The sequence below is a fragment of the Gigantopelta aegis genome, chromosome 15 (genome assembly GCF_016097555.1).
Source record: "Gigantopelta aegis isolate Gae_Host chromosome 15, Gae_host_genome, whole genome shotgun sequence".
Lineage (NCBI taxonomy): Eukaryota > Metazoa > Mollusca > Gastropoda > Neomphalida > Peltospiridae > Gigantopelta > Gigantopelta aegis.
The window spans coordinates 25,036,785-25,180,963 of record NC_054713.1 but is presented as its reverse complement, the minus strand read 5'-3'; the positions used below and the strand labels follow the sequence as shown (position 1 = coordinate 25,180,963).

The following is a 144,179-nucleotide window of genomic DNA, read 5'->3' as shown; positions in this document are numbered from 1 at the left end:
ACAACAAAGCTCTCAAGTTTGAAACTGACATAGGTGCTGATGTATCAGTAGCACATGAAACTTCTTACAGGATCGTGAAAGGTCAAAGGTTAACCACACCTAACGGTATATTCTGTATGAACCTGGTAGATCAGCTTTCACTGTTCTAGGAAAATGCACTGTTATCTTGAAGATGTCAGAGATTATGTCAAAGCAGGAAGTGTATGTTGTCAGAGGATTACTGTGACGGAACATGCTCTTAATTTTGTTTTCGCCTGTGGCGATATTAATTGTGTTAGAGGGCCGTGTGCAGTTTCATTACACTTAGGCCAGGTGGGCAACTTGTTACGTAATACTTCTGCGCGACGGTCCTCGAGCTATACTTTCTAATACACACCCAGCCAGGTGCGGAGGCCATGTGGCGAGTAGTTACGTAATACCTCCGCGAGTGCGGTTTTTACAACCGTGATTTGGCGATGATGGCGACAGCCAGTCTGACGATCAGAGAAAAATATACCGTTTCTGGGAGAGGTGGAATATCAGATGATAGGTGAGGTACCGCGTTGTACCCCCAGGCAATATTCGCTGTCTCTGAGAGTTTTGAATAAATAGCTAGGGTTTAGAGATATCTAGGAGAACCATAGGAAGGTATCCCGGGGGAACGTTGTCCGTTTGGACTTTGGTAAATATATTATTTCTGCTCTGTTGTATAACCGTGATTGATGTGACTTTACATATTTTAATACTGTATTATTCCAATATTCTTTAGACAGTATCTTCGGTCATCTGACGAAGTAAATCGTAGTCTTACTGTTCTATATTTATACGAGTATTTGGTAATATAAAGCTTAGCCAGTCATCCTAGAAGACCTAGGTAAACTGTAGGTTATTGTCTTTATTGTGATAGGTACCAGTATTAATTCTGTGTTCAAGGTTACTGAATGAGTAGTTAAGGGTAAATTAAAAATTAATCAGTTAGGAATAGTGTTGTAATTCCTTTATTAATTAAGTTCACCTAGAAGCGTTTCTCAATTATCACACGTGTGGGTGTTATGTCACGGTGAAGTGATTAGCATAGTGTGTAAACTAGACACCTAGAGATTAACTAATTAAGTGATCAGTTCTGGGTTGTTATTATTGTTGTTATTAATTAACTACTGCGGCAGTACATTTGTCAGCGTAGGTTAATACAGATTCCAAAGTGTATTGTGTTTTTGTTGTGTTTTCTAGTGAACTAAACGTGCTATAATAATATATACTTTATATAAGATCGTATCTCTGATCATACCTAGACGAGCCAAAGCGGTTTTGAACTGCCCGTTACAGAGAGATCTAATAGATATACAGTTAGGAGAGATATTTGGACAATCGTGTTTTATTCAGTTACGGGTATTATAGAATCCCCGTGACAGGAGTAGAAAATTGGGGCGCTCGTCCCGGATCTGAAACGGGACAGGCATATTTAAAAAAAGTATTGTTGGTAAATGGGGGCTTTATAAATTATTTTTACAAATTACCAGAAGTAGCAACGTTGTTCACTAGAAAATTAATTAATAATAAGTGCGTCATATCTAAACATGGATAAGAATTTGCTGGATAGGCCTACGCTCAGTGTAGTGGAGATTAAGCGAGCACGTAAGGCCGAGTTAGTTGAAATCGCGCGTGAGCGAGAAATTGATTTAACATCAGCTAAAACCTTAGGAGATATAAGGACAATTAATATCCAGGAAGTTTTTGGTGATAGTCCTGTTATGGAAGACAGTGAGATTGTTCCAGAGATAGAGATAAATGAGTTCAGTGTGGAACAACAATTAGCTTTTAAAAAGCTTGAGTACGAAAGAGAAGAACGTGCATTAGAGAGAGAGAGAGAGAGAGAGAGAGAGAGAGAGAGAGAGAGAGAGAGAGAGAGAGAGAGAGAGAGAGAGAGAGAGAGAAGGAAGGGATAGAGAAGAGAGAGATAGAGATAGAGAATTCCAGTTAGCAAAATTAAAAGTGGAACATTAGTTAAAGTTGAATACTAAAGAAGTTAGACGGGAAGCCGGAAATGGTTTTAACATGTCGGAGGCTTATAGATCAGTGCCTGTATTTGATGACCAGGAGTTAGATATGTTCTTCCAACTTTTTGAACGGGCCGCTAAGCAGCTAAATTGGCCGCAGTCTAAGTGGACATTGTTAGCCGTGTCTAAGTTTAAGGGGAAGGCTAGTGTAGCTTATAATTCAATGAGTGATGAGCGAGCAAGTCAGTACGACCTAGTTATGGCGGCAGTGTTGAGAGCGTATGAATTACGACCTGAGGATTATCGTTTACGGTATAGCGAGTTGAGAAAAACGCAGGGTCAGTCTTATAGTGAGTTTGTGGCTAAGAAGGCAGGGATGTTTGATAAATGGGTGGTGTCTCATCAGCTAGAGTCATATACCGAGTTACGGGAGTTGTTGATCTTACAGGACATTAAAAATGGATTACCAGTTAGCTTACATATTCATTTAGAGGATCGTGATGTCAAAAAGATAGAGGCAGGCATAGTGGCAGATGACTACGTGTTAATACACAAAGCTCAGGCAGTACAGGGTAGCTCTATACAACAGGGTGATAAGAAGAAAAATCAGCCAGGTGTTTCCCGGGAAAGTAACTATCGGGGAGGAGTCATCTACTTGGTCAGCTAGTCAGACAAGGAATGCACCTGGTGGGCAAAGTAAGGATAGGTCTGCATTATCAGCCAATGCACGAACTTTTCGTCCACATTGCAGTTACTGTAAAAAGGATAACCATCTTGTCGGGGACTGTTTTAAAAGGAAACGCGATAATGCGCAAGTGGTCGGTTTAGTGAGGTCAGCTCCGTTAGCGAGAGAGTTAATGGTTAGTCCCTTGGCAGAGAAAGTAAACCCGTATGTGTCCACTGGTATGGTTTGTGATGTGAAACAAGAATTGAGTCCTAAGGCAATATCAATCTACAGAGATACCGGGTGTAGTAAGAGTCTGATCACGCAAGAGTGCTTAGCTGGTATTGAAAATTCAGATACAGGACGTAGTTTGGCTTTAACCTCAGTTACTGGAGAGAATATGGTTGTCAGGTTACATAACGTTTTCTTGTGTTCGAAGTTTGTGACGGGACCAGTCGTTATGGGTGTTGTAAAGGACTTGCCTGTTGAAAACATAGGAGTTTTGTTGGGTAATGATTTGACTAATCGGTGTTGTCAGCCGAAATGTGACCAGTTGTTAATTAAAGACAGCACTTTACCAATAGAAGAAAGTGAGGTTGATGAGATTAGATATCCTGCGTGTGTAAAGACTAGGGCTATGGCCAGAAGGGTAAAACGAGACCGAGAGGATATTTGTGATTTGTCTGATACGTGTTTTAGCAATGAAATGGGAGTGGATGAAGTTATCAGTAAAATGGTAGATAAGTCAACTGACGAACTAAATGTGGTGGAACCTGTTGATCTCCCGCAGAGGGGAATTGAACCAGTTGTGTTTGATAGAGGGGATTTACCTTGTAATAGACAAGAGTTAATTCTAGAGCAGGGGGCTGATCCAAAATTGTTGGCAGCTCGCACTACATTGTTAACAGAGGGTGAGAAGGAGGATCAGATGTCAGATTATGATATGGACAAGAAAGTATTAATGAATAAGAGAGTTAGAGATAGGAGGTTGCCGGCGACCGAACTAGCTAGGAAGCAACCGAGCCATGCTCAGAGCAAAATAAAATCAGTGTTTGATAGGAAGGCTAGGAGTCGGAATTTTAAACCAGGGGATAAGGTGCTGCTGTACCATCCCATTAAACGGGGTTCATTACAGAACAGGTATTTCGGGCCCTATGTTGTGCACAAACGGGTTAATGAGACAAGGTATGTGATAAACACTCCTGATAGGGTTGGGAAAAGTAGGTATTGTCACATCAATTTGCTAAAAGGTTGTTTTGACAGACTGCCGATAGTTCCAGTGATACCGGTCCAAATTGAGAGTCACTCAATTTCCTGTGATGACGTCAAGACTGCAGAGAGAAAATTAACCAACAGCCAGATTCTAGCAGACTTGAACCCCCAGCGAGCAAAGTTGACTACGTTGAAACAAGACAATGTTTCCATTTGTCAGAACCTTCCAACGATTACCAACACCTTAAGCCAGGATGTGCGCTTGGAACCCAACGCTACACCGATTCGACAGCATGCCTATCGGAGAAAACCTGGAAAACGTGCGACACTGAAAAAGAAAGAAACGAAGTTCCAATGGTCAGGTGAATGCGAGAAGTCATTCAACCGTCTCAAGCAGAGGCGCTACTCGTCTCCCGTGATGGCAGCACCAGACTACCGAATGCCTTTCAAGCTAGCTGTGGATGCCAGTGACGTGGGAGCTGGAGCTGTGCTGTTCCAGGAAGACGAAAATGGACTGGACCATCCTGTAAGCTTCTTCTCCAAAATGTTTGACAAACACCAGGTGAACTATTCCACTATAGAGAAGGAAGCTTTGGCCATGGTACAAGCTCTGAAGCATTTTCAGATCTACGTGAAATCGGCAGTGCATCAAGTGGTGGTCTTTACTGATCATAATCCGCTTACCTTCATTCACAGAATGAAAGCCACCAACCAGAGAGTTTTGAGGTGCAGTCTTCTTCTGCAAGAATACCCAATTACCATTGAACATATCAAGGGCACATCCAATGTAATCGCTGATGCCCTGTCCCGAAGTTGAACGTTATGATAATGTGTTGACATTCTTGATTTCTGTTTTGTTTATATATATTTTATTTGTATACCAGGGACTCGGCGACTGAGTGTGATTACTGGTAGTCACCTTATTATTACATGTGTTATAAATGCCCGGATGCGTCGGTTAACGCACTTTTGTTTTAATGTAGTATATTTCCCTATTCCTAGAGTAGAGGAAATATCCTTTTTGAGGTAGGAGTGTGTGACGGTACATGCTCTTAATTTTGTTTTCGCCTGTGGCGATATTAATTGTGTTAGAGGGCCGTGTGCAGTTTCATTGCACTTAGCCCAGGTGGGCAACTTGTTACGTAATACTTCTGCGCGACGGTCCTCGAGCTATACTTTCTAATACACACCCAGCCAGGTGCGGAGGCCATGTGGCGAGTAGTTACGTAATACCTCCGCGAGTGCGGTTTTTACAACCGTGATCTGGCGACGATGGCGACAGCCAGTCTGACGATCAGAGGAGTTTTGAATAAATAGCTAGGGTTTAGAGATATCTAGGAGAACCATAGGAAGGTATCCCAGGGGAACGTTGTCCGTTTGGACTTTGGTAAATATATTATTTCTGCTCTGTTGTATAACCTTGATGTGATTGATGTGACTTTACATATTTTAATACTGTATTATTCCAATATTCTTTAGACAGTGTCTTCGGTCATCTGACGAAGTAAATCGTAGTCTTACTGTTCTATATTTATACGAGTATTTGGTAATATAAAGCTTAGCCAGTCATCCTAGAAGACCTAGGTAAACTGTAGGTTATTGTCTTTATTGTGATAGGTACCAGTATTAATTCTGTGTTACAAGGTTACTGAATGAGTAGTTAAGGGTTAATTAAAAATTAACCAGTTAGGAATAGTGTTGTAATTCCTTTATTAATTAAGTTATCCTGACAGCGTTTCTCAATTACCACACGTTATTGAACGAGTAGTAAGGGTTAATTAAAAATTAACCAGTTAGGAATAGTGTTGTAATTCCTTTATTAATTAAGTTCCCCTAGAAGCGTTTCTCAATTATCACACGTGTGGGTGTTGTGTCACGGTGAAGTGATTAGCATATTGTGTAAACTAGACACTTAGAGATTAACTAATTAAGTGATCAGTTCAGGGTTGTTATTATTGTTGTTATTAATTAACTACTGCGGCAGTACATTTGTCAGCGTAGGTTAATACGGATTCCAAAGTGTATTGTGTTTTTGTTGTGTTTTCTAGTGAACTAAACGTGCTATAATAATATATACTTTATATAAGATCGTATCTCTGATCATACCTAGACGAGCCAAAGCGGTTTTGAACTGCCCGTTACAGAGAGATCTAATAGATATACAGTTAGGAGAGATATTTGGACAATCGTGTTTTATTCAGTTACGGGTATTACAGAATCCCCGTGACAATTACAGATCCCACTGCTAGGCAAACCTGCAATTGAAGCACTAGATCTTTTCGTCGCGTAAACACTCTTGACAAAATGTCTCCAGAAGTAGGACTAATAAAGCTTAAAGGTGAATACGAAATTAAGCTGATTGATAATGCTAAACCTTTTTGTCTGAATACACCTTGCAGAATACCGATTCCACTATTGCTAAAGGTGAAATAAGAACTAGAACAAACGCAATAAAAGAAACGGTGTAATTTCGCGAGTCGACCTGTCAACAGATTGGTGTGCAGGTATGGTAGTTGTACCAAAGACAAATGCTAAGGTAAGAATTTGGGTTGACTTAACAAAGATTAAATCAAAGTATGAGACGTGAAAATTAACATAGAGATTATATCTTCTAGTTGGGCCTCATGCCTATTTTGAGCTACGTGTATGGGTGTTTTTGATAATGTGTCGCCTGAATACAGATTTTTACAATTCCAGTTGTTGATCATACTGTAAAGCAACTGAATGGAGTTCGATACTTCAGTAAACTCGACGCTAATTCTGGATTTCATCAAATTCCATGACAAAGAATTCTGTATTAGTTACTACATTTATTACACCTTATAGATGTTTCTGTTTCAACAGACTACCATTCGGTATCTCTTCTGCTCCAGAACATTTTCAAATGCGCATGAACCAGATCTAAGTAGGTTTATATGGAACAGTATGTCACATGGATGATATTCTTGTGTAGGGTTCCACACACAAGGAACATGATAACAGACTAGATAGAAGCAGTCTTACACAAACTTGAAAATAGCTGAATAACATTAAATGAGAAATGTGTGTTCTCAAAAATGTGTATCAATTTTCTTGGGATACGTAATTGATAAAAATAGTCTGCAGGCAGATCCAGAAAACGTATGTGCTATATCAGAGATAGGAGCACCAACCAATGTTTCTGAGATTCGACGATTCTTGGGAATGGTGAATCAACTTGCTAAAGTTTTGCCAAATCTTTCCGATGAAATGAAACCACTTCGTGATCTTCTTGTTAAAGACAGACTGTGGACTTGGAACATTTATCAAGACACTGCGTTTCAGCGTATCAAGCAAAAACTATATACTGCTCCAGTGCTAGCATATTATAATCCACCAGCAGATACAATAGTCTCATCCGATTTATCATCCTATGGATTAGGCTCAGTCTTATTACAGCAACAGGGTGATTGTAAACTAAAACGAGTTGCTTATGCACCCAGAGCCTTAACTCCTACTGCATAAAGATATGTTCAGATAGAGAAAGAAGCTCTTGCAATAACAGAGCATGTGGAGGATTCGGAAACTTTTTGATTGGAATCACTTTCAAAATATAGACTAATCATAAACCACTGATGGCACTCTTAAGATACAAAAACTTGGAAGAATTGCCCTTGAGAATTCAAAGATTGAGAATGCGACTCATGACTTACCAATACACAACTTGACATGTACCTGGTAAAAAATCTGCATTCAGCCGACACATTATCAAGAGCACCGATGAAAGTAAACCAAAATAGGCACGATGCCCAACTAGAAGAAGATGTAATCTCTAAGTTAATTCAGTTATTTCCTCATTACCTGCTACGGAACAGAACTTGTTGGGAATTAAACATCATCAACAGGAAGATAGTTAGTAATCTGCTGATAACTTACCTTTTGGGTGGATGGCCACAAATTTACAAATGCCAGAATGTGTTAAGCCCTACTGGCAACACGGGGGTAATCTAACTGTTATAGATGGACTGTTAATGAATGGTTCAAGAATTTTCATTCCACCTAGTCTTAGGTCAGGTATTCTAGATGCACTCCACCAAAGTAACCAAGGCATAACCACACGAAGAGCACGAGCTCGATGTTGTGGTCAGGACTCGGTGTGCAGCTGGAAGAGATGATTCACAGTTGTAAACAATGTGCCCATGAGAGAACAAATCTTTTGGAACCACTCATTCCTTCAGATTTGTCTGACCATGGCAAAACGTTGGGATGGACTTGTTCGAATTTAACAGTTCACCATATTTTACTTGTGGTTGACTACTGTTCTCGGTACATTGACATTGCGAAGCTGAGTTCAACTACAGCAGCGAATGTTATCAATCATATTAAATCAATATTTTTTCTCGTCATGATATTCCAGAGTCAGTGATGCCAGATAATGGAACACAGTTTTCTGCACAAACATTCAACGACTTTGTAGACAGTTACGGATTTACACATACAACAAGCAGCCTACATTACCCACAAAGCAATGGTGAGGCAGAACGAGCGGTGCAAACTATTAAAATTATTCTCAAAGAAGAGCAAAGATCCATATTTAGGACTCTTAATCTATCGTACAACTCCACTAGCAGGATGATATAGCCCTTTAGAGTCACTGATGGGAGAAGACTGAGAAATACTTTGCCGATTCATCCGGATCAGTTGTTACCAAAACAAGTAGACATTAATTCATGCCGTGATGACGAGACCCGTAGAAAACTGGAACATTTGATCAACATCACAAAGTTCGCAAAACTACAAAGTTTAAAATCAGGTGATCACGTGTTTGTTTGAAATCCTGACGGTGTTAAACCAGGCATTGTTGAACAGCAGGACTCCACTCCGCGTTCTTATCAGGTTGTGATGAAAGATTCTGTAGTACGTAGAAACAGACGACATTTAATTCTTACAGATGCAAGATGATAATGCATGTACTGAAACAAGTGACAATTCTCCAGTTGAAGATGTTGCTGAACAACCGCAAAACAGCTTTGTGTTAACACGATCGGGCAGACATTCAGTTAAACCAAAGAGACTGGATTTATAATATTAAAGTAATATTTGGACAAATATATGATGCCAGTGCGTTAAACATTGAAGTTTACAGTTCAGACTTTAATTTTTGATGTTTCAGATATTAATATTTAAATATCCTTGATTCTTTAAAAAAAAAACCTGACAATTCTCCTTTAATTATCCATTAAGAATATTCATTCTTCATTACCTTAATATGTTACTGTTTTAAGCACAGAGTTGATTGTTATTATGAAACAGCGGCCTATTATATTCATGTTCTTGTACATCTATTTAAATTCTTTATAACGTTTAAAAAGCATAATTAGTGACATTCTTTCATACGTTCTCGAAGACTTAAAGGTAGGGTCAACTCAAACAAAAGCCTTATGTGTTGGAAAGATGCATACCCAGACCACCAACACATACTGACACTTTAACAAATGAAAAATGCGTAATTTTAGAGTTAATAAAAAACCATGATTATTCCTGCTAACTGGGGGCAGCCATTTTGTTTCGTTTTTGTGACGTCCGGTGGTATAGCTTAGGGCGAAGTGACGTCAGTTCCGTCCATCTTCTCTATGCACAGTGTAAACAAACGCTCTAATTTATGACAAGGCGCTTCGCTTTCATCAACCTGACTTGTAAAACAACATAAATGACTTGATAGTATAATAAACTATTTAATTAAATATATTTCAGGTTACATCAATAGAACGAAATGGAGTTATATTATTTTTCTTTTTTTTTAAATCCAAAGAAAACAATGCATACTATTAGGCCTATTCCCTAGTATTGGTAGGGCACGTTCAAGCAAAAACCATCACTCACGATACCCCAAGTGATACTTTTCTTTTCTTTGGGACGACGTAATTGGTCAGTTTTGTGATTTTAGATGGGGAAAGTCTACTTAATCAAGGGTTTTACAGAATTACTTACAGTAATAAAACAGGGCGGTTGGTAATGTCCATTACGATTTGAGGTGTATCCGTGCTGTTATCACACAATACCCTGTGATCTTCATAAAAGAGGCACATCTGTTTAGTGTGTCTAGCCACAGTGTCTGCGGACCGTCTGAATATACACCTGCCAACCAGGAACCACAGAAAGGCCACGGAAAGAAAAGACCAGTTAACCAAGAAAACACTCCGATTATTGTTTCAGTACGTGGGTTAATTTATGTACGAAACATAATACAGTTATTTCAACACTTTGACAATGGTGGTTTATTTTGTATTGAAAAATAGTATATAATTGGTGCTGGCTTACTAGGATGGATATAATTACAGAACACTGCGATGCATCTGCAAAAAATCAGGTATCTTTTGTTTCTTCATTTCGAAGACTAATTCCTGACGTGACACGTTAGGTATTACGTAACCACCAGCTCGCCAGAGGGCGTATTCACTGGGATGGTACAAAATGGCTGCGGCCGTTATATATAATAGTCGTCACATTTCACCGTTTTATTAATTAACTATACGATTATACTTGTTGATATTAAGCAATAATGTGCATTATATATCGTTGAATATGCATATCAGGCCAAATGCCTTGATTGTCCCCTCCTTTAAAGAGGGAGATGTGGTATCAGTTACATATAGTCTAACTAGTCGTCTAACGAATAGTATAGATTGCTATTAAAGTATATGACGTCATGAGGTGACACGTCATCCTAGCCAGCATGGCCGCCGCCTGTACATTAATTCTGATTTTAATAAATCATTATCGGACTCATCTCATGTCCATCCTTGACAGAACAACCTGTCCCTCCAGTTGGACAGTTCTGACTTCCCTGCTTGTTGGAGAGAAGCTAACGTAATACCTATCCATGCACGAGTAGCGACACCTTTCGAAGTTGTGAAGATTCATTCACCGATGTTTGAAAGCATCTTCACAACTCCGTCTTTAACTGTATTAATCTACTTGTTGAAGAATGACACGATCGTAATGAAATACCAATCGGGCGTCGTTCCTGGAGACTCCACGCTTAACAAATTAAAGGATCAATAGAAGTCTCACAAGCGGTCTCTGGGGGTTTCGAATTCGACCAATGATTATTTTTAATTAATACAAATGACACTGTAAAGGATATCAAGTCAAATAAACGACATTTTTGCACAAGACATTTCAATCTGCATAGAAGTAGGAAACTCTTAGACCCATTTATAGTGTAATTACTTTGAATCGTCATTTAGATGCAATCAGTAAATGACCTAAATGTATATGCGCCTGAAAAGCGATCGATTCGACCTTGTATTTAAACAATAAACGTATATCAGATGTTAATTATCAGAGCCATTTAAAGCTGATGAGTTGGTCAATCGAGTGTGGAACAGCGAAAGATATCTCACGAAAAGCTAGTTCTTTCATTCAATTGACCAAAATACGTAAGCACCATTATTTATAGGCATACTGTGAAAACTGATCCCTTACACCCCACGTACTTTGTCACTCCAATTACTGTGACCATTAAGTGATAACTCCATAATACAGACTGGGGGAATAATATCGTTTACTACTAGCTTTTCCTTTTGAAAATCATTTATGAAAAAATTGTGATGGTTGCAGTAAAAACAATACACCCTTTCTTTTCTCTCTCATCTATTTATTTTGTTTCTTAACTTGTATTTTATTTATTTCATGTTAGTTTTGGGGATTTTTGCACCTGAAAAAATTAAAAAGATATTTCTGTTTATTTGGTAAAAGACGCCAGATATGACAAGTTAAACATGGTCTTGGCATCAGTGAATGTAACAACCAGTACTTCTCCCACTTCACTCAAGATGAACTCCACTGTCTTTGTAGGCATTTTAATGCAAACCTACTTTATTTTAATGTCCCACGTGTAAAGAACACCGAATTAATAAATGTCCCTGCAGCCATGTCAGATTGGGAAACTTCATCTATGTCAATAGACTTGAAAAATCCATGGCGTCGTGGAAACACACTCGAGACCGCACACAGCGGGCAAGTGTGAGACGTAAATTATCAGTGTCGCACGATTTGTGCTCAAACAATCGATTAGTTCTCTGCGTTAGAGGTATAATTACCTACTTAAAATGGTACAAGTAAAACAAATAAAACAAAATTTATAAAAACAAGAAAGAAAACAAAAACAGAGAAAACCCCCAAAAAGGAAACAAGATGTCAGCTTTACACTTTAGATGGAAACTAGATTTGTATTAGGCCTAATTTCAAGACAAAAAGGAATAGTCACATTGTGGACATAAGAGGCCAATCGAAAAGGTCAGCACAACGGGTGCGCCTCGTTCTATCAATATATTGACAGATTACTTGAAATTCTTTACATTTACTTTCGAAGTAATAATCAATAACGTTCAAGCGCATGGTCCGTGGGTTCTTGCCGCAACTATTAACATTATTTCTGGTATAGATAGCGCTGTTGTAGCTACCGAGGAAAATTTGACAACTGAAAACAATGTTGATGCACAAAGTCAAAACTGATGCGCGCGCTGTCCAGAGACTAGCATATTTAAAATATATATATTCCCAGCCTCTTGTTTACATAGTAATATATCTACATTATTAATATTTGGATCGCTGGGAACAAGAAGATGCACAATGAAAGTTACAAAATTAGGTCTGTTCAAAAAGAATGATACATTGACAACTTGGTGACGAATTTATTAAGATTGTTCTCATTAAAATAAATACTTTTTTTCTACTTCATATCTTTGTTTATCTTCGTTTTAGAAATGGATAATATTTATATTTATATATAAGTATTTAGCTAATAATAATAACAGCCTCACGTCAAAAATGTTATCTGTTTTAATATTATCTTTACATCCAAATATCACTAGCTCAAGAGAAAGCTTTAAATTACATATATGCTTACATGATTTTGATAACCAATTTAAATAATCATTCCAAAAGTTCTGAACAATTTCACATTCTCAAAATAAATGTACTATAGATTCTTTTTCCTTCATGACAAAAAGTACACGTTTGACTGTCAATTAATTTTAATTTATATGCGAAACTATTAGTAGTTAATATTCTGTGAAGTACCAGTGTCAGTTGATCATAAATGTGTTATAAAGACACGAAACTCAGGACAGTCTCTTTAATGGTTAGTGGGTAGCGAGAAAGGATAATTGAAATTAAGGGGCGGGTCTACACGGTTTAGGGATTGGGTGCTACGATGTGTTCTTTTCTTTACTGTGCTTTTTGTACATTTTCCAAATAAGTACCAACAGCACTAGTCCTGACGCTTATGCATACCAATTTAATGTATATTCTATTGTATTCACGTTCAAATTGAAACCTAATTATTGAACTCAGAGTTGTAATAATTTTAAAACTATAGTTTGACGTGACAGTCTGTTACATGTACAATTACCAAGACAATTTCCGCTTGCTTCCGATTACTTTTTTTTCCTTCTTTTCAAAAGTCATTATACTGCAGGTCCCCGTTAGATTATAAAATGTCACTAGGGGGAGCACACATAAAGGCTCGTCAAATACGTCTCAACCTAATCAGATTGCAGAATCAGATTGATTAACGCCAGGTCTAACCTGGTAGCAGGCATATTGGGTAATAACTATTATTCACTACCCAATATACAATCATTTTTTTTCTTTTGTAATGAAGTTGGCACTGGTTTCAATCGTAATTTGGATGAACTCTTCGTCAATATTTCACTCCTCGTATGCAGGCAATTTATGTCCAAATCTAACTGGAAGTGAACCGATTTATTTTTCTTCCGTGAATTGTAAATGAAACTCGATGGCCAATTATAAATTTAATATTGGGTTTTCGTTCAATTATGATTATTATTATAATCAAAATGGGAGCGGGGGATGAAATTTTATTTGACATTTTCAGGACACTCGAAATACCGCATATCGAACATCATAAAATATTCTGTTTAAAAACAAACTTTCTGTCTGTGGAGGGGCCAATTAAACGGACAAAACTATATATATATAAAAAAAACCCACAACCCCCCCCCCCCCACACACACACACACACACAAACAACAACAACAACGGAGTTGTTCATTTATCCTTGTAGTCCAGTAAATTTAAACCAAAATGTAGGTGAAATTGCATTAAGAAGGTTAATATATAGTTATATACAATATTGTTAAGATCATCCCACTGAACATTATTTCCAAAATGGCCGTCAATACCAACTTTGAGGACCTATATTTCCTAAACGGTTGATTTTAGTCCACATTGATGTATTAATAGTAGATAGAAATATGATACCAAAGAATCAAAATATTTTGTTAAAAATATAGTGTCACGCACCTTTGACGTCATGACGCAAATATGACGTCACATTGCGCCGTCAAGACTCAAAATGGGTCATATTTAAGGTAAACACGTATAGTTTCCAGCAGATCCGATAATATACTCATAAATGTACCCACCGACTTCTTAATAATGCTTAAACCGTAATGATGTAATATCAGAAATAATAGACAGGATGATGTCACGGAGTAAAGCGAATATATTTAAATGTCGCAATGTGACATCCAGTGTAATATCAGATAATTTATGCTGAATTTATTCTCTATAAACATACATGTGTATTTTGACAACTAACACATTTGGCTTTGCAATGATCACATGCAGATGCGTTGAAATGTGAAAAATCACAATCATTTTACATGGGGACATTATAAACTTCAGATCGATTCTTGTGAGGAGATCATTTAGATTTAGTTCAGCTGTTCCCTGTCTGAACAGTCACGCCAAGATTTCTGGCTTCGGGTCATCTTTTCCCATCCAAATTTGAACCTGATAGTACCACATATGGTAAGTGTCATACCTGGCTGCATTCGACATTAGTGGATTGTTTGTACTTCCAAGTAGTGCACCTTTCCTAGTTACAAATAATCTTGAAGTGTAACACAACCACAAATAAATAAGAACGAGAAGATGGGAAATACGTTTTCCCCAAACCAGTTACCTGGCTTTCAAAGTTAACTAACATATCAAAATCTTGTTTGTCCTCGCCAACAATATTTCCTTTTCTTTATTTGGTTGTATGGCAAATTGGTACAGCAGTAAGGAATGAATTTTTACCTGGCATCCCTCTTTGAACGTCTGTAGTTGATGGCCCTTTATATCTACCAAAATCTTGGTGAACCACATTTTGCTGGAGGTATATTGGATAGAAGAAATGTGGTGGAATCGTTTCCGAACTTTAGTTGAATTTCTAACAAGATACTGACTTTTATTTCATTTTAAGTTATTTACCTGTGATATTTATATTTTTGCATACTTTGTTTTAGCTTAACTTCGACTTTTTATATTGGTATGGTCATTGTTCGTGTACCTTCCTTTGTTTGATACTCAGTAGCGGAGGTGCAGTTAAGTTACCAGTCGTTCATTCATCAAAACTTTGGCCTCCTCAATACAGAGACTCAAAATGACAATAGACTGCAAACTAAGATACTTGACAAAAGGGATGTCTTCTGCATTCTAATAGTAAGATTTTCCTTTGTGTTAAGCAATATTCATTCTTCTTAAGTTTTTGGGGCAGTGGTATGTACTATCCTGTCTGTGGGATTGGTGTATATAAAAGATCCCTTGCTGCTAATCGAAAAAGAGTAGCCCATGTGTCCGACGCCATATAACCGTAAATAAAATGTGTTGAGTGCTTCGTTAAATAAAACATTTCCTTCCTTCCTTCTTCTCAAGTGTTTGGCGTTTGCTTCTGAAATACCCCCAGGCATGCTAAATGTTTTCCCATTTCGCATAACACCATATAATTGTTGCACGGAAGTTGTTTAATCAAGTTTATGACATTCAAAGACTAATTAATGCTTTCTAAAACAAATTTGAAAGACATAGAGTCTGCATATTCCAGATACGACGTATCACTGGCTAAAATGATGCTATAGCTACACTATTTTGATTTTGTACAAACCTTTTCATGTTTTTGGTGAAAATATCGTACATATGTTTTATCAATAAGATGAAAACAATAGATGTGACAACTGAAGGATGTGGTTATATTGGGAGTCACGGTTGTGGGAGGATGTGCTCATCTTTCGCGAATACCTGATTTCATCACTGTTTTGACAGAGATTCAAGAGAACATGCCATCAGAGTTGCAGGCAAATATATCTACGGAGTTCTGTCTTGTGTAGATTTAAAATAGCAGTCCTCTTCCAAGACTGGACCCAATTTCACAAAACATCGTAAGCCTAGTTTTCCACGTAAACGTAAATCTACGACTAATACACAATTCTTAATACTCACTAGCAGTATAACTAATATAGTTAGAAGTGTACATATTTCATTTTCGTTAGTCCTTAAAATGCTCCATTTTCCATAATAATATAATTTTCTGCGTGAAATTGGCTCCAGGTCGGGAAGGATGTATTGTTCTAGTATATAGGGAGTAGCAGTCAACACATAAACAAAGCACCTGATAGTGCATCTTGTTAGCAATCATTACATTGTCAAAATGTACCCTTGATTATGCTTTGTACACATATACACATTTTGATTATGGTACCAGTTTTGTTGTTCAGATTAAATGGAAAGTTGCAGTCAAACGGTTTACACAGGTTAATGCAGATCAATCTAGGCACTACATTTCTGTTAGTAAACAGTAGATAATATCAACTTCAATATTTACTATGTCATTGCTACCATGCAAAGTCCAGAACAGATTTTTAAATTTGATATCCAAGAAAATGACAGCTTGTACTTGAATGTAATTTTGGACAATCTTTTGTTGAGGGTTACTTTGTTGAGTACATTTCACATCTTCCACTGGTAATTTCTAGTTGCCGTACAACCTCAAGATTATTTGTAATATGAAAAATACAATAGTTAAGATGGTACAATTGTTTTGTGAAGTAGCCAGGTGTTACATGTATCATCTATACAATCCGGCACTAAAACACCGAACATAAAACAATGAACTCCCCACAAATTTGCAAGCATGGGATTATCCCGAGTACTCCGACAGTATGAGATCTAAACGAACCACATGTTTGGCCTCCTCAATACAGAGACTCAAAATGACAATAGACTGCAAACTAAGATACTTGACAAAAGGGATGTCTTCTGCATTCTAATAGTAAGATTTTCCTTTGTGTTAAGCAATATTCATTCTTCTTAAGTTTTTGGGGCAGTGGTATGTACTATCCTGTCTGTGGGATTGGTGTATATAAAAGATCCCTTGCTGCTAATCGAAAAAGAGTAGCCCATGTGTCCGACGCCATATAACCGTAAATAAAATGTGTTCAGTGCTTCGTTAAATAAAACATTTCCTTCCTTCCTTCTTCTCAAGTGTTTGGCGTTTGCTTCTGAAATACCCCCAGGCATGCTAAATGTTTTCCCATTTCGCATAACACCATATAATTGTTGCACGGAAGTTGTTTAATCAAGTTTATGACATTCAAAGACTAATTAATGCTTTCTAAAACAAATTTGAAAGACATAGAGTCTGCATATTCCAGATACGACGTATCACTGGCTAAAATGATGCTATAGCTACACTATTTTGATTTTGTACAAACCTTTTCATGTTTATAGCGCTCTCTAACCGGTCAGTTTAAAGTTTGGTTTGTTTAACGATACCACTAGAGCACATTGATTTATTAATCGGCTATTGGATGTCAAACATATGGTCATATTGACACAGTCATAGAGAGGAAACCCGCTACTTTGTTTTCATTTGTAGCAAGGGATCGTTTATATGCATCATCCCACAGACAGTATAGCACATGCCAGTCGTGGTGCACTGGCTGGAACGAGAAATAGCCCACCGACGGGAATCGATCCCAAACCGACTGCGCATCAAGCGAGCGCTTTATCACTGGGCTACGTCCCGCCCCCTGTAACCGGTGAGAAAGCAATCTACATGTATATATCTGCCCCGGGTTGGGCCCCTGGCCTCTCAGAGGTCCAACTCCGGGACAGACATGCTCGAAACCTCTGTGGTATATGAGCATGTTAAAATATTACGGAACGGAACATGTATATAAATGCTGCGCAATCTCTGCCTACCACGCGGTAGTCAAAGATTCCCGCCCACTCTAATGCAACAACAATCCTAGGATTGACATTAAATAGCTTCACACCGATCATTTACGAGTTTCTTGATAATTGCTTGTTTTTCAAATCACATATTAGTAATCACTAATACACACACACTAGAGGAAGAAACGTAAACTACGTATTGAAAGGGGAAGCTGTTGGGTTTCTTCCTATAGTGTGTGTATTAGTTATTAATATGTGAAAATAATTATGAGAGAGCTGGAAAATGTTCGATGTAAAGGTATTTAACGTCAAACATAGGATTGTTGTTGTATTAAAGCGGGAATCTTTGACTACCGTTTGGTAGGAGATTGTGCAGAGTTGATAAAGATTGGTCTCCGACTGTCCACATCTACGTCTAGCTCTCTAACCGTCAGATTGCTCAGGCTAGTATGATATGTGATTGAACAAGGTCTATTGTAATCATGCGTATGAATGTTCTTGTGTATGTGGTAATTCCAAAATATTTTGGTTGATGCCAGATAACTAGATGATCTGGGACTAGTTGTGGAATTATGATTTGAATTGCTTTGTTGATTAAATGCAACATAAATTTTCTGATATTATGTTAGATAGCACAGGAAATTCTGGGCATTATTTTAGACATTCGCTCTCCTCCAAGACAATATGTCTGTACCTGACAATACATTATCATTCTGCCTATCATTTGTGATATTACATCATTACGGATTAAGCATTATTTCTCTCTTAAGTTGCATATCTTCGGCAATTTATGACATAAAAAATGAATGAATTGTTCTTTCCTAGGTTGTTAACCATAAGGAATTCAATACTATGATTGTTTAGTTTTTTTTAAATACAGAAAAGGTTTCAAAAGGACAAATATATGGCAAAATGGGCATCCCCCAATATCAAGAATAGCATTTTTCTTTGTCATATTAAACTTTGACAGACACTATTTTGAAATGTTAAGTAAAGAAGCAATATTGAGTTCACTCTCAAATTAATATATGAACATTTTCATGTATAAGAACCATGAAATGTAGTTTTTTTAATAAGCATTGTAGTCAAAGTTGCCGTCACAATAGCAGAGCGCTGTACATTGTAGAACTACCTTAACACACTTGCATTGCCTCCTACACCCCTTCTTGCAACCACATCGTAGAAACTCTGAACAAGACACTGCAGCTTCTGGAATTAATGCCTTGTAAACAAAGGCACCCTGTACGAATTGCCTTGCTACATCTGGAACTCTGTAATACAATGTCGCCATATCACGTATGTGAACGAGAAGCTACCTAGACTAGTGAGTCTAATTCAGGGCAAAACACCATGGAGCTAGTGTTGTTAGTATAGAAACGGAGAGTGAGAAGTTGGATTCACAAAGAGATTGCACATACACCATTATGAAGATCTGAAGCTGCATTACAGTAAACCAATACTGGAATTGTGGAAATGTCTCATCTCGTTTCAAGCACCAGGCATCAAAATGAATTGGTTCAGTTTCTTCACTGCTGTATGCACCATAGGCTTTTTGAAGGAGAATTAACTAAGCACCGCATGTCACCTGGTGTGCGTATCTCGTCCGTGTGACGTGTGAGCATTTGAGAAAGGAATCAGCCGTTCCAGGTGTAGCAATATCTGTTTGGGTCAGAACATTTGTCCAACCACTACCTTCCAGAAAATATCCAAGAGTTCTCAAGGCGGCTATTTCAATGTATAAGCCACCAAGCACAATGACAAACATCTGTACTCCATATTTATCTGCCCAGTTTAGCAATCGTGAACAGTGCCTGATCCAGTGTTAGCACAGGAACCTATCCAGGGTTTTAAAAATGGACAGCATGCTGGCAACACCATCGAATGACGAATCATAGACACTGTGTTAGAATTATCAGAGAACAATGGTAGAACTGAGTTGATGGTGACGTTATAGTTGTCTGGTTGCAGTGCATTTGAATGAAATGCAGCCCATGAAATTGGACCCGACATATTTTGTTTCTCTTTGCTTATGACCAGCTGTGTTTGTTTTTGCCACTTCTTCTCATCTTCGAGGGCAGCCTTTAGCAAATGGTCATCGCCTGTGAGAGTCCCTTCTATGGAAGGGATGGGAGGGTCCTTGTTCTTCAGGGTCACAGGGGTTGTGTACGATTCTGGTAGTGGTGGGATAATATTGATTGAAGGTCCAGTCTTCAGTGTAGCTCATTCACGTTTAACTCCACCAGACTCTGATGTACGAGTTTGTAACAGGGATATGCCTGTACCATGAAACGCACCAGTAGCAGTCGCTGAGCTGGGATTGTGGTTATAAACTGCAGCTGTGGTGAACAGATTCGTACGTAAGATATATAAACAAACTACTTGCTCGGTTTCATATTGCTCACATGCTGACACTGCCATTTGTGTGAAACAAATACCAACGATTGAGTTGTGGCAATGAGTTCGGCGTTCTGATCTCGGACACATCCATATTATTCTAGCATGCGGATACTCTCGCACACCTGCAATGGCTCTTCCATACACTACTTACTAGATTTATGCACGTCCTCTTTTAACGTTGTCACTGAACACCTGTAAAACATGGTGATATTATGTGACAGGTTGATCTTTCAAAGAAGCCAATAGATGACATTTTCAAACATCCACAGGCATAATAGCAATTGTTATAACATGACAGCAAGTTGTTCACATTGCCTAACAGGTAAGTGGCATGAACTTACAACACTTCCTTTTCTATGAGAATCAGTCATTTCATCCACCACTATCACTTGACTATGATAACGTAAGGCTTACTGGAAAACAATCCAGGTGCTTCATTTGAAATGTTTTGTGCAAAACTGGTGCCTTGAGTTCCTGTGTAACCATAATTAAGTGTTCACGGTATTACAAAGTGAAAGAGTAGCCACCAAAATGTTTGATGATAGTTACAAAGAAAAACAATATTTATCCAAATAAATCAAGTGTTCACGGTATTATAAAGTGAAAGAGTAGCCACCAAAATGTTTGATGATAGTTACAAAGAAAAACAATATTTATCCAAATAAATCAAGTGTTCACGGTATTATAAAGTGAAAGAGTAGCCACCAAAATGTTTGATGATAGTTACAAAGAAAAACAATATTTATCCAAATAAATTAAGTGGATCAGCAAAGAGGCGATAAGTCTATATAAATTCCTCTCCACAGATGTAATGTGACCAGAGCCTGCTAATGCAAAGTATTCTTCAGCATGTACACACGAGAAAATACACACACGCATATTTCTTCAAACTGCTGATGCTACAAAACATTACAAAAGAATACAGATTATAACGGTACAATAAATAGAACGGCACTCGCCAGCAGAATCAGATATGCATTGCCTTTGTAACAGAAAGTCATATATAAATTTGTACCTCGATGCAATTGTTATTGCATTGCCATTGAACAAAGCCAAATGCAGTGCATAGTCAGTCTTTCTTGTTCTGACTAGTTGTGTGCTGTTTGCAATCTCAAAATGTGAAGCAACAGATAGTTTGAACAATGTACTAGCATCCATTCTAACATACATAAAAGGTATGTATCACCAAGGAAGAGCAGAAAGTAGTGTAAGCAGAGCCATAAAAGTCATGTTCACAAAACATCAGAGGAATAGAAAGTAGTTCATCAAAACAGGATGCACTAGTCCAACGTCTTGTTCGTGGTATGGGGTACCAAAGCAGACCTCGGTATTCTTCAAAAGAAGGACTGTTGCGTGGAAGGTGAAATGGACGACATTAACAACCTGCATAGAACACTGCAGATACATACACGTACAGTAACAACAATCTGCAAGTATGTAGGGTGTGATCAGGAACGGGAAGTGGGCTTGATATCCACATTAACACAAGCTTTGCTAAATAAAATGTAATATTGGTATCTTTAATCAATAATCGTAGTTATTTTATTGTATCGTTTTATGAAAGGCATTTCATTCATGTTTTCACGTCATATCTTGGATGTTTCCCATTTGTGGGCACTAGGAGAAATATTCAGCTTGGCACTATATATGAAATCATTTAAGATATGTTAAACATTATATATGCCAATTTTGGTACTTTTATCACAAAAGCCACACTGTTTTTTCACATATCTGCCCCACTAATAATATATTTATGGCGTCTAAAATCAACCGTTTAGGAGATTTTTTTTTTTTTCAAGTTCCTTTTATTGCCTTAAGTTTTACAACTCATCAGCATCATACAAACAATATAGCATATATTATACAGATATGTACACAATAATGGGTCATCTTAACAATATAAACAAACCTAAAAAAAACGTCGCCTCTTGCAATTTGTTCTAGGTTCAGTCATATTTTTACTGGACTATTGGGTGTTTATTTTATTATGGTAACCACCCCCCCCAGTCCACCCCCACGCCCCCCCCACCCCCCCAAAAAAAAAAATAATAAACAACCTTAACGTTCATTCGTAAGTCACATCAAAGTTTTGACTGAAGATAAATACCAGTTGTTTTTGTCTATCGCTTATTCATAAGAACTCTGAATAAATTACATCCGCAAGGAGCTTCTTAAATGCAATTACTATCTGTTTATCGTCTGAAGAAACTTTTCTACCCAATTAAATATAGACATCAATATTAACAGTTTAATTACGTAATATGTTAGTTTTATCCTTTGAAGCTAAAAACTAGGAACTCGGCCAGGCTTGTCAAACAATATTCTTTTTTTCCTAGCCAAAATTGTTTCTTTCTGTCCTGTTTCTTTCTTTCCGTTTACCATGGACAACAGTGGAAAACCAAGAAACACTGTACAGACAATTAAAAATCTGGAATGTCATAAAATGTTCATCCCTGGGCATACAGGCTACTCGTTTGAAATGTATGTGGTGTATAAACTACTAATGTGTATAGTATATATATATACAGACTACTGGTATGGTATGTATGTGTGGTATACAGGCTACTGGTATGGTATGTATGGTATACAGGCTACTGGTATAGTGTGTATGTTTGATATACAGGCTACTGGTACGGTATGTATGTGTGGCATACAGGCTACTGGTACGGTATATATGTGTGGTATACAGACTACTGGTATGGTATGTATGTGTGGTATACAGGCTACTGGTACGGTATGTATGTGTGGCATACAGGCTACTGGTACGGTATATATGTGTGGTATACAGACTACTGGTATGGTATGTATGTGTGGTATACAGGCTACTGGTATGGTATGTATGGTATACAGGCTACTGGTATAGTGTGTATGTTTGATATACAGGCTACTGGTACGGTATGTATGTGTGGCATACAGGCTACTGGTACGGTATATATGTGTGGTATAGAGGATACTGGTATGATATGTATGTGTGGTATACAGACTACTGGTATGGTATGTGTGTGTGATATACAGACTACTGGTATGGTATGTGTGGTATACAGACTACTGGTATGGTATGTATGTGTGGTATACAGGCTGCTGGTATGGTATGTATGTGTGATATACAGGCTACTGGTGTGGTATGTATGTGTGGTATACAGACTACTGGTGTGGTATGTATGTGTGATATACAGACTACTGGTATGGTATGTATGTGTGGTATACAGACTACTGATATGGTATGTATGTGTGGTATACAGACTACTGGTATGGTATGTATGTGTGGTATACAGGCTACTGGTATGGTATGTGTGGTATACAGACTACTGGTATGGTATGTATGTGCTATACAGGCTACTGGTATGGTATGTATGTGTGGTATACAGGCTACTGGTACGGTATGTGTGTGGTATAGAGGATACTGGTATGGTATGTATGTGTGGTATACAGACTACTGGTATGGTATGTATGTGTGGTATACAGGCTACTGGTATGGTATGTGTGGTATACATGCTACTGGTATGGTATGTGTGGTATACAGACTACTGATATGGTATGTATGTGTGATATACAGACTACTGGTATGGTATGTATGTGTTGTATACAGACTACTGGTATGGTATGTATACTGACACAATGAAAACGGAAAACAGATATTTTTCACTATTTTGTTGTGATTAATGAAAAATATATTTATAGGACTTAAAATAACAATTTATGAGAGGAAGCCATTGATTGGTACTTTTGTCTGGGTTTTAATCTTGGTTTTGTTCTTGTTACACATACAATAGCAGAAATACACAAAATGGTGTGAAATGCGTTCACTACATGCTCAATCATGCTGCATGCAATGCACGTGAAATGCCTGTATGTGGACACATAAAGTCACGTAACGGTGTCATATTCCTCGTCACATTAAGTATGCCACCACTCAGAGAAGAACAAAAGGAGAGAGCTTTGGGCATGGTTCAAGGGGGGACTTCGCAAAGCCAAGTTGCTAGGACATTCAGAGTCCATCCATAAACTATTGGATGACTTGTTAAACGTCATCAACAGACCGAGAGTGTCCGTGATCGACTTCGACCTGGTCAACGTCCCGTTACGACCCTACGCAAAGATCGGCAGATTCGACGACACCACATCCGTGACCGGTTCAGAACTGTGACGATGACAGCAAGCAACACGCAACACGATAGGACGTCATGGAAGGCCTATCCATCCGATGAATGTCATCAGTCTACTCAGAATGGCTGGACTCAGATTCGTCCCGTTTCTCTGTCTCCTTTGCCGATGGAAGAGCACGTGTGTACAGGAGACTCCGTGAACGGTACGCTGACGGATGTGTGAGGGAACGTGATCGGTTTGACGGCGGTTGTGTGATGGTATGGGGAGCAATCAACTGTGATTTCAGGAGTGATCTCATCATTGTCCACATTGCCCTTATAGCCCAGCGTTATGTTGACGTTATTCTAAGACCAGTTCTCCAGCCACTTTTGCGCCGTCACCGAAGACCAGGAGGTCCCCTTCTGTTTCAACAAGACAGTGCCCGTGCACATACTGCAACAATTACCCAGGCATTCCTGCAGCAAGCCGGTATCACCGTTATGAACTGGCCCGCCGTTTCACCGGATTTGAACCCAACTGAACACATGTGGGATGAGTTGGGACGTCGTGTACGTTACCGCCTGTCACCACCGCGTAACGTCGCTGAGCTTGCACAGGTGTTGCAGGAGGAGTGGAGGAACATTCCTGTGGCTTATTTGAGATATTTGTGCCAGTTCTTTTCCCGTCGTCTTCACGCATGCTCACGGGCCAATGGTGGACACACTCGATTACTGATGATAACTGGCCATGTTTCCATGTGAATGTATCTCATGAATACCAGTCATTAATGTCATATTACATTATTACATCAATTCATTAATAGTTTGTCGTTATTTTCAATGAAAATGCGTTTTCATTGTGTGTCAGTATATGTGTGGTATACAGGCTACTGGTATGGTATGTATGTGTGGTATACAGGCTACTGGTATGGTATGTATGTGTGATATACAGGCTACTGACATGGTATGTATGTGTGATATACAGGCTACTGGTATGGTATGTATGTGTGGTGTACAGACTACTGATATGGTATGTATGTGTGGTATACAGACTACTGGTATGGTATGGTATTTGTGGTATACAGACTACTTGTACGGTATGTATGTGTGGTATACAGGCTACTGACATGGTATGTATGTGTGATATACAGGCTACTGGTATGGTATGTATGTGTGATATACAGACTACTGGTATGGTATGTATGTGTGGTATACAGGCTACTGATAGTAAATGTGTATGTGGTATACATGCTACTGGTATGGTATGTATGTGTGGTATACAGGCTACTGATAGGAAATGTGTATGTGGTATACAGACTACAGTATGGTATGTATGTGTGGTATACAGGCTACTGGTATGGTATGTATGTGTGATATACAAGCTACTGGTGTGGTATGTGTGGTATAGAGACTACTGGTATGCTATGCATGTGTGGTATACAGACTACTGGTATGGTATGTATGTGAGGTATACAGGCTACTAGCATGGTATGTGTGGTATACAGACTACTGATATGGTATGGTATGTGTGATATACAGACTACTGGTCTAGTATGGTATGTGTGGTATACAGACTATTGGTATGGTATGTATGTGTGATATACAGGCTACTAGCATGGTATGTGTGGTATACAGACTACTGATATGCTATGTATGTGTGGTATACAGACTACTGGTATGGTATGTATGTGTGATATACAGACTACTGATATAATATGTATGTGTGGTATACAGACTACTGGTATGGTATGTATGTGTGGTATACAGGCTACTAGCATGGTATGTGTGGTATACAGACTACTGATATGGTATGGTATGTGTGATATACAGACTACTGGTCTAGTATGGTGTGTGTGGTATACAGACTATTGGTATGGTATGTATGTATGATATACAGGCTAATGGTACGGTATGTGTGGTATAGAGGATACTGGTATGGTATGTATGTGTGGTATACAGACTACTGGTATGGTATGTATGTGTGGTATACAGGCTACTGGTATGGTATGTGTGGTATACAGGCTACTGGTATGGTATGTGTGGTATACAGACTACTGATATGGTATGTATGTGTGATATACAGACTACTGGTATGGTATGTATGTGTTGTATACAGACTACTGGTATGGTATGTATACTGACACACAATGAAAACGCAAAACAGATATTTTTCACTATTTTGTTGTGATTAATGAAAAATATATTTATAGGACTTAAAATAACAATTTATGAGAGGAAGCCATTGATTGGTACTTTTGTCTGGGTTTTAATCTTGGTTTTGTTCTTGTTACACATACAATAGCAGAAATACACAAAATGGTGTGAAATGCGTTCACTACATGCTCAATCATGCTGCATGCAATGCACGTGAAATGCCTGTATGTGGACACATAAAGTCACGTAACGGTGTCATATTCCTCGTCACATTAAGAATGCCACCACTCAGAGAAGAACAAAAGGAGCGAGCGTTGGGCATGGTTCAAGGGGGGACTTCGCAAAGCCAAGTTGCTAGGACATTCAGATTCCATCCATAAACTATTGGATGACTTGTTAAACGTCATCAACAGACCGAGAGTGTCCGTGATCGACTTCGACCTGGTCAACGTCCCGTTACGACCCTACGCAAAGATCGGCAGATTCGACGACACCACATCCGTGACCGGTTCAGAACTGTGACGATGACAGCAAGCAACACGCAACACGATAGGACGTCATGGAAGGCCTATCCATCCGATGAATGTCATCAGTCTACTCAGAATGGCTGGACTCAGATTCGTCCCGTTTCTCTGTCTCCTTTGCCGATGGAAGAGCACGTGTGTACAGGAGACTCCGTGAACGGTACGCTGACGGATGTGTGAGGGAACGTGATCGGTTTGGCGGCGGTTGTGTGATGGTATGGGGAGCAATCAACTGTGATTTCAGGAGTGATCTCATCATTGTCCACAATGCCCTTACAGCCGGGGACCAGACAACTCGGACCCATGGACAACTCGGCCCAGACAACTCGGCCTCGGGGCCGAGCTGTCCGAGACAACTCGGCCCCGAGTTATTGATACGGGTTCATTGATACTTGCGGAAAGCGGCTATATGTCGAAATCAGATTTTCAAGAAGCAGAATTGAACAGTTTATCCTAGTATTTCTCAATCAATACAGTATTCATATGCCAAAGCAGTAAAATTACGACAGTATTACAGGTGCGGTGTTGCCATCGTGAACAAACGTCGCAGCGTAATGCATGTTGTCTGGGTCGAACTTCATTGGAACAAAAGGAACACGGATATGTCGGCATTTTGTTGGAAAGTGATATTAGAAAGTGATAAGTCCAATAATTCGGACGGTTATATACATTATTTGAAAATGGCATCATGCTCACCAATTGGAATTACTTCTTAAAAGCAGGAAGTCAGGAGGCTATATCCGCGAGTGTTGTTACAACGATAAATAACTTTTGCATGTTTTTTCTGGGATCATCTCCAATGTTTAGGTCACTGATTGTAGAACAAAAACAAATTATTCGAACAGCGGAAACTATCTTCAAAGATAAATGGATCAGCAATTTATCAATCCGACATGACACTTCGTTTCGGGACGTTTATGTTAAGGTGAGACTAATTCAAAACTAACAAAAAACACACTCTTTTATTTCTGTGAGAATACTTTAATTTAAAAAACAACACTTGTTCAACAATATTTTTCAACAATATACAATATTGTGCATGTGCCGAGTCGTCTCTGGACTCCGGGCCGAGTTGTCTTGAGGTGGGCCGAGTTGTCTCAGAACTATGGGCCGAGCTGTCTCGACGTGGGCCGAGTTGTCCCGAGTTGTCCACGGGTCCGAGTTGTCTGGCATTCTTACAGCCCAGCGTTATGTTGCCGTTATTCTAAGACCAGTTCTCCAGCCACTTTTGCGCCGTCACCGAAGACCAGGAGTTCCCCTTCTGTTTCAACAAGACAGTGCCCGTGCACATACTGCAACAATGGGCGTCTTAGCTGAAACAGGTGGAGATAACTCTATTCCAGATGGCGCGACGATCGACAGGGTCCCAGAAAGCTGGTTTGTCTATGACTGGCTTCAGGTTATAAGCGACCAACTGTAACAATTTACATTGCGACAAATTTGTTTATAGCACTAAACATATGTAATAATACAATTTAAATGCCATTGATGTGTTGTTGTGTGCCTGGTTGCCATAACAGAGGCGGGCATCGGTTTCCAAAGAAAAACAAAACTCGTGAAAATTGGTTATTTGCAGTTCGTCGAGACAAGTGGAAGCCAAACGACTCCAGTGTTGTTTGTCATTCACATTTTAACGACGAAAACTACGTCCAGAGAAACACTTATGGTAAGCATAAATAATAACTTATCATACCTGCATGTTGGACAACATAATGAAATAAATTACTCTTTCAAAGCGGTCTGTCGGCGCCCATAATAGAAAACAATTTAGTTCTATTTTCAACAATTTTTAGAGAGTATTTTTTTAAAAATTACAACTAAAATGTGGTTAATTATAACCAAATTTTATTAGGATAATTATGGTTGGCTAATTTACTTGATAGTTTATTTTACACAATATTATTAAAAAAACCCAAAAAAAAAAAAACTTGGGAATAATAGTAAATGACAACTTTTTTTTAAGAATTACATTAATTCAGTCAAAAATCTGTCCCGATAATGAGGAAGCGTATATTATTTAATTTGATAAAACACATTAGAAATATGTACCCTGCATATATCATTCAAATAATGACTAAAACCTGTAACTTTTTAAATGTCGGTACTGAGTACACAAACATGGCAAGTCCTCAGATCACATAATACAGATTAAAGGTGCTAATTATGGGCAATTTTATATAAACCTCAGGTATCTGTAAATTACAGGATTATTAATTTTATATAAACCTCAGGTATCTGTAAATTACAGGATTATTAATTTTATATAAACCTCAGGTATCTGTAAATTACAGGATTATTAATTTTATTCGCACATTTTATTTTTGTTTAACCCATAAATTGTTTATGCAATTTTTTAATTCTTATCATCATTTGTTCAAATCAAACATGGTGTCAAATATCACAATGATGTCATTATGCATATTACACTATTATTGATAACAAGCTTGTACATGTTAAAAATTTACTATGTATGTTATATCATTTCAGGCAATGTGTCAGCAGTCCCGATGTCAACAGAGACAGGCACTTCCAGTACCGATTTGTGCAGAAGTACCGAAACAGAACAGTGAGTCATTGGAAATAGGTGCTGAAATCACAGTCACATCAGATTCCTGTATAACAAAATCTCAAGAGGAAGAATACAAAAAAACAAGAAACATTCACACTCACACAAACACAATTCCTGTTAGGACAATGTCGGCTGTAAAATTCCAAGATGACCCCGCAGGAATGCATTACTTCACAGGGCTTAAAAATTATGAAACATTTATATTCGTTCTTAATACATTAGGACCATCAGCAAACCATCTGATGTATTACCGGTACTACACTGAAACTGTGGACAATCTCAGCATCGAAGACCAGGTTTTTTTAGTTTTGATTAAGCTTCGAAGAAAAGAAACACACTTTATGCAATCTCGACTGTTTGAAGTGTCAGAATTTACAGTGGCAAATGTATTTATTACGTGGATAAATTTCATGTTTTTGAAATGGAAATCGTTGAATTCATGGCCTGACCGTCAGTTAACCAAGTTCTTTGCTCCTGTAGACATGAAAGCACAGTTTCCAAATACATGTATCATCATTGATGGTACCGAGATACCAATAAAAAAACCTAAGGCGCCATTGGCCCAACAAGCAACATTTTCAACATACAAGAATAGAAACACTGTTAGTGCTTGTTGGTATTACCCCTGCTGGTCTTGTCTCATATGTATCACCAGCATTTGGAGGTTCTATCAGTGACAGACAAATTGTAGAAAGATCAAATCTTTTTTCTCTATGCGACCCCAAGGATTCCATTATGGCAGACAAGGGTTTTAACGTTCAGGATCTGTTTGCACCACATGATGTTCGCATCAACATGCCATCATTTTTTAGGAAAAAAAAAATAGAATGTCAGGGGGAAATGTTTTGGAAGATAGACAAATTTCAAGTAAGCGTGTGCATGTGGAGAGAGTGATCGGACTAGCTAAGACATATCGCATGCTAACACAGCCAATGAATCACACTGAAACAAAACTTGTCACTGAAATACTTTTTGTGTGCTTTATGCTGTGCAACTTCCGGGACCGGATTGTGTCTACTGATGCGTAAAATAAATGAACAAAGCAAATACACATGTAAAATATATTTATTTGGATGAATAAAAATATTAATTACAATTGCATTAATCTTCACATTATCAATAAGATGTGGAATTTAATAACGTATATACAGAACATAATTAGTGAACAATATTTCATATATATATATATCTATAGCAGACCCAATGCTTAAATTTTTTGCCCAGTATATTCTGCTTCACATGGGCAGTCATTGAAGCGAGTACATGCTTTTATAATTTAAATTGCTATATCAAACATGTTATAAACTAGCACTTCTCAAATACATTTATTTAAATATTTCAGACAAAAAATAAATACGGCATTCTGTTTGTTACAATGTAAATAATTTGAGGGATTAAAGCTATTTTATTAATATTATTAAATATTGGTATCATTCTGATGTGAAATTGTGCATATTTTCAAAATGGTAATTGTCAAAGCATATATATCTCTCATTCCTTTACTTACTTAAAAGGCAGTTTAGATTAGTAACCAAAATGTCTTTATAATAACTGCATGGAAGAAACTCTTATCGTTACCAGTGATGTTCAGTTTTTCAACTTTTCTAAATTTGATCTGACCTCTGTATCTACTTTCATACTGCAATGTGCCTATGTATTTCTATTTTTGAAGAGAATATAACAGAAAACATGCAACAAAATTACCGAATTTAACTTACTGATACTTATTTATCCTTATTTATCATGCATATTTTATCAGCAATGTCCACTTCATTCACCAAAATGTACGATTATGATGCTGGAATCCACTGTGATTAAACAGCTTGTATAAATAAATTATTTGAGTTGCAGTATTATGAGTTGTTTTGTAATGACTGACAGAAGCTTACTGAAAGTTAACAAGGACTTGATACCTGGGTTTTTGTAAAAAAAAGAGAGAAAAAAAGAGTAAAGTTTGTTTTATTTAACGACACCACTAGAGCACATTGATTTTATCATCGGCTATTGAATGCCAAACATGGTCATTCTGACACTGTTTTTCAGAGGAATCCCGCTGTCGCAACATGCTACTCTTTTACGACAGTGTTTTCTGCACTTACAATCATTTTAGAATCCAACTATTTTTTATACCTGTACAATGAACAATATATAATTAATTATCTATGCTATTACACACAAGTTCTTTAAACACACGTTAACTCATAAGTACAAGTTTGAATATTTAAAATAAAAAGCATCAAGAACTGCTTTGCGGAAATGTTGTTAAAAAAAATTTCCAACTGAACAAGCATTTTTGCAATGAACACATTATCCCTAGCAACTGAAATTACCTTGAAGTCACAGAGTGTGAAAATGCAAAAATCACGTGTTTACTTTCCACTACAGTACAACTGTCCTTGAACTTGATAGAAATAATCATGAGTGTTTTTTAAAGCAAGAGTGCCTTCTCTCTCATAAAGATAAGGCACTGTTGCTGGGCAGACTGACTTATTTCTAGCAGTAAAGGGGCATTTTATTTCAATCAGCCTTTCGTCTACAACACCATCTGGAGAACAACCAATGAAGGGTTTCAGTTTGTTGATAACAATGCCACTTTGTTTAACGTTGCACTTTTTTAACTCTTCATATTTTGCTATGGCAACCGACTCATATTTTCGCCCATGTTTTATTGGAGCAGTACTTATTTTGCTTGATTTGGTCAATGCCCGTGCCAACATTGGAAAGTTAGTTCGCTCTGTTGCTTTGCAGATCTGTCCAAATCGAGATGTCTGTAGCCGTTTACACCTCTCTTTATACCATCTCTTACATGAACACTGTTTTCTGGTAGCAACCTCAATTTCTCTAATCTGTTCATCACTGATATCTGTTATTAAAGCACTTTCTAAAAAACAATCCTCATTACTTTTACCAAAATAGCTGTGGTCATGAGCATATGTTTCCATGTCACATGGTTTGTACAACTGGCTAATGGGCATCTGTCCAAAATTCTCCTTGTTTTTTACTAACGTTTCTAACCTTGTATTTGTTTGCTGTGGGTTAATATACTGAGGTTTGACCGGATCAAATCGATAGTCAGTTTTATCTGTACCAGTTAAGTTTAAATCAAAAGATTTAATTGGCGAAGCAATAAACTTTCTGGTTCTGTGAAAACTCTGCAGTTTTTGTGTACATGTCCTCCGTTTTCATAGACTTCCTTTCATAAAACGGACTCATGGCATAAAGAAGGGTACATACATGTTTACAGTGTGCTTCAGGCCCCATCCCTGCACCGCATTCACATTGGCATTCTCTGACACAGCCAAACGTATCAATTATAAAACTAATGTCCACAGTGTATGTGAGGTTTTTCTTCATTTCAGCTTTGCACACTGACCTAACAAAAACCAAATCGCCATCCGACACATACCTCACAAATTTAAAAAAACAGCCATCGTAAAGATCTTTAGGTTTTTTGTCAAACACTTTTCCGAGTTGTTGCAAATATGTTTCAATCCTCTCAAAAGGAAATGCGGGAAGCTGGCTTTCTGAGTTTATGTCCTTGTAATTGGTCACATCTGGGATTTCCATGTTGAATTCCTTAGCAAGGTCATTTGCATTACCGAAATTGTCATTGCGTCTGTATGCTTCAAGTCTGGAAAAAATAATAAAATAAAAATAAACTGACAATCGTAGACACTCTCTATATATATATATATATATGTAGTAACAACCTACTACTCAGTTAATCATTATCAAAGGATACAATAATCATGGAATACCTTAAAGGGAGGATCAACTCAAACAAGATGTGTTGGAAAGATACATACCCGGACCACCAACACATACTGACACTTTAACAAATGAAAAACACATAATTTTAGAGTTAATAAAAAACATGATTATTCCTGCTGACTGGGGGCAGTGTAACCAAACAATCTAATTTACGACAAGACGCTTCGCTTTCATCAACTTGTAAAACAACATAAATGACTTGATAGTATTATAAACTATTTAATTAAATATATTTCAATTTGCATCAAGAGAATGAAATGGAGTTATAGTATTTTCATCTTTTAAAAAATCCAAAGAAAATTTTTATATTATTAGGTGTATTGGTAGAGTATGTTTGATATTATTACAGAACATTCTGATGCATCCGCAAAAATCAGGTACGTTTAGTTTCTTCAGTTCGAAGACTAATTCCTGACATGACACGTTAGGTATTACGTAACCACCAGCTCGCCAGAGGGCGTATTCACTGGGATGGTACAAAATGAATGCGCCCATTATATATAATAGCCATCACATTTAACCGTTTCATTAATTAACTATACGATTATACTTGTTGATATTAAGCAATAATGTGCATTATATATCGTTGACTAGGCATACAAGGCCAAATGCCATAATTGTCCCTTCCTTTAATAATTCATTACTGGATATAGATAATAGATTTTTAATTATTTTACTGAAATAATTAGAAAATGCTAACGAGCATAGAATGTCAATGAATAAAGCAAGACCATTAATGTATTTTTCATATTGCTAATTTAAAAAAAATACATTAAAACAAAAAACTGAATTTTTTTATCTCATTAGCTCAAAATATATTCATTCATGCCTAATAATGGGATATATTTTACAAACCAATTTCACTTGCAACAAAAACCGAGTAAAATAAACATTACTGCATCATTTTACATTGTCTATAGGGAAAGAAAGAAATGTTTTATTTAACAATGCACTCAACACATTTTATTTACAGTTATATGGTGTCAGACATATGGTTAAGGACCACACAGATTTTGAGAGGAAACCTAAGAAACACACACACTTTCACATGCCTCTAAAGAAATAATACACTAATTGTTTAAATTAAAAGTAACAAATAATTGGGGGTGAACTGACTAAAAGTTTAGGGCGAACAGATGTGCCCCCCCCCCCCCAACCCCCCACACACACTTTTAATTAAGATATTTTTCCTTATAATAGTGTAAATGTGTGTAAATATAAAAGTGTGCTCCCCACTTTTTGGCACCTTCCTACGCGCGTGGAAAATAAACCGTTGACAATCGAAATACCCCAAGATAATGAAAATTACAATTAGTGAATTACGATAATACGTTGTTCGTGCTAATAATGTAAAGTAAAACATTCTACTAACCTTTCCACCAAGTCCCGCTTTCTTCCTGATAATTTTGCGCCTCGTTTTCGTAATTCATCTTTTAACTGTTCAATTGTCATTCCCTCACAAATGTTCCCTTTGTCCATCGTGGTATAACAATGAATGACAAAGCAATGAAAAATACAGCTATTGTCAAAGTTTGTTGGACCCTGACGAGTGACGCGCCACCTGTTTTATTATCTCCCCTGTTCTGAGCTAAGACGCCTATTACCCAGGCATTCCTGCAGCAAGCCGGTATCACCGTTATGAACTGGCCCGCCGTTTCACCGGATTTGAACCCAACTGAACACATGTGGGATGAGTTGGGACGTCGTGTACGTTACCGCCTGTCACCACCGCGTAACGTCGCTGAGCTTGCACAGGTGTTGCAGGAGGAGTGGAGGAACATTCCTGTGGCTTATTTGAGATATTTGTGCCAGTTCTTTTCCCGTCGTCTTCACGCATGCTCACGGGCCAATGGTGGACACACTCGATTACTGATGATAACTGGCCATGTTTCCATGTGAATGTATCTCATGAATACCAGTCATTAATGTCATATTACATTATTACATCAATTCATTAATAGTTTGTCGTTATTTTCAATGAAAATGCGTTTTCATTGTGTGTCAGTATATGTGTGGTATACAGGCTACTGGTATGGTATGTATGTGTGGTATACAGGCTACTGACATGGTATGTATGTGTGATATACAGGCTACTGGTATGGTATGTATGTGTGGTATACAGACTACTGATATGGTATGTATGTGTGGTATACAGACTACTGGTATGGTATGGTATGGTATGTGTGGTATACAGACTACTGGTATGGTATGGTATGTGTGGTATACAGACTACTTGTACGGTATGTATGTGTGGTATACAGGCTACTGACATGGTATGTATGTGTGATATACAGGCTACTGGTATGGTATGTATGTGTGATATACAGACTACTGGTATGGTATGTATGTGTGGTATACAGGCTACTGACAGTAAATGTGTATGTGGTATACATGCTACTGGTATGGTATGTATGTGTGGTATACAGGCTACTGGTATGGTATGTATGTGTGATATACAAGCTACTGGTGTGGTATGTGTGGTATACAGACTACTGGTATGCTATGTATGTGTGGTATACAGACTACTGGTATGGTATGTATGTGTGGTATACAGGCTACTAGCATGGTATGTGTGGTATACAGACTACTGATATGGTATGGTATGTGTGATATACAGACTACTGGTCTAGTATGGTATGTGTGGTATACAGACTATTGGTATGGTATGTATGTGTGATATACAGGCTACTGGTATGGTATATATGTGGTATACAGACAATTGATAAGAAATGTGTGTGGTATATAGGCTACTGGTGCGGTATATAGATAACTGGTATTGTATGTATGTGTGGTATACAGACTATTGGTATGGTATGTTTGTGTGATATACAAGCTACTGGTATGGTATTGTGTCTGTGTGGTATACAGACTACTGGTAAGAAATGTATTTGGTATACAGACAACTGATAAGAAATGCATGTAGTATACAGGCTACTGGTATGGTATGTGTGTATGGAATACAGGCTACTGATATGAAATTTATGTGTGGTTTATAGACAACTGATAAGAAATGTGTGTGTTATGCATGCTACTGGTTTAGAATGTAATGCTGTATACAGGTTACCAGTTTGAAATGTATGTGTGGTATACAGACTACTGCTTTAAAATGAATAATCTGCATCTAAGGACCAAAAAGCATGCTTAGAAGTTACATGTACATCAAATATTTCCCAATATGCAGATCTGTTAGTGAAAAAGATTGATGTTGAAAATTCTGATTGATATTGGCATCAGTAGACACTTGAACAACTCTGTGGCCTCTGGGGACATGCTCCCTGGAAACCATTTGAATGACAGATGCTCTCGGGAGCATACAAGCAATTTAAAATATGTTCTTCATCAATTTAGAAGTCAGGTTGAGGATAATTGTGGTGTGTCAAAAACAGACACTACAACACTGTGTTAATTACACTGGACAATACGATCCTATAATGTTTTTTATTGCCAACAATCTCAACGGAACTGTACTGATTAAACACATGTAAGAGAGATTTTTTCTCTTCAAAGCAGAGATTAAGGGTGAGTGGAATGGAACACAAGAAACGGAGTAAAGAAATATCTGTTTTTACAAATCACAACTTCCTCATCTCATCTCAAGTTGAGCAGAAGACTTTTCTCTGCATATTGGTAACAAAAAACAAATATTGAAAAAGTTAGATATAAAAGTTTATTATATTTACTTAATATAAAAAAGTATTGTTTTGTGCTAAATGAGAATATTAATGTCTTTATGACAATACTTTTTAATAAATGAAAGACATATAATTGCATTCACGTGGCTTACCCACTATTTTAATAAATTGCATTGGTGTATTAATACTGAAATATTAACATCTTGTATACATACTGACTGACTTTTCATTGATATTCTCTTACTCACTCGCTCCCTTTCACTATCCAAAATGTGATATTACATACACAAATTTTCATATTTTGGAATGACTAATGTAATGACAATAAAGATTCCATCAAAACATCTTCTCTGCCAATTGAATAGGATGTTAAAGGCATATTGTCACAGACCACTGACCTATTACATGGCCTAACAAAGTATTACTGAAATATATATATCTTTGATTAATTGTTCTTAAATGTACTGTACTTTATTCAACCATCTACGTAACCACCATACTCTACTGATTAATGATATTTTGTAAAAATAATTGAATTATGGCAATGGTCCATAATTCAAAAACTAACATCACTGAGAGGGTTTACATGGATTTCACTCCATCATTGTGTAGTTAAACTGATGCAATATTAGCTAGATTTGGTCTGTAAAAAATTAATGTAATTTTGATTTATTATTCATTTTTAGAGAAATAAGGTCCTTAAATCTGTGACAGTATGCCTTTAAGATACTGCTTCATATGATATTCACTATATTATGTTGCAGGAAAACCATGGGTTTTTTTCAAACTAATGTAAATGAATATTTTTGCATTTTGGAAATGAGACCAAACTAGTAATACTTTTGTATTATCCAGTTAATAAACCAATACAGTAACTGTCTAATAGAAAACCATTGCCTTGAACAGATTGTTCTATATTGTCCACAATAATTGCCCGTCTGGATTCAGTGTGACCTTCTCGCTGGCGATGAGCTCCAGTGCTTTAGGAAAGGCCTTGTGTTCAACCATGCGGACACGCTTTGCCAGGCTGTCTTCAGTATCTCCTGGGAACACCGGCACCGATTCCTGGACTACAATAGCACCTGAGTCCACAGCTTCCTGAATAATCAAACAAAACATCCATTTAGAAGAAACACACCTAACAGTCAATTAGGTTTTGTAATTCAGTTATTTTAAGTATATAGTCACATCAGAATTAAAGGATCACACATCTTAAACATTGAATACTGGTTACATAATTTGTGTTTAACATATCACAAAGAATTAAAACAAAACAATAAGATGTTCCTATCCACAGACCCCAGCCTTAACCCCCAACCACCCTGGGTAATTTTGTTCTTTGTGCCATATCTAAGAAAAAGATTTAAAAAAAAAAAAAAAAACCTAATTCATTGAGCTATTGTACAAATTCTTTGGAAAACAGTTCTACATGCACATGTACATTATATAAAATGATATACGCAGATACTAGTATGGAACCAATACATGTAACCACTCCCACTTACTATATGTCACGCAGGGTTTCTGCCAGAGGGTAAAATGGGTATGGTGCCATACCCAAATATTTTGCCAGATTTGGGTTTTTTTTTAAGTTAACCTTTTGATAAAATTAATTACCCTTATCATTACTGTACGATTTTCTTAACACTAACCCTAAACTTAACCCATTTTCTTTCTGGTGTAGACTCTCATATCCCCTGTAGACTGTGGTTGCATTCAATTCCATATCACCATACCCAAAATTTTCTTTCTGGTAGAAACACTGATGTGTAGGTACCATATTATAACATTATTTATGTAACATGTAGTTATGAAAATAGTTATATAAAAGGTACATGTACATATATATTTACAAATTAAACTCTTTTTTTTAATAGGACATATGTCACGCGCAGGGCATAAAATTTGAATTTTTCAGACAACCAATATGTCGTTCGTGTGGTTTTAGTGATTACACGAACGATTTTCTTCAATAGTTAGATAGAAATGAAAAGGTTAATGGGCAACGATAATCAAACGAGAATCTAAGATGTGTGATTTTTGTAGCTTGTCTCTATTACGAAAATAAACTTTTGTGTGCTAGGACTATCTTGAAAGCTGCCAGGCGAAAATAAAAAATCAAGTTAGTTTTGATTCGTTGAAAATTAGGAATTCTGTAAAATGCTATTCATAGTAATGAGAACAGGATTGTCTCGAAATCTTGCGCACCGCGGTACATGTTAATAATACTACATGCTCTTGTGACAGGCAAAATGGATTTTAAACTAATCAGTCTAACGGTAGCTGCACAGTTAATAGCGGTCATTTTGTCCGACACTAATTAGTACAGTCGCTAGAATGTCATCGCGTTTGTTATTAATAGTTTCGAATCAGTCCAAAAAGAAGCTACAAGTGTTGAACTCTGTGGAAAATCCATAATCAGCCGACTTATTCTGATTGGCTTGGAGTAGCGGTGAGAGATTTCCATGACACCCATATATAATAGGTGTATGGACTTCCATTTGTGTAGGTTTTTGCCCAAATCTGGATAACATCATTTATTCATATTAGTATTACTACCAAACAGCTATATACATGTAGGGTTGCAAACGAATCACTACGCATTTTTACACGGATTACAACTAATTTTGATGGTAGAATGATGGAAATATATGGTAAAAAGGTATCAAGTTTGCACATTTTGCCCGAATATCTCTACCAGGGTTGAAAATTAGCAGTTGCCTGGTCGTCCGTAGCGACCTTTATTGGCTAAGGTGGACTAAGAGTTTTACAAAGGTAGTCCGTTGGGCGACCATCGATTTTAGTGTCTGGTGAGTATGGCACTAGCTAAAAAAACTGAAACACACTGATAGTGATATTGAATCGATTGTGACAAAACACAATGCATCTGTGTTGGCACAAACTACAGATATGGCAACAGAAGACCTAGAACCTGTTCTATATTTTGACAGGGCCAACATAATGAATAAAGATAAAATTCATATAAAAACATTAATGTATTAAGTTTTAAACCATACCGTCTCAAATAACATTTTATTGGGGGTAAAAGTGCAGTATAAATTAAAACAAAAATTCTTTACAAATTACCACCAAACTACAAAGGTTAACTTATTTTTGTGATACAAGTTCGAAAGAAATTGATGGGACATCCAAGGTAATCTGAATGACACAACCGTAATACATGATCAGGGTCATATCTCTGCACAAAGCAGAGTCGAATGGGCATTTGGCAAAACAGTGGATGATTCCATGGATCTCTATCTAGGAGAACAACCATTCCCGAGGAAATCATTTGCTGGGAATTTTACCTCTCTTGTATTACCACAAAGTTTATTCCATCCCTCTTGCATAGCCACAAAGAGGACTGCCACTCTAGTTTACTAAAGCACGCACAGTTCTACATTTAGTCTGTTTCAACTACCTTATTTTTTTTACCCTGTATTGAAAATAGGATTTAATATGTTTAATTTAATGGTACTTTGTAAAGAAACATGTTTATTTATACTGGATTACTTTTTCAACGTTTTTTTTATTTGAGTTGGTATGGGTTTAAAACTAAACAACATGTTTTTATATCGATTTTTACTTTATTCATTATGAAGTTAAACATCGATTCATGGGTTTTCTTTAACACAAACGGTTATTAATTATTCAACAAAAAACACTATAGTTTTAATTTTACCTGTGCAGTTAAATTACAATGTGATAAATGGAGAGCTAGTTGAACTTGATAAGGGCCTGTAAGATTTTTCTTCAACTGGCCCTGCTGGCGACCTTGGTTTTCATGTTAATTTTCAACTCTAGCTGCTCTATCATTTTTGCCTGAATTTGAGGTTCCACCCCCATCTCATACGCTTATGATGACACACGTCTATTTTTATTTTTAAAACATATTTTGTTTTCATCCTTTTCATTAAATTGCATCGGTATATAATATAATATTGTAAGATACTCATAAAAGTTCTGTGACGTGCTTCAAACACCAGAAATGTCCGTAAATTGTAAACATGTTGGTGGCATGCCAACGTAGGTAGCGTTTTATAAAGAAAGTGACGGTAGTCATGAAGAAAATAGTTGGACACGTTGAACGACGGAGGGAAAGCTGGTCAGAACAATACCATCAAGCACATATTGGTGTAGCATTTAATTTAGACTCCCTAAGAATATACGTGTGATGTCATGTCATAGGGTTTTACGTGCACATTCAGAACAAGCTGTTGTAGCACACGCCTGTCGTGGGCACAAGAGCCGGTCCTGGCCGGCTCCTCGTCCATGACAGGAAAGGTGGGGGGAAGGGAGAGGAGGGACCGCCTGCACTGGCAGGTGCAAGGGAGCACCAGCAGCCCGATCAAATCGGTAGCAGGCGGGTGGGGGTGGTGGTGGTGCTATGGAATTTGAATGGAGCAGTTAAATGCCAAAGAGAATTTTGATTGAGGGAATTTGGCACAATTTTGAACGGTCGGTCGAAAGGTAAATGGCCGAGCTAATAAGAATATACACTCCCCAGTCATTTTTATACGTATAATTTGCATTCTCCCCAGTTATTATTATACATATAGTACGCATTCCCCTTGAATTATCTGCACTCCCCTGGTTATTATTACAAATATAATATGCACTCTTCACTACTCCAACATGTATGTTTAAATACTGAGTACATTAATTGTTTCTTAAATGAACTTTGGATTGATAATAATTTAAGTGCTATTCAATGAATATAATCCACATTCATTATTAGACCCCTATCGGTCCAACCGGAGGGGGTTATAGGTTTCATCTCTGTATTTCTGTCTTTCAATCTGTCTGTCCCATATAAAGTTTTCTTGATGGGTTTTTTCTCACAATTCCTCGAGATATTGAACTGAAATTTTGTATATAATTTTATCATATACCATTACATATAAAGTTTGACTTTCATAACGATTTACACATTTTGACTGAATTGTGATCCTTGAACTTGTTTTCCGGACTCCTCCCCCACCCCACCAATGCCTCAATATATTTAGCTGAAATTTTGCGTGTACCATTACAGATCCTGTTTGACGTTCTTGACGCTTTACCTATTTTTGACAGAGACATGACCCTTGAATTTAGGAGATACGACAATTTGTTTCACAGTGCGTCAATATATTGAGCTTAAGTTTTGAATATACACTGTAGCTTTATCATATACTATTATTATTTTCATAATGATTTACACATTTTTGATAGAGTTGTTGTCCTCAACATATTCAGCTGAAATTTTGTGTGTAGCTTAAAATTTACAGATCAAGTTTGACTTTCATGACAATTTATCTATTTTTTGCAATGCTCCAATATATTGAGCTGAAATTTTGTGTATATCTTTAACATGTTTGATCAAGTTTGACTGTAATTGTGACAGTTTACCAATGTTTACAGTTTTAGCCCTTGAACTTAGGAGATACAAAATATTGTTTGGCCCTAGCTGTAGGGGACAAGTATTGCTTTAGGTAGTACTAAACCAAATAACTTCCGGCTGGGTCACAGTTCGAGGTGCACCCAACTTTTGATAGAGAAGTGAACACCACAAGTCCTGTGATTGGTTATAAATGTGAGTGTGTTGGTTGTAAAAAATAATAGTTTCATCTGGGTAAAAAAAAATTGCAATTTTATTTCATCTAGTACCAATGTGTCAAGTAGCCTTGTGCTTGAAACATGTTTGGGGTACCTGTAAAAAAAAGTACTCGAATTTTGTGCGAAACTAGGGTAGTCATAGACGCTACCCGTTATATCAGAAATGAGCAGCTTGACCCCCATTTTTTTCTGATTCACTTTAAGTGTAAGGGGTGGTAGTATTTATATCCATGGCGTTTATGTCGGTTGATACGTTGCAGGTAGGAGTTTTAGCCACATATGTTACTATTGTCGTCTATGGGATTTGATTTGGTAGTATACACCCTATAGCACATATTCAGTGCATAATAAAAAATATTATGATTTTGTCATTTTATTTAATTAAACTATACTGGTTGATTAATTAGCCATCACTCGATCATGCAAGTTCACAATGACCTTGACCGTGACAATAATCTCTGTACATGGCTCTGAATGGAGTTTGAATCAAAGTTAGCACTGAAGAAAAGTTGGTTTTGGCCTATAATTCATACTGTAAAGATTTCAATAATTTCTTTTTACATGGTATTTGACTTGCTATATACAACTGCTCTTAAATATGGTATTATATATATGTGCAATGTGCAATTTTATTTCATCTAGTACCAATGTGTCAAGTAGCCTTGTGCTTGAAACATGTTTGGGGTACCTGTAAAAAAAAGTACTCGAATTTTGTGCGAAACTAGGGTAGTCATAGACGCTACCCGTTATCTCAGAAACGAGCAGCTTGACCCCCATTTTTTTCTGATTCACTTTAAGTGTAAGGGGTGGTAGTATTTATATCCGTGGCGTTTATGTTGGTTGATACGTTGCAGGTAGGAGTTTTAGCCACATATGTTACTATTGTCGTCTATGGGATTTGATTTGGTAGTATACACCCTTTAGCAGTACTTTCAGAATGCTTGTTATACATCTAATCTACACTCCACATTCATTACTATTCATCATTAATATGCATTCCGTGTTTATTAGTGTAAACACTCTATTCATTATTATACATATAATCCTCACGCCAGGTGCATTAGCATACATGTACACTTCACATTTATTATAATACATACAATCTACACTCCACATGCTTTATTATACACATGATTTACACACTTTTCTTTTATTATTTATACAACCTACATGTACACTCTGCATTCATCAATATAAATGCATTCTGCATTCCATAATTATGATTATATATATGTTCTACACTGCACATTCATTGCTATACATATAAAACGGAATGTGTTGTCTAGATTATGTGTATAATAATGAACAATGAATGTTGAGGGTAGGTTACATTTACATGTACATGTACATGTATATAGTAAGAAAGGGAGAGTGTAATATTATATATATAGCAATGAATGGAGAGTGTATATTATACATGTACATGTATGTATGTATAATTATGAATGGGTAGTGCAAATTATATGTATAATAATGAATGGGGATTGTATATTATATGTATAATAAAGCATGGGGAGTGCAGATTTCATGTATAATAATGAATGGCGAGTGCAGATTATATGTATAGCAATGAATGGAAAGTGTAGGTTATATGTATAGTAATGCATAGGGAGTGTATATTATATGTACAGTAATGAATGGGGAATGTAGATTATATATATATCTAATAATGCATGGGGATTGTATATTATATGTATAATAATGAATGGGTAACATAGATTATATGCATAGTAATTAATGGGGAGTGTAGATTATATGCATAGTAACGAATGGGAGTGTAGATTATATGTATAATAATGAATGGGTAACGTAGATTATATGCATAGTAATTAATGGGGAGCGTAGATTATATGCATATAGTAATGAATAGGATTGTAGATTATATGTATAATAATGAATGGGTAACATAGATTATATGCATAGTAATTAATGGGGATCGTAGATTATATGCATAGTAATGAATGGGAGTGTAGATTATACATGTATGTATAATAATGCATGGGGATTGTATACTATATGTATAATAATGAATGGGTAGTGTAGATTATATGTGTAGTAATGAATGGGGAGTGTAGATTATATGTACTCTGTATAATAATGCACGGGGCCGGAGTGCAGATTATATGTATAATAATGAATGTTGAAGGTAGGTTATATGTATAATAATGTGAGTTTAGATTATGATTAGTTAGATTAATGAATGTCGAGTTTAGATTACATATGTATGTGTATAATAATGAATGGGTAGTGTAGATGATATGTACACATGTATAGTAATGAACATGGAGAAGAGATTTAATACTAAAAGATGTGTAATAATTAATGTGAGTTCCAGGTTATGTGTATAATAAATGATCTATTTATTATAAGACACTGAATTTAATAAATTGTATAACATCAACCAATCTAATTAAAATTAGCTCCACTATTACATGTGGATCTAACACCAGCCAGTTGGAGCTCATGTCCACCAATCAAAACCTTACTTGCAGAATCCTGCCAGTGATTTAAAACTAACAACACTGCGTAGTCCCCAATGTCCAGGTAACATTTTGTCTGTAAATAATAATTTAAATATTGACCAATCACACTTCGCCTTTTATAACGTTATTTGGGAGCATACAAATTCTAAAAATATCGGGCGAGTCTATTTTAGTGACCGCAGTACAGCGAACCATATCTATACGTACGGGGTGGGTTATCAGTCTTCAATTTTACATTAAAAATTATTTATTTATTTATTAAAAAAACACCCCTAAAAAAACCCTAAATCAGTCTTCAGTTTTACATTACAAATTATTTATTTTATAAAATAAAACATGTTTTAAGGCATTCGTAATTCAAACAAAACATGTCGTATACCCTCAAGATAATTCGGAATGTTTTCAAATTATTTTTAAATCACTGGCAGGATTCTGCAAGTAAGGTTTTGATTTGTGGTTTGGCGGATCCAGGAAAGTTTTGGCCCCCTTTGGTCCGCCCCTGATTCATATACCCAAAACCCTATCTAGATTCGCCACTGAGTTTTATACCAACTTTTAGAAAGTGCACTGGCCATACAAACATAAAACAAAACTTTAAAAAATATAATTATGTGAATGCTTAACAAATTATTATAGCCTACATGTATGTATAATACAGACTGGCATATTACTCAGAGGGAGTGCATATTATACATACAATATAGACTGGGGGAGTGTATATTACATGTATAATATGCACTGGGGAGTGCTTATTGTACGTATAATCTTGACTGGGGAGTGCAAATTATTTGTGACACTGGTATGACGTACATCTAGGTGGTCAGAGATTTTTCACTGAATGTACATGTAGGTTTCCAAAACATTGATGACATTAGCTAACACACAGGTTTTTTTCTTTTTCTGACGAGCGATTACAGCTTTTGCACGAACGATCTGTTGTTTATGTTGATATTGGTTTTGCATAACCGAGTCCATGGAGTGTATTTGAAAGTGGGGTGGGGATGCTGGTGGGGCCATTGCGAGTGTGATAAGCTGGGCAATGTAAATATATGTAGGTTATTTGAGGACCCAAAGAGTGTATTTGAAAGTGGGGTGGGGATGCGGGTGGGGCCATTGCGAGTGTGATAAGCTGGGCAATGTAAATATATGTAGGTTATTTGAGGACCCAAAGAGTGTATTTGAAAGTGGGGTGGGGATGCTGGTGGGGCCATTGCGAGTGTGATAAGCTGGGCAATGTAAATATATGTAGGTTATCTGAGGACCCAAAGAGTGTATTTGAAAGTGGGGTGGGGATGCTGGTGGGGCCATTGCGAGTGTGATAAGCTGGGCAATGTAAATATATGTAGGTTATTTGGACCCAAAGAGTGTATTTGAAAGTGGGGTGGGGATGCTGGTGGGGCCATTGCGAGTGTGATAAGCTGGGCAATGTAAATATATGTAGGTTATTTGAGGACCCAAAGAGTGTATTTGAAAGTGGGGTGGGGATGCTGGTGGGGCCATTGCGAGTGTGATAAGCTGGGCATGTAAATATATGTAGGTTATCTGAGGACCCAAAGAGTGTATTTGAAAGTGGGGTGGGGATGCTGGTGGGGCCATTGCGAGTGTGATAAGCTGGGCAATGTAAATATATGTAGGTTATTTGAGGACCCAAAGAGTGTATTTGAAAGTGGGGTGGGGATGCTGGTGGGGCCATTGCGAGTGTGATAAGCTGGGCAATGTAAATATATGTAGGTTATTTGAGGACCCAAAGAGTGTATTTGAAAGTGGGGTGGGGATGCTGGTGGGGCCATTGCGAGTGTGATAAGCTGGGCAATGTAAATATATGTAGGTTATTTGAGGACCCAAAGAGTGTATTTGAAAGTGGGGTGGGGATGCTGGTGGGGCCATTGCGAGTGTGATAAGCTGGGCAATGTAAATATATGTAGGTTATTTGAGGACCCAAAGAGCCCAAAGCTGCTAGGAGGTTTCAGGAATATGCTCCCACGAGATATGTTTTTTTTGGTCGTCTCTTGAGTCATAATCAAAATGAGATTTTCAAAAACAGCCAGGTGTTCTAATTAATATGGCATTTCCTGCCTTTCAGTACTGAAATGTCATCTCTTGGTGCTTAATCCAAACAAGATTTAAAAAAAAACCAAGACAGCCAGGCCGGTGTTCTACCGAAGAGCACAATCTGACAACGTAATTAAAGAAAATCAATCATCGTAATATACAGCGTTAAATTTAAATCAAAATAATCATTAAAAGTACCATCTTAACCATGGCTTTTGAATATTAAGGAATTATCACGAAATTTCAGAATGTGCTCTAGTGGTAACATTAACCAAAGCTTTTGAATATTAAGTAATTATCTAAAAAATTCGGAATGTGCTTTAGTGGTAATATTTCACAAAGGGAAATGTAGCAAATAATGTTTCAGAAATGAAATCCTATTATTACTACATGTATAGAGTCCAGCTGATAAAGTTTAATTAATGATTGGCTAATAGATGAAAACTGACGAGTTTTGTACAATGTACATAATCTGCATGGTGACAATTTAGTATGTGGTTATTATTAACCCCTTGTTTCTCAGAAACCAGTAAAAATACGAATGCATGATCCACATCACCTGGACAAAAGCACTGACCCTCCATGAAGGGAAGACTTAATTACCTGATGTTTTTTGGTTAAAAAAAAAAAAAAAAAAAAAAAACATTTTTATTGTTAGGCCTACAATAATTTAGAAAAGTGTCAGAGCCTTAGGTTTTCTTTCCAGGTATTCCAAAGTCAAATACATTTACTTACTAATTAAAGAGAAATCATTGTTTCATCAAATTACAAAGTCATGAATTTTCATATTAATTACTGAGTGACACCAGATATTGATTTATTAGCATTTAGTATGACAAATAATAATTAGATTGCACTAACATGTTTTCTTTAATTCTTTGGAAAAACAATTTATTTTTACTGGCAGGTTACTTAGGCTCTTTAATACTTGTTTCGATTTTGTCCTTATCAAACACTTTGCGTATACAGTGTATTAGTTCAAATTCTTCAAATTAATTTGCCACATGTTACTTCCTTTTGAAGGTCACTGTAGACTTCAGATGTATTCGGAACTCATCGGTATTAGTTTCGGAACTCATCGGTATTAGTTTCGGAACTCATCGGTATAAGTTTCGGAACTCATCGGTATTAGTTTGGGAACTCATCGGTATTAGTTTCGATCTAACAGTGAAATCTCAAATTTCATGTGTTACATGAGAATCAAGTTATGGAAATTTCACTTTCAGTTGTTTCTATTGTCAAATTTATGACTATTCACTACTTGTAAGAAACTCATCCATGGAAAGGAGCTAGTATAGAAATATCACAGAAATAACAAATACTAAAATGATGTTCATGATTTTGTGTTGATCACCAGTGTTAGAATTCATGATGCATCTACAAACAATTTACTCAGTGTGTTCAATGAACAAAAATACACCTGCTTGTTTTTCCCAGCCTCCATGACATGGGCAATACATTTGATCAGGTTATGTTGGCTGCAACATACACATGTACAGAAGAAAACAGGTGAATTCACACACCTACTGTAATAATGGGGGAATGTAATAGAAAACAAACATATTTTTGGAACACATTGAAAATTTGGCCTAGTCATGGTTCTCATGAAGCCCCCAAAATACACAAATACTTACCGAAACAAAATGGACGGTGCATCCAGAAATGAGGACTCTTGCTTTGAGGACTTGTGAGTGAGCATCAATCCCCTTAAACGAAGGCAACAACGACGGATGTATGTTGAGCATGCGGCCATTCCACTTTCGTACAAAGCCACCTGTAGAAATAGAAGCAATACACAATTTCTATCATTCATATTGCCATGGTTTGAGTTATTGAGGACAACTACATTTATGTTGTATTTGACCATTTACAAACATTATTGCTGGTTTTATTTAAAATATAATAGTAACGAAGACAATACTACAATCACAAATACATGTAAAATGGTGTTAACAAATTCCATACACTATAGATACATGTACACCTGCTGTTTTTTCCAGAACTTTAATTTTAAGCATTAATTATTCAAACCAGGGACAGAAACTAACATTTGCCCCTCAACCCGAAGTGAATAGTTTGTTTAACGACACCACTGGAGCACACTGATTTATTCATCATATTGGCTATTGGATGTCAAACATATGGTAATTTCTGACAGTCATAGAGAGGAAACCTGCTACATTTAGTAATTTCGACATATACAGGTAGTCTTAATTAGAGAGGACGCCTACTACACTTTTTCATTAGTAGCAAGGGATCTTTTATATGCACCATCCCATGCAGACAGCTAGGATACCACATACCACAACTTTTGATATACATGTACCAGTCGTGGTGCACTGGCTGGAATGAGAAATAGCCCAATGGGCCCACTGATGGGGACTGCATGATCCCAAACAAAACACCCATCAAACGCGCACTTTAACCACCACCACCACCCCACAAGTGAATAGAATGAATGAATGTTTTGCGACACCCCAGCACAAAAAAATACATCGGCTATTGGGTGTCAAACTATGGTAAATGCAAAAATGTAGAGCAAAGTGAATAGAAAGCAGTTTAAAATGATGCTAGTTTCTTAGGCAAGGAGAAAACACTGGGGATGATATTTCTAACATTGATTTTATTTTCATTTCATTTCATGATTTTAAGTTTAGCAAATACATATTCTGTACCTGTTGAGTATTCTCATAAAGTTGGACTAAACGACTGCACCGTCAGGTATTAAAGAGTACATGTGTGTATGACACAAAGTTTACCTGCGAGTATTCTCATAAAGTTGGACTAAACGACTGCACCATCAGGTATTAAAACGTACATGTGTGTATGACAAAAAGTTTACCTGTGAGTATTCTCATGAATCCTGCCAGACATACAATCTCAACTCCAGCTTCTGTTAGTGCTGTGTGCAGAGCGGCATCAAACTTCTCACGCTCCTTGTAGTCGCTGTGTGTGATCACCTACAACACAGTCACGCAAGTAATGGCAGAAACAGAAGAAGAGTTTTCCTCCATTATTTCTTTCACATTAAAGGGATTATCCGGAGTTGCTCTTAGACAGGTTTCACAACCACACCTTTACAGTTACGGGTAACAATACATCACCACTTACATGTAAGTGTAGTTTGTGACGTCACAGCAAATGAGACATAATTTGCTTACTGATTTTTACAATTAAAAGGCCTGCAACATTAAATTATTTTTAGTGTAATAGTTTTTTTTATGATGCATAGCACCAAACAAAATTTATAGTAAATACATTATTTTGTTCATGTAAATCCAGAGTTGTAATTCTGTTACTGGCATTCAATGTTGTATAACAAAGATTGATAAGATAATTTGTATTATTGCACACCAGTGTAAGATATTGCTCATGTCAATATAGTGTAATATTGGCACACGCAGACTGGCGCAGATTTGTTTTCAACTGGCCCTGCTGGCAACCATTGTTTTTATGTTAATTTTCAGCCCTGATTCATAGAAAAATAACCTGCAGTAGGTCTCGACATCTGCTTCTGCATTGCAGCTTCTTTGCAGTTTGTAATAAATAAAATACTAAACCAGCTTACCATTTTTATGAAACTTGTGAACAGTGTTGGTATATCTGACTCACTTTCGCTCTTCAGATACCAAAACTGTTCACTCGTTTAGTATTCTATATATATAATTTCTATCTTGTTAGTCACAAGTCATTAGGTCATCATTTCATCATGAAGATAAACAATTCTTTTATCATACTTCACAATTTTGTTTGTAAATATTTTCCATAACTTTTTAAAGTTTAATAATAATTCAGTACACTTTTTTAAGTATTCATTCACAATAATATTTCAACTGATGACTAGTTTCAATATCATAACATCTACGTACATGTATAGCCAGCACTGAGCTGTATACATATTAAATTAGAGGGGGGTGATAAATACATTGATTTTTTTTAGATAACAAAATATCAAAACGAAACCACTGTCACTGTGTTTAGATTGAAAATACCTTTCCATTGAGGTATTATTTTTGATAGCTTTAGTTGTGACCCCTCCCAACCCCCAGAATAATTAAAATGGCAAGTCACAATTAGCAATTATGTCACAAACATCACATTTTGTTTCATAAAATGTTTTGTTTTGAGCCTATACATGTATAATAAATTAAGGTACCAAAATACTAATCTTACTATCACAGGCTCCAGGCCTGCAGAAATGCACTTGACAGGTCGCCCGAAGGGGTAACACTGTTGGATAAGCCAAAAAAAAAACAGAAGAAAAAAAAGAAGAAAAGTAGCCCACAATGCAAGCTATAATATTTTGTGTTCTGCAATAATAATTTTGTTTGAACCTTTTGGTGATCAAAGAAAAATCCAAGTGGGGTCTCCAATGCCAATTAAGCCATTGGACATGTACTGGGTTCGCAGCCTGGTACCCACTCCCACCCATGTTTCCAATGCCAATTAAGCCATCGGACATACATGTAAGGCTGGTACAGGTAGGTACTGGGTTCGCAGCCCGGTACCGACTCCCACCCATGTCTTCAATGCCAATTAAGCCATCGGACATACATGTAAGGCTGGTACAGGTAGGTACTGGGTTCGCAGCCCGGTACCGACTCCCACCCATGTCTTCAATGCCAATTAAGCCATCGGACATACATGTAAGGCTGGTACAGGTAGGTACTGGGTTCGCAGCCTGGTACCCACTCCCACCCATGTCTCCAATGCCAATTAAGCCATCGGACATACATGTAAGGCTGGTACAGGTAGGTACTGGGTTCGCAGCCCGGTACCCACTCCCACCCATGTCTCCAATGCCAATTAAGCCATTGGACATAAGGCTGGTACAGGTAGGTACTGGGTTCGCAGCCCGGTACCGACTCCCACCCATGTCTCCAATGCCAATTAAGCCATCGGACATACATGTAAGGCTGGTACAGGTAGGTACTGGGTTCGCAGCCCGGTACCCACTCCCACCCATGTCTCCAATGCCAATTAAGCCATTGGACATAAGGCTGGTACAGGTAGGTACTGGGTTCGCAGCCCGGTACCGACTCCCACCCATGTCTCCAATGCCAATTAAGCCATTGGACATAAGGCTGGTACAGGTAGGTACTGGGTTCGCAGCCCGGTACCGACTCCCACCCATGTCTCCAATGCCAATTAAGCCATCGGACATACATGTAAGGCTGGTACAGGTAGGTACTGGGTTCGCAGCCTGGTACCGACTCCCACCCATGTCTTCAATGCCAATTAAGCCATCGGACATACATGTAAGGCTGGTACAGGTAGGTACTGGGTTCGCAGCCTGGTACCGACTCCCACCCATGTCTTCAATGCCAATTAAGCCATCGGACATACATGTAAGGCTGGTACAGGTAGGTACTGGGTTCGCAGCCTGGTACCCACTCCCACCCATGTCTTCAATGCCAATTAAGCCATTGGACATAAGGCTGGTACAGGTAGGTACTGGGTTCGCAGCCCGGTACCGACTCCCACCCATGTCTCCAATGCCAATTAAGCCATCGGACATACATGTAAGGCTGGTACAGGTAGGTACTGAGTTTGCAGCCCGGTACCGACTCCCACCCATGTCTTCAATGCCAATTAAGCCATCGGACATACATGTAAGGCTGGTACAGGTAGGTACTGGGTTCGCAGCCCGGTACCGACTCCCACCCATGTCTCCAATGCAAATTAAGCCATTGGACATAAGGCTGGTACAGGTAGGTACTGGGTTCGCAGCCCGGTACCGACTCCCACCCATGTCTCCAATGCCAATTAAGCCATCGGACATACATGTAAGGCTGGTACAGGTAGGTACTGGGTTCGCAGCCCGGTACCGACTCCCACCCATGTCTTCAATGCCAATTAAGCCATCGGACATACATGTAAGGCTGGTACAGGTAGGTACTGGGTTCGCAGCCCGGTACCGACTCCCACCCATGTCTTCAATGCAAATTAAGCCATTGGACATAAGGCTGGTACAGGTAGGTACTGGGTTCGCAGCCCGGTACCGACTCCCACCCATGTCTCCAATGCAAATTAAGCCATTGGACATAAGGCTGGTACAGGTAGGTACTGGGTTCGCAGCCCGGTACAGACTCCCACCTAGAGTGAGTTTTAACGACACAATGGGTACACCAACTTCTCTCTCACTAACAACTAACCCACTGTCCTGGACAGACAGCCCAGATACCTGAGGATCTTAGCACTACTATTGCCGAAATGTTTTGTCTACGATAGCCAACCCGTTCCACAACGCAGCATAGCTTATTATCGTTGTAAATTACTGTGAAAATTTACAATAGGTACGAGGCAGTTGTAAGCCACTAATGTAGCTGACAAATGGCAGTTAATTAAATCCACTAATGTAGCTGACAAATGGCAGTCAATTAAATCCACTAATGTAGCTGACAAATGGCAGTCAATTAAATCCACTAATGTAGCTGACAAATGGCAGTCAATTAAATCCACTAATGTAGCTGACAAATGGCAGTTAATTAAATCCACTAATGTAGCTGACAAATGGCAGTTAATTAAATCCACTAATGTAGCTGACAAATGGCAGTTAATTAAATGATGACTTTGTCATTTTCTAAGAAGGATACTAACTTTTTGTATAAAATGGATCTAATATATAGCAATTAACTTTTATAAAATTTGGCGTTCAATGAAAAAACATTCTAGGCCATAGACTTTCACATGAAAATATGGGATATAACTCTCATGTCTTATGCATTCGGCAATTCTCGCTTAGCAAATAAACTGACAAAGTTACTTCATGGATGTCCGATACCAATGAATACATCTAAGATGTTCCGAAAAGTCAGTAACCAATTCATTATTTAACCAATTCGTACTTCTTCGTAAAGAATATTTTAATCATTAAAGGGGCACTTACGACTACCGTAAGGTTGCTTTAATTGTGGAATGGCTGTAAAGTTTACTGTGCCAGTTGTAAAATTCATCGTAAGTCACTACAATTAACCTTTGCTACAATTCTTTTGTGGAATGGGGCCCAGGACAGTATGCTTGAACTTTAATTGGAATGAATGAATGAATGTTTAACGACACCCCAGCACGAAAAATACATCGGCTATTGGGTGTCAAACTATGGTAATGGAAACAAACAAGGTGATGATCAACATCAACAGAAAAATTCAAGATATAAATAAAAACAGTGTAAAGAACTGTGCAAAAATACAAATACAAATATCACAGATAAGATACTGACTTTTACTCTAAACTTCAATTTGTACTGTATTGGCCATTCTCAAAGAGAATGTTACACCCCTGCACCACGGTGAGGTTACAGCACGCGCAGGGGAACTTTAATTGGATAGAAGTACAAAAATAAGTTGAAATTAATGAATGAAGAATATTTTTAACATTTAAGTATTTAGATAATCATCAACTTTTCTTTTCTTCCTCTTGTGTGCAATTGTTCTATTTCTTTTATAAAACAAAACCACTAATAAAAGAATATTACCTTCAATTACATGGCTACTGTACACAAATTCAGTGTGTATTGCAGGAGTGTCATACATGTATTTTTAGTGACAGTGTCCTCACAAAATGGCTAAAGTCAACTACAAGCATTTATTTTACAATATTTTACTTTTCAGATTTGGATTCTCCAGACAATTTTACATTAAAAACAATCTTAATATATAAGTAATATCATGATTTAAATTTTTCACTCCATGTCCACTTTGGCGCAGAATTAACTGCCCAACTGTAAGATTCCCAGTCTGGAGCTACACGCAGTAAGACGTGTTTGTTTCGTGTGTGCACACTGCACGTGCTTTCGTGTGCTCGACTTGGGTTTTCTACTGGGATGTATGCGGCCATTGGAACTGATTGAACACTGGAACGCTTCTCGTTTCGACAGCCTGCACCACCAGGTTGGATTCTTTTTTAGCGAGATTCCTTGCCTCCACGTCATTTCTCCGTCTGACTGTCGACTTGGTTTTTTTACGTGACTCGTATGACAGCCATTCTGCAGAACGCCACGGTTGTTCGCGTTTAGTCTCTACATGTCCGAGCCTGTCCTAGCAGCACTGGAAGATTGACCGCCCCACTCTAAGAAGAAATAGGAAGCAGGGTCGGCCCCATCTACTCTTTTTCTAGGCTTTACTTTGTTTTATTGTGATACCATATCGTATCCTCTGGAGTCGGGCCCGTCCGCACCATATACCAACCCATGACGACTGGACTATACCCTAGTCTGATACTCTCTCTCGTTCAGACGGATCCGGCTTCTAAGCTAGGTTAACCCAGTGTTAATGACCCTTATTAAATGTAACTAGCTTTCAAATTATTGCATTAGAAAAAACTTATAGCACTAACAAAGAAAACAAAATGGCAGTTTTATTTTTAATTGAATTTGTCTACAATTGATAGTTGTCTGACTTAACTTAATTAGAATATCAAATTACTTTTTCCTCCAGTCAATAATTGAGTCCTGTCAAACATCTGTCACTAACGCTTAATATAGACAGCTTTTTTTTTTTTTTCTTTTCTTTTTTTTTCTTTTTTTTACGTCATTAAACCTTTGGGAACCATACAGTACAAATACTTGTAGTTGGCCAAAACGGTTGGCCGAAATTAGGCTTGGCATCACTACTATACGTACAATACAGGCATGTCATACATCTACATATATAGTCCAGGCAGAATAATATTTAACCTCACAATAATTGCAACAGAAGGTTTCTCTGCGTTAAATGTATCTATGATACCACTCAGACCTGTCAACCATACCGGATTCCGCGGGAGTCTCCCGGTATTTGATCAAATCTTCTTTTCCCCTGTGCGGGAGACAGTTTCTCCTGTTAATTGACATTTTTGTAAGCATAAAAAAAAAAAAATCTATCCTCTCTTGTCAAAATAACATAAGGGAAGTAACTCTACCTTTTTTTTCTCATTCGGAAAATGTTGACTACTTTCGTTTTCTGAGAATGTAACAGGCCGAATTGTCCCGACTGTTTAACCTTTGCTGAAGTGAGAATTGTGGGATAGCCTATTTATATGGTTAAAAAAGCACATGGAGTTTATAAAATGACGTGTTATTATAATGTTTGTTGTCATCGTAATGGCTACGAAGTGTGTTGTCGCTAATTCAACAGGCTGTGTATTGACATTCAGTGTTGCATAAAAAAAAAAAAAAAAACTATCCAATTTAGTTCTAATAACACCTCTGAATTGTAAAATGTCTTCCCACTGGATTACATAATGCAACTATGAAAAATCTGAGTTGACAGCGATGCATGTTAAAATCACGTCACAGCAAGACAACGAAAAGACCAATTAGCTGTATAAACATACTTGTGTCAGTTAATTTTGTATGTTTGTGCAGTAAAATGTTGGTTATAAGGGTACTCTTCAGTGTGTGAAGACTTTCCCATGCTCCTATACCACTAAGGCTTCGAGCATGTCCATCCCGGGTTCGGTCTCTGGAGGCCAGGGGCCCAATCCGGGACAGAAATTACTTAGGACAATTTTGAAATTAAACCAATGGGGAATACGGATATTATATAATTAGTTTTTATTTGCGCAATTCCAAAAATAATAATTAATATAAAATATATAATCCATTTAATTTAAAACTTTGTCGCAAATTTAGAACGAGCATTTCAAAAATACAAATAGTACAGAAACTCTTTATTTTAGCCCTATTATTATTTAGTAGGAGGTTGATTAAAGGAGGTTAAGCAGCCGCCACAGGGTCCCATTTCCCTCTATCTCAATAAAGTTAAAAACATGTATAAAATAAATTAAAACAAATTAAAAGAGCACGCTTGTAAACCTATCAATTTTAAAACATAAACACCCAATAAAAATTAAAAGCAGTTCATACAATATATTTGGTCGGCGAGGAGGGGGCTGTTACTGCCAGATAGCAACCCCATCATCAACCCGAAGTAAAAAAACAACTAAAAAATTCATTCAAACACCCACACCACAATATAAATTAATTTAAAAATTAAAATAAAATATACTATTTATATACAATAGAATTAAAATAATTTTAAAACCGGTACATTACATTAAAATTAAAAATCCAGCAAGCCAGGCGCGACATTGCAGATGGAAGGGGCGAAAGACCGGACAGTAGGGGCGCAGGTAACATCCTTCCAACCCCAGAAGGGGTGAGGAGCAAACAATAATGAGTGCTATTACCCAGCCCACCAACAGTGATTATTTATTGTGGGTCCCATAAAAGGAACGGGCCTGCCACATTTGCACCAATCTAACAATGCCTAGGCTATGGCAGGAACCGCCCCCAGGAGAACCCTATAATATTATATATTTATTTTAGATTGATATACAAAAGCGACCATATTGTATTTTTATATTCTTTAGGTGGATTTAATAACTTATAAGCATTAAACTCTAATTTAATTTTAATAAAATAATTAACCAGTTTCAGTCTAATTTTGTCATGATTAGTACATTTTATCAAAAAATTATTAACATCTTCGATTGTATGACATACTAAAGAGTTGGGTGACTTAACTTTTTTAATTTTAAATCTAACATCATTTAAAGCCGAAGAGACACTCATTCTAAGTCTTGCAATAATTCTAGTTACCTTAACATTAAAAGAAACTGGCCCAGGAGTGGTTGCTTTTGGTTTAATGTAGGCATGCCACACCCTGGCTCTGTGGTTCCATTCGGTTTGCCACAGAGCCACCAGGTGTGGCTCAGCTATGGAATTTATTTCGTTAACATTATGTTCTACTGGAACGCCGACTGCCGGTTCCAGCAAACTCTTTTTAGCGTTGGCATCGGCTGCTTCATTACCAGATATTCCAATATGAGCCGGAACCCATTCCATAACGACTTGGATACCCAGAGCAGCAATATTAAAATATATTTTATAAATTTTATTTATAATTTCCGATCTGATACAATGGGCTCCATTGATTGCTTGCAGAGCACTAAGACTGTCAGAGAAGATGACATATCTATTGGGGCTATTATTAACATGATATCTTTCAATCCATTTCAGGGAATACAGTATGGCCATTAATTCTGATGTATAAACTGAAATGTTATCCGATAGTCTAGCCCTAATGGCTATCGGTTTCCTTAAATATTTAAAATTATTAATAACAAAGGCCATTCCTGTTTTACCAGTGGTTGGGTCTTTCGACCCGTCTGTATAGACCTGAGTCACATCCGGGTAGATTTCTCCAACCACTGCTTTAAATATAATATTTTTAAAATTAGGATTATTAGTTTTAATAATTTCTTCCCTGATATGGTAATGCACTTTTGGGACATTGGTCACCCACGGCAGATCCACCGATGTCTCTATTCTGCTTAGCGGAAGGCCAACAATCCCAAAGTCATTTGCAAACTTATTTAAATATGAAACAATAGATATGTCCCTATCTCTGTTTATATTTACTTTAACAGGTTTAAGGTTGTTAACTGGAGAATCAGGCACAAGGCTATGGATTTTATTAATATATTTCAACCCCTGCCTGATCCTCCTAAGGGCCAATGGCATTACCCCCAGCTCTACCAAGACACTAGGTACTCTTCAAGAAATTATTTTTGTACAATTAAAAAATGTTCTGTTTGACATAAAGTTACTCACGGAAATGGGTATAATTCCGGTATATTTCACACGATGTCCGTAATGAGGTTTTACTTATGATTAATGAAAACACAATGTTTATTGCATCATTATAATGATTTTAAATAAGTACCACGCCACTGTTCCTCATTATAGTAAAAACTGAATATTAATTTATAAGATTTATATAAATTTGTCTTTGGTATTTAGGTACACTAACCACAAATGATAATGTAACGCAACCTGTAACTTGTGTAAGGCTGTAAGTGTAATACCGTAAATGTAAAAAAAATTTTTTTTTAAAATATGTATTAAATCATAATAATATTTAAACTAAAAAAAAATGCCAAGATCTAAGGTTAAGAAGTATATATGACATTATATAGTATTCATATAACTTATTGTAATAATGTTTTTTTTAAATCTTGCGATTTTGGGTTAAATTGTGTGAATTTAACAAATCTCCTGCTTTTTCAACACACACCTCCTGCTTTCTCTTGACTAAAGGATGACAGGTCTGATACCACTAGAACATCATATTAAAAGTCTTAATAAATCGGTGCATGCGTTATATGTTTAATTTAATCTCACAGTTTGCAACATTTGTGAAATGGCACGATCAATCTAATGGCGCTCCATAGAAACAAAGGGAGATAAACCACGCTGTCGACAACAGTAGAACTTTCTAATTACGTGATTTATTCATCGATACAACGTCGTTATAATTTGAATATGGAACACATGTTGGTAAGTATATACACATACAACAGTTACACAAAACAATTATAAAACAATTATAATATATAAGTACAGAGAAAATTATATATTCTGACATAAACAACCGAATCAACGTTTTAACGTTGACCTTGATCTTGTTTACATATCTGGCGGTGATCTGATCAGCTGCTATACACATTTCTAAACTAATCAAACGCTGGTAATTGCGTTCGTTGTTTTTGTAACACACATACATATTGATTATAACTACGAAAGGCGCTGAGATTTCATATTTTGTATTAATAACGAGAATTACGTCAAAACAAATGTATGGAAGCCCAAAGGGGACACATTATTGAATTTATCACTTAACCTTCTGACTACTGCAGGCGAGATATCTCGCCCGACGTCACGTCAATCGATATACTGTACACTGTATACAGTGCATTCCCCAATTCATATTTCCCGCCGTTTTGCACACAACACTCACTGGAAACGGAAATATAATTAAAGAAAAAAGATTTTTTTTCAAAATGGTGGTTTTTGTTTTGATTTTTTCAATTGAAAATACCTTGAAATTTTGAGTTCAAAAAGTGGTTTTCGGCAAGTATTTTCGCTTGACAACAATGGCGGCACGTCGCGGTAATTTTCAGGGATCGATAGCTAATTGTAACAGCTAATTTGATAATAAATTTGATCGTTTTACCAACAACGAAAATTACCAAATATTGCAATATGAATAGTAGTTCGGGTTTTAAAAAAAAATTCTGGTCAGAAAACCACTGTTATCGGGAATAATGGACATAAATACTGGACAGCTGGCCACAAATGCCCGTAAGTAAACGCAACTTTTTCGATTTTTTGCCTAATTTTAATCACCATTAGCCGATCTAAAATAATAAAAATTACAAAAAAAAGACACGAAAATAATACTTACCGATTCATATATGAACTTTATTTCATGTATTTATGAAACATTTAAGTGAATATATGTGAGTAAAAATTATAAACTTGTACCCACTCAACGTGGTTTTTGTTCAAAATTAATCCAGTAGTCTAAATAACCTATCTTACATGCGGTAGTGTTTTCCTAAACCACATTCTATACTCAATAAAATTCATGAAAGGGCCAGTCGACATTTTGGACATATAAATTTAGCTGTATATTAGTTTAACAATGAAGAATTTCCAAACATATACAGGCATCAGGTTCTCTTCAATAACTTGCATAAGCATTGAAAAATCATGGTTCCAGATTCCTAAAGCCAAGTTCTGAAATTTGATAGAAACCTTCCCCACACAATATCTGCTGGCCCTTAATTTGTTTTATTGAGTATATTTAACAACATTTTTTAGATATAGGACATTAATTTAACTTTCTAGGACAGCAACAAGCACGTCCGAATGATAATGGTAAAAGAAGTCCGAGTCTTAACTAATGGATGTGTCTGAAGTTTGTGTAATTTGTAAAGAGACATTAGATGGAAATACTTCAACAGCAGCAATTCCTGGGGAGAAGGGGAGTGAGAGCATAAATCAAGCAAGTGTTGCACGGAATGACAGTAATACCTCCTCTATACCTGGGCAAAAGGTACACCAAGAATGTAGGCGAAAATACTGCAATCCACAACAAATATCTAAAGATATTAGGCAGCAGCAGCAACAGCATGGTTATGATACAGATAGGAAAAGGCGTGTTCTTCGGTCGAGTGAAGATCAGTTTCACTACGATGCTGACTGTCTCTTTTGTGGCCAACCTGGGGGAAGCAATAGAAAGCATAATGTATTATCAGTGAGGACAATTGAATTCAAGAACAGTGTCCTTGAAGCATTTCGCAGAAGAGGCAATGCTTGGGCAGAGACTAGAAGCTAGAATTTTGCATGTTCACAACCTCCCTGCTGCAGATGCTATCTACCATCAGGAGTGTAGTGTGAATTTCCGTACGAATAAACAGATACCATCAGTTCATCAAACAAGTGAAGCATGCTTCAAAAAGGCAAAGGTGGGACGCCCACAAGCTGATGAAAGAACAGATGCCTTCCTTGAAGTTGCTAGTTTCCTGGAAGAAAACAATGATGAACAGATCACTATTAATGATCTAATTAACTGTATGGAACATAATCTAGCCAATTCCGAACATGAAGCATACGCCTACATGCACATGAAAAGCAAACTCCATGAACACTTTGGAAGCAGGATTATGCAAACTGAGATTAATTGAAAATCCAATGTGGTTACATTCAGGACTAAAGCTGCCACTGTGATCCAAGAGTTTTACAATCAAAGTAATTAAATCAGTCGATTTGAACACAGAGAAGCTGAAAATGGTACAAACGACTGTGAAGCTCATCAAAGATGACATCAAAGCGGTTGAAACATCAGCAGAGGTCTACCCGGCATTTGAAACGTTTCAATCTGAAGATGACTATCCAGTTCCTTCCTGAAACGCTCAGAGTTTTCCTGGAAGGACTTTTTGTTGAAAAATCTGTCAAGATGAAAGTTGCTGCCATTGAACAAGCAATAATACAAGCTTCCCGACCACGTGTTCTGTTGGCACCATTGCAGATTGGATTAGGCGTGCAGCTACACCATCATTTCGCATCTCGTTTCTTAATCGACTCTCTTCACAAGCATGGATTCTGTTGTTCTTATCAAGAGATTTGCGAGTTTGAATGAAATGCAGCCTTATCCTATGGCACGGACATCCCTGACTTCACAGGTCAATTTGTTCAGTATGTTGCTGACAATGTGGACCACAATATCCGAACACTTGATGGTCATGGTACCTTCAACGGTATGGGAATAATAGCTGCCATAACACCTGGAACCAAAGCTAGCAAACCAGTTCGCAGAGTAAAAGTCACACCCAGTGACATATCAAAGGTTGGACAAATTCAGATAAGATATCATAGAGAAGAACGTCACGGGCTCACTGCAGTTGCTTACCAAAAGCTTTACGACATAAAGGCACATGATCCAACAGCTAATCTTGATATTCTGTGGAAAGCTTCCATAATGTTTGGATCACCATGCAAGGCCAACCTCGCGCCTGTATGGAATTGGAAAGGGATTGTCCCTAAGAAAATTCAAGACAAGCCACCACTTTCGTGAGCAAGCAAAAGTGTTCGATGAAGAGTCAGCTTCCCAAGAAGCTATATGTGCTGCTGGAGAACAAATCCTGGTGAGTTTGTATGGTGGGAAAACTGAAGGCACGCTGAACTCTCTGCGATACAAACGATTTTGCGAGAAGGTTGCATGCAGTAGTACTTCCCATGTCCAACCACAGAGTTTGCCACCTACATCAGATGCTGCGAAATACCACAGCCTTCGTGTGTATTGCCAGATACAGCAGTGGAAGGGCTTTGATGATGGAATTTCACCAACAGAATGGGGATGGAGTGAGAGTAATGGTGGACTATTCCTGTACAGACAGGTTTGCCCCCAGCCCCACAAGAACTCCTTCGTGTAATCTGATGTAACTGTAAGAGTGACTGTGGTAGTCTGAGATGTACCTGCAAAAAACATGACGTGGAGTGCTCTCCAGCATGTGGCAACTGTCGTGGATCTGGTTGCAGTAACTCAAGTGGGCTTCTATTAGACGAAGAAGACGAAAACAACGCAATGTACCTGTGACTTAATTGTGAGCAGCTGAAAAGGTATCAGGATAGTGATGAGCTACTGGTGCTGTATGGAAATCTATTGGCTGATGGTTTTGATGCGCTATGAAGTAAAACCACTTCAATTAATACAAAAGTATGTATCATTATTGTGTATGAACTATATACATAAAGCTATAACAGAAAGTTTGAATTCAAATAGCTAATAGTTGAAACACCAGAAATTCAAGTAAAGTAGCAAGAGCACTGAAAATGTACAAAACATTGGGTTATAAGGCCGATTATATGTACTTTCCGCTTCCAAGATGCCTCAATACTGACTTGTTTGTACGTGTTAAAGAGGACATCTTATATACAAACAGTTGAGCTACTTTCTGTAGCAATTTATGTGAGTTGCACGTATGATTGGATTGTTTAAATCTGATTTTTTTTAAAATAAGAAATCTAGTAACCATTTCCAAAATGGCCACCATGGACGGAATTTACGTTGGCTCCATATCTTGATATTCTTAATATTCAGTCATTATCTGTTTGGGGGCCAAGCTTCATGCTTCTAATACATTTAGTAAGTATTTTAGTGCATCATTTCCGCGATACTAGTATTTCTCGAAAAAGAATTTTAAAAATAGCCACCATCTTGGATTTTATCGCTTTCTGATTGGTCGATTTTCTAAAAAAAAATTATGTAGTAATGTGCACACCTCAACAAGCATAAAACCACCCAAAAGAATGCGTGTAGCAATTGTTTTTGGTGAGTTAAGCCTTATCTTGATTACTACATGTACAGACAAATCTACTAAAATGCACAGAAAGTTGTACGAGGGTGGGGTAATGCAGGACCGATTTAACATACTTTCCCCTTGCAGGATTCATTAAGACTTTTTATATGTTAAAGAGGACATATTAATGTATATAAAACAGTTGAAATACTTTTTGTTGCAATTTGTGTGAGGTTTGACCTATATATTGCTCAAAATGCCTGGACTAATATACATGTAACTGAATAATACAGATATACATACAGAATATTAATTAACATACAGGTAACAGAAATAGTGAACATGGAAAGGCCTATACATGTACCTGTATATGAAAACTTTTTTTTTTTTTACACATATTTTAATTACATTTCATATATATATATATATATATATATATATATACACACACACACACACACATGCACACACACACTGTATATACAGACTATTTACATGTACACAATGTTCATGTTTAAAACATATACTAGCTGCATTCAAAAAACTCTCTCATCCACTCACCTACTCACCCCCACCCCCCAAATATCCATGTACATCAGTTTTCACACATGTCGGTAATTAGTTTTAATTATTTCTGGGAGCAAGAAAGAAGAGAAAGAAGAAAGGGGAAAAACAAAATATCAGAAGTGACAGAAAAGAATAATGGGTTACAAATTTTATCTTTTAATGTTTGTCTCTAAGCCAGTATGTTAAACTACAGTTAAAATAGTTCATGTAAAATTGTCAATAAATAAATTATACCATTTCTTCCAATATGTTTCAAAATATTCGTATTCAGTTTTTAAGCAGAATACACCTTTGAATTTCTAATTTGTTTTTAATTGTCTGTTGTAATGATCGTAAGTTCAATTTTTGTTTATGCATTTTTATAGAATAAATATAATATTGTATATTAATAATCATTCAATTTACTACACTGCTGTTTGGTTCATTAGGCAAACCTAAGATAACTATATGTTTATCAAAAGCAATATGTTCACCCATAGTATTTGTTATCCAATTTGCAATAGATTTCCATAGTTTTTTAACAAAATGACAATCATAGAATAAGTGTTCCATTGTCTCTGGCAGCAGATTACAGAAAGTATATTTATTGGTATCTACATGTATATAAAAAATGGTTAGTTGCGAGTATTCGATGCAATATTCTGTACTGAAACCACCGCAAAGTTGTATCTCTGGTACATTTAAAGGGTATGCTATAATATATTTTCCATTCCCTTAATGAATAGTTAAAACCTTTTTCCTGATATTTTAATTGTGATTTTGGTATTTGTGATGTTTTGCATAGCAGTTTACATTTTTCCTTGCAACCTTGTTTCTCTTTTAAAATCTGCTTTAACTTTTGTGGATAAACTGGTTTATAATTAGAGTTTGACAATTTAATTTTCCATATTTTTCAATGAAACATTTCACTGCTTTAATTAAAGACGTATAATCTAAAAAAATTGTTATTATATTAATTATACTCACCATAAATTCGTCAACAGTTAGAAAGCCATCATGTACACCAATTAAATCATTTCTAAAAATAATTCCCTTTTCGGCATACTTTTTGTAGAAAATAGTTTTTTTTTATCTTTTAATATTTTACTGTTGTGCCAAATATTGCAACTACGTCGTCTATACTTTCAATGATTTCTTCACATTGAATTTTTCTCCAGCTTTCAAGAACATCTTTCCAAAAAGGATTACTTATATGAAAACATATTTTTCATGAAAGAAGAAATGATAGAAAAAAAGAAAGAAAAAAAAAATGAATTCAAATAAATTTATGAATATAGAAGCATACAGATACATGCAGACCTTCGTTTTTGAAAAACCCAGGAGTGCTAAAAATTGCACTCCTCAAAATGCTTATGAGGGGAGTGGAAATGACACTCCTCAAAATGCAGAGGGAAATCGCACCCCTCAAAATAATCAGAATTAGCTAGAGGCAAGAGACCGAGAGGAATTGCACCCATGAACATTATTAAGTTTGAGGAGTAATGATTTCTAAATTAAATATCTTAAAGAGTTAATGTTTTGTGTTTTCAAAATAAATATCCTAATTTAACTAATATGATAGTTGTTCTCAAAGATGAAGGAATGGGCCATTGCAGTCTTACACAAGAAAAAGAAACACCATGAACACAACATTTATCGATTTCTTATGTATTATATGCATATTATGTTGCATTAAAATTCTGAATCATGATAATCTGTTGACTATTTATGAATAAAGAATTGAAACTGATTTCTTTGTGTTTATTCTGTTTTATTTAAAACAAGTACAATAATTTTAATCTTCATCGCAGAATGATATGATTTCTCCATGCATGGACACAAACTGTGAACTGAATGTGAATTGGCATTATAACAACTACATGTATGGTATTGTTATTAAGAATTCTAACTGTAAAATATCTAATAAAACACTCACAAAAAATAATGTCAGTAGGCCTATTTGTAAATGATTTAAACTAAAAAGAAATTAAAAGTGTAACAACCACATGACACAGGGTTATCACATTTATCATTATATCATAATATACATGTCATGTACCTTCAAATTCTCTATTTAACAATGATAATAATAATAAGTCATAACAGAGATACATGTAATGTCAACATCTATTGTTTTCTACCCAAATATATCTTAATTTTTATAAATATATATTTTTACAAACAGGATTAACTTTAATTATCGGTGTACTGTAATTAACACGTCATTTATTATACTACTAACTCGAATCATAGCAACCCATAAAAAACAAAAACAAAAACAAACAAAGTTACCCCAACATAACCACCCTAATGTAAAGTTAATTTTAAAATATACATGCTTTACATTCGGTAAATTCAAATTACTGACTTGAAATTAAATCGGTGTATGTTTGTTTCAGTGTCCCGTCAACCGATCACATGTACTAGAAATCTGACTCTACCAAGGGCAATGTCCTTTGCTTTAAATCACGTGGCAGTATCGTGAAACAGAAAGTAGAAATGTCTATGAGTACATCGCTATGTTATTAACGAAAACAAAACCTGCTTTACTAAATTACGTTTTTGTTTGTGTACGCGTTTACTGTGATAGCAACCTGTATAAACATTAAACATTAAACAGTAAACATTATATATATTGGACAACGCGCCTATTATTTTTCCTGTACGTGATCAAAACGACAACAGTATAAATACATTTCGCGATCATTATGTGCATTAATTGTACGAAATTAAACAAACAAAACTGACAAGATCTTAATAAGAAGTGAACTCCTAGCTGATTGGCTCAGTGTAAAGATAACCAACCAATCGTGTTTCAATATGTAAAAAGTATTCTAGGAAGTTCATTGTGAACAGAATGGAAAGATTTGTGGTGTTGTGGATTGGATACAATAAACAATTAAAATGGCGGAGTTAAAAAACAAACAACACAAGCGTGATTTGTTCAATTTAGGGGCTCGTTATTTCGCGCCCATCAGATTGAGTTGACGGGGGTTCACGGGCGTGATGGCGCTCGCGCCTGTCAAAAACAAAGGTCTGTACATGTATAATATACATGTACATGTATGTAAGGTATAATTTAACATGACAGTTAAAGTGTGTTTTACTAAACGACACCACTAGAGCACATTGGTTTATTTGTCTTTGGCTATTGGATGTCAAACATTTGGTAATTTTGACTCGTCATCTTCAGAGGAAACCTGCTACATTTTTCCAATAACAGCAAGGGATCTTTTAGATGCCAGACAGGTCAGCATATACCACAACCTTTAATTAACCAGTCATGAGACACTGGTTGGATGGTGGAAAAGACAATCAGAGAATTAGTCCATTAATGTCGTTCGATCCTAAGATGCAACAACCTGAGGTGAGCACTCTACCCAACGAGTCCGATCCCAACACTAAATGTAACATGAAATACAAAGAGGAGAAAAAGATGATGGAAAGGGGATAGGGTGCTTGCATGGTAAAGTAAGAACTGTGTTATATGCACAAAGAAAGACAAAGGAATATTCATGCATGGTATCAAAAAATGAAGTTTGCTTTTGAAGAAATTATCCATTTCCAAAGAAGCTATTTTTTTCTATACGCGTTTTCCTTTTGGTAAATTAATCAAAAGTGATATTGGTAAATTGAATTTGAACCAACAGCTGTCAATTAATGTTTTATTGAATGCTTCATAGCTGCAATTACTGGCCATCAATACATTCTGCCAAATTAATGCAATTTGAAAACACATGTACCCAACTCTGCAGACAAAATTGAATATGCCTGCACAAATGTACATGTATATATAAATAGTTCACTATTTTCTCTAATTTCACAAATTTCCTGCTTATATATATGTATAGCTTGTATATTAATTCCAATCATGCCAAAAATCACATTTGATCAAAACAAAATAACCCTCCAGTGCTAGACATAAAAAAATTAACAATGTGATATTACAGTGATCGAATCAAGATATCTGAAAGCAATTTCCACTTTTGGCATTTAAAGCCTATGGAAGTGAAACCTGAGTCACCTAGGAAGTGTGTTAGCCGTGGACAAGCCACAGCTGAAAGGACTGTTTACACAGCTGATGAGTGAGACAAAGAAATTATTAACTCTTCAAAAATGTCTGCTTCTAATTTTAAGATGCATGCACAGCCAGGGGCTTGGGCAAACTCTATCCCGGAATTAATAATTAAAATAAGACGCAAAACTCCTGAAATATCAGTGCATTATAGCTCTGCATGGACAAGTCACATTATTAATTCTTCAAAAATGTCTAGGTCTAATTCAAAGATCATGCACAACATCATGGTGCTTGGACAAACTATTTCCATGAATTAATATTTAAAATAAGTCTCAAAAGCCTGGTGCCATCTCCTGAAATTTCAAATGAAATGGTCGACAGCTAATTAAAAAATAAGAATAAACCCTCTGCAGCCAATTAAAAATAACCTAATCATTAATCTATTTAAGTAAAGTAATTTTCTAGTTTTAAATCAATTTATAACACTGACAAATCAGCCAACATATTTTTTCACTCCAGGGAATTGCCTTATAAACAGAATGGGACGTTGGGAATATAAAAAAGTCAACCATAAAACGTATAAGGAATGAATCAATATAAAATGCAGTGATAATAATGTGTTTATTTATCAGAAATAACAACTTCTGTTAAAGGACAAATATAATTTCGCAATGCTAATGACACCTGATCAATAAAATCGCCCTGTAATACATAGTATTACAAAATAATATTGAGATTTAAAATTACATTTGCTTTTATGGCTTTTTAAAACCACATTAGTTTGGTATGAAATTTGAAATGACAGTGTTTTTTGTTTTCTTAAATCAGTCTGTGACATCATAAATAACAAATTATGTTCTTAAAAGAATGAAACAGCCAGGCAATAAAATCAAAATGAAGGTCATATATTATATAACGAGTACAAGTGAGGTACATGATTTCCCCTCACAAGTAGGTCATGGTGACCTAACTACAGGTACATGTACATTTGTAGTTATATTGTACATAATACACTGCTATCCCAAGTTCTACATGCATGCAAGGTTTGATGATCCTATACTGAAAGGCATAAATAACGCAATGGGGATTTTACTGAATATTTCCTGATAGAAATAGCATATCATAATTAAGCATAATTCTAATAAATAGTGTATTGGTAACAACTGTAGATTAAAGAGGATATTGTTCAAATTGGGAGGGGGGGGGAATGGAGGGGGGGGGGATGGAAGAAAATGAGTTTGAACCAACAAAAGAGAACTGGGCTTTTATTATTACTACACATTATTGCATATGAAAATCGCTTTGCACATGCATTGCCTGCACATGTCTCTCTATAAAAGCAAACTTCATTTGTTTTCTGTCTTTCTTCAATATACCACAATTAAGTAATGCTGAGAGAAATCAAGCCATTGGATTGAACAATGCTGAATTAACCAATGCAATCATTGCACGATAGTTCCAAGTTCATCAATCAACAATAACTCGATTAAGAACACAATTTTTTGCAACGGGAAGCATCAACGATCACCCCCGACCTGGAGCGCCACTGGTCACGTCAGCCAGACAGGACCATCACATCTGCTTGGTACATCTTCGAAACCGGTTTAAAACAGCTGTATGCAGCCACTGCTAGAGCCACAGCCACATGAGACTTCCCATTAGTGCCCATATGGTTTGTAGATGTCTTGTAACATTTGACATACATGTAGTGTGTCGCCGTACCTACCAAGGTCCGGTACTAACCCACAGACATCTTCTTGCAAGACAACTTTGGCCAGTAAATGCTGCAAATCTTCAATGTAGAGGGTGTCGGAATGTTGTTTTTCTGACGAATCATGATTCAACTTTAGTTTTGCGGATGGATGTCAACACATCTACCATCGACACAAAGAACGATATAATGTACAGTTCTGCATCAAAAGTACATTAGGTCACAATGACTTAGTTAAGGTACATGTATAAATAAACCGCCATCCCTAGTTGTACATGCATGCAAGGTTTGATGATCTTATATATAAATTTATAGGAAGTTATGGCTTGGACAAGGATTTCCTTTAATGTACATAGAGAATACTAAACAAGTCCCCGTGAGAGACCGTTTATATTACAACGAGTGTGTTTTCGATTATACATTACGAGCGGAAGCGAGTGATGAACGATCGACAACACACGAGTTGTAATATAAACGGTCTCTCACGGGGATGAGTATATTCTATTTATTACAACACGCTACATTATTAATTTGAGTCGCCAAATATATTTTTTGTCTCTCACTAAACAGGACACTGAACGTAAACAAAATAGCGGAGTGATTCAGAGCGCATAACCCTTCTTTGCCTATGCAATCTTTTTATACTATTAAAGTATTTAGCCTATGCTTTCGCAATGTCATAGAGTCCCTCCATCCCCCCCCAAATTTTTTTTAAAACAAATAACACACACTAGTAGTAAACAGAATATTAGTTTAATAAACTATAATATAACAATCACTATTCAAAGTCCATCATTTGAGTTTTCTGCAAAACGTTTAAACTTTCAAAATTCAAAGCGTGTCAGTCTCAGTGTCACGTGTGAGTTTTCGACGTTTGGTCTTGCTTTCAGGAGATTCAGTTTCATCGTTATTGTGTTTACAAAAGTTAATATTTATGGTTCCACCATATATTGGAGCAGAAAAAATTGAAGACAATTTGCCAAGAAGATTTGTAGAAGATGTAGTACAAGAATCAATAATTTCCGTTGAAGTTGTGTCTGTCGAGTGCATTTCCAAAGCACGTGACTGGTGGTCGGATACCGTGTTACTGAGAATATGACTCATTTCACGGTGCTGTGTTGTGGAAATGTGGCTGTAGTTGTTTTATATGTAAAATGTTTTGGTTTTTTTAATTTGTTTTCTTTTTATTAATTGCATCTAGCCACGAACATAAAGTTTTAATGGCATGTTGTTTATGAATGAGTTAAAGTAGTTCCGTGGATCATGTGATCGGAGGTCATGACCTCTCAAAAAGCATATCTCACATTGTGGGATATGAAAAATCTCTCATGGGTATCTCCGTCACCGCGGTGTAATAAAATACGTAATCAAACGTAGGTCGCAGTGACCTACATGTACATGTAGTTATGGTGCACCAAACCGCCATCCCAAGTTGTACTTGCATGCAAGGTTTGATGATCCTATATGAATTGATAAATACACTTATGAAACGTTTATAGATGGATGTATGACCGGATAAAGAACACCATATCATAATACAACCTGTCAAAGACGGGCCTGTTAACATGGTACATTTAAATAGTTTTTGGCCATGTTCATTTAAAATCACTTTACTTAAATCTTCACATCAGGTTTGTAGGTTATTTTTGATAATCATCTCTTGCTAAGCAGCCAATACCTCTAATAAACGGCCACATCAAATAGTACATTGTTTTTGTTATCCAAAATGTGTAACACACATTTTATTTGTAGTCATCTATATTGAAATGAAAGTCCTTCAAATACAGTGAATAGTAATAATACATTTTATACTGGTTCATTAAGTACATGTACATCAATCAAATGGTATTAAAAACAGCAACAAGATACTGGCAATAGCTATCTTTGTGCATATATAAGCACTATTGCTTTTTGAAACTGATATTAATGAATTATTGTAACTTAAGAAGACACCAAAACTGCCTTGAAGTATGTTTAGCATGGTAATGTTTTTAGCCTAAGATGACAACACATCTTTATTAAAGAGAGAGAGAGAGAGAGAGAGAGAGAGAGAGAGAGAGAGAGAGAGAGAGAGAGAGAGAGAGAGAGAGAGAGAGAGAGAGAGAGAGAGAGACACACACACACACACACATATAGATATTACAGAGACAGAGAGTGATATACAAAGAGTAAGAGAGAGATACACAGTGAGAGAGAGAAAAAAAATCAACAAAACACACATTTTGGCAGATATTGCATTTAACATTTTCTGGCAAACTGATCAGTACAAATGTCTATTTTTGACTGAGCTTTGAAAACAAGCTGAGAGACTTGACACGATGAATTCACTTTGATTTCAATGACTTATTGATTTAGTTGGTGAATCCTTCTTTTCTGCTCTTAAATGAAATAGCAATGAAATTTGCTCTTTTCTAAGACAGTCCAGTAATCAAGCATTCATTAACAATTACAAAAACATCATTCACACGATTTTATTAGTTACACAGGTAAGCCAAAACCTTCTTTTTCAGAATACTGACTTTACAGAACTTAATTCTCAGCGTGGTCTGGCTGTCAATGTCAGTGTCATTGTCACTTGGAATGACTCTGTGTGAGCTAGCATGTACATGTACAGTTAGCAGGGTTTGCCAAATCCCTCACAGGGATGGCCAATATAACCCTACCACTTTTCAAATTCCTCACAGGGATGACCAATATGACCCTACCACTTTTCAAATCCCTCACAGGGATGGCCAATATGACCCTACCACTTTTCAAATCCCTCATAGGGATGGCCAATATGACCCTACCACTTTTCAAATCCCTCACAGGGATGGCCAATATGACCCTACCACTTTTCAAATCCCTCACAGGGATGGCCAATATGACCCTACCACTGTTCAAATCCCTCACAGGGATGGCCAATATGACCCTACCACTTTTCAAATCCCTCACAGGGATGGCCAATATGACCCTACCACTTTTCAAATCCCTCACAGGGATGATCCCAATATGACCTACCACTTTTCAAATCCCTCACAGGGATGGCCAATATGACCCTACCACTTTTCAAATCCCTCACAGGGATGGCCAATATGACCTACCACTTTTCAAATCCCTCACAGGGATGATCCCAATATGACCTACCACTTTTCAAATCCCTCACAGGGATGGCCAATATGACCCTACCACTTTTCAAATCCCTCACAGGGATGGCCAATATGACCTACCACTTTTCAAATCCCTCACAGGGATGGCCAATATAACCTACCACTTTTCAAATACCTGTATAAACTGAGGACGTCATTTTAGTCCATCATTATCTATGGAGTCATCAACTTATACTTTTATCCTAATGTTGAGGCTTTTTGTATAATGTTTTCCCATTATACTATATTAAAATGACTTTTTATACTCCTATCTATGATGGGTTGTATTATGGTATGGCGCTGTCCGTCAGTCCGTCCGTCTGTTAACCTTTTCTTGTCCGGACCATATCTTGCATACAGATGCATACAGGACCATCAAACCTCACATGTAGGAACAACTTGGGATGGTCGACGGTGTGTTGTGTACTATTACTAGGTCATTAAGGATGTGTAAGAAATATATTAATGTACTCATGCCCGCTGGAGAGGACTGATCCTACAACTTGTGGTTTCCGAAAGGATCTAACTCACTTTCACTCGTTAGATACATTTGAAAATCAGTCGTAAAATACATCGTGTCCAGTTTATTATTCTCTATGTCTACGTGTAGTGACTAAGGTTAGTGGTTGCTAATTGCAGGTCGGCACGTCACTTTCAAGAGCAGGCCATCAAAGTGTTGCCTCTATTGTGGTGTTTAGATTGTGAGTGCATAAATAATAGAAATCACTAATGTTTTCCACATCATTGTAATTATTATTATTATTATTATTGTTGTTATTGTTATTATTATTATTTTATCTGAACATGCAGGTGCGAATGTAGTAAAAAAACAAAGAACACAAAAACAAAGAGAGAGAATGAAAATAAATAAATAAAACAAAAATAATGAAAATAAAATAGCAGCCGACCTACCCAACCTATTTTTTTCTTGCTATCTAAGGATCAAATACAAGTATTTAGTAGCGTACGTGATGCTTTGACAAATACGGTATCCGGCACTCGTCATTTTGGTGCGATTTTCCCATTTATCAATTAGTTTGTTTGTTTTGGGGTTTTTTTGGACGAAATACTCGATTATCTGCCGAAACCCTGTATTGAGAAAGACACATAATACCAAAGTAGAACGTGTTGCATACTTACACATTTTTGTTCAATTTATTTTTTCTGTAATCTAATTAAATAATCGTCATGATACCTAAAAACATTTTGTCGAGCACAGAAGTTGTGGAAGTTACGGGTCTAAATCGCACAAAATTTGCGAGTGGCGGACTTTGTATCATTTATATAGTAGGAATGGAAATTTGTGTTACAAATACATGTATGGGGCCTCAGATTTTCCTTGTAGTTTGCACTTCAGTTTTTATTAATATTGTGGACTACGAATATGATGGTAGCTTTTGAGACTGTGTAAAATAATATTAAACTGATGGACAGAAATAAGGGACCACATATAGCATAACAGTAAATAGTGATTGGAATCAAAACCCACATCCACAGTGTTAGAATTTAACCATGTAACAATTACGGTGAAATACAGACATTACCATTGTAGTCGTCAATTAAATACTGTCTACAATTCCACGTATTTCTTTATTTCTTTCCATTAGTATATTTAGATTATTGCAACTTTTTTACTGTGTACCTTATATAATGCTTAAACATGTTCGATTAAATTGTAAATTTTTGCAAATTCAATGATTGTAGTGGCCAAAGAAAGCGTGGCGTGTCCGGGGAGAGGGGCGTCGAGGTTGAGGTTGGCGGTGGGTCTGGAGGTCGAGGGTCGAGGTTGGCAGTGGGTCTGGAGGTCGAGGGTCGAGGTTGGCGGTGGGTCTGAAGGGAGAGTGGTGAGACTGGTGGTGGGTCTGGAGGGAAAGGGTCGAGGTTAGTGTCTGGAGGGTCAATAGTGAGGTTGGCAGTGGGTCTGGTGGCAGAGTCGCGAGGTTGGCTGTTGATCTGGAAGGAGAGGGCGAGGTGGACGTAGTGTCCAGAGGGAGAGTTGCGGGATGGGTGGGGTGTCTAAAAATAGAGGTGTGTGTATTCAGAGGGGGATGGGTGGGTTGTCCAGAATGATTGGGGTGGGTATCCCAAAGGAAAGTCTTGTCTAGGAGAGGGGTAGGTATCCAGAAGATGAGGGGCGTGATGGGCGGGTGTCTAGAAGATGGGTGGGTATCCAGAGGATGCAAAAATATACACTATTTTAATCTTTTTAAAGGGGTGGTGGGTGGAGAGAAATAATCCATAATTTTCAAAAAGATGAGACAATAAAATAGTAAAATATTATAAAATTTAATTGGAGGTGTAGCAATATTATTTTGTTCAAGATTATTATTATTATTTAAAAAAATATACATTGGTTTTTTAGTATTTCGAGGAACAGGAACTTACTTTCATCCAAGTGCACCCGAACAGTGATTTTAAATATTATATAATTTGACCCCAATAGCCGATGTATTAAACATTCATTCATCCATCCATTCATTCATCCATTCATTCATTCATTCATACTTATTGTTGTCAAAACATTACCTGTGCATGTGTTCAGACTTTCTGAAGAACAAGAACAAAAGAAAGAAGTTGAATGTCAAGGATGAGATGGCAAACTTAAATGGAGCAGTGAGGAAACAAACAATATGAAATCTATCACAAGAGATGATAAAAAAAAGCCCACAAAACCCCACAAAAAACAATAGGAAAAGAAAAATGTGGCATTCGAAAAAAAGCTATACCAACATGGTCAGTACAAAAACAAGAAATATCAAAATGAACAATACGAAAGTGTGTAAAGTGAGCAAAAACCGTGAGAAAGGAAGAAAGATGAGAATGAAGAATAACGAAACATTGGAAACAAAAATATGAAATGTAACGGAAGAAATAATGAGAATGAAAAGAATGTTAAGAGAAACCAAATGGAAGAGGACAATACCATCATGGACAATATAAATAAGAAGTCGCAGCGACTTTGGGTCGACAGATCTTCGATTCATAATTGACGAACCGAATGAAGTGGAGCATTTTTTTCTCCCACTGTCGGTGATAAACCACGAGGTTTAAAAATGTTTTACAAACTGAACAGTCAGTGTACTCATGGTTCATACAGAAAGTTCCTGATCTCATTCAAGGACTTTTCAAGGGTTTTTAAAGGCTTTAATTTTCTTATGAAATTCAAGGACATTTTACCTCTCAAATATTCATAAAAAAACATTTTCTGTATGTGAGAAAATACACTTTTAATGGGAAGTTCATTAAGAATACTGCAAAACTGTTACAATACAACTAAACAAATTAAGCAAGCATTAGTTGAACACAAAAAATCTCAGTGAGGATAACCAATGTCATGCTAATAGGCAAACAGGCAAATTGTTCAACCCTTCAGAGCAGAAAGTTTATCATTCAGTTTTTCCTCAACTGCTATGAGATCGTTCTTTTTGTCCACAACAGTGCGCCTGAATGCATTTGACTTATAGTCACAAACAACATATTGCCAGTTTTCTGATCAATACACTTGTTGCACAGCGAGCAAGACGCTTTATGTCGGTCACATTTGTGTTCTCTGACCCAAGGCAACTGGGTCAGCCATATTCGATTAAACACGCACTTGCCCATGATCACAATTCAAAGACAAATACTTCCACAAAAGCACAGCCACTTAACGTGTTTGCTGATGCGAGCGGCCATTTGCAATATAACGAAGCTTGACGAACGATCACGGAAATATACGAACGAACTACGCTACCGGAACCGTACGAAAGTTACCGAAGCCACCGAATCAACAGTAAATGATCCGCATTCGTCAAAAAACATGTACGCTCTCGCCGCTAATATTTTAAATTGTTACTATCTTTATTGAAATAATTATTTTCAAGCACAACATACAGGAATTCAAGGACTTTTCAATTACTTTTAGGACTTTTCATGACATTCTGCAGTTTTCAAGTACTTTTCAAGGTTAAATTCAAATTTATGGACTTTTCAAGACAGGGCTTGAAATTCCAGTACTTTTCAAGCCTGTGCGAACCTTGGTACTACTTTATTCCAAAGCAACATGAGTAATTAACTCTTTATGTAGACTGACGAGTAAATATTTCAGTGTGGAAGACTGTATATTATACAGTGTATACTCTACTCTGTCGATGAATACTCTATGTCAGTGGAAATAATACCAGGTTGGCATAGCCATAGGAATCAGGGGTGAGGTGTCAGATTCCCGTTTTATTTAGGTGTAAACAATTTATATTTTCTTTCTTTTCTTTTTTGCTTTTTTTTGTCTGTCATGCAGTTGGGTATGAATAGAACCCATGCATTCGCAAATTTGCGGACAAATTGGTAGTAACACTATCTCGGGGGCATGTGCAGAAGGCGTAGCCTAGTTTCGGGGCTTGACCTCCTGCTTCAAGCGATTTTTTTTTTATTTTTTTTTTTATAATATATTTTCTGTGGGAACCTGATACGAACTAGGGGCGGGACGTAGCCCAATAGTAAAGGTTTCGCTTGACGCATGTTTGGTCTAGGATCGATCCCCGTCGGTGGTCCCATTGGGCTATTTCTCGTTCCAGCCAGTGCTCCACAACTGGTGTAACAAAGGCCATGGTATGTGCTATCCTGTCTGTGGGATGGTGCATATAAAAGATCCCTTGCTGTTAATCAGAAAGAGTAGCCCATGAAGTGGCGACAGCTGGTTTCCTCTCTCAATATCTGTGTGGTCCTTAACCATATGTCTGACACCATATAACTATGAATAAAATGTGTTCAGTGCGTCGTTAAATAAAACATTTCCTTCCTTGATATGAACTCACCTGAAAACTTTCCTCATGTTTAATATTCTATAATTATGGTGTGCTTTATTCCTGTCCCTGTTCACTAAAAGACACTATATACACATGTATCTACAAAGTCTCGAAGAGGTTCTTTTCATAACAAGATGTCCACGACTTGACATTATAAATGGTTTTAAGACATTTTGTTTCAGGAACAACATTGTAGACACCCATATCCTACAATAGTGAATTGGGGCCATATCGAGTGGGTAGAAAGGTATAATTCCCACCCCGTCCGATGAAATGAATAAATGCCTTTTTTAGATTAAAGGTGTTCTTTTTAGAGTAAAAGTGCCCTATTTAGTGTAAAAGTGTTCGTTTTAGCATAAAAGTGCCCTTTTCGTATAAACATGCTATTTAAATTTTTAATGTAAAAGTGCCCTTTTTAGTATAAACATGCTATTTTTCAGTGTAAAAGTGTATTTTCTTTTAGTAAAAGTGCCCTGTTTAGTGTAAAAGTGTCATGTTTCGTGTAAAAGTGCCATTTTTAGAGTAAAAGTGTCCTATTTAGTGTAAAAGTGCTGTTTTTAGTATAGAAGTGTCAGTTCTAGTGAAAAAGTGCCCTGTTTTGGTGTAAAAGTATTCTTTTTAGTGTCATTTTTTATTTAAGTGTCAGTATTAGAGTAAAAGTGTCATGTTTAGTGTAAAAGTATAATTTTTAGTGTAAAAGTGCCAATTTTACTGTAAAAATGTCATGTTTGTAGTGTAAAAGTGTCATTTGTAGTGTAAAAGTGCCCTATTTAGTGTAGAAGTGCCATGTTTAGTGTAAAATTGCTCTTTTTAGAGTAAAAGTGTGTTGTTGTTGTGGGTTTTTTTAGTAAAAGTGCCCCTTTTAAATGTAAAAGTGCCATTTTTAGAGAGAAAAAAAGTGCCATTATTAGAGTATATATTATACTAAAAGTGTCTTGTTTAGTGTAAAAGTGTCATGTTTAGTGTAAAGGTGCCCTTTTTTGTGTAAAAGTGCTCTTTTTAGTATAGAAGTGCCATGTTTAATGTAAAAGTGCTCTTTTTAGATTAAAAGTGCTCTGTTTAGTGTAAAAGTGTTCTTTTTATTGTCAAAGTGCCCTGTTTATTGTAAAATTACTCTTTTTAGAGTAAAAGTATGGGTGGGGTTTTTTTTATTAGTAAAAGTGCCCTTTTTAATGTAAAAATGCCATTTTTTTTTAGAGAAAAAGAGTGCCATGTGTAAAAGTGCTCTTTTTAGTATAGAAGTGCCATGTTTAATGTAAAAGTGCTCTTTTTAGATTAAAAGTGCTCTGTTTAGTGTAAAAGTGTTCTTTTTATTGTCAAAGTGCCCTGTTTATTGTAAAATTACTCTTTTTAGAGTAAAAGTGTGGGTGGGTTTTTTTTTATTAGTAAAAGTGCCCTTTTTAATGTAAAAATGCCATTTTTTTTTAGAGAAAAAGAGTGCCATTATTAGAGCAAAAGTGTCATTTTTAGTGTAAAAGTGTCATGTTTAGTGTAAAAGTGTCATGTTTAGTGTAAAAGTGTCATGTCTAGAGTAAAAGTGTCATGTTTAGTGTAAAAGTGTCATGTCTAGAGTAAAAGTGTCATGTTTAGTGTAAAAGTGTCATGTCTAGAGTAAAAGTGTCATGTTTAGTGTAAAGTGTCATGTTTAGTGTAAAGGTGCCCTTTTTTGTGTAAAAGTGCTCTTTTTAGTATAGAAGTGCCATGTTTAATGTAAAAGTGCTCTTTTTAGATTAAAAGTGCTTTTTAGATTAAAAGTGCTCTGTTTAGTGTAAAAGTGCTCTTTTTATTGTCAAAGTGCCCTGTTTAGTGTAAAATTGCTCTTTTTAGAGTAAAAGTGTGCGTAGGTTTTTTTTATTAGTAAAAGTGCCCTATATCCAAGTTCCTTTTGGAAATTATGCTAATTCCCGCATTTATTTAACAAAGCAGCTCACAGATGAAACGATCTTTCGGATCGTTGGTCAAATCGGCGGTAAACATAATGATATTGGTACAGCTAGTAATAAAGTAATTGGGGTTATTTATTACACACCAGTGTTAGATATTACTCATGTCATAACAATTACTTAATATCTAACTAGTGTAATATTGGCATGCACAGACGACTTGCTGGGTATTTTTATTATTATTATTATTTGTATGACGTAGTATTTGAATGACGTCACTTTGCATCTCACTGCTCGTGAACAGTGTTGGTATCAAAACTGTTCACTTGTTTCATAAAAATGGTATGGCAGGCAAGCTCGTTTAGTATTCTATAATGTTATTGGTACAGCTAGTGTAGAAAAGGCAAGTGGGGGCTAGAGGGAATACATCCACTATAAAAACAGCCCCAGATAAAACTTGTACCAAAGTTCCTTTTGGAAACCTATTAACAAAGCTGGCTGCAGACCCGCGATCATTTGGACTCTTGGTAAATTCGGCAGAGGGTGTTTCAGGGTCTACATACCCACTCCCGAAATTTTCTCAAACAACTACATTTGTACCAAACCCAAACACCAACCAATTTGTCACTCGCATCAAAACGATCCCCATCATATACAATGAATTCTTCCACAGCTCGTGTGTCGGTTTCACAAAAGAATGTTATATTTCAGTTTCATGACTTGAAACTGTTGATAACAAAGTTTAAGCATGGTCAATATAACAACAATGAACAGTTTCATGTGTTGGGTGAAGTGTGATCGTAATCACTGTTGAAATAAAAGTTTTAAAAATTGGTGATCGGCGATTTTTTGGAAACATATTTTTGTTCTTCAAAACCGACAAAACCGCCGAACCAATCGCCAAGCTGACTGCCCAAAGTGCCACTTTGGTTGGTTCGCATACTGTAGGTATGGCATGGACGTACCACCTTTTGTTTTGTTTTGTGGGTTATATTTCTTGTATCTGTGAAAATGTTCACAGGTGAATTTGAAAAGGATTCTGGCAACCTCGAGCTGTATCACTATTTTTTACACTGTGCCGCCCCTGCCTCAGTCTGGGCTAGTGAATGTCTGGTCTGGGCTAGCGAATGTCTAGTCTGGGCTAGTGGAAATTATCAACTGTATTATTATAATAAATAAGGCACTAGCTAGCCAAAGTTGCTGCACAGGCTAGCGACTTACTCAAATACACATGTACTTGTTGAACATTGGGTAAATAAGCAGTTAGTATAGTTTAATTACTTTGAATGACACAAAACAACTGTTGCAATACGTTGAATATATGTGGATACGACACCAAATTAAATCACACAGATGATGATAGTAACATGGTTAAAACTGCTGTACACAGCATTTCAATGAACATATATGTACATGTATATATACAGTGGAACCCCATTCATCCGGAGTTTTCACAAGTGTCTGGATTATTATTTTCATTTCAACTTATTTTTCGTGCTTATATCCAATTAAGGTTCAAGCACACTGCCCTGGGCACACACCTCAACTATTTTGGCTGTCTGTCCAGGACAGTGGAATATGTGTAGTTGTTGTTTGTGAAAGAAAAGAGGGTGTAGTGGTCTTACATCTACCAAATGAGTCATTAAAACTTGATCTTGGTGGGAGCCGGTACCAGTATGCGAATCATGTACATGTACCTACCAGCCTTATGTTCGATATGTTCGATGGCCTAACCACAACACCGGTATTTAGATTAACAAATTTCTGTGCATACGTACCTAAAACTTATTTCCTTTGAATGGCAAACCAATAAAAACATTAAGCAACAAATACAGATTTATGTATGTACCTGTGTAAAAAAAATAAAAATAAGGATCAGATCTACAGATGAAAAATAATTATATATTTTTTCTGTATGCCATCAATCATTAAGTAAACAATTTTATAATAAGCAGGCATTCAAATAAGTCGAGGTGGTGTCGTGGTTAGGCCATCGGTCTACAGGCTGGTAGGTACTGGGTTCGGATCTCAGTCGAAGCATGGGATTTTTAATTCAGATACCGACTCTGAGTGAGTGCTCCGCAAGGCTCAATGGGTAGGTGTAAACCACTTGCACCGACCAGTGATCCATAACTGGTTCAACAAAGGCCATGGTTTGTGCTATCCTGTCTGTGGGAAGCGCAAATAAAAGATCCCTTGCTGCTAATCAGAAAGAGCAGCCGATGTAGTGACGACAGCGGGTTTCCTCTTAAAATCTGTGTGGTCCATAACCATATGTCTGACGCCATATAACCGTAAATAAAATGTGTTGAGTGCGTCATTAAATAAAACATTTCTTTCTTTTTTTTTCAAATAAGTTGAAAATGGTCGTTCAAGTTACCACATGTCAAGAAGGAAATGTTTTATTTAACGACGCACTCGACACATTTTATTTACGGTTATAACAAGAAAGTCGAGAACAGTACTTTGTTCTCCACACAATGTTATTTAAATACACTTACATTATCAGTACAGTGAGAGTGGTATGAATAAATAAAGTAGTGGTGTCGTGGTTAAGCCATCGGACATAAGGCTGGTAGGTACTAGGTTAACAGCCTGGTACTGGCTCCCATCCAGAGCGAGTTTTAACAACTCAGTGGATAGGTGTAAGACCACTACACCCTCTTCTTTCTCACTAACTACTAACCACTAAAAACTAACCCACTGTCCTGGAATGACAGCCCAGATAGCTGAGGTGTGTGTCCAGGACAACATGCTTAAATGTTAATTGGATATACACATGTAGGCCTAAGCATGAAAATAAGTTGAAATGAAAAATATAGTAATAATAGGAATATATAAATGTGTGGTAACCTATACATGCAGGTTACCAGGTCGGTATATTGTGGTAACCCGTACATGCAGGTTACCAGGTCTGTATATTGTGGTAACCCGTGCATGCAGGTTACCATGCAGGTCTGTATATTGTGGTAACCCGTGCATGCAGGTTACCCGGTCTGTATATTGTGGTAACCTGTACATGTAGGTTACCAGGGCTGTATATTGTGGTAACCCGTGCATGCAGGTTACCCGGTCTGTATATTGTGGTAACCTGTACATGTAGGTTACCAGGGCTGTATATTGTGGTAACCTGTACATGTAGGTTACCAGGGCTGTATATTGTGGTAACCTGTACATGTAGGTTACCAGGGCTGTATATTGTGGTAACCTGTACATGTAGGTTACCAGGGCTGTATATTGTGGTAACCTGTGCATGGTTTACCAGACACATTTCTTATTTGAAATGCCTTAAATCAATGCAAATTTTTTTAATTTTCAGTGATTTCTAAAGTGAATTTTTAAATTTTAAATTACTTGCATCAAACCTTTTCTTTTAATTTAAAGACTGTACTGTGACAATTTCATTTCATGCGATTGGTTTCAAACATTATATAAACTTGTTTTGCCAGTGACTTCATGTTAATGTTAATTTTATTTAATCACATTTTATAAAGTCACTGAAAAACAAAACAGTAACCTATATCAGTGAATTCATCACTATATATAGCTCCCACATTGAAGTAACACTACATGCATCTAACAGCACCAACAACTGAACATACTCAGAGGTGTGAGACCGTTTGCCACCATTTTGTCTTTGTTGTCTACCGGAGTTTATTGCATGGCCATGGTTGAATGATCTCGGAGCAAGTTGTACTTTTGTTCTAATTTCATTTCAAATTATTTTCGTGCTTATATCCAATTATGGTTCAAGGATACACACACCTCAGCTATCTGCACTATCTGTCCAGGACAGTGGGTTAGTGGTTAGTTGGTTAGTGGTTAGTGAGAGAGAAGAGTGTGTAGTAGTCTTACACCTACCCACTGAGTCGTTAAAACTCGCTCTGGGTAAGAGCCGGTACCGGGCTGTGAACCCTGTACCTACCAGCCTTATGCCTAGTGGCTTAACCACGACACCACCGAAATGGGTGGGGAATCAACGTGAAGCTACATTTGATTGCTATACAAACTGAAGCTCTGTGATCTTGACATCTTTATGCAGCTTTCTGTTTAACTTTTAAGCAACCTTATTTATTGCCATTTTAAACCCATGTGCAAAGTAAGGCTCAGTTACATGTACAGGCTCATGTCCAGCAAAGTAGTAGGACTAAAGTGCAGCACTTCTAGAATGTTTATAAAATCCACTAGCCATGGGATCAGTGATTTCAAAAATTTACTAGCCAAAATAAAAAATTCACTAACCCAACTTTAAGTTAATACAATTTATAAAATAATAATAAAAGTCAAATTAATATGTCACCTAAACAGAGAGCTATAGCTTAAAAACACTAATATGTGGGGGTGGGATTCAGGATATTTATATTTACGAAATAAACAAAGTTCTGTAACAATTGACCCCGACCCCCCCCCCCCCCCCCCCCCCCCCCCCCCAAAAAAAAAAAACCCACAAAAAAATCACTAGCCGTCGGGCATGGCAGTAGTAGTTATTTACTAGCCCAACATTGAATATCATTAGCCATGGGAGTGGGGCTACCATAATCTAGAAGCCCTGGAAAATAGGACAAAAGTAAAAAACTAGAAGGAAAAAGTAGGACTAGAGTATATAAGACTGAAACAGTACATACATGTAGTGACATTATTCATGCTCATACTGCATCCAGGGTACACAAATGTGTTAAGTCCAAAAAGGGATATTACTGAGAAAACTCTCCAACATTGCTTGACGTGGTCCAAAGTTTCACTTTGTACAGGTATCTGTATTTTTATTACATTGTACATATTTATAAATATGTAGTGCTTGAACTTAAGAATTTGTCACCTACAGCATTTTAAACACAAATTGCTATGGGTGAAACAGCCCTCCGATGCCAGTTTTGAGCCTGCCCACAGTATATTACAGCAATTTTTTAATAGGTGACTTTTGCAAGAAACAAATATGACCGAAAGGTTATTTTGTTGCATGCAGACATATTTCAAATGCACAAATATTAAATACTGACAGATAATGTACACTAGATATATTTAGTTTGCTGTTGTTGAGGAATTTTACCAACAGCAGTATAATTTTAGTAATCCAGTGGTAGGAAAGTGCCATCCGTGATATTCCCAACCCACAGCAATTTATATCTCAATGACGACACTTGATTGCCGTCCTTATGTCTGAGCCCTGATATGAATCTTATGTAACAGTCACGCTTTATACAGCTATCTGAAATTGTTATGCACTGTATTAATCAATATACATATTTATAGGTACAGTACATATTTATATTAAGTAATATTGATGCACCTAGCTTGTATCACACTAAATGACAAGTGACTAATGTAACACCTAAAACTTTTTTACAGTTTTGTTACAAATCTCGGTAAGACCTTTGGAAAGAGTTCCGATCATCCGATCATTTACATACAAATGTATAGCTCTAAGGAGAACTAACTCTAACCCTAAATGCTGGAACGATCGAAACTCTTGCCTTATCGACTAAGATCGGTAATGTCCGCCACTGAATTCATACAAATAATCGGTTTGATGATCTTCAAACTTGAAAATAGCATCCAATACGCTTTATGTATAGCTCATATACAAATAAAGTATACATGCATGCCTTGTGTGTGCAATCAAAATGTTTAATCTTTGCAAACATGGTATATGAGGTGGGATGCAGTTTAAAATTATAATATTCAAATTAAATTAGACGTTGTTCCGAAAATCTGCTTTTTGCAAATGAACGGGGCGTAATTTAAAGCAAGTTCATAATTTTCGACTTCACTTGAACAAAGCACACATATTATGAACTGTATTCTTATAAAAGTTGCAAGATATTTTAGTTTATATATAATAAACCTTGTAGCAGAACATACTTAATGTTTTTCAGTACTTTGCAAATGTAAATCTATGTTCGTGTAAAATGAACGGACAAGCTAGGTGAAATTAGATTTCATTAGCCCTATGTCATAACCATGACAAGTTAGATTTCATTAGCCATATCTATGCCATAATCGTGTTGGTGTGATGCCCTCTAAGCATACATATTAATTTTTTTATGCTTTATTAATAGTTTGTAAGAAATAAATTATGCTCAATAAATTAAAAATACAAGGCTGCAATTGATACAGTGGCATAGCGTGGGCGGGGCCACCGAAGCGGTTGCCCCAGGCGCAAAATTCTGGACAGGTGGAAGCAACTGGAGGAGTGTTAACAGTCCACTGGTTAGGGGGCGCAATACTTGCCTTGCCCCGGGCGCTGGCAACCCACGCTACGCCACTGAATCGATGTACACCCACTCTCCTGCTGTTGTTTACCAAGTCTGCACTATTTAAATACATTTCCATTTCCTTCCTTCCTTTTGTATTTAAAAACATTTGCAGAGTAACTAAGTTTACTTTGAGCCCAGCTACGGCTGTTTGCAAGAGACTTTTCTCAGCTATGAACAGGGTAAAAACATCCCAGAGAAAATTTTTAGGGCAGAGAGTGTTAAATAATATGCTTACAATAAATTGAATAATAACACATGGTTCAAAATCCCAAAACATTTTTGAACCAATTCCAGCCATAAAAGAATGGCTCACAAGTGGAAAGGGATCTTACCACATCTACAGCCATAGAACATACATTGACACAACAATTATATTTACATGAACAAGTGGACACTACCAAACAAATAACACACTTTAAATCAACAAATGGACACTATTTAAAACATAAAGTTAAAATCAACAAGTAGAGAAGACAGTGGATACTACTGGACAGACATATACATTTAGTACTTCCTGGATAAGTGTTGTAACCTATTGACAAAATTCTTTATTTGTGCAATTAAACCAATTACTTTCAAGATTATTACACTATTAAGCACTGTATTAAATTAAATAAGAATAACACAATTGGTTACCTTAAGTATGGGCAAGTGGAAAAATATATGGGGCAAGTGAATATCTGATAGGCACTTGCCCTGCATGTGGCAAGTAATTTTTTTGAAATTTTTTGAACCCCTGCTGTAATAGAAGTGAAGCATGTACAATGTATACACACTGTACATTGTAATGGTAATCATTGGAAAAATTGTTAGCTGCTGAGTATTTGAAGCATAATAAAACACAGGACAATTTAAAAACATTTATGCTGAATTTGTAAATTGTTACTACTATTATCTAGCCTTAGTTTTCAGACATTACTCATTACAATTACACAAACTTAATATAAAAACATCATCCGTTAACATAAAACTAAATGTCTACTTTGGCTAAAACTTAAAGCATATTAATGTAAAATATACTAATAATGGAAACAGCTGGAAACAGTGCTATCATTGTACACAGAAAATTAGTGTTGCAACACTCGTGATAATATCATGTGACTGACTGCAGTGCTACAAAGATTACACGTATGTTCATTATCTTTTACAGCACCACATTTCGTCTGGGTCTTTTAATGCAAAATGAGGTAGAAAATTATAAGACTGTAAAATTTTATATCATGATCAACTGCTTATATAAGGAGTGATGTGGACATTTTGAGGATGAAATTTAATGTTGATGTTTTAAAGACTGTCAAAAACAACACAAAGTTACTAAATTTTAACAGTGATGTGAGAGGGAAAAATACATAAACACTGATGTGAGATAAAGACAATAATTCAAAACCCATATGCCAGGTCTATGTAGCAGTGCTACAACTCCAGTACTCAGCAGACAGCTTCATCGAGTACTGAAGGACAATACTACTTAATCATGGCAAAAGTACCATTTGAGTGGCAAACATTAATTTCATCTCACATTGTCTTTCAGGATGTAAATTTAATATGCTGAGATAATATGGTGCCACAAATTGTTCTGCTACACTAAAAAGAAAAAAAGAAAAGAAATTCCTTTAACGGTTGACTTCCATAACAACACAGGCAATATATGCACACTTTAAAATTTGTTGCATTTTGAAACTGCGTGCATGGAAGTAAAACAAAAAAGTAGGAGAAAATACATGTATAGGTATTTTTAAGACTCGGTGGACTGGTGTCGTGGATAAGCCATTGAACATAACAGAGTTTCTGCCACAAAGAATTTTTTGGGTATATGGCACTATGACCTGGAATATTTGCAATGTGTATGCTGAATGCAATCTCAGTCGATAGGTATGGGGGGCCTCCCCCAGAAGAAAATGGGTTAGGTCTAAAGTTAGGGTTAAAAAAATCACAGTAATGAGTAATTAATTTTGTCAAAAGGTCAATTTAAAAAAATAAAATCTTCAAAAAGATTTGGGTATGGCCCCATACCCATTTTACCTTCTGGTAGAAAACCTGCATAAGGCTGGTAGGTACAGGGTTCGCTGCCCGGATACCGGCTCCCACCCAGAGCGAATTATAACGACTCAGTGGGTAGGCGTAAGATCATTTCACCCTTTTTTTTTATCTCACTAACAACTAACAATTAACCCTTAATTGGATATAAGCATGAAAAATAAGTTGAAATGAAAGAAAAAAAGTTGGAAAAATAGGCCAAAGAGCAAAACGTATGGAAAAGTACATTGTAGGATCACTGGACAGCCTGCATGTATATCTTAAGTACACATACTGTACAGCAGTCCTTCTGTCCTTACTGAACGACAAGCTGAAGTGTCAAACATATGGAAAAGTAAATTGTAGGATCACTGGACAGCCTGCATGTATATCTTAAGTACACATACTGTACAGCAGTCGTTCTGTCCTTACTGAACGACAAGCTGACGTGTCAAACGTATGGAAAAGTACATTGTAGGATCACTGGACAGCCTGCATGTATATCTTAAGTACACATACTGTACAACAGTCCTTCTGTCCTTACTGAACGACAAGCTGAAGTGTCAAACATATGGAAAAGTAAATTGTAGGATCACTGGACAGCCTGCATGTATATCTTAAGTACACATACTGTACAGCAGTCCTTCTGTCCTTACTGAACGACAAGCTGACGTGTCAAACGTATGGAAAAGTACATTGTAGGATCACTGGACAGCCTGCATGTATATCTTAAGTACACATACTGTACAGCAGTCCTTCTGTCCTTACTGAACGACAAGCTGAAGTGTCAAACATATGGAAAAGTAAATTGTAGGATCACTGGACAACCTGCATGTATATCTTAAGTACACATACTGTACAGCAGTCCTTCTGTCCTTACTGAACGACAAGCTGACATGTCAAACGTATGGAAAAGTACATTGTAGGATCACTGGACAGCCTGCATGTATATCTTAAGTACACATACTGTACAGCAGTCCTTCTGTCCTTACTGAACGACAAGCTGACGTGTCAAACGTATGGAAAAGTACATTGTAGGATCACTGGACAGCCTGCATGTATATCTTAAGTACACATACTGTACAGCAGTCCTTCTGTCCTTACTGAACGACAAGCTGAAGTGTCAAACATATGGAAAAGTAAATTGTAGGATCACTGGACAGCCTGCATGTATATCTTAAGTACACATACTGTACAGCAGTCCTTCTGTCCTTACTGAACGACAAGCTGAAGTGTCAAACATATGGAAAAGTAAATTGTAGGATCACTGGACAGCCTGCATGTATATCTTAAGTACACATACTGTACAGCAGTCCTTCTGTCCTTACTGAACGACAAGCTGACGTGTCAAACGTATGGAAAAGTACATTGTAGGATCACTGGACAGCCTGCATGTATATCTTAAGTACACATACTGTACAGCAGTCCTTCTGTCCTTACTGAACGACAAGCTGAAGTGTCAAACATATGGAAAAGTAAATTGTAGGATCACTGGACAGCCTGCATGTATATCTTAAGTACACATACTGTACAGCAGTCCTTCTGTCCTTACTGAACGACAAGCTGACGTGTCAAACGTATGGAAAAGTACATTGTAGGATCACTGGACAGCCTGCATGTATATCTTAAGTACACATACTGTACAGCAGTCCTTCTGTCCTTACTGAACGACAAGCTGAAGTGTCAAACATATGGAAAAGTAAATTGTAGGATCACTGGACAGCCTGCATGTATATCTTAAGTACACATACTGTACAGCAGTCCTTCTGTCCTTACTGAACGACAAGCTGAAGTGTCAAACATATGGAAAAGTAAATTGTAGGATCACTGGACAGCCTGCATGTATATCTTAAGTACACATACTGTACAGCAGTCCTTCTGTCCTTACTGAACGACAAGCTGACGTGTCAAACGTATGGAAAAGTACATTGTAGGATCACTGGACAGCCTGCATGTATATCTTAAGTACACATACTGTACAGCAGTCCTTCTGTCCTTACTGAACGACAAGCTGAAGTGTCAAACATATGGAAAAGTAAATTGTAGGATCACTGGACAGCCTGCATGTATATCTTAAGTACACATACTGTACAGCAGTCCTTCTGTCCTTACTGAACGACAAGCTGACGTGTCAAACGTATGGAAAAGTACATTGTAGGATCACTGGACAGCCTGCATGTATATCTTAAGTACACATACTGTACAGCAGTCCTTCTGTCCTTACTGAACGACAAGCTGACGTGTCAAACGTATGGAAAAGTACATTTTAGGATCACTGGACAGCCTGCATGTATATCTTAAGTACACATACCGTACAGCAGTCCTTCTGTCCTTACTAACGACAAGCTGACGTGTCAAACGTATGGAAAAGTACATTGTAGGATCACTGGACAGCCTGCATGTATATCTTAAGTACACATACCGTACAGCAGTCCTTCTGTCCTTACTGAACGACAAGCTGAAGTGTCAAACATATGGAAAAGTACATTTTAGGATCACTGGACAGCCTGCATGTATATCTAAGTACACATACTGTACAGCAGTCCTTCTGTCCTTACTGAACGACAAGCTGACGTGTCAAATGTTCACTACTTCTGATACACAATCAACATTATCAGGAAATACTAATCACAACAAAAACTGGCAATAGCTGAATGCACAATACATTCATTCAGCTTTACTGCATTTGACAATACATTCACTCAACTTTACTGTATTTGCAAAGCACTCCACAGTAATTTGTGTGCCAGGACGTACAACATCTCTACCACTTTGAACATTTAATCAAGTAGGGCTGTTTTTGATGTTCCCACCGAGGGTCATTGCCACTTTTTGTGGAACTCCATTTAAACACTGCAGCCGACCACTCTCACCATAGCACATCATTCGTTACAACTGTATTCAATAAATCTTTATAAATATGCATTCATCATTTGATTTATAAAACTTATAAAAAGTTGTTTTGATTAATGACACCACTATAGTGCATATTGATTTATTAATCATCAGCTATTCAATGTCAGATATTTGATAATTTTGACTTATATACAAATGTAGTCTAGAGGGATGATTTTCCATTTCAGATTTTGCCACATTCGATTTCAGATTTTTGCAAATTCTGTTTTTTTCCGTTTTTGTGTTCAATTAGTGTCATATTTTATTGTTATAAACTATATACATTTGTTTTATTGTTCCAGCTCTGAGCTGGTTTGCTATTGCTATTTGTTAAATACCTGTAAAAATAATTTTTGAAACAAACTTTAAAAAAAAGAGAAGTGTATAAACCACACCACTTGGTTCCCACCATCATCCGTAAATAAACCGCACCTTTAAATAAGCCGCAGTTAAAACAAAGCCACAAACTTAATTACGGTTAATTATTGTTTGTATATAATAATAAAGACATCCATTCTCCCTTAAATTCAAACAATAAATAATTGTTGATTGTGTGGCTTTCAGTTTTATTTCATCTGATGGATTATGGGTAAGTTTCATTTATAAACAAAACACACCGTTGACAAACCCCACTATTTTCACGAAAATATGAAGAAGAACTTTGGTAATGCATTGTTCGTAATCTTACATTAGTTGCCAAAAAACATGTATAAATAAATAAATACTTGATAACATTTTATTAGTTCCAGTATGATTACAAAGCGTGAAAAAAAAAAAAAAAAAAAAAAAAAAAAAAAAAGGGGGGGGGGGGGGGGGCACATTACTATTTTAGTACTTACTTGATTACACATGTATGTTTCTCTGTAACCTAACTAGCGTGCCGTATGCACAAATTACATATTCAAACGAGGTCGGGTCAATCTGGATATATAGGCCAGTGGTAGTGAACCGAAACTAACCACTGTTCTGTCGATCGTTTAAAGTTTCAACATTATTTTATAACTTTAAGAAATATATATTTTCCTAGAATTATATATTCAGAGCCGGTTTAAGGATCAGTGGGGCCTGTAGCACAAATAATAGCTGGGCCTAATTCCCAAGATATATATTTTGCAACCCCCTCGGGGAGAGGGGGGAAATGTACACAATGCCTCACCGCAGGCTCTGTAGCACGTGCTACATGTGTTACAATAATAAACCGGTGAGAAGAAAAGTAAAATGCTATTTGTGTGTGCAATTTAGAAAACAATCGGTTCAGAAATAAATAACGTGTAGTAAATTCTGTAGCATGAAAAAAGGTGTTCCCCGTGGGACGGACTATAAATGTGAAATGTTTCCGTACAAATTAACGAATATGCCCGAAGTTTTACGAAATTATGTTTTCTGGCGAAAGCGTTGTGTAAATTGGCTATGCTTTTGAATCGTAATAAGTATTATTGAAAAATATCGAAATTGAACGTACTAGAAATCCTACTATATAATCAACATTCTAAAATTGTATTAGTACATGTTTATTTTTATATTTCAAGTTAAATTTTACTATGTAAAGTGACACGGGTAAACAATCACATGCTTTGTTGCAAGCTTACGGCAATTAAGCATAACTTCCGAGAATTAACGGTTCTGAAAATATTTAGGCATACAGTGTACTCCATGAAATTTTGCATACCAAAACACTATGCGTGTATTATCAATATTGAATCTTAAAACTACTAAAAATATTTATTATGGTGCTTGAACTAGAAATACAACTTTTGAAGGTTATTTTTTTTTAAATCGCAAATTCCGTTTCAGTTACTAAATTCCACGATTCCGTCCATTTTTCCGTGATCACGGAAAATCATCCCCTCTAGTAGTCTTAGTTACTCTAAGGCTTACTGCCAACTATATTTTTTCATTAACAGCTAGAAAGGGATCTTTTATATGCACTTTCCCATGAACAGAACAGCACATACCACAGCTTTTGATGGGAAACTGTTTGAGACAGAAAACAATAATCAGAGAATGGGTCCAGTGAAAGGTTTCAATCCTATGACCAACATAAGTAAGCACTCTAATAACCTGGATTCCACCCTCTCAGTTTAATAACATCCGTCACTTTAACATATCTCTAATAACTTGGATCCCACCCTCTCGGTTTAATAACATCCGTCACTTTAACATATCTCTAATAACCTGGATTCCACCCTCTCAGTTTAATAACATCCGTCACTTTAACATATCTCTAATAACCTGGACTCCACCCTCTCAGTTTAATAACATCCATCACTTTAACATATCTCTAATAACCTGGATTCCACCCTCTCAGTTTAATAACATCCGTCACTTTAACATATCTCTAATAACATGGATTCCACCCTCTCAGTTTAATAACATCCGTCACTTTAACATATCTCTAATAACCTGGATTCCACCCTCTCAGTTTAATAACATCCGTCACTTTAACATATCTCTAATAACCTGGATTCCACCCTCTCAGTTTAATAACATCCGTCACTTTAACATATCTCTAATACTTAGACTGGCCTCGGTGGTGTCGTGGTAGGCCATCGGTCTACAGGCTGGTAGGTACTGGGTTTGGATCCCAGTCGAGGCATGGGATTTTTAATCCAGATACCGACTCCAAACCCCGAGTGAGTGCTCCGCAAGGCTCAATGGGTAGGTGTAAACCACTTGCACTGACCAGTGATCCATAACTGGTTCAACAAAGGCCATGGTTTGTGCTATCCTGCCTGTGGGAAGCGCAAATAAAAGATCCCTTGCTGCTAATCGGAAGAGTAGCCCATGTAGTGGCGACATCGGGTTTCCTCTCAAAATCTGTGTGGTCCTTAACCATATGTCTGACGCCATATAACCGTAAATAAAATGTGTTGAGTGCGTTGTTAAATAAAACATTTCTTTCTTTCTTGCTAATAACTTAGATCCCACCCTCTCAGTTTAATAACATCCATCACTTTAACATATCTCTAATAACCTGGATCCCACCCTCTCAGTTTAATAACATCCATCACTTTAACATATCTCTAATAACCTGGATCCCACCCTCTCCGTTTAATAACATCCATCACTTTAATTAACATATGTCTAATAACCTGGATCCCACCCTCTCAGTTTAATAATATCTATCACTTTAACATAGCTCTAATAACCTGGACCCCACCCTCTCAGTTTAATAACATCTATAACTTTAACATATCTCTAATAACCTGGATTCCACCCTCTCAGTTTAATAACATCTATCACTTTAACATATCTCTAATAACCTGGATTCCACCCTCTCAGTTTAATAACATCTATCACTTTAACATATCTCTAATAACCTGGATTCCACCCTCTCAGTTTAATAACATCTATCACTTTAACATATCTCTAATAACCTGGATCCCACCCTCTCAGTTTAATAACATCTATCACTTTAACATATCTCTAATAACCTGGATCCCACCCTCTCAACCTGGATCCCACCCTCTCAGTTTAATAACATCTATCACTTTAACATATCTCTAATAACCTGGACCCCACCCTCTCAGTTTAATAACATCTATCACTTTAACATATCTCTAATAACCTGGACCCCACCCTCTCAGTTTAATAACATCCGTCACTTTAACATATCTCTAATAACCTGGATTCCACCCTCTCAGTTTAATAACATCCGTCACTTTAACATATCTCTAATAACCTGGATTCCACCCTCTCAGTTTAATAACATCCGTCACTTTAACATATCTCTAATAACATCCATCACTTTAACATATCTCTTAATAACTTAGACCCCACCCTCTCAGTTTAATAACATCTATCACTTTAACATATCTCTAATAACCTGGATATCACTTCACTTTAACATATCTCTAATAACTTAGACCCCACCCTCTCAGTTTAATAACATCTATCACTTTAACATATCTGGATTCCACCCTCTCAGTTTAATAACATCTATCACTTTAACATATCTCTAATAACCTGGACCCCACCCTCTCAGTTTAATAACATAACATCCATCACTTTAACATATCTCTAATAACCTGGATCCCACCCTCTCTCAGGTTAATAACATCCGTCACTTTAACATATCTCTAATAACCTGTCACTTTAACATATCTCTAATAACCTGGATCCCACCCTCTCAGTTTAATAACATCCATCACTTTAACATATCTCTAATAACTTAGACCCCACCCTCTCAGTTTAATAACATCTATCACTTTAACATATCTCTAATAACCTGGATTCCACCCTCTCAGTTTAATAACATCCGTCACTTTAACATATCTCTAATAACTTAGACCCCACCCTCTCAGTTTAATAACATCTATCACTTTAACATATCTCTAATAACCTGGATTCCACCCTCTCAGTTTAATAACATCTATCACTTTAACATATCTCTAATAACCTGGACCCCACCCTCTCAGTTTAATAACATCCATCACTTTAACATATCTCTAATAACCTGGATCCCACCCTCTCAGTTTAATAACATCCATCACTTTAACATATCTCTAATAACCTGGATCCCACCCTCTCAGTTTAATAACATCCGTCACTTTAACATATCTCTAATAACCTGGATCCCACCCTCTCAGTTTAATAACATCTATCACTTTAACATATCTCTAATAACCTGGACCCCACCCTCTCAGTTTAATAACATCTATCACTTTAACATATCTCTAATAACCTGGATCCCACCCTCTCAGTTTAATAAAGTCCATCACTTTAACATATATCTAATAACCTGGATCCCACTCTCTCAGTTTAATAACATCCATCACTTTAACATATCTCTAATAACCTGGATCCCACCCTCTCAGTTTAATAACATCCATCACTTTGACATATCTCTAATAACCTGGATCCCACCCTCTCAGTTTAATAACATCTATCACTTTAACGTATCTCTAATAACCTGGATCCCACCCTCTCAGTTTAATAACATCCATCACTTTAACATATCTCTAATAACCTGGATCCCACCCTCTCAGTTTAATAACATCCATCACTTTAACATATCTCTAATAACCTGGATCCCACCCTCTCAGTTTAATAACATCCATCACTTTAACATATCTCTAATAACCTGGATCCCACCCTCTCAGTTTAATAACATCCATCACTTTAACGTATCTCTAATAACCTGGATCCCACCCTCTCACTTTAATAACATCCATCACTTTAACATACATGTATCTCTAATAACCTGGATCCCACCCTCTCAGTTTAATAACATCCATCACTTTAACATATCTCTAATAACCTGGATCCCACCCTCTCAGTTTAATAACATCTATCACTTTAACATATCTCTAATAACCTGGATTCCACCCTCTCAGTTTAATAACATCTATCACTTTAACATATCTCTAATAACCTGGACCCCACCCTCTCAGTTTAATAACATCCATCACTTTAACATATCTCTAATAACCTGGATCCCACCCTCTCAGTTTAATAACATCTGTCACTTTAACATATCTCTAATAACCTGGATCCCACCCTCTCAGTTTAATAACATCTATCACTTTAACATATCTCTAATAACCTGGACTCCACCCTCTCAGTTTAATAACATCTATCACTTTAACATATCTCTAATAACCTGGATCCCACCCTCTCAGTTTAATAAAGTCCATCACTTTAACATATATCTAATAACCTGGATCCCACTCTCTCAGTTTAATAACATCCATCACTTTAACGTATCTCTAATAACCTGGATCCCACCCTCTCACTTTAATAACATCCATCACTTTAACATACATGTATCTCTAATAACCTGGATCCCACCCTCTCAGTTTAATAACATCCATCACTTTAACATATCTCTAATAACCTGGATCCCACCCTCTCAGTTTAATAACATCCATCACTTTATCATATCTCCAATAACCTGGATCCCACCCTCTCAGTTTAATAACATCTATCACTTTAACATATCTCTAATAACCTGGATCCCACCCTCTCAGTTTAATAACATCTATCACTTTAACATATCTCTAATAACCTGGATCCCACCCTCTCAGTTTAATAACATCTATCACTTTAACGTATATCTAATAACCTGGATCCCACTCTCTGAGTTTAATAACATCCATCACTTTAACATACATGTATATGGTAGGGTATGATCCTTTAAAAAGACACTGAAATGCCATATATAATAGTATGCAATATTTTCACAACTGCATTCAATAATGATATTATCGGTTCATCACATGGAAAGTTTCATTTTTATATATATATAGAACAAGGTTAGGATAAAGTTTTCTGATATGTGAACCAGATCATTCTATGTACACAATATAACTAACTGGATCAAATAAATTTGAAACCATGAACAATATACATGTAATCTTTTCAGACAGGTTCCTGTAGACAAGTCCATTTTGTACCAAGGGATTTAACTCTTGCTATCTTTCCTAATGAGCATCAGCTACTGTAGTTATCTTCAAATAAAAACTGTGGACTGATACTTGTGAGCAATACTTATTTAAACCACTGCGGTAAAACGTTAAAGCATTAAATGTTTTACTGTACAACATATATTATTCGTGTTTATAATTTTTTGTGTTTTCGGCATTTTTAATTTAACCACGAAAATTACACTTGAATAATTACTAGTGAGTTCCATTAAGAATAAGAAACAAGAAGACAAACATAACATGGTACAATTACTCAGAATACAGTAAAACAATCAATACAAAACACAACCAACAAAGGTCGTTTTGTTATTGTTCCAAAATAGAATTTGGATAACAACATGCTTCTCAGTCAGTAATGTTTTCTATTTTTAATTGGCCAATCAAAATAAGGGACACTGTTTTGTAAAGTTATGAAAATATCAACCACAATTTGGACAAAAGAAGTTTGTTTTCTTTAAGGACACCACTAGAGCACATTGATTTATTAATTATCGGCTATTGGATGTCAAACATTTGGTCAATGTGACATACATGTATAGTCTCAGAGAGGAAACACGCTACATTTTTTCCATTAGCAGCAAGGGATCTTTTATATGCATCATCCCAGACAAGATAGCACATACCACAGCCTTTGATATACCAGTCGTGGTGCACTGACTGGAATGATAAATAGCACAATCGGCCAACTGACAGGGATCGATCCCAACACAACATGGACAAAATGAGTATCTTTTTCAGTACTAGAGTGCAGGAACAAAACCATTTTTAACAAATAGCACAAGTCTTTGTTTCTTCACACTCATTCCCAGTCTGGAGCTCCACGCGGTAAGACGTGTTTGTTCGCGTGTGCACACTGCACGTGCTTTCGTGTGCTCGACTTGGGGGTCCTTCATTTCGTTGTTTTTGTCAGCGAAATGAAGTTTTCTACTGGGATGTATGCGGCCATTGGAACTGATTGAATGCTGGAACGCTTCTCGTTTCGACATCCTGCACCACCAGGTTGGATTCTTTATTAGCGAGATTCCTTGCCTCCACGTCATTTCTCCGTCTGACTGTCGGCTTGGGTTTTTTCGTGACTCATATGACGGCCATTCTGCAGAACGCCACGGTTGTTCGCGTTTAGTCTCTACATGTCCGAGCCTGTATTAGCAGCACTGGAAGATTGACCGCCCCACTCTAAGAAGAAATAGGAAGCGGGGTCGGCCCCTACTACTCTTTTTCTAGACTTTACCTTGTTTTATAGTGATACCATCTCGTATCCTCCGGAGTCGGGCCCGTCCGTACCACTATACCAAACCATGACGACTGGACTATACCCTAGTCTGATACTCTCTCTCGTTCAGACGGATCCGGCTTCTCAAGATCTGTATTTCAGCACAGCACTTCACCATCAACGTCTATCGACTGTCAATCTAGGGGTTTTCTTGACGGGATGCAACCCATCTCGTCCCTTTAAGCTGTGCACCCAAACGGCCTTAACGAGGCCACTCGCGTGGACATATTGATCGGACTTTAAACTTTTAGATCTGCGTTAAAAATGTTATGTCGAAATTACTTCTTTATTTTTAAATATTATTAAATAGTCCGATCCTCTCTTCTTTCTCTTATTTAATTTTGGACTGTCCTTCTAAAATGCTCCAAATTATATAAATATTCGGCAGAGCAGTCAATTTTTTTTACGTTTTTACTAATTGCTATTTTAAAAATTCTGCCCATTTTCACCCCCCCCCCCCCCCCCCCCCATCCCGAGTCAGGCCACCGATCTTATCGGAGGTCGGACTCGGGATGGGCGTGTTCGAAACCCTAGTGGTATATGGGCACTTTAAACTAGTTATCATCATCTTCACACTTGCTGGAGAGTTGATTGAACCAGATCTGGAATTACATTAATTAACTGTATGCGACACACGGTCACTCGTGGATAAAAGACAAGTGATTATAGCTCTCAACAGCCGTGTCGTCTAGAATGGGATACTAGAAAGTGCAACTCTATTAGTGAGCTCCGTGGACAATCAAGCTGACGACAGTGGTTTAACTCTATTAGTGAGCTCCGTGGACAATCAAGCTGACGACAGTGGTTTAACTCTATTAGTGAGCTCCGTGGACAATCAAGCTGACTACAGTGGTTTAACTCTATTAGTGAGCTCCGTGGACAATCAAGCTGACGACAGTGGTTTAACTCTATTAGTGAGCTCCGTGGACAATCAAGCTGACGACAGTGGTTTAACTCTATTAGTGAGCTCCGTGGACAATCAAGCTGACGACAGTGGTTTAACTCTATTAGTGAGCTCAGTGGACAATCAAGCTGACGACAGTGGTTTAACTCTATTAGTGAGCTCCGTGGACAATCAAGCTGACGACAGTGGTTTAAATCCCATCAAAGCTGGCTCACACTTTCATTAATCTTTCTCATCTATCACCCTCTGCCTATCATTCTCATTATCTTAATTAAAACAACTTTCCAATTTCTTCCACGATTTCAATCTGTTTCGACCCTTTCTGTCAGTTTCCTATAACTCTGTCTTTTGAGCTGTCCACACCATCGTCTACCTGTCTCAACTTCCTCCACGGATGCAGTCTATAAAGAAGTTGAAAGATAGGAGTTGCCAGATTGGGAGGAAATGAGACGGAATTCAAAGGAGAGAAAGGAAAGGGGGGAGTGGGATAAAAACAAAATAATTTTTAAAAAGTGTAACTCTATTAGACTACTAATACTCTAGTATGTACCAAAATAGTTTTGTACATGTATAGTTTTTTGCCCAAGGCGAAAATAAAAAACTGCAAGATAGCTGAATTTTCCACATCGCGAACATTTACTTATGCGAATAACACCCATAACACTCCAAGAGTATGTGATGTTCGATGAAAGTATAATTTATCCTTTAGCAGTCGATATTAATATATGAGAATTGTCCGTAACAGTCACAAAATGTATAATATCGCATAGTGCAGCGATTTTATACTAAATTTATGACTGTGATACATTGATAAATTCGCAAAAAATTACAAACAATTCTTATAATTACAAACAACACAACTTATTTAGTTAAAACTAGACATAATTCAAAAATCAATTTCTAACATTCTTTCCATGATCTGCTTTATGTAATGACGTCCCATTTGACGTAATGACGTCATTTTCTGAGGTGTTTATTTAACCCCTCATAAATTTCACTAGCCACAGTTTAGCCCCCCCCCCCCCCCACTCTCTTTTAAAATGATGCACAAGCGCCTGGACACACCATATTTAGTTGAACTACAAATAAATCAGCTTCTAGCGTCCTTTCCATGACCTTTTTTATGTAATGACATCCCAGCTGGCGCAATGACGTCATTTTCTGAGGTTTATTGAAGGATAACATTCAGTTTTTCTTCGACGTCATCCAATCAGAATTGAAGAAATCGTATAAACACGGACATTTTGTAATTACATAAGTATATATTTCTAGTTAACTGTATAAGTCAATGTCAAGAATCAGTTGGAATTTCATCATCGATTATCAGTTCATATTCGATTCACACTGACCAATCAACTTTCAAATGTACAATCGGTTAGAATTACAATGTATGTGAAGTTAAGAAAGATTTAAATCATTCACCTGGGGTTGTATTCACCGAAACGGATCCTATAAATCACTCATTGTACCTTTAATGCCTATCCAATATCCATATTCGTTATTTACACAAGAAAACTAACCCAAAACTCAGAAAATTTATATCAGTTTCACCATCTAACAGTCGGAACAATTAAAGTTAACATTTTTCTGTGGCAATCGATTACAAAAGTTTATAATCAATCACCACATTGGTGGAGACCAAGTGATCAATTTTCTATCATAATTAATCATTGGAGCATCACAAGCTTAAAGTGTCTACAACAGTACATGTGGTTTGTTTTAGTTTTATTTGTGGTATTTTACATGTAATTTGTGAGTTTTATTTGTGGTATTTTACATGTAGTTAATGAGTTTTATTTGTGGTATTTTACATGTAGTTTGTGAGTTTTATTTGTGGTATTTTACATGTAGTTAATGAGTTTTATTTGTGGTAATTTACATGTAGTTTTTGAGTTTTATTTGTGGTATTTTACATGTAATTAATGAGTTTTATTTGTGGTATTTTACATGTAAACTGACGATCAAAAGAAAGTATACCAATTATTTTTATGATAAATAAACACAATACACGTTCATGGAAGGTTAGATAGGTTCCAGTATTGTTCGTTATAATGCAATCAATGACGAATAGTCGCACATTGCTGCGTTTGGGCGATGCCGCACGTGCAAAATGAGTTTATTCATCAAATTTATACTGCACGAGAAACATGATACTCGTACACATAAGGATGCAAAAAAGGGTGCCATTGCTTAGAACATGCCTCAGTCAACAGTAAAACACCAGAGAACATGGCAAGGCTTACTGCTGAAGAAAGAGAGCTATTGGTATGGTGCACTTGGGTATGAGTTATGCCCATGTGGCAAGAATCCTGAATTGCACAAAACTGACGATCACCAGGTTGATACAGCGTTACAGGGTGACTGGCAGGACTGCAGACAGACCATGAAGTGGAAGACCCCGCATAACAACAGCCAATGAGGACCGCCATCTCCGCATCTTACACTTACGTAACAGATTCCTCACTATGACGTCATCTGCAGTGACTGGCCTTGGACATGTCATCAGTCATCACACTGTATGTCATCAACTACGACAGCATGGTATCAGGACTTATCGACCATTCAGAGGGATGACATTGACGTGGCAACATCGACTTCGACATTTACGTTGGGCACGTCAGTTTCAACCTTGGCAACATCGGAAATGGCAACGTGTACTCTTTTCTGATGAGAGCAGGTTCCAGTTATTCAGAGCTGATGGCAGGACTCGGATATACCGACGTGCAGGAGAGAGAACAGCTCCGTGCTGTGTTCAGGAGACTGAACCGGTTGGTGGTGGATCTGTGATGGTTTGGGGCGGTATCTGTGGCCAACAGCAGACAGACCTTATTGCCATTGACAGAAATCTGTCCGACGTCGGGTCCATGCTTGCATACTTGCACATGGTGGACATACACGCTACTGAAACATATTCTTTGTGGTCAAATTTATTTGTGAGTTTTATTTGTGGTATTTTACATGTAGTTTGTGAGTTTTATTTGTGGTGTTTTACATGTAGTTTGTGAGTTTTATTTGTGCTGTTTTACATGTAGTTTGTGAGTTTTATTTGTGGTATTTTACATGTAGTTTTTGAGTTTTATTTGTGGTGTTTTACATGTAGTTTATGGTAGTACTAAACCAAATAACTTCCGGCTGGGTCAAAGTTTGAGGTGCACCGAACTTTTGATAGAGAAGTGAACACCACAAGTCCTGTGATTGGTTATAAAAGTGAGTGTGTTGGTTGTAAAAAATAATAGTTTCATCTGGGTAAAACAATATGCAATTTTATTTCATCTAGTATCAATGTGTCAAGTAGCCTTGTGCTTGAAACATGTATGGGGTTACCTGTAAAAAAAAAAGTACTCAAATTTTGTGCGGAACTAGGGTAGTCATAGACACTACCCGTTATCTCAGAAACAAGCAGCTTGACCCCTATTTTTTTCTGATTCACTTTAAGTGTGAGGGGTAGTAGTATTTATATCCGTGGCATTTATGTCGATTGATAAGCTGCAGGTAGGAGTTCTTAGCCACATATGTTACTATTGTTGTCTATGGGATTTGATTTGGTGGTATACACCCGTATGAGTTTTATTTCTGGTGTAGCTTGTGAGTTTTATTTGTCGTATTTTACCTTTGTCTGGACTCCCGCGATGACCGCCCGCTGCAGCCCGGCCACTCCTGGTTTGTTCGAGATGACCAGCACAACGTCGGCCGCGCTGTGGTTCTCAGGATTCTTCGTGTAATCAAGCAAGGCCTGCAGGTTGGTCCCTGTGTCAAAATCAAATTTACACGGTCAAATCAAAGGCCTGAATTTGGTCTTTATAATTATTGTCACTGCTCACATAATTAAATGATAATTTCATGAAATATAAGTGTTCTTTGTTGTAAATATCAGAGCTCTTTGTTGTAATTAAAATCGATTACGATGCAACGAAAACTTGGCAGGGTGACTGGTTAAATTTATTATCATATCTACCTGGTGAATAACAAAAAGAACGTTCGTTATAGGAGCCATCACACATGAGAATCTACAATTTAGCATGACGTCAGATGTCATTGATGCTGCATTTTTACAAAATATAATTAAGATAGAACACTAATATTTGAGATTTAGTTTTTTGAGGTTATTACCCATTTTGTTTGGGTTTTTTACGTTTTTCCATGTGATGGCTCATATTCTTTAGTTCTGCATATCATGTAAGATCGACATGGTTGCATGTATGCCTCTGCTGGACAGAAAAATAACTAAAATGCTTATAAACCCCAGATGAAACACTTTGTTATTTGTAATCTACATCCATGTACAAGGTTTCCCCAATTGGTAATTTTTAGCTGTATTAATTTACATCACAATGGGACCCCATTGCGCTATTTCTAGTTCCAGCCAGTGTACCACGACTGGTATATCAAAGGCGGTGGTATGTACTACCCTGTCTGTGGGATGGTGCATATAAAAGTTCCCTTGCTGTTAATCGAAAAGAGTAGCCCATGAAGTGGCGACAGCGGGTGTCCTCTCTCAATATATGTATGGTCCTTATCCATATGTCTAATGCCATATAAGCGTAAATAAAATGTGTTGAGTGGTGCGTCGTTAAATAAAACATTTCTTTCTTTCTTTCATAATGGGTACCATTTGGAACTCCTCGCTAGGGTTCGCTACTTAAAAACAAAACAAAGTCAGAGCTGCTTAGTGGTCTGTACAACACAGTCAACAGCAGACCATTGTTTAGGAATGGCATACTTACATGTAGCACTGAGTAGCACTGTGTTGGTACAACGCACCTCTAATTATGGTGTTCACAATAATCTGGGGGAAACAACTGAGGTACTTCGATTAGTGTGTTATGCATACAACTGCTTGGGATATCTTGATTGACTTTTTGATAGTATGCATGACTTGAGGAATTCCAAATGTGCATGTTTAAAAATGAATAGTTCCAACTAATTCTCTACATTACTAGCAGCATTTCATCGCAGAAAATGCATGTAAATTCATGCACCTTTTTTTACAAAGTTCACATTAAAATCAAAAGTGCACAATAAAGCCTGGTTATTATAGCAATGCATTACATACATGTATTAATACTATTATGTTCCAAATAGTGATGTGCTGTTATGAAATTTTATGTTGGTTTCAGTTTCGTGTTTGATAAAAAAAAAAAAATTTAAATTATCTTTTGAGTTTGGTTTTTATTGACATTTTAATGAAATTTGGTCTTGAAATAAGAAAACTTAGCAAAGGTCATACTATTTCAGTGTTTGTCAAATATGTACAAAAAGGAACAGTATGTGGAGCAATTATGTTCCACTTCTGGAACTACATGTATAAGCCAACTGTTAATAGTCAGCCAGGCTAGTAAATACACTGTATAAAAATTCACTAGCTGGAATATACATGTATTATCACTAGACTTGCTCGTTCATTTTATAAACAGTTTTTTCGCATATATAAAACAAATTATTTATCCACATGGCTTTGTTTTGTATTTAAATGAAAATGATTTTTTTTTAACGACACCACTAGAGCACATAGATTGTCAAATATTTTGTAATTTTGACATTTAGTCTTAGAAACGAAATCAGCTACTTTTTTCCATTAGTAGCAAGGGATCTTTTATATGCACCATACCACAGACAGGATAGCACACACCACAGCCTTTTGATATGCACTGGCTGGAACAAGAAATAACCCAATGGGCCCACCGACGGGGATCGATCCTAGACAGACTACCCACTAAGTGAGCACTTTACCACTGGACTTCATGCCCCTTAAAAGAAACAAAGTATGGGAAACAATAAAAGAGCAGATAGAAAGAAAGCCACTCGGAACACCTTGGCTAAGTGTGAGTACGAATCAAATCATAGATGACCGAGGATTTTGCAATATATAATTGTTGAAACACTCCGTAATGTTTTTGGGTTCGAAATAGGAGTTATAATATAATGACATTCTGTTATTTTTTAAACACAGCATGCCTTAAAAAATATGTTGTGCTGAGTACAAATATGGCCTGATGGAAGCAAGTTGGCATTGGATGAAAGGAAAGATTGGGATGGTGTGTGAAATGTTAGTACCTCTAAGATGTATTTTAGAGCAGCATGAATTTAAAGTATAACACATTGTGATACCAGACAGAAAGAGAAACTGAAATAGTATGTTTACACGTCAAACAGTTGTAGTTTATATCACACTACTCACTAGGAATTTATACATGCAGCGCTAATGTTTTCATTTTCCAAATGCAAAACATAAATGTAAAAAATAATAAAACTAACAATATAATGGGAAAGTACAATTTTTAACTATAGAATTTGGGGCAGGATGCAGCCCAGTGGAAAAGCATTTGCTTGGTGCGTGGTCAGTCTAGGATCGACTCCGGTCGGTGGGCTCATTGGGCTGTTTCTCATTCCAGCCTGTGCATCACGACTGGTTTATCAAAGGCCGTGGTACGTGCTCTACTGTCTGTGGGGTGGTGCATATACAGCCATAAAGTAAAGTTTGTTTTATTTAATGACGCCACTAGAGCACATTGATTTTTAATCTTATCATCGGCTATTGGACGTCAAACTGACACTGTTTTTTAAAGGAAACTCACTGTCGCCACATAGGCTACTCTTTTATGACAGGCAGCAAGGGATTTTTTATTTGCACTTCCCACAGGCAGGATAGCACAAACCATGGCTTTTGTTGGACCCACTGAGCCTTGCGGAGCACTCACTCAGGGTTTGGAGTTGGTATCTCGATTAAAAATCCCATGCCTCGACTGGGATCTGAACCCAGTACCTACCAGCCTGTAGACTGATGGACTAACCACGACACCACTGAGGCTGGTCTTATACAGGCATAAAGACCAAACAAATTCAAAGACTTTTACCTACCATTTTCAGACTTTTACACAGCGGTCAAAGACAACAGAATGCAATACAAATACCAAATCAGTTTGTTTACGTCGCTGTCTATAGCATGAAATTGTGCTTTTTTACATGCATCATGACAGGTTAAACCTTGTAAATGGAAAATATCAAGTGCATGCAGCTGTAAAAGGTATTGTGTTATGATGGAGCTAAGCCAGCAGAAAGAAGATCAGAGTATTGATGTTGATTGAGAAAAATGAACAATAAAATAAAAGAATGAACACAATACGTGAAATTAAAAACTTTTATTACAACTCAAAGACTTTCAAAGATATAAAAAAAAAAAATTCAAATTCAAAGACTTCCAAGGAATTTAAAGACAGCTATGAACCCTGATAAAAAAGATCCCTTGCTACTAATGAAAACATATAGTGGGTTTCCTCTTTAAAACTAAATGTCAAAATTACCAAATGTTTGACACCCAATAGCCAATGATTAATAAATCAATGTGCTCTAATGGTGTCGTTAAACAAAAGAAACTTAACTATGAAATTCCTATGTGTTGAATACACAATTAAAAGACTAGTGTATTCAGAGCTGTGTGTGATAAAGTCGTGGTTTGCTGGTGTAAAAGCACCTCGTATATAATGTAAAGCCCACAAACTAGTTTACCTGAGCCTGAAATAAGAACACCGACTCTTTTCTTCCTCATCACACCAGGCTTATTGGTCCAAGCCTGCATTAAACAAGTCTGCAGGTTTTCTATTTGTACTCGCTGCCCACCTGAAATAGTCATAAATAAATACAACAATAATTCATTTGTCTGATCTACCACAGGGGTTTCCCCAAGGACTTAAAGCGTAGTGGGCCGATACACCTTAGTCTGTAAAGTAAGCGCTTTGACGGCGTGTAAGCGCCATAATTCATTTGCCGTTATAGTTACTCCTTGATTTCAAGTGCTTTAGAAAAACAATTACCACAAGTACGAGCATGGCAGTTGATTACCTCTTGCAAACTTGTGTACAGGAACCTCAAGCACACCTAATCACCATGATCGGTAAAACACTTCCTCAATACCTAACAATGGACCAGTCTTTAGCTCACATTCTTGTGTCAATTAGTGTTTGGTAATTTTACCAGACATCTACTAGGACAGCTAATCCGCCAGGAAGGTGTTTAAGCATAACAACTTTCCATGTCGAGCAATCAAGCTTCAAGGCCGATCAAAGAAGATGCCAATTCACAGAATAAACTGTACCATTTAATTAAACGATAAACGATAGGTAAAGCACTTTTTTAAAGTTCAGTTAAGTTGTCAATCAACCGTTTCTATCCTGAAAACCTTTTTCAAAACATACACACTGGAAAAATCGATCTGTGTATGTCTGCCCACTCGACATCAAAGGAAACACTTTGGCAAGTACAAAAACTTTGATAAAAACTCAGTTATTATATCCTTTTCCATTTTGTCTGTTTGATACATACAGAAAAAGTTTTATTTTATTTTGAACAGCAATAAAAACATTTATTTTATTTTTACCGCGTCGACAATTTTCACCCCGAAAACACTTATTTGGCACCAAATATGTCATGTGATCAGAACGGTTGTTTGTTTCTAGTTCCCATTCACTGTCATCTGATATTTTGTCATCAGTTGTAGATTAAGTTTGTCGTTACTGATTAGTTTTATTTACTGTCATTTGTTTATTCAGTAATTCTTAATAAAAGATTAGAAACTTTTTATTTTGTTAGGGATATGAGCACTTATAAAAAAAAAAAAACGGGAAGTTGTGTTTAGCATTACAATTATATATCTTGGGTGCCAAATAATATTTACACCGCCTTTATAAAAACAAAACTACATTTATCAGCCGGCGATATCAAAGCGATTGATTCATTTGAACAAAATAGAAATAAAAAACAGTGTTATCCCACATATGGGGATCATATTAAAACAAAAATATTCAGATTTTTTAGATATCTTGAAATTTTTATTAAAATATATTAAAACTGAATGTCTGTGAATAACAGACTGACATTATCTCTGGTTGAATTACATAAAATACATTGGACCAATCTTTTTTGTATCAGATACTGAGGGGCTAAATAAAGGTAGGCCTCCCATAGTCAAATAACACACAATGATATATGGTAACCAAGCTTTCAAATGTTTTTAGTGGATTTTTTTTCCTATTTACTTGAAAGGATGAGGGGAATTCGGGGATGGGATGGGTGATGGGGTAGGAGTCGCTCAGCCACCCACCTTTAATTTCTCACAACGAGAACAGTGCCCTTTCTTAACAGAATGCTGACATAATAAAACATAAAATAATAATAATAATAATAATAATAATAATAATAATAATATAAATTAAATAAAAATAGTTAAAAAATATAAAATAAATAATATAATTAACAATTTTAATTTAAAATAAAATAAAAACATGATTTGCTGGATTGAAGGCAAACACTTAATTGTTTTCAACCCACTACCACACTTATTTTGGTTTGGTTTGTGTTATACTGATGCTAAAAATGTAAGCGCCTCAAACAAATCCTGGGGAAAGGCCTGTACCAAAAGGTTATAGGACAGCAATTCTCTGATCCAGGTTAAACAAAAATGATTCAGTGCAATCTTATAACATATAACACTTTCAACAATTATTGCTCATGAATTCATACTTTTATACTCTGACAATACTTATCAACACATATAAATACAACCACATTTACAAAAGAAATAACACTTTTTTATGTCTTACCCTTGTTCTCAACAGTGCCAATAGCAGAAGCGTGTTCACGACACTGACGTAACCTGTCTATGACTAGCTGCGAGTCTGCTTTGTTTACTATCAACACTGCACCAATCCCACAGTTAAATGTCTTGGCCATTTCGTCTTCATTAATACGACCCTGAAAAGGAAGACACAAATGCTTCTTACACCTGAAACAGGGGAACCTCGGGTTTTGTTGTTTCAATTAGTCTTATATCATAAAATAGTACACAAGCATATTGGATACTTAATATATAACATACTGTCCACATTGTTACATTCCAGTAAGTAACTATACACATTGTTACATTCCAGTAACTAACTGTACACATTGTTACATTCCAGTAAGTAACTGTCCACATTGTTACATTCCAGTAAGTAACTGTCCACATTGTTACATTCCAGTAAGTAACTGTCCACATTGTTACATTCCAGTAACTAACTGTACACATTGTTACATTCCAGTAAGTAACTTGTTACATTCCAGTAAGTAACTGTCCACATTGTTACATTCCAGTAACTAACTGTACACATTGTTACATTCCAGTAAGTAACTTGTTACATTCCAGTAACTAACTGTCCACATTGTTACATTCCAGTAACTAACTGTCCACATTGTTACATTCCAGTAAGTAACTTGTTACATTCCAGTAAGTAACTGTACACATTGTTACATTCCAGTAACTAACTGTCCACACTGTTACATTCCAGTAAGTAACTGTCCACATTGTTACATTCCAGTAAGTAACTTGTTACATTCCAGTAAGTAACTGTACACATTGTTACATTCCAGTAAGTAACTGTACACATTGTTACATTCCAGTAAGTAACTGTACACATTGTTACATTCCAGTAACTAACTGTACACATTGTTACATCCCAGTAAGTAACTGTACACATTGTTACATTCCAGTAAGTAACTGTCCACATTGTTACATTCCAGTAACTAACTGTCCACATTGTTACATTCCAGTAACTAACTGTCCACACTGTTACATTCCAGTAAGTAACTGTCCACATTGTTACATTCCAGTAAGTAACTGTCCACATTGTTACATTCCAGTAAGTAACTGTACACATTGTTACATTCCAGTAAGTAACTGTCCACATTGTTACATTCCAGTAACTAACTGTACACAAAAAGAAAAATAACTCCAATGTACCCAGCTCCGCTATTTTTAAAATGCTCTTTTTTTTACCACATACGATAACCAAGCTTTCTTTTTCTGTTGTTTTTTGGAAGGCCAGGAGAAGGGGTGGGGTGTCACGCAGCCACCCTCCTTTAATTTTCACCCAGCGAGAACACTGAACTCATTGACCAGTTTTCCACGGTACCTGTATATTTTTTTGTAAATGCATTCGTTACTACCAACACCGAGATAAGAAATATGTGCAATGCGCATGATGTTTAATTACAAGAGCTGCAACACGCTAAAACTGTCCAATAACTACATTGTACATGTAGGGACAGTACGTTTAAACGTGACTGAGAGGTAAACACTCAGCTGTTCTAACATACATGCAGACCGGTTCAACCAAACACAACCATGCACTCTCCTCAAGTTGTGAAAGGCGAGCAATTTGCAGCTATCCTAAAACTTTCCAGGTGAGGGAGGTGGGGAGCAGCAGTGATCACCCGACTTTCCAGGTGAGGGAGGTGGGGAGGAGTGTTCACCCGACTTTCCAGGTGAGGGAGGTGGGGAGCAGGAGTGTTCACCCGACTTTCCAGGTGAGGGAGGTGGGGAGCAGGAGTGATCACCCGACTTTCCAGGTGAGGGAGCAGGAGTGATCACCCGACTTTCCAGGTGAGGGAGGTGGGGAGCAGGAGTGATCACCTGACTTTCCAGGTGAGGGAGGTGGGAAGCAGGAGTGTTCACCAGACTTTCCAAGTGAAGAAGGTGAGGAGCAGGAGTGATCACCCTCCTTTCCAGGTGAGGGAGGTGGGGAGCAGGAGTGATCACCCTCCTTTCCAGGTGAGGGAGGTGGGTAGCAGGAGTGATCACCCGACTTTCCAGGTGAGGGAGGTGGGTAGCAGGAGTGATCACCCGACTTTCCAGGTGAGGGAGGTGGGTAGCAGGAGTGATCACCCGACTTTCCAGGTGAGGGAGGTGGGTAGCAGGAGTGATCACCCGACTTTCCAGGTGAGGGAGGTGGGTAGCAGGAGTGATCACCCGACTTTCCAGGTGAGGGAGGTGGGTAGCAGGAGTGATCACCCGACTTTCCAGGTGAGGGAGGTGGGGAGCAGGAGTGATCACCTGACTTTCCAGGTGAGGGAGGTGGGAAGCAGGAGTGTTCACCAGACTTTCCAAGTGAAGAAGGTGAGGAGCAGGAGTGATCACCCTCCTTTCCAGGTGAGGGAGGTGGGGAGCAGGAGTGATCACCCTCCTTTCCAGGTGAGGGAGGTGGGTAGCAGGAGTGATCACCCGACTTTCCAGGTGAGGGAGGTGGGTAGCAGGAGTGATCACCCTCCTTTCCAGGTGAGGAAGGTGAGGAGCAGGAGTGATCACCCTCCTTTCCAGGTGAGGGAGGTGGGTAGCAGGAGTGATCACCCTCCTTTCCAGGTGAGGAAGGTGAGGAGCAGGAGTGATCACCCTCCTTTCCAGGTGAGGGAGGTGGGTAGCAGGAGTGATCACCCTCCTTTCCAGGTGAGGGAGGTGGGTAGCAGGAGTGATCACCCTCCTTTCCAGGTGAGGGAGGTGGGGAGCAGGAGTGATCACCCGACTTTCCAGGTGAACACTGAAGCTGACAGCTGCAATTAAAGCTGTTACATATGTCTATACCATAAGAATATCAAATGTTCAGCTTGATTCTTAACCTTTAGACTACTGGATTAATTTTTAACAAAAACCATGTTGAGTGGGTACAAGTTTATAAGTTTTACTGACATATACTCACTTAAATGTTTCATAAATACATGAAATAAAGTTCATATATGAATCAATAAGTATTATTTTTGTGGGTTTTTGCCACTTTTATGATTTTTAAATCAATTAATGGTGATTAAAATTAGGCAAAAAAAATTAAAAGTCGCATTTACTTAAGTCATTTGTGGCCAGCTGTCCAGTATTTATGTTCATTATTCCAGATAACAGTGGTTTTCTGACTAGACTTTTTTTTAAACCCGAACTACGATTCAAATTGCAATATTTGGTGATTTCCGTTGTTGGTAAGACAATCAAATTTATTATGAAATTAGCTGTCACAATCAGCTATCGATCCCTAAAAATGACTGTGATATGCCGCCATTGTTGTAAAGCAAAAATACTTGCCGAAAACCACTTTTTGAACTAAAAATTTCAAGGTATTTTCAATTGAAAAAATCAAAATAAAATCCACCATTTTGAAAAGAAATCTGTTTTTTAAAATTATATTTCCGTTTCTGGTGAGTGCCATGTGCAAAACGGCAGGAAATATGAATTGGGGAATGCACTGTATGCAGTATACAGTATGTCAACTGGCGTGACGTCAGGCGAGATATTTCGCCTGCAGTAGTCAGAAGGTTAATTGCAAGCTGATGAACAAGGTGAATAAAGACAAACCTTTTGTGCGAGCCAGCCAAAGATGGAAGGCATCATCCACGAGTTGGCATCGAGGTGAACGCCCAGTCCACCAGGCAGGATCCGGGGGATGTTTTCAGTCAGACCCCCCCCCGTGATATGAGCAAACGCCTTGACCAGCCCTTCCTTCATCAGAGGCAATACAGACGCAGTGTAGATCTTTGTTGGAACTAACAAGTCTTCACCTGATTTCGAGTACAAGCATCATTATACAGTAAAAAGTTCTTTACTAAACATTTAGACTGGATTATCAACTTCTGTTTACTTTCTGCAACACACCTTTCTGACATGTCTTACTGTCTTTGAGACTGGTAGGTACTGGGTTTGCTCTCTGGTATGGGCTACCATCAAGAGTACGTTTTAAAGGCCAAGTGGGAAGGTACTAAACCACTGCACTGATTTCTTAATCACTGATCATTAACCTACTATCTTGGACAAAAAGCTATGATAGATAAGGTGTGTGCTTCAACTGTAATTGAATATAAACATGAAAAGAACTGAATTGAAACAAAATGATCAGCAAGATATTGTCATCCAGTAAACATGTTATGGATCTCACTGATAAGAAGATTTGTTATCGAAACCTCTCAAAAGAAGCCAGTACATTACCCAAGTCATTAAGAAAAAGGTCATGCATGTTTATAACTGCAACATTAGCCTGTAATTTACTTAACACTTAAGATTCAACAATGGGTTTATGCTGCCTCTAACTTGTGATAATTCTCATTAAGAAAAAGGTCATGCATGATTATAACTACATTAGCCTGTAATTTATTTAGATTCATCAATGTGTTTATGTTGATGCTGTCTTAACTTGTAATAACTGCTAATAGCATTAACATCAAAATAAACAAATTTCTCAATTACCAAGTGTCTGTGATGTTTTCAATGGCGATGGCATATCGTAATGCAGATTCAGTGTCTCTATCACTTTGCGCACCATGCTGAAACCATTGCTGTGAAGGCCACTGGATTGTAGCCCAATCACAACATCGCCAAGTTTTATGTCCAGTAAGCGTGGAAGAAGCTGCTGTCTCTCAACAACGCCTACAGAAAATCCCGCCAAGTCGTATTCCCCACCAACGTACATCCCCGGCATCTCAGCAGTCTCACCACCTAACAAGAGTAATTTAAACAAGCATTCTGAGAGTACTGCTCAAGCAAAACATGTCCCCTACCAGACCCAACACATTACTGTATCTCTTAAATGCATGGGCCATAAATCATCATGAAAGTCACACTTGACTGCAACAGTACTTACATGTATTACCCATATGTGTAGAGAGAAGTGGGGAAAGATAAATAATTTTTCCCTTGGGAAAGAAAAACCCATTTCTTCCCCTAGATATGTTTTGAAATCATAATCAGTGCTTTACTATAGGCTTTTACATCACAACTGTTACATGTAGGCAACAGTTTACAACCATAACTATTTTTTAACTATGTCAACCATAAACTTAATCATCAGCAATATGTACATTACAGCTACATCTATGACACAACGCTGTCTCTTGTTCTCAAATTGCAAACCTGTTTTCAATAACAATTATATTGTTTGAAAATCTTCCATAAAATGAAAAAGATTGATAATGGATAATAAACCAACTCCCTACTCGACAATATCATTTATCTTGCACTCGTGAATTGATGTCCTTCCCTCGCCAAAGGCTTGTGAAGGACAACATCAATTCACTTGTTCAAGATAAACGGTATTGCCTAATAGCTCATAGTTATTCCTACATGTGAGGTTTGATGGTCCTGTATGTAAGATATGGTCCGGACAAGGATTTACTGTTATGTGCAGTAGACCCGTGAAAAGTAGGTCACAATTACCTAGTAATAGTATGCGACACACTGCCATCCCACGTTGTTCCTACATGTGAGGTTTGATGGCCCTGTATGCATCTGTATGCAAGACATGATCTGGACAAGAAAACGTTAACAGACAGACAACGCCATACCATAATATGACCCATCATAGATAGGCGTATAAAAACAAATACAGCGAATCTGGTGTAAACCGGACCCTGAACAAACTGGAATCCTGTCTAAACCGGACCCTGAACAAACTGGAATCCTGTCTAAACCGGACCCTGAACAAACTGGAAGTTTTATCGTCCCCATTTTTTTAAATTTTTAAACGTGACCCTCTAAACACCGAATCTTGTCTACATCGAATAAATATTAGTTCCTCAGCAAGATCCGGTTTAGACAGGTTTCACTGTAGCAGTGACCCATATCTGAACCTTTGTGATAAATACCCAACAATCTGTGTATGATCAAAAAATACATTACAGAACATGTATGGTGAGCTTAGCGATAAGATCGCTTCAAGGACTTGGGACAAATAAACTGCAAGTCAGTATATTTATGTGTAGTATATGGAAGAATTTTAGACATATCTAAATTATGAATTAGTGACGTTTTCTCACTATAAAATTAATTTCTAGTCAGGATCAGCAAGAGAACAATTTTTACAAGTTTTATCGATGTACATGTAATCTCAATAACTAATAAATTACTAACCAATCAGAGCACACTTTGCCAGCTTACAACCGTCAGCAATTCCACTGATCACAGACTTTGTTACATCCAAGCTGAGACGTCCTGTTGCGAAGTAGTCCAGGAAGAAGAGTGGCTCAGCTCCGTGCGCCAGGACATCGTTGACACACATCGCCACCAGATCTATACCAATTGTGTGGTGCATATTGGTCTGCTGGGCAATCTGGAAAATAAACAAGACCACATGGTTAAGTGTAACACCCTGCAATTGCCCACGGCAATCTGGAAAATAAACAAGACCACATGGTTAAGTGTAACACCCTGCAATTGGCCACGGCAATCTGCAATGCCATGCAGTTTTAATTCTCCACAACACTTTTTTGCCGTGGACTATATTCAGGGTTTTTTGTCCAATGGTATGGGTTTTTTTTAGCCATGGACACTTTCTTAATTGCAGGATTTGTAAGTGTAATTTATCTCAGAATTTAAACAAAGACTGAATGACTGTGAATTGCAGGTGGTAAATATTCTGACATTATAGTTGAGGGGACATAACTCTGCTATTTTATTCCCGAACATGGTCAATAACAGTTATCTGGCAGAGAATTTATAACAACAGCCATGTTTGTACTAAAGTGTGTTTGCCAATAAATCAACTTAAATTAAAAGCTGTTTGTGTTGTCACAGAGTTGCAGCTGTTCTGAATACCAAATATGTCCTCTCCTCCAGGGCCCAATTTCACAAAACATTGTAAGCCAAGTTTGACAGATAAACATAAATCTACGACTAAACCACAGTTCTTATTACCATTTACAGTACAACATAGTTTTTAGGATAAAACTTCACTGGTGTTAGAAGATACCAGCAACTTGGGGGTGGGGTGGGGGGGTGGGGTCATTTATGTATTGATTTGCTTTTCAACTAGAAAGGTCGATATAATGTCCAGAATTGGGGGCAGGGACAGTGTCTCCTACCAATGCATATAAACGTACATGTCCAAATTATGTCCAATAAACAATGTTCGTACACACCCATTGGTAAGAACACCATTAATTATTTATGATAACACATATCAATAACAAACATACATATAACAATTTAAAGACATATGGTTGGCTGCCCCTAGGTGATGACAGGTAGCGACAGCCATACCATCTAATTTTTAAAAAAGCAGGATCAGAATTGATTATCTGTGATATATTAGTTAACATGAAACTGATTAGTCTGTGACACTTAATTTAGCTACATGTATAAGCACAAGAGCAGTAAATTGGAGAAAACTTGAGAAGAATTTTAGGCCATCTCATTGGCTGATGGAACCAGAGTACTATCCTTAAAGGAATATGCATTTGTGTTGAGGACATGTGAAGTTGAAAAGAAAATGTTTTAGATACGTTTTAAAACATGTAAGATAAATGATATCCAACGGACACTCATGTGGTATTCTCTATATACATATTTCAATTATTTATGTGATAGATTTTGACAGTTTCATGTTTACTATCTTCAACTGGGAACTAAAAATGCATCGGAATAAAAATTTTCACTGCGGCATATTTTTGTCAATGCAGCACATTTTGTTAAATGCAGCACACTTTATTCAATGTACCAGGACCTGAGAATAAATTATTTTTTGGAGAGCCCCTATAGAATTTATTTTACAACTATTAAAAGATACTGTAAATTGTGTGCTGTATTTCTCTCATGGGAAGGTATGAGAATGTTGCCACCCCTACAACATGGTAAGGAGCATCACCGACAAGGGTATGTATCCACACATTAGTTTCTTAAAGGGACATTCCTGACTTTGCTGCATTGTAAGATGTTTCTGACTAATAAAATATTTCTACTATTAAACTTACATATTAAATATATTTTCTTGCTTAGAATATCAGTGCCTGTTTATTCAATATGTTTCTGGTCGTCTTCATATTTGTAAGAAAACCAAACTAGATTTTGTCTTCAAATAATTTCGTACGTACGAAAAAACAATATGTTAGGAAATAAAATGAAATTTAACCTAGTACAAATATTAGAACGATCAGAAACACGTTTAATATACAGCCACTAATATTTTATGCAGAAAAATATATTTGATATGTAATTACATGTACATTCGTTATAAAGTCTGTTAGTCGATAAAATCTTAAAAATTGCAGAAAACTTAGGAATGTCCCTTTAAAGTCTGTCCCATCCTCCTACAAAATGTTTGTCAATAATTTCAGTTTGGTTTAACGTAAGAAGAAAAGTAAAAGTATTTTGGAAATAACAAAAAAAACGACCATTTTTATGTGCAATTAAAAAAATATTTGGTTCATAAATAAATAAAACTGTAATATATACTGTAGAAAGAAAATGACGCTTACAGTCATGGCCGTCATTTTGGTTTTATGGACTAGTGTAGTCGTGATACAAGATAACTTTATTTGATTAATTTCACTACAAGAAAATAATCAGAGTTATCTCATATTGCAAGACTTTATCAGTGCATAAAACCAAAATGACAGCCTAACTCAAATGGTAGGGATTTTTTTATTTCCCAAACACTTTTACTTTTCTTCTTACGTCAAAAGAAACCAAAATTATTTACAAAAATCATTTTTGTAGGAGGATGGGCTGGACTGTAAGTAGATAATACAAACTTCACCTTCAGCTTGGTGCCAACTCCATCTGTGCCCGAAACAAGAATAGGGTCTTTGTAAGCCAGAGCGTGGAGATCAAAGAGGGCCCCGAACATGCCCACACTGGACATACAGCCTGGTCTGCGGGTCGCATCTGCCAGGGGCTTGATCGCGGTCACCAGGTCACGGCCCACGTCAATGTTCACACCGGCCACTGTGTACGTCAGACCTTTCGGGTAACTACAGAAACAGCACAGAGTAAAACAGTTTGTATCCACGGCTTGCTCCAGCATGTTCCAAGTTCACCAATCGCAAATGCTAAACAACTGGCATATTTTATTTGGTAAAATAATTTTATGTCATAATTGATATTTTGATAGAAAATAATTGGGTTTCAGCCATTTTTGAAGTTCAGTAGTCAAAGATTATTTAGCAAAATGTTCTGCTCACCCACAGATAGCCCTGTTATCACATATCTTTGAAGCATTCTACAAGCAAAACTCACTTAGGAAAATGTTACAAGTCAATTACGGCACAAACTTTCAATTAAAAAATATTGAAATTGTGCAAATAACGATGCATACCACTCATAAGTTTATGCAGTAACTTTAACTTATTTTACAGCTTATGTCACCTATTATGTGAATAAATGAAGTATTGTATGAGATACAAGCACAAAAATCCACTTGCTTGGAATCATGGTTACCACAAATATAATATTACAGAATATAACTGAAAAGACATCTTACGTGGAGGAAACTTTAAGTGCTATGTCATTGCGATAAAATGCCTTGTCGAATTTAACGAGACTTGCACCAGTCCGAGCCCGCTTGGCAGCCGTTGCTAAGTTGGTATCCATGGCAACCACAGTCAGGACTCTTCCACCATTTGTCAGCAACTTATCATCTTTAATTGTTGTTCCAGCATGAAAAACCATCATGTCATGTTTGAGAACCTCATCCAGTCCTATAACAAGTAATAAGAGTTGTAAAAACAAGAACAACCATTCTAAGTGCTCTAGACCCCTAGCTAGAGATTTTCAAAGTGATCTTAGCACTACGATATCGTAAAACCATCGTAAGATATGACATCACAACGACGCATGACATAGACTAAGATAGTTTTACGATATCGTAAAACCATCGTAAGATATGACATCACAACGACGCATGACATAGACTAAGATAGTTTTACGATATCGTAACTCTAAGATAGCTTCGAAAATTTGGGCCCCGATTCTTAAAATACAAACATGTATGTTTGTCCCATCCCCAGAGGTTGGCTTGATCCCACAATCCACTGCACCTCAGCTTTGTCCCATCCCCAGAGGTTGGCCTGATCCTACAATCCATCGCACCTCAGGTGACACTATAAAAAAACCACTGAGCTGTATCCTGCCCCTTCACTGTGACCTGGTAAGATAATTGACACACATGTAGAGAATACCACATTGAGTGGCACTTAAATACCATACAAGTTGTTTCATAACATATCTTAATGAGCAAATGCAAGTTGTAAGATAAATGGTACACATGTAGTGATTTCCCTAGAAAATTGGCAAGGCATGGTAGACCAAACACTATTGGGGCATTTTCACCATTTTCGGGGCACTTCATTCACATTCATTAAAAATACACAAAAATTAATTCAAATAAACATTAATGTAATTTATGTGCTTGCTTTAATAAATGAATGGCAAAAGATATAAAAGGCATATTTTATTAATTAATAATACCTTTTTGGGCATTTTATAAAGGCAATTTTAGAATTAATTAGTGAAAAAGGCTTGTTTAATCTCAGGGCAGCATGGTGCTGATTAAGGCAAGATGATGTTGGACTATTGAGGCATGGTGCTGCACCATGTTAAAACAAGCTAGGGAAAACACTAACATGTTCATTGTATCTAATGGACTCAGCTGTAGTATTCTGTTTCTTACAAATTTAAAGGCCTTTTCCAAATGAAACTTATTGGTTACTTATGTTTGTGCCTGAATTTAGCTTGGCACGATGCAATCAATTTGATCCTGCTTATTCCATTGGATGATATTGTCACGACAAACATATGTTGGAGATGAAAACAATGTATGACGTGTATCTCTATGTAGCATGGGCACTTGTGAGACAAGGTGTGTATCTCTATCTAACATGGGTACGTGTGAACAACGTGTGTATCTTTCTCTAACATGGGCACATGTGAACAAGGTGTGTATCTCTATCTAACATGGGTACGTGTGACACAAGGTGTGTATCTTTCTCTAACATGGGCACATGTGAACAAGGGGTGTATCTCTATCTAACATGGGTACGTGTGACACAAGGTGTGTATCTCTATCTAACATGGGTACGTGTGACACAAGGTGTGTATCTCTATCTAACATGGGTACGTGTGACAATGTGTGTATCTCTATCTAACATGGGTATGTGTGACACAAGGTGTGTATCTCTATCTAACATGGGTACGTGTGACAAGGTGTGTATCTCTATCTAACATGGGTACGTGTGACACAAGGTGTGTATCTCTATCTAACATGGGTACGTGTGAACAAGGTGTGTATCTTTCTCTAACATGGGCACATGTGAACAAGGGGTGTATCTCTATCTAACATGGGTACGTGTGACACAAGGTGTGTATCTCTATCTAACATGGGCACGTGTGAGACAAGGTGTGTATCTCTATCTAACATGGGTACATGTGACACAAGGTGTGTATCTCTATCTAACATGGGCACGTGTGAGACAAGGTGTGTATCTCTATCTATCATGGGTACGTGTGACACAAGGTGTGTATCTCTATCTAACATGGGCACGTGTGAGACAAGGTGTGTATCTCTAACATGGGTATGTGTGAACAAGGTGTGTATCTCTAACATGGGCACATGTGAACAAGGTGTGTATCTCTATCTAACATGGGCACATGTGAACAAGGTGTGTATCTCTATCTAACATGGGCACGTGTGAGACAAGGTGTGTATCTCTAACATGGGTACATGTGAGACAAGGTGTGTATCTCTCTCTAACATAGGTACGTGTGAGACAAGGTGTTTATCTCTATCTAACATGGGTACGTGTGACACAAGGTGTGTATCTCTATCTAACATGGGCATGTGTGAAACAAGGTGTGTATCTCTATCTAACATGGGCCCGTGTGAACAAGGTGTTACCTGTAATGTGGCAGCCCTTCTTGTACGTCTGTGGATATCCTCCACTAGCGACGACAATGCCCACCACTGAATGATGTTTGTCAAACTCGGGCATGTGCTGCTGTAGTGTGCCCTCCACACAGCTCCTACACACCGTGTACAGGTCAGAGGTCAACAGTGGCAGAATAGACTGAAACAAGGTATACTGTCAAGTAAGTTAATTACAGGATATTATACGAGTATCCATGACAGACGTTTACAACACGAGTGTTCTACACCTCAGGATAGCCTCAGTGAAAAGTGGAATGTATCAGCCAATCAGAAAGGTGTACTTTTATTACAGTTAAACGACAAAGCTAAGAGGACATATGAGGGAAATTGTACGATAAATATCAACAATTTTATGCTGTGCCTCGCAGGTAATAAATATACAGAACTTCACATATGCTGTTTTCGCTTCATATTTATTGCACAAGTTTATATATAACGGTCAAGCGGTATTTTCTTGTGCAAAATAAACTCATGCAATAAACAGGAAGCAAACACAATGTATGTGAAGTTGTGTATTTATTACATGCCTTCTTTTATGTTTTACAAAAACATTTTTTAGTTTCACGTCATAACACACTTTCTTAAACCTATGATCAATACTCCTTTCATGGATTTACTTAACGTTAACGATTGTACTCTGTGGCAGACTTTTGCAATGTTTCAAATATGATGTGACCCAATTTGTAAATCATATATGACGTCAGTAACAAAAAGGCACCAACTCCAGCAAAAATAAAAATAAAATTCCCCATTTAAAAGTTCTGGTCCAGATCGCATATAGTGCAAGATACAGACGGACGGACATGAAACCTATAGTCCCCTCCGGTTTGACTGGTAGGGGACTAATAATTATAATTAATTGTTTGTATATTCATTGGATCAAGCTCCATTACCAAAATAAAATAATTATTTAGTATTAAAAAGGCAAGAACTATCAAAATTATCAAATATTAAAACTTTTCAGTTTATCGTGCTAATCAAACTTAAAGAAAAGTGAATTCTTCATAGTTTATTCAAACCTATTTTTAATTGAATTGGTTTGAATAAAGACAATGCATAATAAATGTACATGTATGTTGAGCACACATTCTGAAGCAGTGCTGCCAGTCAAAACATGATCAAATCAAGAATAATGTTTTAAAACTAACCTGAGTTTCTGGATCACCAAATCTACAGTTGAATTCCAGGACTTTAATTCCTTCTTCAGTAATCATAAGCCCAGCATAGAGAACACCTATTATAAGAAAAATTAATATACAAATCACATTTCAACAAACAGAGTTTTGTACAAAGCAGTAGCAAGAGCATGACCACCAGTTAGTGTGTACCATTATCCTGAATACTGCAGACTTGAGATAATATAGACAAACTTACTTACTTGCCAATTATTACAACTTTATGAACCATTATTTACAGTAATATCATAACAGTGATATCTGTATACTAAAAAAAAGAAGTATTTTCTTAATACATGTACAATGTTGTGACGGTACATGCTCTTAATTTTGTTTTCGCCTGTGGCGATATTAATTGTTTTAGAAGGCCGTGTGCAGTTCCAAATTGCACTTATCCAGGTGGGCAACTTGTTACGTAATACTTCTGCGCAACGGTCCTCGATCGGTACGCCTAATACACACCCAGAGCAGGTGTGGAGGCCATGTGGCTAGTAGTCACATAATATCTCCGGTAGTGCTGTTTATGGCCAGGGGATTGGTCGCGGATTGGCGACAGCCAGACTGACGATCAGAGAGAAATATACCGACTCTGGGAGTTGGGGATATATCACTTGATAGGGGGAGGACTGCCTTTTACCACCAGGCGATTTTCTGATTTTCTAATAAATAGCTAGGGTTTAGAGATATCTGGGGGAAGCAAAAAGGACAGAACGAGAGGAAGGTATCCGGGGGGAACGTTAGTCCGGTTTGACTTTGGTAAATATTTAATTTTCTGCTCTGTATATAACCTTGATGTGATTGATGTGACTTTAAATATTTTAATACTGTATTATACCAATATTCTTTAGACAGTGTCTTTGGTCATCTGACGAAGTAAATCGTAGACTTATTGTTCTAACATCATACGAGTATTTGGTAATATAAAGCTTAGCCAGTCATCCTAGAAGACCTAGGTAAACTGTAGGTTATTGTCTTTATTGTGATAGGTACCAGTATTAATTCTGTGTTACAAGGTTATTGAACGAGTAGTTAAGGGTTAATTAAAAATTAACCAGTTAGGAATAGTGATGTAATTCCTTTATTAATTAAGTTCCCCTAGAAGCATTTCTCAATTATCACACGTGTGGGTGTTGTGTCACGGTGAAGTGATTAGCATATTGTGTAAACTAGACACCTAGAGATTAACTAATTAAGTGATCAGTTCTGGGTTGTTATTATTGTTGTTATTAATTAACTACTGCGGCAGTACATTTGTCAGCGTAGGTTAATACAGATTCCAAAGTGTATTGTGTTTTTGTTGTGTTTTCTAGTGAACTAAACGTGCTATAATAATATATACTTTATATAAGATCGTATCTCTGATCATACCTAGACGAGCCAAAGCGGTTTTGAACTGCCCGTTACAGAGAGATCTAATAGATATAGTTAGGAGAGATATTTGGATAATCGTGTTTTATTCAGTTACGGGTATTATAGAATCCCCGTGACAAATGTACATGTGTTGAAAATGCATCCATGAAATAAGACATACATGTACATGTATTATATAATATGCCACTTTGTAGTTTGTAATATATTTTTTAAAAAGCCAAAGGCAATAAATTAAAATAGTTTTACCCATTTGTACTTAAAATTTCAAACTTGTTAAAATTTGTTCCCCAAATTGAAAACGCTTTAGAAATATTTGGTAATTTCGAACAAGTAGTCTTTGAGGAAACCAGCTACATTTTTCCATTAGCAGTAATGGATCTTTTATATGCATTTTTCACATACATGTACATTTGATATAGCAGTCGTGGAGTACTGGTTGGGAAGAGAAAGAAAAGCAATTGGAGAATGGATGCACTGAGGTGATTTGATCCTACATTGTACTATTTAGTGGTGTTGCTAAACAAACTGTAACTATCTAGTGGCAATAGAAAAAGGGTGCATATTGCAAACAGATGTGTATAATTATGTGATCCACTGATAGTTCATTAAAAATGAGCCTTATCGTGACAGCATTGTCATAGCAACGTGCCGTCACATCCACATTAAATTGATGGTATGCTGGATGATGTGACGCTACAAAAGGATTAGCGACCACACAGATAGTGAGAGGAAACCTACTGCCGAAACAAGACCAGGTATTGCGAAAATATCTACCATCTGACAAGATCCAGAATTATATTTTTGAAATTCTTACCCACATATTTTCTGTTTTCAAGTCGAAGACCATCAATGGTTTTCTGCAAAATGTTCTGTTTAATACTTTCACACTCCGTTTGTGTTATCTGAAACCAAGAACAAGTGTAAAAACTCTCAACAAAAACACCATCAAGTGTGTCACCATGACAGCAACTAAACAAAGCTAACATGATCTTTCTCAAATCTCCTGTGTCAGTAGAGAAGCATAATAGAATTTATTACCCCAGCAGGCACTCATAACCTGGAAATTAAAAATCATAATTTCTCACTGAAAAAATTATTATGCATTATTATTGGACGATTTGACCGTCATAAACCAATGACTCTGCCGGCACTAAATCAGATTTGGCAAGGTTACACAATGATGTCTCATACTTTAAAGCATTTGCATTTATCTCTCTTTATTGTTAAATTTGTCATAAAATGCTATTTTAATCCAATTATTACAAGTTTTTTTAAAGATTTGTTGGGGTTTTTTTTATCTGTGATCGTAAATAAAATACAAAGTCATAGCAATACTCAGAATAGTATGTAAAGTTGTTAACACAATTTCTATATAAAATACAAAGTCATAGCAATACTCAGAATAGTATGTAAAGTTGTTAACACAATTTCTATATAAAATGTAGTCAAAATGAAAACAAAATGGCTGAGGTAATAAACAGAATTACAAGTTTTTATAAAATTTATGTCCCAGTGCCAGTTTTTATAAAAATGTATGTCACTCAGTACCAGTTTTTATAAAAAGTATGTCCCTCATGAAATAATTTAGTTGTTTGTCACTAAAGCTTGTGACAACTGAAAATAATTTCACTCGGGATATAAATTTGATAACTGTAACTCGTTTATTATCTCTATATAAAACTATAGTCTCAATGTCATAGTCATAGCTCTCACAGAGGTAAACACTTTGCTTTATAGCAGTTATTTCACTAGGTAAACACTTGTTTTATAGCAGTTATTTCACTAGGTAAACACTTGTTTTATAGCAGTTATTTCACTAGGTAAACACTTGTTTTAATTCATACTTTTTCACAAGTTTTCACTAGTGTTGCACAGTTTATACATGTAGTTCACTGTTGCACAATTCATATTTTAAATGTGGAAACTGGGGATCTGGGCTCAATTTTACAAACTACACATCTACTTTTCTCATGAAAATTAAAGTGTTTAGTTTAAAACCACAAGAGCACATCGATGTATTTAATCATCAGTTATTAAACTTTTTATAATTCTGTCATATTGTGTTGAAGGAAACCCACTACATTTTACCATTAGCAGCAGGCATGACAGCACATACCGCAGCTTTTAATACCAGTCATATGGCACAGGTTGGACAGGGAGAACACTTATTAGAGAATGAGTACACCATGGGGTTTGATCCTATGACCACATCAACTCGGATGAATGCTATACCACCTGAGCTTAATTTTGCCCCCTATTGTCATGACAGTAACAAAGAAATGTTTTATTTAATGATGCACCCAACACATTTTAATTACAGCAATATGCTGATGCACATATGGTTAAGAATCACTCACAAAATGAAAGGAAAACCCAGACACCACTCCATGGGCTACTTTTTTAGATTTGCAACACGGAATCTTTTATATGCACCATCTCTAACCAGATAGTACATGTACATATCATGGCCTTGTTACTTAAATTATGGACCACTGGCTAGAACAAGAAATAGCACAACAGGCTCTCCTATTAAGTGAGTGTTTTACCACTTATCTTAGTCCCGACCCACTGGTGTCATGAATATCTACTGTGACAAATGTGTTTCGTGAGCCAACCCAGGTCTCGACCATAACATTTAATAATGGTAGGCCCCTGGGCTACCAGGTCATGAAATCTGGAAGCCCTCAGTAAAAATTGTTAGGCCCATAATTTGAATAAATTTAAAAAAAGAGAAAGATAAAAACAAAATCATTTATTTTTATTTAAACATGTTGTTTTAGGTGAGGTTTTTTTTTATAGATGTTTAAGTGTCTTATTGATTGCAGAGTAACTGGATGTGCACAAAAAGCTAGTAGCCCGGCAGATACCAGGTTTAGATATCTGGTAGCCCGAGGGGGAAATTGGTAGCCAAAACACCCCAGCCTACTGCTAAGGTCGAGCCCTGCAACTTTAGCTTACCATTGTTAAAAGTTACAATAGGATTGAAGCAGTAGTAAGCCAATGACAAAAATGCAAACTGAAAGATGATGGCTTAATGACTACAAACTCAATGGTGTGAAAAAGTAGTAGGCACATAATAAGTTCCATCAAACAGGGCATTGCTGTGTGTAAAAAATTAAAGTTTGTTTTATTTAATGACACCACTAGAGCACATTGATTTATTAATCATTTGGTAATTTTAACATTTAGTCTTAGAGAGGAAATCTGCTACATTTTACCATTAGTAGCAAGGGTTCTTTTATGTGCACTATCCCACAGACAGGATAGCACATACCACTGCCTTTGATATACCAGTCGTGGTGCACTGGCTGGAATGAGAAACAGCCCAATGGCCCAGACCGACTGCACATAAAGAGAGAGCTTTACCACTGGGCTACATCCAGCCCCTGCTGTGTGTAAAGATCCATGGTGTACCTTGGGGTAAGGACAGAGGGCTCCCATCCCTCCAGTATTCGGACCTCGGTCACCATCTTTTAATCTTTTGAAATCCTGAGCGGGTGGCATCATGCAGACTGTATGACCATCGGTAAATGCCAGAACCTGTAACACAAAGAGGAAGACTATGTAATTTTAGATGGACCAAAGATTGATTATCCCAAAAAGATAAACAAATCAAAGTTTAAGCCAAATATGAACTGAAGATGAACTTAATGTATGTGAAAAAAAAATGATTTTTTTTTTATAATACACTTTCTGATTCACTAAGCAGTGCATAATCTCTGTCTTCATGAACCGGTAAGAAACACATTTCTGACCAAATACAGTGTTCCACCTAATGACATACCGCTTAATGGAATATTTGTTGAGAAACACTTAACCATTTCCTATAAATTGTATGCAAAACATGCTATTTAATTGAATAATCTGATCAAAATTTGCAGAAAAAAATAGTAGAAAAGCAATTTAAAATGTGTTTAAATTCAACAAAATAAATTAAGCATACCTTTATTTCATGTCAAAAGATGTTGTAGTTTCAAATAAATTACATAAGCGCTGTAATCACCAATTGTTAATCCACTAAACATATGTGAAGTCGTCCATCTTTATTGTGTAACGTGAGTCAGCCGGATGTCGTAAGCCTGTAGTAATCGATAAACCTTGAGTGGTACATGTTGCTTAATTGTTTAGGCCATTAACACATTTTTTTGTGTGGATTAATTGTTTGTATTGTTGTTTATTTTAGCTAATAGATACATAATAAATGGATTATCGACAAATAAAAGAGTTTACTTTTAATTTTGTTGTGAGTAGTTGAAAATACGAGATCAATTAATATTTACTGCTGGTTGCTAAAATAATTAAAAAACTACTAGACAAGAGGTTTAATTAGCAACTGAGATGGCAACGATCAAAGAGCTGGACTGGCTATTTTGCCAAAAATACACACCTGATGACATCTATAATGCCAACGAAATCGGCTTGTATTACAGAACGTTACCGGATTAAAAAAAATTGTAAACAGTTAGCAGTAGTAAGAAACAAATGGAGAGAATTACAGTGCTGGTGACATGTCGGGGAATGATAAAACATAAATTGCTTGTAATAGGAAAAAGCAAGGACCTGAGGTGTTTTAGGGGAATGAAAAGTCTACCTGTAGTGTAAAGAAACAATCCTAGTAAATGGATGAAATGATTCAACAGGGATATGGCAGCTCAGCAGAGAAAGGTGTTGCCGTTAGTAGACAACTGTGCTGCTCACCCAGCCAACAGACTAGAAAATATTGAATTAGTGTTCCCGCATCCAAGAACATTGGTACTACAGCCATGTGATCAGGGAATAATCAAAAATTTGAAGACACTACAGCAGGCATGTACTAAAGAAAATAATAGACAACATCGACCAAGACAGTGATATAACAGCCAATGAACTTGTAAAAAACCTGATGATTCTTGACGCCATACACCTACTGGCTAAATCCTGGAAAGTGGTAACAGAAACTATCATCAGAAACTGTTATAGGAAAAGGGGGTTCACAACACCCGAGGCGACAACTAGCGACGAACAAGGAGAGATTAACCCTCCACCTGGAATAACTGACAAGGAATTCACAGCCTATGTAAATAAAGATGAACAACTTGATTGCTGCACTACACCGACAGACGAGGAAATATGCAGCAAGTTTCGTCCTCCACAACATGAAGTGGCTAGTGATGACGAGTCTGTTGTACCCGTGACAGCCGGGGAAGAATGAGGAGTGCTTTATCCATACTACGAACATACTTTAACCACGATCACTTTAACTTGTCGCATAAACTTGAAGATGTGTGTGAAGCTATAGCCGCTAATAACTGTTGCCAGACCAAAATCACAGAACACATTAACTGGATCTCGTGATTTAATGACTACATAAAGGTGAACATTACAAGTGTGAAACCTCTGACAAATTTATATAATTTAATTATATTTACAGTTTGTTCTAATTTAATATTAATGAATTGGCTAAATGCACAAGAAAATGTGTTTGTTTAATTTGTGTTTAACCATGTGTCTGAAGTTATTAGTGCTTTATTAAATTGAACACGTTTAAAATCAAATGTTTTCGTTATTTATTTTTTGTTAATTTGAAAGGGACAATATTTTATTTTCAAGCTGACACTATGATCAAAGAAAGTGTCTAGCCCATACCATAATTATGACTTTGATGTTACAATAATGATTAACTGGAAGTTTGAACAATTGGGATGGGATAACATATTTATGGTCCGGTTTTGCTTTTCTCTGTTGGAATTGTTTTTTTATACAGAAAACTAGTTATCGTCATCAAAGAAAGTGTTGTCCACTATACTCATGCAACAGCTGTTTTTCTGTTTTCGTGACTGATGCTTATTTCATCAAGAAGGGAAAGTATATTTATGGTTTAGTTTGGTCTTCTCCGTTTGATAATTACTGGCGGAAATTTACTCCCGACCTATCGATTATCATAACAAATATATGAAAGAAAAACAGTCATACAGGTAACGAAAAGAAAAGACCCTCACCCCATAAAAGTATAACGTTTAAGTAGAGGGTAATCTCGCGAAATAGCCCGGTCAACCGTACACTGTTTACACCATGTTGTTCTGGTGCAACGGATACCAGTTCAATATTAAACGGAACAAAGTGATGTAAACAGTCTATACATAGTACATGATTGGGCTATTTTATGATATTGCTGTGATGTGCAATATCAACTGCGAAAACCAGTTACAGCCTTTAGCATAAATGACTAGATCGAGTAATTGTATATTTGCATGGAGCCTATGCAATTATGCGGAACCCATTGTATTATAATTACTGTTTGAAACCTGACACTGATTAAAACCAAGGTGGTTTCATCATTAAAAATACATACTGATATTTCATCTCCTTCCAATAGTTCTTCAACTACAACTGTACAACCAGCATCACCAAATATTCTGTCCTGTAATGAACAAAACAACAAGTTCAACAATTGTACTATAATTATTATTAAAAATCTAATTTTCATCAGTGCATTGTATCGATATTACTTAGTTTGTAGCTAGAAATTTCTACATACATGTATCAATCATTATTTTGTTCTGTTTCTAAGAACCAAAACATTTTTCTAAAATGACAACAGTGTATATTATGTTCATAACTGTTAAAAGTGTAATGGTATCCAACATCATGAATTCTTCACAATACCAAAGTGTACCAGTCAGTAAATTGTTTTGTATGTTCAAAACAAATGTAATTTTGAGACATCATTTTAATGTCTGCACATAGAAGAAAAGCTAAATTTTGTTTTGTCTAACGACACCACTAGAGCACATTGACTAATTAATTGGCTATTGGGTTTCAAATATTTGGTAATTCTGACACAGTCATCAAAGAAAATTCACTATTTTTTAATGCAGCAAGGGATCTTTTATATGCACTTTCCCACAGACAGGAAAGCACATACCACTGCCTTTGATCAGTTGTGGTGCACTGGTTGGAACGAGAAAAAAATCAAATCAGTTAAATGGATCCACCAGTGTGGTTCGATTCTGCATGCAAGCACTTCTAGGGAGCACTCAACCGACTGAGCTAAATCCCACCCGGCACATAGACTTCTCTCTAATATGCAAAACAAAGTGAAACCAAAATCACTGCAATGGTTCCACCTGTTAAAAGGACCCAGAAAACCCCCCAACGTAAAACTACATGTACGTTAGTGAGACTATATCACCTGTATAATGTTTTTAACAGCGTCACACGCTTCCCTCTGTGTATCCGCGACGACGACGCCTTTACCAGCAGCCAGACCACTCGCCTTGACAACCAGAGCCTCGTAATGAGCACTGAAACATAGTGACGGCATCAGCTGACCACACAGAATACACACAGCTTACATGTGTTACCAGAATGTGATTCGGTATCGTCAATATCAAACATTAGAAATAAAAATTTATATTAATATATGATATTGACGATACAAAAACACATGAGGGTATTCATCTCTTTATCATATAAACTCAAACTCAATACAACATACTTTTTGTAAACAACATGTATATACTCAACAATAAAATTATTACTTAATATTCAAATGACCAGTGTTTCCCCTAGGGGCCGGAAGGACCCCGCACTGACCCAGTGAATTTTTTTACCCAGACTGTAAAAAATTGTAACCATTAAAAACGAGGGACTCACCTCTGTGATTAATTTGCCAATATTATAAATTGTTTTAAAATGCAAATGCTAGTAGTCATAAATATACTAGTATTCCCCAAATATGTACATTGTTAGAGCTCGATGGCCAGTGAGGGGAAAACAAATAAACCATCATAATGATGATCGAATAAATTAAAAAAATCAACCAATATTGATCGTATACATGTATATATTAAACATTTTTATCTACAAATCAATACTTTCGATTTCCTTTCACACGCAACAGTTCACTAATGAACATATGGTCACCAGTAATCTATGCCCCATCCTTGAAATGAATATACCTACAGATGTAATTTTATTAATGTCCCAAGTTTATTTAAGGTTGCACATACCAATATTTTTTGCGAACTAGAATTTGAAGATGTGAAGAATTAACACAAATTTTAAAAATATGTGTGTGTGTCTATATACATGTATATATGTATATATATATATATATATATATATATATATTCGGAATTCCTCAGTATTATTATTTTATTATTATATATATATAATAAAATAATAATACTGAGGAATTCCGCATGCCCAACTTGGGACGCTTTGGCCGATAAAAATAATTTATTTGATTGGCAAATCATATTCGTTAATACTATTCGGAATTACCCATGTTTTTGTTGTTTTTTGTGTGTGTTATTTTTTTATTTTTTTTATTAATAAATGAAACAGTTTCATTGTTTTTCATTGGTAATGTGGTAGAATGAAACCTGTTCAACTTCAACGGTTTATTCAAGTAAAAATAATTATCATCCATTAAAGGCTTTTGTAGATATCACTGGCACTATAATTTGTGATATATCGTTTCTTATAATCTTGATTGGTCAAATTTTAATCACAAGACAGTGTTTGTTTCAGCGCTAAACCTACCATCAGTGACGTCACGCCACTGCCATTCTGCTAGTTAACGAGTCTATCATTGACATTCAACCCACATTATTGACATTGTTTACAACTGTTGCAAATGAAAAGAATGATAATGGATGATAAAAAGAATACACCCCCCTCGTGTCTTGTGACATCATAATTTATTAGCACTCATTGATAAAAGTATAAAATCCTCGGCAAGCCTTGAATTTCATACTTTTATCAACTCGTGCTGATAAATTATGATATCACAAGACACTCAGGGAGTATACTCTATATATTCACCATACATATCATGCTTGTTGCTTGGATTTGTTACAGCTCCAGTGCACATATTGCTTGCATAAAAGTTATGTTTGATGTTTAAACAATTATACAAATACTAAATAAAGGTGGAAAATTGCAAATTGGTGCATTTGTAAACAACCAATCACTATAAAACGAACTTCTTGAAAAATGCTGTAAAAATGTGTGGTTTGCTATGCAAAATGAGTTCTACAATTTTTATAACTTTTTTCGCACCCTGTAAAGTCAGGCCTTGACCTTAACTTATTTCAGTGGTAGCCCACCAGTCTACCAGGATATTAAAATCGGGTAGCCCTCAGTAAAAATTGGTAGCCCCATAATTTTAATAAATTAAAAAAAAAAATATATTTTTTTATATAAACATGTTGTTTTATGTGAGGCTTTTACGTGTTTAAGAGTCTTGTTAATTGTGGAGTAATTGAATGCACAACAAAAATCTAGTAGACTGGCGGACTACTAGATTTAGACATCTGGTAGCCCAAGCAACAAACTGGTAGCCAAAACACCCCGGGCTACTGCTAAGGTCGAGCCCTGAAAGTAAGAAACTATCAGACACAATCTCAGTTATATCAGTATTTGAAATTGTACAATAAAAAATTATTTACTTTTTTTATTTGTTTTATCAGTGATTAAAATTTAGCAGGTGAATTTTTTATCATGACCAGTACACTGTTTATCCACTGGTCAGTATGGGAAGTTACTTTTTTTTAATTCTAGAACCCCTGTAGGGCTAGTGGATATTCAGTCATGCATAGTGAAGTTAAAAAATAACCAATCCCACATCAAGCGAGCACATACCACTTGACTAAATCCCACCCCCGAGATAGAAGAAAACATTAGGTTGTAATCAATGTGGGACCTAACTGATCGTGTGCTATTTATCTTTATACCTGGATGTGAATCATAAGGTTATTGTTACAGTAACAATTAATGTAAGTTGAGAGAAGCAATCAATTGCACTTTCTAACACAAGACGGCACATACCATTTTTGCAACCGGCTGTAGAAGAAGGGTCAGAATGGACAATAACCCATTGGCAAATGTCTGTGAAAGTCACTAGTCCTTATGGAGGCTTTGACTAGTGCCCAGGACTTCTACAATTGTTATACAAATCAGTGGCCATGGGATCAGTGATTAAAAACATTTTCTAGCCATGTTTAGAAATTCACTAGCCATACTTTAAGTAAATACATTTTTACCAAGTAATAATCAGATATGTCACATAAAGAGGGAGATAGAGCTTAAAACCCTTAGATTTGAGGAGAGGACATTCAAATTTAACAAATAAACTTAAATACAGCATTTGACAATTTCTTTTTTCACTAGTTGTCGGGCATAGCAATAGTAGTTATTTACTAGCCCAACATTAAATATCACTAGCCATGGGAGTGGGGCTACCATAATCTAGAAGCCCTAGTGCTCTATGTATCATAGTAATGCAATTAATAATTTCCACTAGCCCACAAGAAAAATTCAGCAGCAGGGACAGAGGTCTAGTGGATTTGTTGAACCCACAACAGATCTAAAGAGAAGTAAACTGACTGTGTACCACCCTTACGAGTTTATGTGTTTACACGCTTCCTCGGCATCAGTGAAAGACTGGAACCTGGCCGTGGGAATTCCATGACGCATCATGAACTCTTTAGCAAACTCCTTGCTGGACTCGATCTCAGCTGCTGTAGATTTTGGCCCAAAACAAGAAATACCTGGAGAAACAAATGTTAAATATCAGTCAACATTAACAGTTGAGGCAGTTATCGTCAGTTATGTACACACACTCCTCTAAAATGAACACCATTGGAACCAATTTTGTACTGATAAAAAACAGGATGACATCATTTACTAAAGTTACCCAAATATGTATGGATCACAAATCTGAACAGAGTGCCCCACTCTCTAACAGTAACACAAGCCCAGCTTCTTTCATGCTTGATAAAAAAAACCCTCAAAGGAATCAATTCAATCATGTATTAAGAATTAGCGATGGGCATTGGTTGGAATTTTAGCATCGACTATAATCAGTATACACCAGCCAATCAACTTTCGATTACACAATCTGTTAGAATTATATGAACATAAGAAGGATTTGAATTATAAGCATGGTGCACCTATTGTCATGACAAGTGAGACAGACCGGACAAATTGCTAATTTTACCTTTTTAAACCTTTGTGTACCAGGGGTGGGGAAAAATAAAATTGTCAATCGGTCCCACTTGATGTTGTCACTACCGGGGGGTAGACAAGAAACGAATAATAAAAAATAAAACATTTAAAAAAAGATATTTGCCAAATAGCTTTTTTAAAAATCATAGTGATATTTGTATAGTTTTATCTTGAATCATGAACGCGAAACGATAAACATGAAAACATGATTTTTTTAAATTTAATCACATAATAATGATCAGTGAAAATCCCCACAAATTGTATATATTTTACATAACAGAATAAATAATATAAAAAAGAAATAATTCCCATATATGTATAAAAAGTACGAGTATTCAGTACTGTGTCCTGAAAATTAATAAAAGATGGCACTGTTCGAAGCGTTTAACAGCCTAAGCTAGCACGTTTAGACAAAGAGAGTAATAACGTCATCACTGATTGGATGAAATTTGACCTCTACTGGCTCTTGAGTAACAGTACATGTAGCTGTTCTGCTTACTCCCACTTGTTAAAAAAAAGGTGGAAACCTTTTGTTAATTTTAAAATCCTTTATAATTATTGGATACACTACATTGAACAGTCAACAATAAATACATTTATAGATTATTTCATTATATTTTATGCTATTTTAAGCAGTTTGTATTGCACAAAAGCCTCTTGCTTCAGACTAGGACACTCGACCCGACAGAGCTCCATACACAGGTGTTGATTGTAACCAGTTGCAAATTCTGGGTCCTTTGTTTTAATAGGAGTGTAATACCTTGATGGCTCTCTAAAACAAGAATGGTGCTATCGTTAACGTCTGTTTAATCTCTTGACCGACTCAGCGACTTTGATAAATGTCTAGTCTAGTGGCAGTCGATTGACACTACTGTAGGTCCAACTTCAGTGACTGGTGATATACTTAGGCAGATTTTAAAATCACAAACGTCTGAAACACCAGCCATACTGACCACTATTTATTTATTATTTTAAATCATGCACGAGATACCGATGTCTGGGCTGGCCGGTCCACTTGACCAATAGGAATTGGTTCCAATAATAGAAATGGACAGGTGCTTCGGACCGACAAGAATGACAAAAGTGGGACTGGCAAACGCGCGTTTTCCAAAAATAATTTCGGTCTCAGAGATCGAGAATCGGTCCCAGACCGGGAAAAAATGGCTTTTCCCCACCCCCGTTGTGTACATATGAAAACAAACACCAACCCAAAAATATTTACATCAATTCCATAATTTAAATCGGAGGACCAATTACAGTTAACATTTTCCCACACACTTGATTATGATTTCTTATATAATTGATTATCACTTAAGTAAAGCCCAACTATAAATTGTCTATTACAATTGACCAGTTGAAGATCACTATTGAGAATGACAATTAGATGACTTGGTCATCTTGCCTTGCTGCTGTAAGTGATCGGACAGGCCGGCGGCCAGCGGATCTTCAGGGCCTACGATGACCAAGTCCACTGAGTTGTCATGGCACCAGTTGGAAATGTCCGTGAAATCCTTCAAATTCATAGCTGAAACAACAATATCATATCTGTTACTGGTGATATTTATACAGGAGGGTTCTACTTCACAAAAACCGGCCTCGTTGGCATCGTGGTTAGGCCATCGGTCTACAGGCTCAGGCTGGTAGGTACTGGATTCGGATCCCAGTCGAGGCATGAGATTTTTAATCCAGATACCGACTCCAAACCCTGAGTAAGTGCTCCGCAAGGCTCAATGGGTAGGTGTAAACCACTTGCACCGACCAGTGATCCATAACTGGTTCAACAAAGGCCATGGTTTGTGCTATCCTGCCTGTGGGAAGCACAAATAAAAGATCCCTTGCTGCCTGTTGTAAAAGAGTAGCCTATGTGGTGACAGCGGGTTTCCTCTAAAAAACAGTGCCAGAATGACCATATGTTTGACGTCCAATAGTCAATCAATATGCTCTAGTGGCGTCATTAAATAAAACAAACTTTACTTTTTTTATTTCACAAAATACACAAACAAGCCACATACAAACATACTCTAGAGTTAGTTTGGTTTGTTTAACGACACCACTAGAGCACAATGATTAATTAATCATCAGCTACTGAATGTCAAACATTTGATAATTTTTCTTCGTAGTCATCAGAGAAAACCAGCTACATTTTTCCATTAGCAGCAAGGGATCTTTTATATGCACAGACAGTTAAGCACATACATGTAACAGTTGTGCTGAACTGCTTAGAATGAGAGAAAAACAATAAGTTGAATGAATCCACTGAGGTGGTTCGATTCTGCTACGCAAGCGAGCACACAACCAACTGAGCTAAACATAATCTAATGACCACATGAAAATCTACTAAAAACAAAATCGCCCTACACACATGACCATATAACATAAAACACATAATACACACAGAGAAATTAATTAAGAAAATCTGGAAATCATAAAGAACACTGATTCACATTTGATAAAAATGCAAGTTTTAATTGATTTACTTTGTTTCTTTAAGTAATAACTTGCATGTTAAACCAGCCAGGATGTGGCATTGTATATTTTGAAAAATAATATTAATTATACGAAAGAAGACTAAGTAGTATTTTCATATTATCTAATTATTTAATTTGGCATATACATGTATCAGCAGTGAAATACATCCAAAAAACAAGACACGTCCGGACTTAGAAGAATTCTTTCTCCAAGTAAAATGATCGTTAAATGTCTGTAAATTGACAATAAAATATTTATTTATTTATTTATTTCACTGTTAAAGTTGACCACCCTGTTACAAGAAGAGTATATGCTTAAAGTAAAGAAGAATAAAAACTTATATTAATAGATCCTTTTGAAAATCCCACACATGTGGACCAAATGCCATGAAATGGCCCTTTGAGAACGATAAATTTGTTAAACACATTTACTGGTTACAAAAACAAATTAAAATCTGGTAACACAATTCTTTTTGTGGGAACAAAAAATAGGTATGACAAAACTAGAACAAAATGATAGTATGTGCGATTTTCAGAGCCATTATAGACATCTGTGTTTGGACTGTCAGAGGACTTACAGACATTGCTGACTTTGCCATCACTATGAGCCTCTGTCCCAGCATTGCCCGGTATCACGAACACCGACTCTACGAGTTTCGACTGGGACAGTTTCCATGCAATGACATGTTCTCTTCCCCCAGATCCAATCAGCAGCACTCGACCAGTCATACTTTGTCTCTGCAAAATTCATAACAAAACCTTACAACAACATTCACAGAGATCACTTTTCGATCCAATTTACATGCATGTTAATGAGAATTACATAATATATATATATATATATATATATATATATATATATATATATATATATAATTAGATTACCTCTATATCAATGTTTAAACAAAATAAGTACAAACATGTTACATGATATAAATTATTATACAATTGAATATTTGCCAGTTTTTAATGCATAATCCCTAATAGTGCATGGATCAAACGTAATGACAGCACTGTTAGCAATTGCCTTACATGGGGTGCAGACCCTCAGATTTCTCAGAAACAATCGTTTCCGATACCTTGTCAGTAAAATTAGGGAACCAAAATTTTGTTTCTCACAATTACAACTATTCAATGAAAATAATATATCAATATTTTTTAAAAACAGTTTCCGATGGATTCCCACGATTATAAGATGTTCGAGATTAACAGTATCCTGGCCGATATATCCCAGGGATACCAGAATTTAATTTTGGATACCAGACTTCAAGAACCCAGTATCCCATCGGGATACCAATATATGTTGTTGGGTTTTTTTTTACTCCTGAGGTTTTATTTTTCGCTGAAACAATGAAAGTCTTCATTTACTGGTAAAACAATAGACTGAGAACTGCTAAGTCGCTATTGTTTTGTTGGATGTTTCCTCCAAACAAATTTTACTGGAGATATTGATTCCACATCTGAAGAAAATTGATACAGGTAGGTTTGTCATTAGTAATGTCAGAAACACTTATAGATTACTACCAAATATTAATTTAAGTCAGTATTACGCAAAAATAGATGCAGCAAATCTTTTTACGGATTCTGATTTATATTGCGAATTTCACGAATTCTGCGATTTCGATTGTGCATAGCAATAGACTGGAAACAAGAACACTGTTGTCTAAGTTTGTTACAATGTAAATTGTTAATTATGAAAATAATTTAAGTGGGATACTAAATTCTCAGGTGGGATACCAGATTTTGAAATGTTAGTATTCAACTGGAATACTGCCTAAATTTTCGAACATTGGATACGGAACCAAAAAAGTGTTTCCCACGACATTTGAAATCTTATGGCCTGTAGTTGTGATTTAAACTGCTGTAGGTCTGGGTACCTATAGCACTTAATGATAAAAGTTACTGCTATCAATAGTATCAGTAAAAGCTTCTCAATGGCAAAACATAGTTGCATGTACACCTGATGTTAAATATACATTATTTGCCAGTATTTAACAATATGTGCTGCTCTGTGATTGGGTAACTGACAAACTTCATAATAAACAGGAACTGACCAGTGTTGCTTAACTGTTGAATCTAGTCTTGTAATTGGCTACAAATATCATGTGCTCCAGACTTCCTGTATAGTCGTTCAGTTATTAAATCTATTGGCATCATTAACTTTACAGATTTCACTTGGTTTTAATTACTAGTAAATACATCATAATAGAGGTTTCGGCATAATAAAAAACCCATTAACATGTCCACATTAAGTCCCGGTAATAAATTATTTTGTGAATTCACACTGAGATGAAAAATATTATTTGAGTAAAGAAATATTTTGTGTACAATAATTGTTGGTATTTACATATATACCCTGACATAAAGGCCATAATTTATTAAAATAAAACAACAGTGCTCAACCTATAGTGCAGCCCTCAAAATATGCCACATATGCAGTCAGCTCTCATATTGGTCAGAGTTTAGTTTTCCCAAAACTTTGTTCACAACCATCACGTTCGTGTTCACAGTGCTTGTTTATGAAGTGTGCATTCACACTGTTATTAACTACGACAAAGTACTTTCCTACCTTTAATTACAGATTTAGATTTCCCCAGACACAAATTGTGAAAAAACTATTATAATTTCCACATACATGTATATTATCACCTACATTTACATTAACTGTGATCTCCCAAGACAAAAGCATGCTATTTTTTGCTGGCTGCCTTTTTGTTTAATGGAATACTCTTCAAGAGGGGTGGAAGGATGTGATATATATATTGTAATTCAGGACTGAACATTGTGAGAGCGATGGTTTTGTTTACGTGTCGCTCCCTTAAGTAGTTTGCATAACCCATTTTTCGTTTGTGTATTGAATTTACAACATCATTTACATGGTCAAGACGGGTTAGATAAAAATGAAATGGGTTACCTGAATTTGTTTTTGCGTACACCATAAATGGATTACGCAAATTTTCAATCCTCAGAGGCTTGTAATTTAATAATGTCAGCAATTATCATGTCGTCAGATTATTTCACACACATTGCAGGCTTCCAGTGTTAAAAATATGGTTCAGACTTTAATTATGTTTCCCATACTTTTTATGGTGCTGAAAATTCTCACCAACTGCATCTTAATTGAATAATTAACATCTTGTGGGATTAAATCCATGGGTCCTATGAAACGTCCAAATGCTCCATTCTGATCGGCAGGCTATTTTGCCTTCAAATACATCATAATTTATATTTAAAAAATTACTGATGAATAGGTTAGATTTATTGTGAATGAAGTCAAAATGTGTGCAAAAAGAGACTGTTGGGTGACCTTAAAGTCAAGTGCTCTGAGCCTCACATACAGGTGCGAATGCAGTTCACGAAAAGATGCATTTTGTGTGTGTTCAATTTAAATGCAGTTTAATATCAGTAGAGCTTTGTGTGTTTTCGGTCATGTTTCCTTACCTACTCAGGCTTTTTGCGATAAAATAATTTGACACTACGTAATAAATACAAAATAACAATAAGTGCCCCATGATCTGTAATTATAACTATAGTCCTCCCCACAGGAAACACCTTTTGGAGCGGTTATAGAATCTGTCCGCCACTAATCCTTCTGTAAAAAGAGGGATTTTTTGGTGGGGATTCTTAAAAAAAGTGGGGCATGGGTTTTTGCGGGGGAAAAAGAAAGAAAATAAAATTATTTATTTAGAAGAAAAAAATAATATAAAAAAATATGGACATTAAGACTTATTGGGGGGGGGGGGGCAGCCCCCCCCCCCCCCCCCCAAGCCACCCTTGCTAACCCTAATCACTCTGTAGCCGTGTAGGCTATCAACACTCCTCTGTAACAATCGACCGACAAAGTGCCTAAATTAAAATAAAGTAAAACAGAAAATCACTCGACCCTATGTTCCTAAAACAAACTAAACCCTAACCGTTCCTGAAATAAAACACAAAATAACGCAAAGTTCCTAAAATAAAATAAAATAGAAATTAACTCGAGTTATTGGCTTTATTTTAGTAATCGTCAGAGTAGTTAAAATTATCGAAAATTACATGTAGTGTAGAGTAAATGGTTGTATTTAGGTGGCGGACATATTCTATAACCGTACCCACCTTTTTCATAGTCCTACTATGGAATTTACTACAAGTTATTTATTTCTGAGCCAATTATTTTAATTTTAAATTGTATGCAAAACTAGGTAGTAGTTTTTTTTTTTTTTTTTTTTTAAAACACTTTTTTAAAGTTACTGTTCTTTTTTTGTCAAACCAAACTGAAATTATTTAGCTACAAAATTAGTTCCGTAGGAGGATGGGACTGATGGTGGTTATAGGTTTTAATTTTAATTTTAAACAGCAGTTCTCTTTCCATTATTATAATAATAATTCATTATAATGATGATTATAATATCTACCAAAAAATTATTAAAATATATATATATCGGATATATCCATCAATTTCTAAGAATTTAAGGTACATGCTACAAATGACGCTACACTTTAGTCTGAAGCCCGAACCACATTCACGTGACATTGTTAACAATAATTATAATTGCGATAAATCAACATCCCCATGCAGGGCTCCTGTAGATTTTGTCCATGCACAGATCGTGTGAAAAAAGCATTACAGATTATATATTAAATTGTAACCATTTCTGATTTCAACTATCCATCTCCTACTGTCCACATTAATGCAGGGCGCGCATTGAGTCCACACTTTCTACGTCCGTTCCATTCGGACTATCTCCACACCACTGTCACCAGCTTTGACATTTAATTAATCTCGATTGAGAATCACAACTTCTACTGGCGTCGTCAAACGACGCCAGTAGAAGTTTTGAACAATGAATCTCAATCGAGATTAACATTTATTGATTTAATCACAAACCACTGTCTTGATCTGCATACATGTTACTTGATATATTATTTTTAAAACCTGACTGGATTCCCGCGACAGTTTACTTACAGGTTAAAGTGCATAAATTTTGGAAAATTAGAACAGTGTTCAGTGTTCTCGGGACAAACAGTCAACAGTTGAGAAAAATAAACTTCCCGCTAGTTGTACATGTGGATAAAGGGAGATCATTCTAAATTAAAAAAAAATAGTTTTCTCCATTTAAAGGAACAGTAAACACGCACATGAGCCTTAAGTGTTGGAAAGATGCATACCCGGACCACCAACACATACTGACAATTTAAGAAATGAAAAACGCGTAATTTTAGAGTTAATAAAAAAACGTTATTATTCCTGTAAACTGGGGAAGCCTTTTTTTTTTTTTTTTCCGTCGGAATTCAAGCTTGGGGCGAAGTGACGTCAGCTCGGACCAACTCCTGTAAAGAAACGCAGTCATTTACGACAATGTGTTTAGCTTTCATCAACATGACCTGTAAAACATGAATGATTTGATAATATGATAAACTATTTAACTAAATATATTTTAATTTGCATTAATAGAACGAAATGGGGTTATAGTATTTTTCTCTTAAAAAGTCCAAAAAAAAAGAAGAAGCATATTATTAGGCCTATTGGTAGGGTACGTTGGAGCAAAAACGACCACACACGATACCCAAGTGATCCTTTCCTTTTCTTTGTGACTACATAATTGGTCAGTTTTGTGATTTAGATGGGAAAATCTACTTAAGGGTTTTACAGAATTATTTACAGTAATAAAGCAGGACGGCTGATAATGTCCATTATCATTTTAGGGGTGGCCGGTTATCACACAATGCCCCGTGGTCTTAATAGAACAGGCACGTATTTTTGTGTGTGTCTAGATACCTTGATTGGTGACTTTCCAAATATAAACCTGCTAATTAGGTACAGGTACACGCACATGTACACGCCACGGAAAAAACAAACAAACTGTACTCCGATTATCATTTCAGTACGTGGGTTAATGTATGGTCAAAACATAATACAGTTATTTCGACACCTTTGACAATGGTGGTTTATTTTGTATTAAAAAATAGTATATACTAATTGCTGGCTTACTGGGATGGATATTATTACAGAACATTGCGATGTATCCGCAAAAAATCAGGTCCGTTTGTTTCTTCAGTTCTAAGACTAATTCCTGACATGACACGGTAAGTATTACGCAACCACCGGCTCGCCAGAGGGCGTATTCACTGGGATGGTACAACATGGCTGTGCCCGTTATATATAACAGCCGTCACATTTAACTGTTTTATTAATTAAAATATAAGATTATACTAGTTGATATTAAGCAATAATGTGCATTATATATCGTTGAATATGCATGCCAGTCCAAAAGCCATACTTAAGCATTCCTTTGGGGGGCGGGGGGGGGGGGGGGGGGGGGGTAGCTCAGTCGGGCGTGTGCTCACTTGAGGTGCTTGCGTCGCAGGGTAGAACCACCTCGGTGGATCCATTCAGCTGACTGGATGTTTTCTCGTTCAACGTTCAAACTGGACAACGGCCGTGGTATGTGCTTTCCTGTCTGTGGGAAAGTGCATATGAAAGATCCTTTGCTTCATTAGGAGACATGTAGTGGGTTTCCTCTGATGACTACGAGTCAGAATTACCAAATTTTTTGACATCCAATAGCCGATGATTAATTAATCAATGTGCTCCAGTGGTGTCGTTAAAACAAAACAAACGGTTTCCTTTAAAGGGACATCATCACGCTACAAGACGCTGCTCAGTCAGTTTGTAATCGACACATCATAAAATGAAAGCCAGTGGGCTACTTAATAACAGATTGGCAGCTTTTTTCATATTCTGGAATTTACTACAAGTTACTTTACTTCTGAGCCGATTGTTTTCTAAATTGAACATAAAAATAGTTTTTAAAATTGTGATTTCCAACACACTTTTACTTTTCTTCTTACGTCATATATGTGTATGTATGTATGTATGTATGTATGTATGTATGTATGTATGTATGTATGTATGCATGCATGGCTATCTATATATTGGGTGCTTGACCCTTAATTGGATATAGGCATGAAAATAAGTTGAAATACTTAAACTTCCGTTACATTCATTACAACATAACGGCATTCCATTGGTCCAGACGTAGCAACGGAAGTTTGGTCATTACTCGATGAATGTAAAAATTACGTCGTCAGGGAACGTCACATCTAATGACGTCATTTTATATGGGCAAGTTACTGAGCGTTATT

General features: G+C 36.7%; 1 protein-coding gene across 1 annotated transcript; it reads right to left on the bottom strand.

Moving 5' to 3' along the window:
• Positions 1–36,991: 36,991 nt before the first annotated feature.
• Positions 36,992–142,098, bottom strand: LOC121390076 (trifunctional purine biosynthetic protein adenosine-3-like). The gene is made up of 21 exons (XM_041521786.1): positions 142,000–142,098; positions 137,633–137,792; positions 135,989–136,111; positions 133,982–134,129; positions 130,766–130,877; positions 129,926–129,994; positions 127,009–127,134; positions 124,409–124,496; positions 122,197–122,282; positions 121,019–121,187; positions 118,607–118,823; positions 117,884–118,097; positions 115,261–115,459; positions 113,602–113,850; positions 112,717–112,919; positions 109,166–109,316; positions 107,076–107,186; positions 103,180–103,316; positions 49,943–50,060; positions 48,735–48,874; positions 36,992–38,068 (listed from the first exon to the last, which is right to left on the bottom strand). Exons 2-21 carry the CDS (start codon positions 137,781–137,783, stop codon positions 37,883–37,885), a joined length of 2,997 nt encoding a protein of 998 aa, XP_041377720.1. The 5' UTR covers positions 137,784–137,792; positions 142,000–142,098; the 3' UTR covers positions 36,992–37,882.
• Positions 142,099–144,179: the final 2,081 nt, after the last annotated feature.

What these genes read in the sequence shown, in the direction of transcription:
- LOC121390076 (XM_041521786.1), bottom strand. Translation starts at nt 137,783, where the DNA reads ATGACTGGTCGAGTGCTGCTGATTGGATCTGGGGGAAGAGAACATGTC. An exon ending in TGGAAGGAGATGAAATATCA is followed by an intron (nt 127,135 to 129,925) that starts GTATGTATTTTT and finishes TTTGTGTTACAG; the next exon opens with GTTCTGGCATTTACCGATGG. An exon ending in GAGTTGGCACCAAGCTGAAG is followed by an intron (nt 115,460 to 117,883) that starts GTGAAGTTTGTA and finishes TTTATTTTCCAG; the next exon opens with ATTGCCCAGCAGACCAATAT.